Source organism: Prunus persica, chromosome G1 (assembly GCF_000346465.2).
Source record: "Prunus persica cultivar Lovell chromosome G1, Prunus_persica_NCBIv2, whole genome shotgun sequence".
NCBI classification, from domain to species: Eukaryota; Viridiplantae; Streptophyta; class Magnoliopsida; order Rosales; family Rosaceae; genus Prunus; species Prunus persica.
This window is the reverse complement of record NC_034009.1, coordinates 31512484-31640239: the sequence shown is the minus strand read 5'-3', so window position 1 is coordinate 31640239 and position 127756 is coordinate 31512484. Positions and strand designations below refer to the sequence as shown.

Sequence of the window (127756 nt, the reverse complement as noted above, 5' to 3'; positions counted from 1 at the left end):
AAATGGTAATTGGTGTGCATGCCTCATCAAAGTTTCAACAGAACTGTCGTATGTGCATACGTAGGGTGGTCCTCCCTCCAGAGCCCTAGCTATATATCTTAATTTCACTTTGTCAAATTGCCAATATATATATTTGCTTTCGTACAGTTAATTCAATTATTGTTATTTGAAAAACTAGGTACTGAATTTGTTTCAATAATCATTTCTGGTTAACGAAACCCAACAAACCCTGGAAGTGGTCCTCCAATACATCTATAGAAACAAACCGGAAATGACAGACAAAATGAATTTATTTTCTCAAAATGTACCTAAGCATTAATTTTATAAGCTATATTAGCATAGGATCAAGTTCTTCTGCATCCATCCTCGCTTATAATTCTGGTACGTACATAAACAATATATATAATTTCGACATAATTATGTTTGTTTTAACGTATGATTGGTTACATATATATGTCAATTAATTTATCATTAATACTTTGCCAATGTCATCAGTTAGAAACCACTTGGACAAATGTTGTTGCCTCATCCTTCAAATTATTAGAGCAAGGTCCAAGGATAAGAGTTTACAAAAACCCTTGTCATCGTGTTCGTCAATGTGCTTTTAAATTAATTAATCATAGTTTTCTCTAAAAGCTTTTTTTTTTTTTTTTGGTGTGGGTCCTTTAATTCATGAAAACTATGGGATTCCTTTTCTTGTATGAGATATAGGTAGGCACAATTCCTTTTCCTGTTGCATTTCCATTCCATATATCAATATAATTATATATTAGCCACTTGACACATGCTTACGCATGTGTCAATTGATTTTCTTATTTATTTATTTATTTATTTTTTTGATATTAAGAAAAGATAACACGGGTAGTTATGTTTCATAAAAATATGACTTATTATCTGATTTTGCTTTTAATTTTAATTTTTTTAATATGAAAAAAAAGTAAATTTATTATATTATCCTCATTTAATTAATAATTCTAATTCTTAATGTTTGAATTAACCAAAGACATTTTCTGGTATTTTGAATATTTCACTATTTTTTGTCTTTTACTTTATATATAGAAGATATATAGATATATGTTGCTGTCCAGTGAGCAATAGCATACAAGCTTTATATATTTTTGTGTACAAATTGTCATTTCCTACCATATCATAGGCAGCTCGAAGCAAAGCAAATACCCATTAGATAGATAGATGAATGGCCCCGCAAAAGATTTGCTTACCCGGCATAGATTACAGGGGCCTATGCGTGACAATTTTTTTATATTTAGAATAATACAATATATATATATATATATATATATATATATATATTAACAAAGTTAGCTTTTACCAAAAACTGAAAGAAAAAAGAAACCCTTACGAGAGAGTCTAGTTTTCAAAGGGGGAAGAAAAAGACAAATTTGTCAAAGTAGGAAGAGTACTAGTTAGAAATAATATAACTGTAGTTTTTGATATATGTACGACATATTATTATAATATAGGCTCCTACGATTTTTATTTTCCATTTTCTCTCAAAAAACACTTTTAGAGTCTTTTTTATTTTGAGGGGGGAGGAAACCATTGTTCTTCCCCCCCCCTTCCCTCTTCTCTTCCTCCTTTCACCTTTTCCCCCATTTTCAGAGACAAAAAGGATTTTCCCTATTTGTCTTAGTTTTGTTATGATTTTCATCCAACCATTATAGCCAATTGCGGCTCAGCGTCGGATCTTCACCTGCAGTTCGGCGTCGGATCTCCACCACCATCTTTTTTGCAGTTTCTTTATGTTTGGAATAAGTTGCAGAGACTCTTTGGGTTCTCTGTGACAGGACCCGATCCAAATTCCACTTTGGAATCCGAGCCAGACCCTGTGTGTGTCCGACACCTGGCGAATGTCGGGCAAAAATGACCTATTTGCCCTTCTATACAAAACATGATAAAAATAACAAAGTTGACTTCTACCGAAAAACCGGCAGAGTTTCCCTTGTATCTGGCTCAATACCAAAATCTTACACCTGTCAAAACAAGTATATATATACAACCAACTGCCAGCATACATATATATACACATGCCAAGAGATCAAAGCTCAGTCTAGGGCAAAACATCAGAGCGACTACTAAGAATTTACAAAGAGTGAATCTGTGTACAAAATACAAATCCTACATCAAAGAAAGGCGCGGAAGATGGGAAGTGGCCCGGTGGTGGATTCCTGTGCACGTCTACTGCCTGGGGGCGCAAAACAACAAGAAGGGTGAGTGGACCCAAAAACAAAGTTTAGAAAATACTATATGAACATACTAACCCCACTGTAAAAACAGTTATACAAACTAGCTTATTTTCTTTATTTCTGAAATCCCACCAATGTCTGGCATTTTTGATCAAGAAGAAGGTGGCCAGAGTAACTCTACTGTTCTGTGGAACAGCCATGACCTCCATGATCCGCTCCATCTTTTCAATCCACTCCTCAGCTACTGCTGGGGTACCATCACCATCAAAGTCAGTGGCCCCTATCCTCTTTGCTTGATCATCATATCCCAGGGAGGGATCTCTGGGCTGCCCAGTCCTGGCTAAAGCCTGAGTCAGCAACTCCAAGGTCTGCTGAAAGTGGGGATCTCCCTGCATAGGAGGCATAGCAGGTACGGCTCCTGACGAACCTCCAACTACAGATTGCTCTACTGGCTCAGGTACCGGTGCAGGAACAGGAACTTCCTCCTGCCCGAGCTGGGGATCCTGTCCCCTCTGTCGGGACGACTGTCTAGTCCCTCTACGGACACCACCACGTTTAGGGCCCATCTTTCTGTCACAAGAAACAGATTTTCAGGAAAACGAGGATGCACAAAGTGCGAAGTCTACAGAAAATTAAACCTAATGCTCTGATATCAAGTTGACAGGACCCGATCCAAATTTCACTTTGGAATCCGAGCCAGACCCTGTGTGTGTCTGACACCTGGCGAATGTCGGGCATAAATGACCTATTTGCCCTTCTATTGCAACCACTTCCAATTCCTGAGTGGAAGTGGGAGCGGATTACGATGAATTTTGTGTTCAAGCTGCCCCGAACACAAAGTAAGCATGATGGAGTATGGGTCATCGTGGATAGACTCACCAAGACATACTCTGCTATTTCTTTCTTCATAAAAGGCCACCAGTAGTGCTCTCGCAGAGTATGGTACATTTTTGTGCTTCCAGGGTGCATTGCAAACGCTGATTCATGGGCCTCCTCAAGAATCTCCCTTTTTAAAGCTTCATCATTAGGGACATATAACCTGTTACCTACCATTAATGCTCCATCATTTCTTACGGAACAATCAGTTCTGTCACCATTTGCAACCTCTACTCGCAGTGTGCAAATCAAAGGATCCTGAGATTGAGCTGCGAGTATTCGTTCTACTAGCACTGGTCTCACATGGAGAGTAGCTATTACATGGCAAGTCTTCAGAGCTGCATTTGACAGTCAGTATTCCTTTTCGGTCAAAAAGTCAACTTTGAGTTCATAATTTAGTCAAAGGGCAAAATTGTCTTTCCGCATAATAAATTACTCATTAAATATGAATTTTAGTTTTGGGTCATTACAACCTACCCCCCTTATACAAATTTTGTCCTCAAAATTTACGCACCTGTCACTCGAAGAGGTGAAGGTACTGTTCCCGCATTTGATCTTCGGGTTCCCATGTAGCCTCTTCTACAGTATGACTCATCCATAAAACTTTCACAAGTGGAATCTCTCTCGATCGCAACACTTGCGTCTTCCAATCCAAAATCTGAACTGGTTGCTCCACATAAGTGAAATCAGCCTCCAATTCTACTGGTTGCTCCTCTAATACATAGGAAGGGTCGGAAATATACTTCGTGATCTACAGTGATGCGTCTCAACATGGACTTGGGTGTGTGCTGATGCAGCATGGTAGGGTGATCGCCTATGCTTCTAGACAACTGAAGAAGCATGAGCTGAATTATCCTATTCATGATTTGGAACTTGCTGCAGTAGTTTTTGCCTTAAAGATTTGGCGGCATTATCTTTATGGGGAAACATGCCAGATCTTTACAGATCATCCGGAAGTGCTAAAACCGAAGCAGTGGTCAGCCTGGTCTTGAGTTCAATGAAACTCTCTTCACACTTATCTGACCACACAAACTTAACTCCTTTCCGTGTCAAATAGGTGAGAGGTGCCGCTATGGTGGAGAACCCTTCCACGAAGCGACGGTAATACCCGGCTAACCCCAGAAAACTTCGTATCTCGGTAACATTGGTTGGTCGTAGCCAATTAACCGCTACTTCAACCTTTTGAGGATCAACATAAATGCCCTCTGCAGAGATCACGTGCCCCAAGAAACTCACTCTGTCTAACCAGAATTGACACCCATCACTGCCGGCGCGTGCGGCGGAGCGTGGGCGAGGGTGGTGCCATGACACTGTGTTCTGATACGATCCTTAGGTCGTCACGAGCGCATAGGAATTCGCAGATCTCAATTTGGATACCGTTTGAGCCTCGAACGAATTTTCCATATTGTGCGATTATCAGGTTCAATACTGTTGAGCCGTTGGATCGTAATCAATTTTAGATATGTTGTTCCAGATAATTTTAGAAACGTGTAGGATTCGATGGATTGTGAATCGGAGTCCCGGATACTCCGAAAACGCGAACCCTAGGGCTAGGGTTTAGAAATTATGCGATTACACGATCGTGATTAATCCGACCGTCTGATTGACACCAATACCCTCGGGACATGTGTCCTAAATATATTGGACCTTCTAGCGGCATCCGGATCATATTGTCCCCGTGGGGTTCCGGATTGACTTTTTGGACTTTAGCGCTTTTTGAGTCCCAAGATACCGCTAAACTATCCCACGTGGAAAGAAAGCTGTTATGGGCATAGGGATCACTTTAAAGTCAACTTTGAGTTCATAATTTAGTCAAAGGGCAAAATTGTCTTTCCGCATAATAAATTACTCATTAAATATGAATTTTAGTTTTGGGTCATTACACTCTGTGTAGTTTTCACTTTTCCTTCTGTAAGAGTTTTTCATCTCTCCTTTGTGAGAGTTTTATTTGTATTGTTATGGCTTGGGTTTTCCAAGCTTTATCTCTTTTTTTATTATTCTAAGTTTGCAATCTTAGTTAGGATGCCTATGCCAGAGTTTCTTCGATTCTGCCTGATCATTAGTGAAGACACACCATATTGTCTTAATTTTGATATTAGACCGCTTCGTTATTGTAATGGCCCTTTTGTGGCTAGTTTGTATTGGCCCTTTATGGCTAGTGGCTTTTTTGGCTGAATTATGAATGCAATCATAGAATTTCTCAAAAAAAGACAATAATTCATTAATTTTGAAATTTATGTATAAAACTTAAATTCAAATTAAAATGCACCGTAAGATATAAAAGGTCATTGAAACGGCTAGTTTCTTTGGGGAATAAAAAAAATAATGGCTAGTTTACACTAATTAAATGTAATGGAAAAATACAAAAATAAAAAGTAATGTTGTCCATATGTAAGAGAGAGGTTGTAGAGTTATTATGGTGGACCAGTTTATTGAAATGAATTTTATTTCAGAGTTCATTTTATGGACCTCTAAAAGGAACTATTAATCCCCAAAATGAAATATTGATTTCTGAAACGAACTAAACTTTACCACTATAACTAAAAAGTTTAATTTATTGAAACAAAATTGAAATGACCCTCACCATTGTGGATGCTCTAAAATTTCGACCAAGAAAAAAAAAATTTCTTAAATTTTCATCCAATAAAAAAAAATCCTTAAATATTTTACCAATAAAAAATCCCTCAAATTTTGTCCCAATAAAATATAATAGGTAAATTATTATCAATACAATATAATGTACGTACAAATTTACATATCTTGTATATATCCAATACATGTAGGCAAATTACTTTCACAATATACCTATTAATATGATGGCTTTTTTTATTTATGATGGCTTTAATATACCTACAATATGTATATATCCAATACAATATAAAAGATTTGGTACCTACAAATTTAAATTATTATCAATGCAATAGAATATAATGTACCTACAAATTTACCAATATATCTTGTATATATCTAATACGGGTAGGTAAATTATTTTCACAATATACATATAAATGTGTTGACTTTAATATACCAACAATATACTCATAATAGGTAAAATACAAGTTATATTATTGCATAATAGGAAATTATTAGGTAAATTATATCCAAAATGCGTTTATAAAATTTGGGTATATTATTTGAATTAAATTCATACTAAGTACATTATTTTTCGTAAAAGAAGTAATAGGTACGTTATTTTTTGAGATATTTAGTTATATACCCATTCTTAGCACTAGTATTATAGATAAACACTATACCATTTAATTTTTGTTGCCAGTTGTCCTATTATTGAGTTTACTTAGTATACTAATTTTCGGTTTTACTATTTTGTTTTGAGTTTTTTGAGTTTTTTGTTTTTTGTTTTTGTGTGTGTAGGTTTTGAGGTTGATGTTGTTTTAAGAAAACATATGACAATTTTGTAAATGATAGGAAGTTCAAAGTCTCTTTGTTATGTTGTAAATGAGTTTTGGGTGTGTTTCTAAAGTCCATTTCATGTAGGTTTTTTGCTTATTTTTAATTTTATAATTTGAGCACCTATATTGGGCATAATAGTAAAACTCCCTTATTTTTTCAACATAAAATTGCATGCACACATATAATAGATAATTATTCACTTAAAATATTATTAAATAAACCAATTAGGTATGTTAAATTTGAATTTATTGTTAAATTTAAAAACATTTACCAAATTAGTTCCTACATCCATTTGGAGATCTTTCCAAATTAAACGTGCGTTATTAGTTACAATCCAATTAAAAATTATTTCTATATTTGTTCCTACATTAATATACAAAATGCAATAATGGCTTAGTTGGGGGTATTTTAGGAATCGAAAAGTACAATAAATTCAATTTTGCATTTGATTAGGTAACTTGCCAAGTTGCATCCTAGTCATTGAGTTTTATTTAGAAAAAAACATGATTTTATTCACACACACACAAAAAAAAAAAAAAAGGGTTGTAGTTGAGGAAAAATAACTTCGAAGGGGTTAAGCTAAATTTACTATTATTTTGTTCATCTAAATCCTACAAGCTTGATTTATTTATTGTTTTTTAAGTTTTTAATTTGAATTCAAATTGTATCCAGCCGATTCATGGATTCATGCTTCACTATTCTGGAAGAATGTTATCAGACATACCTAATGAAAGTGGAGGAAAGAACCTATACCTAATGAATGGAGGAAATAATATTGGCTTTATGTATAATAATCAGCAATAAAAAAGATTTCTTTTTCTTTTTTCCTTTCGTTCTAGGAGAAAATTCTAGACCACAACATGAAATCCATACGTTTAGGTCCTTAAATATATATTATCTATGGTTGATCCTTTTTTATAGTTGATGAAATTGATGTCTTATTCTCAAAGTAAATAATACTAATAACTACCGGCCATTGTCTTTCTGCTGAGTTCTCATTTAGGGCATCAAAAAGATAAAAAGTAGTTGAAATTGCATTTGGAATAGACGATAGATCTCACTTTAATTAAACAGCTAGTACACGTCAACTTGTATAGAAGTCAAGCCAGCCTTTGGATCCAAGTCAATTTGCCAATAGATATTATATAATTATCATAATTAACTAACTAATAACTAGGTAGGATTAATTAATTAATTAATTAATTGATGAAGGCATGCATCTGTGGTGCTGTGGTGGTACCACCACGTTGCATGAGCATCTCTTTTCACCGTAATTTTTTCTATATAAGGCCACCACACTAGAACTTAATTCAATCAATCAATCAATCACTTGATTGCTTGCTTGCTTGCTTAATAATTATAGCAGCTATATGGCAGAAAGGGACCTAGAAGGGAAGTTGCTGGGTTCAGCTGATCTCTTGAATATCATCAACGGAGATCATGAAAATAGGGCAAAACCGGTCACAAGTTCGCTCCCGATGAACGGTGGAAATGGCATTTACAGCTACTCCAAGAACTCCTACTACCAGGTATATATATGAGTTTCAGTACATGCGATTGTAGAGAATCGAGTTTCACACGAGTGAATTAAGGCCTCGTCTCTCCTTTTTATGACTTTGTTGAAATTAGACCCAAAATGCTCCGAATTATATTCATTTGCATATAATAATATAAGCAGCTAGGGATATAAGAATTGAGTAATATAATTTTAGTGGAACCGTACGTAGACAATTCAGTTTAATATTCTATACGCAGCGGAATATATGCTCCCTCCCTCCCTACAAGCCTAGCTACTTGCCCTACCTCCTGAGCCCTGAGCCTGAGCCCTGAGCCCTGACTCCTGCCTTTTATTTTTATTTTTCATCTCAAGCTTCTCTTCCATCTCTTCTTTCCTTCCATCGATGGGAGTTTTGCTGCTTATTTTTTCCCTATTCGAATATTTGTTTAGATATATTAAGAATCAGACATATTGGTTTCTTTGATTCACCTTCCTCCACTATATATGTATATCCGCACTGATTTATCAGAGTGCTGGATAGACAAATAACAAAGAGGGAGCTTAATTATATATATTTGTAAATTCTATGCCAATATATAAAAGCCTTTGTTAACCTATGCTTTTGGAATTGCATATGCCTTGCTTTAGTTGAGTTTAAGCCCTGAGCTTCCTTTCCCCATGTACGTACGATTCCAACATTATTATATGTCCCCAAAACTAAAGAACATTTAATTATCTTATCAAATTTAACCACCACTCAAATATGCAATGAACTGATTTTGTTCCAATAGCCAATTCCAATTTTGATGTTTCAAATAAGCAAAATATACATATATATACATAGAGCTTCCGTTGAGCGATATCTCAAATAAACTTATCTAAGGGATACCCTTGTATGACCCACTCCGCCTCGTATTTCATTAATCCAAACTATCTATTTTGTATATATTCATTCAAAGATCATCTCTAATAAATAAAAAATAAAAAAACTTGAATCCGATATCATTTGACCATTCAATTAAATTATTGAAATTTAAGTATTTTCTTGAAGCGTCGTGGTCATTGATTTTATTGGCCTAAATTAAATGCCTTAATGATTTTTAATTTTTTTCATTTTTTTGAAAGGATGATTTCTAAATAAAGACTTGAAAAATAGACGGTTAATCAGATCTAAAAAGTGTCCCTCACTGCATGGATAAATTAAGAAAGCTAAACTAGGGGCTTTCGGATCTAATTTAATGTGGTAACTTATGACTTAATTAGAGCTTATTTGAACCACTAATGTTGCAGAAACAATCTGCTGGAGTTGAGAGAGAAAAAATCATTGAGGAAATAAGAGAGAAGCTTGATATGAAAACACTGTCTTCTGTTTCAAACACCATTCGTCTTGCAGACTTGGGATGTGCCACTGGACAAAACACTTTCATGACTATTCAAACTATACTAGAAGCTATGCAACGCAAATACAAATCCCAAATATCCCAATCATGCCCGCATGATTATGATGATCAAATGCCTGAGTTTCAAGTCTTCTTTAACGACCTAGAGTCAAATGACTTCAATACCCTCTTCACCTCTCTCCCACAAGACCGGCAATATTTGGCAGCCGGCGTGCCGGGTTCCTTCCACGGCCGTTTATTTCCCGAGTCGTCTATTCACTTTGTGCACACCTCATTTTCTCTCCACTGGCTCTCCAAGTTGCCAGAAGAGCTGCAGAACAAAGCCTCTCCGGCCTGGAACAAAGGAAGGATCCACTACACGAGCGCCCCAAATGAAGTAATTGAGGCTTATGCTTGCCAGTTTGCGGAGGACATGGAGAGGTTTTTGAATGCGAGGGCTAAAGAACTTGTGCCTCAAGGAATGATGGTGATGATCATGACTGGCATTCCCAAAGGGATGCCTTATTCTCAAATTCCAACGGGTATGTTGTACGATTCTATATCGTCTAGCCTCATGGATATGGCCAAAGAGGTAACATTAATTCATGTATAATTATCATTAATTACTAGCTCTTACGTACAACTTAAATAAAATAAAAGAATAATTAAATAAATAAGTACTGAAATTAATTAATTTACAGGGAATAATTGAAGAAGGGGAAGTGGACTCGTTCAACTTGGCATTTTATGCAGCCTCCCCAGAGGAGATGGCTGGGATAGTGGAGAAAAATGGGTGTTTCGGGATAGAGAGAATGGAGCTGACAAACCCAGCAGCATGGATGAAAGGTCCCGTTGACATACCAACTCTGGTGACGCATGTAAGGGCGGCGATGGAGGGAATGTTTTCCAGACACTTTGGAAGTCAGGTCATGGATGAATTGTTCGGAAGATTGACCCATAAACTTCTAGACATTTCCGACCTCATCAACTCCACATGCCAGGAGAAAGTTCAGTTGTTTGCTGTTCTTAAGCGTAAATGATTCCAACCCAACCTACCGACTCCAGTCTTAACATTCAAGAAAAGATCGGATTTCATCATCACGTTGGACAAGTTTTATCGTACTTGTATTGTATGTTAAGAATGATTGGTACTTGATGGTTAATATATATTATAGATTATTATGTATTTGGCATTGAAGCCAATAAGAATGAATTGTCCAACATCAGGGAAACAAAGTTTTGCTTCTTAAAACCAAGGAAAAGCTACTCAAAACAAATGAGATTTTGGCACTTGACAAAACCCTTTTTTTTTTTTTTTTTTTTTTTTAATTTCGGAAATTTTAAATTTAAATTTAATTGGGTTCTCCATTTGTTTTAAGGAGGTAAACTTTTTCCATATGTTAAAATTTAAATTTAAATTTAATTGAGTTCTTTATTTGTTACTCCATTTGTTTTAAGGAGGTAAACTTTTTCCACATGTCAATTAAAATTATATCCATATTCGTTGGGGCAAGCTAAGCAAAGAATGGCAACAAGCGGGCAGGGCCCCGTCCAAACTAAAATCTATCTTAATGTCGTCATGAAAAGTAACGCGAGCTTTCAAACCCACTTTTGAATGCAGAAACAGGAAACCAAACATCAATCTATTATACAATAAGCTAATGTACTTCCAGTTTTTATCACCAGCATACATAAAAGCACACATAATTTACCTCAGATTTTATCCTTGTTGAACTTACACCATCACCATCACCATCACCGACAACACAAATATCAAATAGTTTGATTTTCCTCAGTTCAAATGCAAGTCATTCCTAAACCGACGCTCCAGAGATGAGAGGTTTCGAGCCCTTCTCACACTTGCCTTTTCCTTTTTGATATGGACCAGCTTATCATAAACGCACCATGGGAAGCTGATAAAATGGTCACGATTCAATCCCTCATTGTAGCAACCAAAATACTTGGGATGATATGTGACATGATACCAGGCTGAAGCTTTTGCATATACATCATCAGCTCCAGAATCTAAACCAGTTGCCTTCTCATTGAACCATGTCCGAGCTTCCTTTCTTAAGGACCTCACCGCCATGTTTATAGGATCTATATCCCTCCTCTTGGTGAAAGATTTTGACATTTTCATGACACTCCCACTGAGTATTTCAGCCTCTGTCTTGATCCCATAATAGTCCAACAGATTTCCCAAAATGGAATCATAATTGCTTTTATAATAGAAGGCATCTTCAATGTAATCCTCAAAGCCATCGACTTCCATGTCACGGTCGTAGGACTGCCTCGCCACTTCACGACTGAAGGATCGGATGGAGCCATCATGTGGCTCAACGTCTTTCACCTCACGAAAAAGTTCTCCGATCACATTGCATGATTGATAGGTGGGTTTATCAGGCTTTTCCATGAAATCTGGAAACTCCTTCACACGAAGATGTTGAGGTATTATAGCTGGCACACCAGTTTTTGGAAAGTCAACAGCAATTGAAAATAGCTTTGCAAGCTCTATACACGGCTTGCTCATTGCTTTTGAAGGCTGTCTGTCTGCAAAAGCAGTGTGGGCATTGGCAATTATGCCCAAGCTATCATTGACCATGTAGTTCACAAAATATTCCTCAACTTCCTGCACCAAAAGAAAATCATCAATAAGCTGAATCACAGAAGTGCATATACATCAGGAGATGCATGGAAATTCAAGCCATTAGTTCAATGCTTTGAGGGATTCCTTCAAGGAGTATCCTTTCCTAATCAGTGTGATGCTGAATAGCCATTTATGTCTCAGCTAGTTTTTCATCTGTGTGTAAAATCCTCTTCTAATGTGGTTTCATTATTCATTATATACGTCATATAAGTTTGGCTTACCTAGAACGCCAACCTCACAATAAATTCAAAATGAGTTTCCCTTTTTAGCAAACATCAAAGGCAGACAAACCAAAAAACCATCACAATTACCATCAAGATACAACTCAATACTCGAAAAGCACCACTAGAAGCGGTGAGAAATAGATTGAATAAGAAAGTTAAATAATTTATCCCAACCAATTTCAAAGCAACAGCTAAGTGATAATAAACCAATGGCGAAAATAGCATCATGTTCAAGAGTATTACCTCAATTGTGACAGCATGATCCAATGCTATAGTTGGTGCGGGGGTATAATCCATTGGTTGGATTTGCCTGGAAGGAATCAATTCGTCATCCCAACAGACAAAGTAGATATCCCCATCAAGATCACTTCCAGAACATTCATTTGGATGAGGCCTACAATTATAAACAAGATTTCAATCATTAAGTCATGTTCAAGCCAAGATCTTTGTAATTAATTATGCAGTGAAATCAAGGAAAAGTAGCACTCTGTAAGCAACTTAAAAAATTCTAGCAAATTATGAAATGAATATTTGTACAAACCAGATGTTCTTACCTTGGGCCCTTTTGTGGAAAAACAACACAATCCACCATATGGTACAACTCCGGCACATCCACAGCCTTCAAAACACGGACATCGCCAGGGTGTAAACAAGGGTTCTTCGCAACAACTACCTTTCCCTCAATAATGAATTGCTGGTTCGATTCACTTCCAATATGTCTTTTACCAGAAAATTGCACAAACACCTCACCATATTCCAATGTTCTAGTTTCATCTAGACATCCCATCATTGCCCTTCCATCTGGAATGAGGATTCTTGTTTTGGTCCGCAACTCTAACAACTTTGATGCCCGGAATGTTTGCAGCATCATTGAAATAAATGGTTCAACATCAGGTTTATAACCACACATGAGCAATTCCTTAAGGATGTTTGTACTCTCTCCTGCATACATCATATCCAGAGCCTCCTGTGCTTTTAATGGGTCAGTCAACATAGCATCCAATTGTTGTACAGCTGCCCTTTGTTTTTCCAAGAAGACATGATTCTGAATCCCAAGAGTAGATAAAAGAGTTATCAACTGGCGGTTCAGGAAACAAGGCTGAAACTTGCTACATGCTAAAACATCCAACTTTGTATGTTCTGATTCATACTTGTACATACTGCTCCTCAATGATAATTTCTTATATGAAGTCCGATCAACAGCCACCACACCTTTGTACCCACCATATCGAATCTGAAAGGCAGATGGAGTGCACCCTTTAAAGCCACATTTCACGGCCACTTTCTTAGCAAAATCAGCAGAAATTTTCCCAATCCCATCAGAGAAGACATATTTATTATCACGACTGACTACATCAGGAATAACTTCAATTTCATGTTCGCCAACATTTAGAGTTTCGGTAGAAGAACCAAAGGATTGACCCAATCTGGCAGCATATTTTGCCACATTTCTTATATGACAAAAATTCCCCATCCACTCTCTTATATCAGCAGCAGTAAGTCCCCATCTTGAAGCAAACATCCACATTGAGTTCTCCCGCAGTTGACTTGACGAGAATGCAAGAAATTCAAATTTCTTTTCACCAATTACTATGCCATTTCTGAGAATAGAAAGAATCCTTTTGTAGATGTCAGTTTTGTTCTCCCCATTTGCATTGGACGTACGCGGAGATAAATCTGATGCAAAAAGTTTATCCAGCTCCTCATCAACAAATGAAACACGAATGAAGTTGTCAATATCACCTGGATAATTGCGTAGTACACGATTTGAGACATTGACCTCTGGACCACAACAATATACTTGACATGGTGTGATTTGCACCCTGCGTACATATACCAACCCAGAATCTAAGGAGATGATGGGTGACAGTGGAGGTTTCTTTGATGTGAGGTACTTCCTATACTGCTCTTTAAGCCACACTGAAGGTTCAGAGCAGCTCTCTTTTAAATGAAACAATTTCTCTAGGGCAAACTCTATACAGGCAAGGTTCATGTTCATCCTGCGTGGATCAAGCAACCTAAAAAAAGTAAGATCAAGTGCTGGCCCTGGAAGATACCCTTGCTGAACCAGAGAGTTTACTTTAAACAAGATATCATATGGCACATCGACACCTGGAGGAGGGCAAACCATTGCGCCGAGATCAGGGTTGCAAGAATAAGAGGAACCACTCTCCAAGATGTATTCCCCTTGAGTCTCCTTATACTCAGGAAAGTTTTCTTGAAAATCTGGAAGTTTGAGACCATAAGGAAGCTCCAAACATAATGTAAAAGACTGCCCAATAGCGCGTGGTGGAGTAAAATCAGTTGTGCGGACCCATTGGTCATCAGGGGTATCCCTGAAATAGTTCAGAAAAGGGTTTTCGTATACTTCTCCTGAACAGCGTACGTCATTCTTATAAATCCGAGGTGCTCCGCATAACTAATTTTTGGAGACAAATTCATTACAAAACTTTCTTCCAAGATTACATATGCAATAAAATGGATAAAATAATCAATGCAATAAAAAAGAAGACATAATTTTTTGCCAATTGCAGAAGCAAGCATGAAATGACTCAAATACATGGCAATGAGGACTGAAACATGCTTCGACAAAACAATCTTAGAAGATATTCAGTGATAAGGGTCTACCCTGTTAACCACCCTTAAAGTGGACAAACCTCAGTCTCTCTAGACAATTGTGTTTTGACGCTCTTCAATTTATTCAATATAAAAAAACAGAACAAAGATCGCATATATTGAGCAGCAAATTAACCATGTGGATGATCCACAAAACTATCCAATCTTAAACAGAAAGAAGATTAAATGAATGCCAAGAATATTCAGAGAATAAATAATTTGGATTCCAACAATAACTAAAACGTAGGTGAAGAACCTGAATCAGAAGATACTTAGCAGCAGCACGACCACGTGGAGAATGCACCTCGATCTTATAAATGTTCTCATAGGAGAGTTGAAGCTTATATTCCAAATCATGATATTTCAGAAGAAAAATAAATTTCCGCAGTTTAATCCCAAAGTCCACAGAAACATCATTCGCAGTCCACAGAACATGTAACTTTTCATCTGCGATCTTGCAGCCAAAATGCAATCCTATGTCGTCCAACCTATGCAAAAAAGTTCTTGGCCTCGGTACAATGTCACGCTCCATCTTCCGAGCATTCAGATAGCTCCTCCCATACCTCAGGGCTTTGTTGTTGGCCAAGGAGATAATATCCTCAGCATCATTGGACTTGGCAAACTGGACAATAGCATAATACATTCTCTTATTTTGGGCTTCCCTTAATTTCACAGCATAAACAGATTCTTTTCCTGTAATTGGCTCCAAAAATTCTGAAACTGCTTCTGCGGATAAACCAGAAGGGAATCCATACAACTGTATCGTCTTAACCATCTTGTCATGTGAGTAAAGTCACTGTATTTATGCACCCAAAACATTTCAGTCATTAGAAATACACAACAGTGAACTGTACTGGAAATTTTTTATGGAACTTGAGAAGTCAAGAACCAGAAAGCCTCTATGAATCAAAGAAAAGGTAAAGAAATTAAATTGTTGAGATTATTAAGCTAATAACAAATATGAATCTCATATCACAAAGCACCAAAGATTGATAATGCATGTAATTAGGGTTTACCGAGCAAGAAACAAATTCATCCAAAAATAGAGACAAAGAATGAAATATATGCAACCCAACAAGTAAAAATATGATAATGTTTTAGACGATCGCCAATCAGAAAGAACAACATGACAACTTGTTATGCACTTGCAGTTGAGAGCAGCACACCAAAAGTAAAGATGTTTAATTGAACAAAACTAAGCACCAAATACCCAACACATCCAAGAACTTGACGACCCATAGATTTATTAAAGACTTCAAAACAAATGAGACAGGGCAAATTAACTCGAATTGTTCCAGTGATCCAGGAAGCGTAAGGGACACAGAGTTATCAGGGAAAAGCAAAAAGAAAAAGCAAAACAGGAAGCAGAGAAAAGAAAATTCTAAGCCTAAATAGAGAGAGTATACAGCAAGAGACCCACTTCACAAAAACTTGATCAAACAAAACTTATCACTCACCAACAAGAATTATAGTATCAAAAACCCAATACATCCATAAACTTTATATCTCAGATCAGAACAGAATGAAATAGAAAAGAAAAGAAAAAGCAAAAAACATCGTAGCGAAAATTAACTCACATTGTTCCAATGACGCAGGGAAAGAACAGAACAGAACAGAACAAGGGGTGATCAGAAAAAAAAACCCAAAGGAAAAGCAAGGATAACCAAACCTTAGCAAATTTCCAAGTTCGATCAAACACAGAGTCTCTTCGTAGTCAATCCGTAGTCAACTTCACAGTTATCTTTTTTCAGTCAACAAACTCACATCCTCTGCCTCTACACGCCCAAGTCTCCTCTACACTCACTCCAAATATAGTAGATGAAGTAAGGATTCTCCCCCCTGCCTTTTTTCTTTTAAAAATATATATATATATATATATATATATACTTATGATGACGTGTGCAGCTGACGTTGGAGTAATCTTTGCCACCCAATGGGCTATCATACTCTACATGCTAGAATTGCAGGACTCAACGAGGCTCAACTCAAGTCCTCTCTAATAGTACAACAAGACACATGCGTTGGCATTCTAGGATTTGTGTCCTTTGTAGCTTTTGCTAAACGTATTCTAGTTTAGCTTTACCAGAAAATAAAAGGCATTCCTTTTTTTTCCTTTCTTTTTTTTTTTGATCAAAAAAAGCTTTGGTGGGACCGGCATATAATTATCGAATATAGTGGTGGTGGTGCATTCACATTTACTCCGCAAAGTGAACTTCCCGGGGAAGGACCCCTTATATATTCATTAGATCAGAAAATTAGGATATGGATGTGAGTGAAAGTAATATTCCTTTTCTTTATTAAGGATACTCGTGAGTGCTGCATTCTCGAAAAAGAAAAAAGTAACGAGTCGCTTAATAAAATTAATTAAAATAATTTGAACTATAACTAACTAGTATTTTATCTCCGCCACCATTAGATGATGATCATGTAATTTGCTAGAAGACAAACTTTCATGCAATGAGAATAACATTTTTTAAGAAAGATAAATTTTTTTTTTTCATATGACTGTGTTATTAATTAAAAATAACAAAATAATATTATCCCGTTATAAGTGGATTTTTCTGAATTGTTATAGGTGAATTATTATTGTGGTAGGACCAGCGTATACTTTTTTTCTTTGTTAAATTATTATCAGAAAAAGTGAAATAGATTTGACATTTGACTACAGGAAGTGAACTTCCCCAGCAAGGAGTTCCAAGCACCAATCCAGTGTGCACCTATACATTCTCTAGATCTAGAACTACATGCCGTTTAACGCCTTATAAAATAAAGAAATAATCTAAAAGTCAGTCAAAATCAACTGTCTTAACTCTTTCTTTAAAGAGTAACAATCAACAGTCCTGATCTCTTGGACTACAGGGGTTCAAGAGATTTGTGGTCACTCATCGTTGGATGTAAATTCAACGGTTCACTAACTCTTGCACTTCTTTTAAGAAACTTTTTTAAACCATTGAATTAATATCCAACGATAGGTGACCACAATCTCTTGGACTCCTGTGGTCCAAGAGATCGGGACTGTACCAATCAATTACAATCTGAAAGTTCAAGTGGTAAGTAGCTTGAGTTTGAGCCTTGTGAATGAAGCAGCTATTATTGGGAGAGCTTGCCTCTAAATAGAATCCGATTCGGCTCAAGAGATTAGTCATCGTCTACATGCGGTGGATACTTTGGATTCATAAAAAATAAAAAAAGTGTCGGGTCGTGTAATTAGTATTGACATATCATAATAGCTAAGCGGGCTATATATTCGGCCCAATTTCAACGTTATTTTTGCTATTCATGGTTGTTTTCCCATCCAAATCCAGCGCTAAGCGGGCTATATAGCATTGACATATCATAAGAGCTAAGCGGGCTATTTTACCGTTAAGAGTCCATATGAAATTATTTTAACTTCTAAATTGCAATCCTATTCCCATAAGGAAACTCGCCAGATGGCTTCTCGGCACGGCACGCCTCGCAATTTCGGCTCCGGGCGGATGGGTTCGCGATCAGGTCAGGTTGGTATGTTTTAATGAATTGGGAGTTGGAACTTGGAGGGAAGAATACTTTCGTCCTTGAATTTTAATTGATTAAAACTGTGTTTTGAATTTTGCACGAGACTTTGCAATTTCACATCTAAGTAAAGAAAATCTGACTGAGATTTAATTTACTTCAATTTGATTAATTAATTATTATCTTCTTGTTTTTGGGTGCAGAAAACGTGATCAAACCAAACATTTGAGGCTGGGAATTGCGCAGTTGGAAAACTTAGTTTTGAGAATTGAATGAACTTCACTCACACCACAATAAAGGAGGTATGCATATAATATTTCTATATGTATATATAGCGTTTACAGGAACAAGATTGTGAACATGAAAAGATAGAAACAATGAAGCCAATTACAAGGACTAAGTGATGACAGACAGGGTATCCAATTACATACACACTTCAATAGCTTAAAGAAAACATTACAAATCATATTTGTATACTTAGTTATGAGGGAAAACACAAACAGCTAGCTAACAACGTCTTTCGATTTTCCAACAAACTCCCGATGCTGACTTTGTCAAGTGTACGTCATGGCGCTTCAATGATTACTTAAGTGAAGAGTTTCTCCTCTTGATCTGGATGAGCTTGTCAAACACACACCATGGAAAGCTCAGGAAATGATCTCTTTCCATTCCCTTGTTGCAGCGACCCCAGTAATCAGGATGATATGTAACATGGTACCAAGCTGATGCTTTTGCTGCTTCTACATCATTGATATCAGGCTTCATATCCGACTGCATTCCCAGCTTCTCATCAAACCAGGTCCTGGCTTCCTTTCTCAATGCCTTTAAAGCGTAATCAATAGACTCCAAGTCTTTTCCCCTGTTGAAATTTTTTGATACTGCAGTGATGCTCCCACTTAGTATTTCGGCTTCAGTTTTGTAGCCGTAGTAATCCATCAGGTTTCCCAGCTTGTAGTCATACTCAATTTTGTAATTGATAGCATCTTTGATGTAGTCTTCAAATCCATCTACCTCCATATCAGGGTCATAAAACTTCATAGCAACTTCCATGGTGAAGGATTTAATTGAGCCCGAGTTTGAAGGTGAATCTGATGCAAGCTCAACATGTTTCACCTGTCGGAAGAGCCTCCCAATCACACGTTTTGACTCGTAGGTGACTTTGTCACCCTTGTCCATGAAATCTGGGTATTTGTCGACACGTAGACAGTGTGGCACTTCCACTACCACACCAGTCTTCGGAGAGTCAACAGCATGCGAGCTGAGCTTGGCGAGCTTGATACATGGAGCACTGGTAGCCTTCTGTCGCTCTCTGTCTGCAAAGACAGTATGTGCATTACAAATGATCCCCAAGTTGTCGTTCACTATGTAGTTGGTAAATGACTCTGCAACCTCCTGTAACAAACACAACAGAACGCAATGAATAACTCTGAGACAAGATTCGACAAGTGAAAGTATATATCTTTCAAATATCATTGACTATATTTTACTTGATGAATTGAGCAATACCTCCATTGTCACATCATGACCCAATTCAATAGTTGGTGCTGGGATATACTTCATGGGTCGAACTTGCCGAGGAGGAATCAGATCAGGGTCCCAACTGACAAAGTAAAAATCTCCGTCCAAGTCACTTCCAGAGCATTCATTCGGATGAGGCCTAATACAACACAAGGAAAGAAACAGAGTCAGTACGTGAATAGTTTAAAGTCAACAAATTAATGTGAAACACTAATTCTTGCAGGTGCAATCGGAAACAAATTTAAAATTTCAACAACTAAAAGATTCGACAAAGTTGCTAACCTGTTTCCTTTTTGAGGGAAGACTATACAATCCACCATGTGGTGCAAGGCGGGCACGTTCACAGCCCTAAGAACACGAACATCTCCTGGATGTAAACAGGGGTTTTTAGCAACCACTACGTTTCCCTCAACAATGAAATTGTCTTCGCTTGAAGTAGCGCTGCTATTGCTATTGCCACCGAAGACGGCACGTTGAGAACACTGCACAAATACCTGACCATATTCCAATGTCCCGGTTTCATCTAGGCATCCCATCAAGGATCTTCCATTTGGAACAAATATCCTCGTCTTGGTCCGCAACTCCACAAGCTTGGATGCACAGAATGCTTGTAGCATCAATGACAGAAATGGCTCTGCATCTGGCTCATAACCACACGCAAGCATTTCCTTTAAAACGTTGGTGACCTCTCCTTGGAATATCATTTCAAGTGCTTCCAGTGCTCTTGATGGGTCAGCCAAAACACCTTCCAATTGTTTCAAAGCCTCGTTTTGCTTTTTCACGAAAACAAGATCGGGGACTCCGAGGGTGGACAAAAGGGTGATCAGTTGACGATTAAGGAAACAAGGTTGGTACCTGCTCCATGCCAGAACATCTAGTTTTGTGTTGTTGGATTGGTACTTGCACATGCTATTTCGCAGTGCCAACTTCTTTGACAATGTAGGATCAACTGCCACAACACCTTTATAGCCACCGAGTCGAATTTGAAAGGCGGATGGAGTAGTACTTTTGCCGCACTTGCTTGCCACTCTTCCAGCAAACTCCGCAGATATCTTCCCAATTCCATCAGAAAAACAATATTTAACTCCACCTCTTTCTGTTTTTACATCAGGAATGAATTCGATCTCATCCTCACCAACATCAAAAGTCTCCCTTGAAGAGCTGAAAGCCTGACCCAACCTGGCAGCATGTTTTGCTACATTTTTTATGTCACTAAAATCACCCATCCAATTTCTGATGTCTTGTGCAGTCAACTCACTTCTAGAAGCAAACATCCACACAGAATGCTCTCGTAATTGACTAGACGAATGGGCAAGAAACTCAAACTTCTTTTCACCAATGACTATGCCATTTCTTAGAGTAGAAAGTATCCTTTCATAAACTCCTGTTTTCCTTTCCCCTTCTGTAGAAGTTGTAGAATTTGTCCGTGGACATAAATCTCCTGAACGCATCTTACCCATGTCCTCATCCACGAAAGAAACACGAAGGAAATTATCAACATCTTCAGGATAATTTCGTAAAACACGATTGGATACATTTGCCTCTGGACCACAGAAATAAACTTTCGATGGTGTTACTTGAACCCTGTGCACATACACCATCCCATCATCTAAAGAAATAGCTGGCGACTGAGGAATTCGCTCGCATGCCATGTATTCCCTGTACTGCTCAGTAAGCCAACTCACGGGCTCATAGCAGCACCCTTTTAACCGAAACAGCTTGTCCAGGGCACACTCTATATATTGAATTCTTATTATGCTAGGATCCACTAGCTCATAAAACTTAACATCAAGTGCTTGCCCAGGAACACATCCATGCTGAACCAAGGAATTGATCTTAAAAAGGATTTTGTATGGCAAGTTAATGCCAAGGGGTGGTCCCACGATAGGAACCAGATCTGAAGTACAGGAGAAAGTGTTGCCTCTCTCCAGAACCAACCGCCCTTCATTTTCTTTATAATGAGCATAAATCTTGCGTAGATTTGGAAGCTCACAAGTAGGTGGAAGCTCCAAACATACAACAGAAGATTGCCCAATGCAGCGTGAAGGAGTGAAATCAACTTCTCGAACCCAGCCATTTTGAGAAGCTTTCTTGAAAATCCGAGGGGCACCAAGCAACTAGCAAGAAAAAGAAGAAAGGAGGAGCACCATGTTAGTCATTTGCCCTAAGTTCCAGACATAATATAGTAATTCTGCTACGCTATAAGGAACACAATAGTCTGTCTCAACAACATTCAAATTCTCTGCGCTGAAACAATGAAGTTGTAGTGTTTGAGAAATTTGACATGAGATCAGATTATCATGTAGGACCTAGTGAATGGAAAACATCTTATTCAAGTATCTACTGCAATTGGTTAATGCTCAACCTTGACAAGACTTTAAATAATTATCCATGTTTAATTGTTGTTGATTTTGAAGAATGATCTCATATTAAACAGAGCTAAATGCCACGGCTTCTGCCGCAATGATAAGATGATGATAGGCTAAGTTTCTTGCTTCTTGATGTAGCTCATGCCACGGTGCGAACAAGGATGACTTAAGTTTACATATTAATCAACTTATGAACTTTGATCACTTGCTAAATTTAAATTTTAAAATTTGTATATTTCATGGCAAAATGCAAAGTCATGATTCACAAATTCTGTAGTTTAACTGGCAAACCTGGATTAGAAGAAAGTTTGGAAGTTGGCCACGTGGATGATGTAGCTCAATCTGGCGAATACTTTCAGAGGAGATCTCTAGCTTGTATTCAACAGCATCAAGAGATAACAATAAGTAGATATTTTTAAATTCCTTCCCGAATTTCACTGAAACATCCAATGCTGTCCAAAGCACAGAAAACTGTTCCTCAGAAATCTGGCATCCCAAGTGAAGTTGTACAAGTTCCATGCAGTGCTCAAAGATTTCTGAGTTGGGCACCATGTCAAACTTCGCTTTTCTAGCTTTCAGATAAGATTTATTGTACCACAGGCTTCGAGCATCGGCTAATGGAATTATGATACCAGCAAATTTTGCATCTGTGAACTGAACTATGGCAAGTGTTCTTGATTTTCCATCTTTGGGAGGAAGAAACTTTATAGCATGAACAGTTCCTTTTCCAGTATATGCCTCCAGAAATTCTGTCACTGCTGCTGGAGACTCGCTGGAGGAAAATCCATACAATTGAATTGTCTTAACCATTTTCGTAATGTTGATGGCAACTGCTGCAGATTCAACGTACAAATTGATATTAATAATAGCATAAAGAAAAACCAATTCTCCAAAGTAAATAACTGAGCTCAAAAAAATTAAGTAAACAGAATGCAGAACAGAAAGCAAGGGCCTGGCATTTCAATTTTCAAGCAAATGCAAATGAGAAAAAAGTCTGACCTTGAATTTTTGGAATGTAAGCACTGAGATACTGAGATACGACCAAAGGCTGCTGTGTAAGAAGCAAAGCTCATGAAGCCACTACATATATAGGGAAAACAAGCACACTGTACATAACTTGCCATGGCAGTTGTAGCAGGGAAATAAAATCTCAAACTTGGCATTGCAGTTTTAGCAGCGAAGAAAAAAAACTTGTCATGGCAGCTGTCCTATTGGCGCCAATCAGTAGAATAACGACTGCCGCGATCCCCTGCTTCGCAGCAATGACATAACATCCTAATGCGAAGATTACGTGGCGAGGAGCCACTTTTTTCAAAAGGGCAAGGTATCAAATTGTATTGTGACACGTGGCAATATCATGACGGCTACACAATATTAACAAATATTTTTTTCACTACTGATTTGAATTTTATTTCTTCTTTTAGACTTAAATGTTTGTCTCTCTTGTAACGTGACATCACATGAGGAGAGACATATGAGATACATCCTCTTTCGTGTAAATTTTAGCTTTATAAGATAGTTAATAAAGAAACTTTTGAGATTAAATGTACTTAAAAGTTTATAAATAAAATTTGTGTTACAGTGGTAACACTTAATTTAGCTTAAGGATGGTGAATCAAGCTGCTAGTTAAAATGAAATTGAACATTTGGCCAAGAACCTTCTGGAAGTTTTTTACCGGACCAGACATAAGGTCTTAGTCCTTGGGAGAAGTCTTTGCTAAGAATATTCTGTAATCTCACGTTGCCAATTGGCAGCGGGCACCTATACTCTCCATGACGGGGAATCTTTGTCGTTACCCCTTGATGAGCAAGGTTAGAAACAGTAATGCATCAATAGAATAAGAGTATATGGAATGGAGTACTTTTTGAAATATAAAACTTGCTCGGAAAGGGGTTAGATGGAGCCATCCATGATCCACCACTCACCATCCTAGTTGGGACTGTTTTAAAATTGCATTGGCAATTTTTGTTCTTAAATTAAAGTATAATATTTGTCAATAACCTTCTTGAAGTTTTGAACCAATCATGATGTGCTAATCCTTACGAGAAGTTTTGGCAAGGTTTTGGACCAGAGAAGGAGAGAGCGTATACTTGAGACTGAGTGAGGATGAATTAGAATAAGTGCTTTGTCTAAAGGGTTATTTATGTACATGCCTCTTATGCTTTCAAACTTGTCTCAGATTACCACATGTGTTTACAAATGTCTCAAAATACCCCTCAACCTTTTAAAAATGGTCTTACGTTACCCATTCCGTCAGTTTTATAAACGTTCGGTTATGTGCGTTGGGTCCCACTTCGTTTTAATCTTTAACCTCTTCGAATAAGGGTTTTTCAATTCTAAGAAAGAGGGAAATTTGGTGAGAAGGGGAAATTGGAGAAGAGGGCTTAGGGTTTGTGAAAATCTGAAGTTGGCTTCAATTTTGGGAGAACCTGGAGAAGAAATCTTGGCATTCTTGGCATTCTATTCTGAAAATAAGCCTTATATCTTTGAATGGCATCAACTCAAATGTCTGATTTGCTTTATGAGTATTTTGACACTTTGCATACATCGTAACAAGAGCATTCCCTACAGGAATAGAAGAGATCATTCCAGCCTTGGTTGTGTATCCATGGAGCTGTTCCCCAACTAAAACATGCTTTTGGCCTGAACAAACCCCAAGAACTATTGCGAGAGTAAACTCGACCAAGGAAATAGGAGCCTTTCTCATTTGGTTACACAGTACTAAAGCTTCGTCCTCAAGTCCAGACTGCACAACTCCACTGATCAAAGAAGTCCAAGAAACTGCATTGTGTTCTATCATGTTGTTAAACACCTGCCGTGCAAAATGCAAGTGTCCACATTTCACATACATATTAATCAGTCCACTACCTGAAAATTTGATTTCAGAATAGAATGCCAAGATTTTTCTCCAAATTCTCCCAAAATTGAAGCCAACCTCAGATTTTCACAAACCCTAAGTCCTCTTCTCCAATTTCCCCTTCTCACCCAATTTTCCCCTTTCTTAAAACTGAAAAACCCTTATTCGAAGAGGTTAAAAATTAAAATGAAGTGGGGCCCAACGCACATAACGAAACGTCTATAAAACTGACGGAACGGGTAACGTGAGACTGTTTTTAAAAGGTTGGGGGGTAATTTGAGACGTTTGCAAACACATGTAGTAATCTGAGACAAGTTTGAAAGGACAGGAGACATGTACATAAATAAGCCTTGTCTAAAAGCAGTAATAGATTAGAGTATTTTAGGGTACTTTTTGGAAAGATAGAACTTGCTCCAAAAGGAGTTGGATGGAGCCATCCACTACTCAGCATCCTAGTTAGTAGGCCTGTTTTTTTTTTTTTTTCATGCAGTATTTGGGAAGAAAACTGTTAAATGGGTTGATTGCGAAATTTGGACAACCAATCCATATGAATATTTAACAAATTGTTAACGACCTAGCAAGTGCTTTCATATGAGTGAGCTTCTCATGTCACAAACTCCTTTATCTAAATTATGCACGATCAGCTAAGCTGGTGGTTTAAGGCGTTTATATATCTGCAGCCTATCAGAAGCCAATTGAATCCCAAAAACCTGAAAAACTTCCCTTGCTAATTAAACCTACACTAGTTTGTGTACTTCAAGAAAGCAAGAGAGTGAAATTCTTTTGGCATACAACATTCGGAACAGCACACATACAATTTGTTCTCTTAAAATACAAGATTATTATAACAAAACTCCCCTCAAAATGGAAGGATATTATGCTAACACTTGAACTTGAGAATGACATTGTTTTATAAAAAAATTAGAATAATTACTAATAAGCCTAATATCTTATTCTACAAAAACAGCTTGAATTTGCTGGAGCTCATCTCGTGTCCACATCTGCAGACTAAAGTAGAATCAACTCAAATCACTTCATCTTTTCTCGCAAAAAGATTTATACTGTGAAACCTGTTTCACGATTGGAATTAAAGTTCAACTATAGCAACATCTCAGCAATCTGAACAGCATTAAGTGCAGCTCCCTTGCGTATTTGATCACCACAGACAAAGATGTCCAACCTGCTTAGAGAATGCCATTAGTGGCTTGTTAAAATATATACAGTTAGAAAGAAAAATCTGTACCAGTAGTCTTACCCATAGTTCCCCTCTTGGGATACATCGCGACGGATTCTGCCTACTGCAACATCATCTTTGTTTGACACCTCCAATGGTGTAGGGAAGTTATTAGATGTCCGGTCATCAATAATCACCAACCCAGGAGCTTTCTTCAGAATATCCCTTGCGGTGTCCTGGACAGAGAACAAATTTAAAACTCAAAGGAGAACTTGCCAAAGAATCACTCGAACATTAGAGAATTCAGCAAAAATCACTTTATCTCAATGAGGCTTGGCCCCGAGTTCCAAAAGGCATGCACATATGACTAGCACACAGGGACAAAATGTCACATATGCATCTTACACCTTAAACAATGTTTTTCTATGTAGATAGGTAAATATAGAAGTCGAGTGAAACCAAATGCTACACCAGAGTACTTATGTGCAGGGAAGAAGTTGGAGAGAGAATGAAAGCACAGTCACATAAGTTCACCTGATCAAACCATATAAATAGGACAAATTTAAAACTCAAAGGAGAACTTGCCAAAGAATCACTAGACCATTGGAGAATTCAGCAAAAATCACTTTATCTCAATGAGGCTTGGCCCCGAGTTCCAAAAGGCATGCACATATGACCAGTACACAGGGATAAAATGTCACATGCATATCTTACACCTTCAACAATGTTTTTCTATGTAGATAGGTAAATATAGAAGTCGGGTGAAACCAAATGTTACACCAGAGTACTTATGTGCAGGGAAGAAGTTGGAGAGAGAATGAAAGCACAGTCACATAAGTTCACCTGATCAAACCATTATAAATAGGATAAAAGAATCGTCTAAAATCCCAAGAAATATAAAAGAATCGCCATGCAAATGAAAAACTCAAGATTTACAAAGTGAAAAATCATCAATGCCTCCGCCAAAACAAGAACTATTGAGAAAAGGGAAATTTCACCATTGACTTAAAGCTACATAATATGACAGCATTGTAGTATTACCTCATCAAGGGGGTTCTCAAATTGAAGATTTATACTCTCAGCATGTGCCCGCATGACAGGAACTCGTATACATGTGGCAGTTACCTTGACATCGGTGTCATTCTGAAGCAATGAACAAAGAATAAATCTTATATATCCCTATAACATTAACATCTTCATACTTCCAAGCTGACTTCCAATCAAATTACTCTGACTGATATGAAAACTACTAAAGAAACTAACCCATATTTTTCGTGTCTCCTTGACTAATTTCATTTCCTCTTCATTATATCCATTTGGAAGAACTGCCGAATTGTGTGAAAACAAATTAAAAGCATACTGCAAAAAGTGAAGGCAAATGGTGGTTCAGTGGTGCTTCATGGAAAACAAATTTAAATTTCCACAACAAGCTTGAAAAATTCACAACAAATAGACAGACCTGCCGCTGAAATATCTTACAAGTTGGTGGCTTCCCTTCCAGGACCTTAATACAGAAATTAAATTGCATTACTTCAAAGATAAAACCCAATATAAAAAAGGCAACCAAGACAATGAAAGAGAACAAGTAGAAGAAACCTCATGAGTTTGCTGCTCAAGTTCTCTCATGGCAGCAGCACCAGCTCCACTAGCAGCCTGATACGTACTAACCACCATACGTAATACCTGCAAAACCATCCATAACCCCATGTAACACCAGTATTTGCACAAAATCCCAACACAGAAGTCATATTTCAAAATTCTAATTCAACACCAAAACAACCAACTTTGTAGCTCCAACAAAAAGTTCAACAAAATCCAAGTACAATAACAAAGCAACCAATTAAAAGCTACAAAACCAAATTCAAGAAAAAACCCATTCCAAAACAAGTACCAAAATCAGAAAAAGCCAAACAATTGCCAACCTTAGAATGGCGATGGAGAGGGGTAGCAGCCATTAAACAAATAATGGTGGAGCAATTAGGGTTCGCAATGAGCGCGCCCTTTCCCCTCCCAACCTTAATTCCCTCCATAGCTTCCGGATTGACTTCAGGGACCACAAGCGGCACGCCTTTTTGCATACGAAAAGCGGAGCTATTATCAACGACAATGGTGCCACTCTCTACGGCAAGGGGACCAAACTCTTTACTTATTGACCCACCGGCGCTGAAGAGAGCGATGTCGACGTCGTCAAAGCTGTCGCGGGTGAGCTCCTCAACGACGTAGTTTCGACCCAGGAAGTTCAAATTCTGACCCGCGGAGCGCTTGGAGGCGAGCATCTTGATTGAACGGAAAGGGAAGTCACGGTCTTGGAGGACCGACAGGAACTCCTGACCCACTGCGCCGGTGACGCCGACCACCGCCAACGAAGGGCCGGTCTCTTGCAGAGACATTCGGACTCTAAATGGGCCGGGCCTGGACTTGGATCCGGGGATCCGAGCCCGGCCGGAGAGGGGTGTCTTGAGAAGGGCACCGTGGTGGTGGTGAGTAAAAGTGGCCATTTTGAGACAACTAGTGGCGGCGGACTAGGATTTTTGAGTTTTGTTGTGTAACAGATGAGAGTGTTGTGGCGGCGGAGTGGGGTTTTGAGTTTTGTTGTGTTCACTTAAACCCCTTCTTCCTAATATATACGGTGTCCTGTCGCAGTTGAAACAGCACGTGGTATATGCACACAGGATTCAGTTTTACTTCTTTACTATAATAAATTAGTTTAACGGTCGAGCTAAAAATAGATTTCTTTTGCCTTTTGCTTTTCCTTTTCTTTTTGGGTCAGTTACCCTTCAGCAATAAAATCAAATCTTTTTTTTATTTCATAGCTGTGTGCTTGCTTATATATAGGACGACTGTTTTTGAGAAAAAAATCAGTAATGTCATAGCCTGAACAGAATGTCCTCCTTCCTTGTATATGCGCCGGTCAGAGTTGGTTGTCAAGTGTGGAGTGGGTGCAATGTTAAAAACCAAAAAATTAAAAAAATAAATCAAGGAAACAAAGAAAGAAAAGTTTGACAAGGAACCCAGAGTACCATGATCATTAAATACTTCAATTGCTCCAATGTCCTCATTCATTTTGAATTTTGGACAGAAGCATCAGCCTTCAAGTAAACATAACAGGTTAACAAGAAATATTTAAGCTCAAATATTATCTTTTACATGGAGTACCTTTCGTTGTTATATTACATGAACATGAGGAGGGTATGAGAAGGAAGCCCTCCCCTCGTACATGTACCACTAATTGCTACTCGTCACAAGGAGAACCAGGCTGAAACTGCCTACCACCGGTTATCTTTGTCTTGTCGACAGGTATTCCGAGTCTGCCTCGAAGATAGATAGGACTGCGAGAGCGACCCGATTTATTTGTAGAGTCAATCCTCCATTGGTGCCAGTACAACATCTTGGAGAGGTACAAGCTTTGCTCGTCCACCATACTCTTCTGGCAAGGTTTCTTCACCAACTTCCTTTATGAAGTTTTTTGTTTCATCCTCATTGCTCACAATTACAATCTGCAGTCACGATCACAAACTTAGATAACTACTACAAATGCTTTAACATTATGGAGAACCATGGCAGTAAAACATACCTTTTCTGCTGTTGCCTTCTCAAGGAAGCGAGAAACCATTCTCCAGACACTTACAAAGAACCATGGCATGTTTAAGATGAAGCACTTTGCTAACCGCTCAGGGTAGTAAGACTGCACAAATTTTAAGCAATTAAGTAACATTTATTGTATAGCGAAAAAAATTCTCTCCGCAGACCAGGGGATTCTTATAACACACACAGGTTTTGCTCCCTACCCAAAATAGTGTCTTAATCTTCGTGGAGGGATTCTAATCACATTTACACCAGAATTTTGAAGTGGACATTTAAGGTTATGCATAGTCGACAGTTTGTAAGAAGATAAAGAAGCGAGATAACAGCTACATCAGTTTATTGAGAAGCTTAGCAGCAGGAAAAGAGAAGCGCAAAATGTATCAAAAGAACTCTGAAGTTATTGGATACAATTGCTTGAACATGTATAGTTCACTTATTAGGATTGTACACTGCACTATGCATGCAGCTGCAGCACCTTTTAAATATCTGTGCAAGTTTGACAGGAGAAATCATATAAGTAAACCATCACCATGTTTTCCTGACTATTTCCTTTTAAACTATTCTTGTTCTCTGCCTCTTAAAAAGTTTTCCCACGCTAAATTCTAGAAAAGAAAAGTATTAGAGTCACCTGTAGAAATTGAAATCCAGTGATTAATCCACGTGCATCAACATTTTTGTATGAAATTTGTTGCAAATCAAGAATGCCAATCAACTTTTCATTTCCAATTTCTCGTCCTCTGAAAGAGCTAGACAAGCAAAACAAAGATACATCAATTAAAATTAACAGTGCTTCCATCCGTCAATGGATTTTCAGGTTTAGAGCAACAAATTTTCTCATCTAGTAGATCACTTATAAATATTTCTGACATAAATTGCACATCTCGCCTAACATCGAATCCTTCTATCAACAATTTGACCGCACTGGCATTGCAGGAACATGTATACTATTTTAAAAGACAATACTCGGACAAAAAGGAGCATGGACAACATTTCTATGACAATCGCTATCTCTAAAGAATCATAATCCTGAGTATGACAGGCATTCTTGCTTCATCAATCATGCCTTTCAAGCACCTCATTAAAAGGTTACTTTAGTTATGTTTTGAAGAGACATCAATTTTAGTTAAATTGAGAGGTACCTTGCAATTGTTTTGTCAAGCAGATGAACCACAAATTCTGCAACAAGAGAAGAACAAAAGTGAAACAATAACTCACCAATGACTTGTCATGAAAAGAAAAGTTTAAATTTCGATTTGCATCCAATATTTTCTTTCTATTATTCATGCTTGACTTTCTCTACTGGTCCACAATATTTATTACTGTAGTGTATTCTAAATCAAATAATTGCAGCGGTTGTGGGGATTAAACCTATCAGTCCCCACCATCCAGTTGACAAAGTCTTAGTGGATATATGTTAAGAGAAAAATAAAAATAAAAAGTTGAAGATCTGCCCTTCCTGTTGTAACTTCGAAAACTGTGACCAACAAACAGTGTTGCCTGGAGCAAAACCCACTTTCACCAAAGTTCTGGCGAGCTATATTATTGCCTTTTGACAGTATATACTTACAGCCGATGAGAAAACAAAAGACCCCAGCCAACATTCAAAAGTCATATTTTCCAACTCAGTAAAGCTTTTATGTTTGAACTTATCTTTTAATGCAGTTTAAAGACGGTACACAAAGGGACAGTTTTAGATCAGAAGGCATCGAATCAAGAAGAAAATAATTAAAAGACTAAAACGGAAGAAACTTATTATACACTGACAGGCGCACAAACTAAAGAAAATAATGAGGTTATAGAAATAGCGAGTTACTCTTGAATTGGAGATGATCCTTAGAAGGAAAATGCTTGCTTGCTTTCACAATCATCAATGGGTATCCATCCTTAGACAAACCCTGCAAAAAAATCTTTCTGTCTTCCAATGCATCACTTACTTCGGAATCAGAAATGAACCCATTTGGAACAAACGAGGCCCTCCATTTATGCCACTGAACAAACATTTTTGCTGCTTTGTCCGGGTCCATTGATCTTGCAATCAAGAACCTCATGAGTGTCGGGTCTCCATACTTCTGCCAAGAAAAAGCCATGAAATAAAGGACTAAAAGTGAATGATGTATATGCTACACTGTTTGAGAAAGGCAAAACATTCCTACCTCTGTGGAAGTCCCGAGCTTTTGAACTGATTTCCTCATCTCAGTCAGTGCAATTTCCTGGTTTTTCTCCATTTGGACTTCTGGGTAAGAGATCTTTTTGGTTTCTGAGATTCAAAAAGGAAGAAAAAATGATTTGCACTCAAGTAAGAGCATTTGAAAAGGGTCTTTGACTCAGGTTCAAAAGGTTAAAACTTTGATCAATCAAAGCTTCAAACTTGATTTGAGAGAGAGAGGCTTTGAAGGAGGTGCCTGGTGGAACTTTGTGTTTGTGTATCAGTCTGCTGGAGATTTGCGTTGACGAAACAGACTTTCTACTGAGTACTCCTCTAGAAGCTAAGACAAAGCGGAGCAGGGGGGCTGAATAGTATTAGTAATTTAGTGAGGGAGAAGCAAGAAACGGCAATAATTATGACATGGACAATACAATAATGGTTCGTCGTTAGTGGCTCTCGTCTAATACAGGCATCTCTGATCTTTTGATTCTCATGGAAAATTGGGAGAACGTCAAAAATAAATACACAGCAACAGATTTTGCCCAAGAACCACAAATTTGACTCATATACTTCCAAATAGGCCTTTATTTATATTTATATATAATTATTTATTTTTGGTAATTTACACAGCCAAAAGTTGGACTATCACTGTCTAGTGTTAATCGAGTCATTGTATTCTTTTCATATATCTCATATTTTAACCTATCTAATAAATTCAAAATGATTTTTAAACAATAAGAATATGATTGATTTGGATATAATGATGTGTTTATTAATCAAGAATTGAATTCTATCCATTGAAGATTCTTGCATTTACTTCATATCAAGGAATTAAAAAGTAAGTGGTGTCTACAAAAAATTAGGAATTGAATTCCTAATTTTGGAGGAATTCAATTATTGGGTGAGATGTGGTATTCTAATTCCTGGAGAACTATAACCTCACATAGTTTTAAAATTTTAAAATTTGTAATCTACTTTAACCCAAGAATAAGAACATTTTAGTAATTAATATCATTCCTATTCCAGTTCTATATAGTTTAATAAACAACTTCAATAGGAATTAGGAATCTAACTCTCTTTAATCAAACTCCTCCTCAATTCATATGATTTAGTAAACAAGTTCAATAGAAATTCAGAATTAAAATCTCCTCAATCCAACTCCTCCTCAATTCATATGATTTAGTAAACAATTTCAATAGAAATCGAGAATCTAATTCTTCAGAACTCCTTATCAATTCAATTTCTCCTAATTTGCTTACGAATTACTAAACATGCCATAATTATATTCATTAACGAATCTAAATCCTCATGCTTTGCACATACAACATAATAAAAAAAATCAAGCAACACGCTGCACACAGCCTGCATTGTATTATGAATGAAGAATGGCCCTTGTTTAGGTGTCTTGCCGGTATTAGACACCAAGAGCAAGGTACTAGTTAAATACTCATTAACTAGCAATAATGCATACGGATATATATTATTTCCTATTGTGCGGTTCTTCAAATTTTTTTATTTTAGGGTTCTTTACGAATTTTTTTAAACAATTTAAATTATTTATTTTTTAAATCTTCATTCATAGATAATTCTTGTTAAAAATCATGCAAATTGAAAATCATTAAGACATCTAATATGGACCAACAAAATATACGAACATGGTGCTTAAAGAAAAGACTATAATAACAACCATCTAATTGAGTAATTAAATGGTTTCATATTCAAGTGCATTTTTTTTTTTGCAGAGATTATCTTTGAGTTAATATCTAAAAATAGACAATTTGAATTATTGTAATTTTTTGTATAGAAAGGAAATATATATATATATAGAGACAGTGACATCATAAATTGACCACCAAACTTCCTTTTCTTTTAAATACACACGATATTCTAAACTTCCATTTTTGTAATATGTAATTGGAAGTATCATATATACATGCCACATGATTCGAATGGAATATCCAGTTTCAGATTATCAGAAACAGTAGCTTATTTCTCCTTTTGTTGAATTACTGCACAAGTACTAATAAGGGGCCATTGCCCAACAAACTCGGACCTCAAATTTGGTGAAATTTAACCAAATTACATTACAACTTCTTGATTAGCCAATACCAATATATAAATACAATAATGCTACTTAAAAAACAAGATAGGCCGCTTACTACCTTATGTGACATGTTATATAGTTATATTATGTCATGTCAAGGAATGAATATTGTCATGCAAATTTTATTTTTATTTATTTCCCTTTTTAATAATTATTAAATAAAAAAGTCTTAAAAAATTATATAAAAATACCTAGCATCATCTCTGGACTTCCTCTCCAGCACTAACTTCTTCCTCCATTAAATTTACCCATCCCAATCCTCCATTATTGCAGGGATTTGGTGTGGGTTTGGTAACCAACGATAATCGGTAGTTTTTCCTTTCAAACTCCTATACCAACCCAACAGACCACTCCCTCACATCTTCCCCTCTTATCTTCTCTCTCAATCCCATCTTCACTCTCATTCTCGATACCATTCTCTCTGTTTTTCCTCTATACTCTAGTACAAAAAGTGAAAACTAAAACAAAAGGTGAAAACTAAAAACTATGATTATAGCATTACTCATGTTTATATGCTACAACTTCAAGATTTAAAGGGTGATAAACTAACGCGTCAAATCCAACATCACTACATCCAAATAACTACACAATTATGTTGGCAAGATACCATCATCATATTGGACACTGACACAATTTATTCCCCTAAAGACCAATAATACTACCCTACCATGAAAGTGAACCTCCACCCCCCACAAATGAGATTTGTCCTCAGTTTTTGAGTCTCAGGTACGGACGGCCGCTCTACACCCAACTCTGGTGCAGGCACAGAAATTAGATCTATCATAGATATAATACACAACTTCAACTGCCATCTCTACTGAACATTTGATGACATGAAATAATCTGTACGCGCCATGGAATCAAGAGACTTCCGCTAACCACACAACAAAAGCCTGCACAAATAAAAATGAGAATTAGATAATGAACCAACAAAATCTGTTAGCATTGCTAACAATATCAACAAGCAAAAGCACAAATCTTTTTGACGCAATTCAGTCCATGTGTGCATTCTCATTCAATAGAATCACCGAGAAAAGAACTGTTGGTAGCTAGAAACACACGCACACACTCTTACGCACGTGCTAAGACAGAGCAGAAAAGAAAATAGAATAATACCAAGATAGAAGTTACCTATTCAGTGAAAACACTCATGAAATCACTACAAGAAAATTCTTGTAATATTGGGATGCCTACTTTGGCATTATCCACAAGATTCATACTTGGCTCCTCCTTGACTGGGTTACCATTGTTCTCCACATAGATCTTTCCACGGTTCAAGTTACTCACTTGTGATTCAAAATCATCCACTGCAAATTGACTTGGAATGCCAGTCTCTTTACCAACAAATCCAAGATTCCTAAGGGGTCCCTGGTCGAGCATTTCCCCTGATTTATCAACATATAAACCCTGGATGTTTGACATGTCATGCAAAACCCCAGGCAATTGTCTAGAATCACAAAATGGCACAGCTGAGTTCTGGTGGCTGGTGTTATTGCCAGCATTAACTGAGCAAGATGTGGAAGGAACAGAACCAGGGGCTGAGTACCCATCAAGAATGCTGGGAGTTTTAAGATTTCCAGTTGGTATATGTCCAATATTCAATGAGGAATTATTAGATTGAGCCGAGAGAATACTGTAATCAATAACAGTAGACCTGTTAAAACTGCAACTCTGATTGACAGAAGCAGGACTATTTCCAGCCTGGAAACTAGTTGATGACTGAGCGGGGACCACAAGGCAAGACGGCTGCACATTAATCAAACGGCTAGATTCAGTTAGCACAGATTGCTGTTGCGTTTTCTTATGTTGTCTTTGTTCCTGCTGCATAATGTCCATCAGCATGCTACCATTGTGAGTAGCCAACCCTCCGAGATTGTTACTCGGTGCCACGGTACTAAGACTATTAGACCGCCAAGATCCAAACCCTGAAGATACATCCTCAGCAGGTATGATGGATTGTGGAAAATGTTTGGAAACATTCGATTGGCATTTTATTAAAGGCTGCACAAATGGCACACCATGTTCAACAGGAGCACGCTTGGGTCCCTGTAGAGATGCATGTAGAATAGCAGGCTGATCCATTGCTGGCACAAGGTTCCCTGCAGGTTGACCTAAAAGCTCAGCTTGCAGGACGGCTAGTGTTTGCGGAGGAATTTGGCCAGAGGCAGCCAAAGCTTGGATGTCAAATCTACCAAGCGAACCCAGTTTCCCATTTGATTCTACGGGCCCACAAAAACCATTTGAAATCCCACTTTGTTGTTGCGCTAATCTCTTCAAATATAATCTGAATTTCTGCATATTCACTTATTCGTTTAAATTTTGGTAGGAAAACCAATAAAGCATTAGAGTAAATTTTGTGTGTACAAAAGAACAAGTCTAAAGGTAAATGCAAAATAAAATAAAATTTCACATGGTTTTTTTTTTTTTTCTTTTCAGAAAGAGATGATCATCCCACAATGGAGATATGAAACAGAAAAGCTAGAATAAAACTCTGAAATATGAGTCCACATCTTAGAATCAGAGTCAGAGTCAGATTCTTGTATGCAAAATTACTGATAGTCAGAGAATAAGAAATAAAGATTCTTATTTGGATTAGGGTGAACTTACTACTTCTTTCTCTATGGAATGTGATAGTATTCAATGGATTGGATGTTCTCATGTGCGTGTGGAGAATAAATCAAATAACTAGCATTGTTGTTCTCATAATTCACGCTGGGTTTCTAAAATAGATAAACTGATGATTTTGAAATACGTGTAATGCATAATCGTATTCAGTTTCTTTCAGTTATGATATTAATAATTGCATAAATCTAATTCCTCCAATTCTTTTATGTGTCTTTCAATGACAATGAAAAAAACACCAAAACAATCAAAGCTATGAGATTAATACGAGGGGAAGAACAAGACCTGTAGGTGACTTGCAACGTTTTCTCTACTTAAACCAGGTACATTCATCAATTCAAGAATTCTCTTTGGTACAGCCTCTGACATAGGAAAAAAAAAATTATGATCAGTGGTAATGGAAAGAAGGATTGAGCATTCACATTATGATTTCTGAGATAACACTATAAGGCTACACATAAATTTTTCTCTTCATTTAAAAGAAAAATATCATGTAAATAAATCTCGTTCATTCGCTTGCAGGGTGGAGGTAAAATTTCACTGAAATCCAAATTACACCAAGAATTATCACTTTGGAGTCAAATGACTTATGGTTAGTTATATGTAACTTGTACTTGAAAATCATCTGTCTCCACTGGCCGGCCCTACTTCCCAGATTCCTCAGATATTAAGTTGGTGAACTTACTTATTTTCAAACATGCACAAACCAAAGAAATCCCAAATGGTCCACATATAAGATGTTTTAGGTGACACAACATTCACGCCATAACACATCATATGCTATAAAGAATAACATTTACTGAACTATAGCACCTCATCCTATATATATATATATGTGTGTGTGTGTGTGTGTGATTGTAATAAAACCAAAATACAAGGGAAAAAGTTAAAGATCATACTATCAAGCCCAAGTTGGTTCACAGCACTGACAAACTGCTGATGGAGTTCAACTGACCACACTACACGAGGTTTCTTCGAGGTAGACGGATCATCGCTTTCCATATCACCATCATCATCTTCTTTAGCATTGCTCCTCTTCTTCGGACCTTTCAATATTACTTCTGTTCCTTCATTAACAGAAGATGTGTATTCAACATCACTGTTTCCTCGTTTATTCCGATCATTATCTTCCAAACTCCCAGAATGATCAAGTTCTTTATTTCCGTTCCATTTTTTCCTAACAACATGCTGCCAAATATTCTTGAGTTCTGCCTCATGTATAGGCTTAATTAAATAATCGCAGGCCCCATGTTTAATTCCTTGCATAACAGCACTTGTTCTCCCATCAGCAGACATCACTGTTAATACAGCGTCAGGTTAATACAAATAAGCATAATTCGATGATCAAATTTCTTAATATATAATTCCTATACTCACTGATAACAGGAAGGTCCATTTCCAGCCCAACATGTTCCAGGAGTTTAAATCCATCCATATCAGGCATATGAACATCACTCAGTACCACATCAAAACAGCCTTTCCTCTCTCGTAGAAGATTCAAAGCAACAGTAGCCTGGGAGCAAGCGGTAACTGCAAGCAACATTAATATATGAGATAAGAAATATATTATATATCAGGAAAATTTTGTTTTTTCTACTCTCTGAACCAGACCAGAAAAATACTAGGTTTAACAAAAACGCCATGCAGTTTTTTTCACAAACTACAAACTAATATTACAAAAATAACTCATGGAAAATGACCAAACTGCAAAGTAAACAAGCAACAATCAGTAGCACCACCACCCATTCACAATCATAAGAAAATCAACTCATAGCACCTAACCACACTTGGAAGGAAACCCATCAGGCAACGAAAGTATAACCCATCATTGAGAAAGAAAAAGATCAACGACATACCTTGGTAGGCACACCGGCCAAGCAACACCTCAAGAATCCTCAAGCAAGTGGTGTCATCGTCGACCACCAGAACCCTTAAGCCCGCCGGAAACCGATCGGAGACCGCCATTTCGTTGGCTGCAGAAAAGGACGAAGTAGCACCACCTTTACACGAACCGTAGCTACTCGCAGTAGTGCTCACGCTTGACTGCGCCACTCTCTGCAAAGCAGCCATAACCACCACCTCCACCACCTCCACCACAAGGATAAACAGACACACACACTAATGATCAAACCCTAATGGACTGAAATTTCCCATTTCAAATGGCTGCAAAGAGTGAAAGTGGAATCAATTGGAACGAGATCCGTGAGGGGAAACCTTAGAGTTCGGAGTTAGGGTTCAGGGGAACGATAAAAGAAAGAGAATTGGACCAAATGGTGTCTGAATTATGATTGTTTACTGTCAGAGACGAACAAAGGGGGAGTAGGGTGGGTTTATACCAATTGGGGGTGAAGAAGATAACGCTAGGAAGAGAAAAGAAAAGAAAAGAAAAAACGTTTTTATTTTGTTTCTTTGAATGATTGTTTTTAATAAAAGAGAAATAATTGAAGTTGGGGGCAGTTAATGAGAGTCAGAGATAGAGTGTGTGTGGGCCTGTGGGGCCCAGCTCGCAGTGCTACGTTCGCGTCGCGTGCTTCTTTGCGGCCGTAAAGACGCTCGGCTCTGTCCCAGTCACAGCCGGTCTGCGCTCAATGACAATGTATGTAAATTGGCCCCCAAAAAACTATTTAACAGTTAATATGAATTAACATAAATTGTCCATCTTTTCTGGTCAACAATAAATTTCGGTAAAAACACATAAATAATAAACAATTTTTTGTTGAATTCATATTTAACCCATGTTACACAAAGAAAATGCCTTTTTTATTTTTCTTTGATATGATTTTTTTAAATAAAATTACTACGATATTATTCGACCAACCAGACAAACTTTTACTTGCACATGCAATAATTTTTTATGTACACACAAGTAATAAGCCTTGAATCATAAAAAATAACCATAATTAAGAAGTCAAAATATGGTTGATCAATATTCAAAATAACACAATCAAAGGAAGTAAAAAAGGAATGAAAAATCTGAAACCATTTCTTTCCTTTTTGTTAAGATTTTGATTCAACCGTTGAAAAGAAAGCCAACGCGAACGCGTACGCGTAGCGGGCAAGAAAAATAAAAGAGGAAATATAGTAAGATTTGCTGATCCAGTGACGTGATGGGTAAGTTTACCAAATGTGGTTGGGGTCTTGGCCCACACTTCGTGGTCCACAGTGACTTGGGCCTATGTATTTTAGTATATTTTAGATGGGCTTTCAGATTGTCTTTGATAATAAATTGCACCCAACCGTGCGACTGGGACCGACCCTTATCTTCATTCAAGGATCAAAGTTGTGTACTCATTTCCAATTTCCAAAATCGAATAATTATGATGTTGAAGCACTTCCAATCGGGAAGATGGGTTATGCTCATCTCCTCCTCACCCAAATTACCGTGTTCTCCAAAGCCCACCTCCTCCAAATCTGCAGCAGATTGCAGATATTTCAGAACGTGCTCTGCCTCAGCTGACGCTTTGCAGATCTTGAGACCAAGAAGGGCCTTGAGCATTTGCTGCGCAGCCAGGCGGAGAGCCGTCAGATATGATGATGATGGTGAGGATGAGGAGGAGGAAGAGTACGGGCATCACAAGGAGATAGCAGTGTTGGAATTATATAGTCAGAGTGTGAGAGGAGAAGCACTTATTGTGCATGCAGTGGTGGATGATCAAGATGTGCAAGTGCTTATCTTCAAGGTGTGCTTCTAATTATTTTCAATTTCTTTTATCTTTTAGTGGTGGCGGTCAATATTTGGTTTGTTTTGGTGGCACTATGTTCGAAAGTGGATTGGTAACAGCATTTGTCTAAAACTTTATTTACTAGGAAAGCAAATCACTTTGGCCCGATTACTTCTCTAGGCGATAGGTTCAGGGTCTGCCGCCCGCCTAAACATTGCTTATGAATAGTTATGATGACATTTACCTGATAATTATTTCAGGGATTCTCTTCATGCTTGAGCTATAGGACTTCACCGGACCCATCAAAGAGCATTCTTCCTGCAAGAGCGGTGATAAAGTCTATAGACAGGGTTAAAGGGCCTTTTGACCCTTCCAATATAGAATACTTGCAGAAAGGCCTAACATGGGAAGCGTTTAAGAGCACTACTCTACCGCCCAATTTACAAATGTATATATAGTAGAGAGAGAGAGAGAGAGAGAGATGAATGATTTTATTTTACTTTGATTTGCCCAATTTAACTAATTAAATGTGAATTCAATAATTATGCAGAAATCCCTCTTTCTCTATGCTACAAAATATATACTCACTTCATGTCTGATAAGCCACAATGCACATAACATTCAGAAGCACATAACGTCGAAGAGTTGTTAGGAGCTGCTTAGAAGTTTCATCAGTACAAAATTTATCACGCATACATGGACTGATCAGCTGTTTAAATTTTCACCATTAAATCTCAAAGTAAACCTTGTTTTAAGTTGTCTGTAAGAGATTTGATTTTAATGAAAGGCCTAAGAATGCACTATTTCATGTTTATACCATGAACGTAGGGCGGCCATTATACTATAATTTTGTAAATGTCAAACAAATCATGTACGAAGTTAAAAAAATGCCTAATAATTTACAGCATTTTATATCGCTAACCTTATTAATTTTTGTTTTTATTATAAAATATTCTAAGCTCAAATTTCATAAATAACTGTATTGGATGAAAGGTTAATGCAGATTAAGAATTTGACATTCATACAGATATTTACAATTTGACAATAGAATTTAAATTTGTAACTCTTTTAAGCATGCTTAGGGTCTAATTGTAGGGTCCATGTATATGATATTGGCACGAGCACCGCCAAATCGCTTACGCAAAACCCAACGCAACAAAAATATCTTCTACAACAAATGCATGACGTGGAAGCTATAGGGTCGCCAAGTTCGGCCGAGATATTTTCCTAGAAAATATCAGCTAGACACGTATTGCCTATTCCACCTACGTGGACTCTTGTTATTACTTCAACCCTCCAATCTTTCTTAAACTACCGGCACTGCCACTCCCCATGTGGTCGGCTTAGTCTTTGGTTTACCATTTGCACCATGGGTCATAAATATCTTGGTGGCATTCTTGCAAATAAGGAGCTGAAACAGAACATTTTTGTCAGATGAATTCCAAATTAAAGCTATAAATTAAAATAAAATGAGATATTTTGAGTAGATGCACACAGCCAACGACACCATCTTTTGGAGCAAGAGAGAGAGGCAGGGAAAGAAAGAGCAGAGCTTGAAGCATGGCCATGGCAAATAAATACGAAGAAGAAGAAGAAGCGGAGGAAATTCAAAACTTCGCAAAGAGACTGAAATGTAGCAGATACGAGGAACATCAAGAAGAAGAAGAAGAAGAGGAGGAGGAGAGCGAGCTGGCGTTGAAGCTAGGGATGGTAGTTTACCCAATGAAACCCGCATCGTTTGTGGTCTCAGATGCTCTGGAGGCCGATGGTCCTATCATTTATGTCAACAAAGTCTTCGAGACCTTCACCGGCTATTGCGCCCACGAGGTCCTCGGTCGGAACTGGTAGTCATTTTTTTCTAATTTCTTTTTCCTGTTTTGCTTGTTTTCTGTGTTTGGGAAAATGATGCAAGAGAGTTGTTTTTTAAGGGTTTTAAAGAGAATTTGTGGAAATATGCAAGAGAGTAGATTTGGATGTTATATGTAATTACAAATGTAGAACAAAATGGACGTCTCACTCAAAAACGATGAAATGTGGCTTCAAAGTCAATCTTTAGAATTTGTTCTGGATGATGTGATTTTTTTTTGTTGAAGGTATCAGTCATTCCGTACTCTTCACTTCAGCAAAATCCCCTGCTAGATTTTGAACTTTTAAGGAGAACTGTATGTATTCATTTTGATCTAATTCTTTGAGTTAGGTTGGGCATGACAATACAAAATTTTCCTGCGAGGCTGCAACTTTAAATTGTCATCTATGAGTGAAACATTTTATTCAAATTTTGCTTTCTAGTGATTGTGATGCCGTGATAGTCAACTGGAGAACTATGAAACTTATATCCAAAATAGTGCTGATTTTGCATTTTTCAAGGAATGATTCCGTAGGATTCTATGGATTAATTCAATGTTGTTTACATTTTTTTTTAAAGTTTGTTGAGCTGATTCATGTAACTAATATCCGTGTATGCATTCATTTGCATATCTGTCATACGATAATCTATTTTGCTGATAAACTGTTTCAGAATTTGTCTTGGTCAATTAAACAAAATGTTTTGTTTCAGTCGATTCCTACAGTATAGGGACCCTCATGCTCAAAGACGGCATCCTCTGGTAGATCCTGTTGTTGTTTCTGAGATTAGAAGGTGTCTCGAGGAAGGAGTTGAGTTCCAAGGCGAGCTTCTTAATTTCAGGAAGGATGGAACTCCCTTGGTGAATAGGCTAAGACTGAAACCTATACATGATGATAATGGAACTGTTACACACATCATAGGCATTCAAGTATTTTCCGAAGCAAAAATAGATCTGAGCAGTGTCTCATATCCAGTTTATAAAGAGACATGCAATCAGCAGTATGATCAATCTGGTAAATATTCTCTCATGAGTGGACAAACACCTTTCACCCAGTATCAAGAAATATGTGGGATTCTTCAGCTCTCCGATGAAGTCTTGGCTCACAACATCTTATCACGCTTGACTCCCAGGGATGTGGCATCCATTGGTTCTGTCTGCAGAAGAATCCGTCAACTAACAAAAAATGAGCATGTAAGAAAGATGGTATGTCAAAATGCATGGGGAAGAGAAGTCACCGGTACATTGGAATTGATGACTAATAAGTTAGGGTGGGGGCGTCTGGCCAGGGAACTGACGACTCTTGAGGCTGTTTGTTGGAGGAAATTTACAGTTGGAGGTGCCGTGGAGCCTTCACGATGCAATTTCAGTGCTTGTGCTGTAGGAAATCGACTTGTACTGTTTGGAGGGGAAGGAGTTGATATGCAGCCAATGGATGACACATTTGTTCTCAATCTTGATGCTGCTGATCCAGAGTGGCGTCGAGTAAGTGTGAAATCATCACCACCAGGGCGTTGGGGCCACACTCTTTCGTGCTTGAATGGTTCTTGGTTGGTAGTTTTTGGAGGCTGTGGGCGGGAAGGATTGCTCAATGATGTTTTCATTCTTGACTTGGATGCCAAGCAGCCAACATGGAAAGAAGTTTTTGGTGGAACTCCCCCGCTTCCTAGATCCTGGCATAGCTCTTGTACAGTTGAAGGGTCTAAATTAGTTGTGTCAGGTGGATGCACAGATGCTGGGGTACTTCTTAGTGACACATACTTATTGGATCTCACTACAGACCACCCAACATGGAAAGAGATTCCAACTTCATGGGCTCCTCCCTCTAGGTTGGGGCATTCACTTTCAGTTTATGGTCGATCAAAGATTCTCATGTTTGGTGGACTTGCCAACAGTGGGCACTTGAGGTTACGATCAGGTGAGACTTACACTATTGATTTGGAAGATGAAAACCCTCAGTGGAGGCAACTGGAGTGTAACGCGTTCACCAGCATAGGCAGCCAGAGCTCTGTGGTTCCCCCTCCTAGACTTGATCACGTTGCTGTCAGCATGCCTTGTGGAAGGATCATTATCTTCGGTGGTTCAATCGCAGGGCTGCATTCTCCTTCTCAGCTTTTCCTCTTGGATCCTTCGGAAGAGAAACCATCATGGAGAATTCTCAACGTTCCGGGGCAACCACCTAAATTTGCTTGGGGTCATAGCACTTGCGTGGTTGGCGGGACAAGGGTCCTGGTATTGGGTGGGCACACAGGTGAGGAGTGGATACTTAATGACTTACATGAGTTGTGCTTAGCAAGCCGGCAGGACTGAGACCTCTGATACACTTATTTTGATCTGGTCGGCCCGGCCAGCCAGGCAGCAGAGTTAGCAGAATTACATGATTATCTGCAGCAACCACTCTAGAAGAAAATTTTGTTTCGTGATCTGTGCAAGTTGAGATTATTGGCTTCAGTTTGCATTGAAATTGGGTGTTTTTGAAGTACGTGTGCTGTTCATGCTTAGATTTGTACTGCAATGTGTGCTGTTCATGCTTAGATTTGTACTGCAATGTATAAAGATAACATCATGGTTTGTTAATTGGGCTGTGCATTTACATTGCGAGCATAGGATGTGAATGTGAGCCGCATTATTCTTTTTATAAGGTTATCGAAATCCGTATGAAGTACTGGGTTTTACAATTTTGGATTGATTCATTTCGTTGCAAAAGATCATTGATGGATTGATTCATGAGATGGCCCTATATACGATTCAGTCTTTGTTACCTTTGAAACTTCTCATTTGTAAATTTGAAATTGAACAAATTTTTTCAAGAGATTTTCTATTTAAACCCCACACTTCTCTTAGTTCACCCCATGTTCTAAGTTTACCGCAACTTTTAATTTAAATTTTCACAATTTCTAAGAAAACCCCACTATCTTTCCAAATTACCCTTAAATACACCCAAAGCTGAAAAAATAAGAAATAAAAGAAATTTTCTATTTAAACCCCACAAGCTATCCTTAGAGGAGGAAGTACGTTCTTATTTGACAGACACTTGATTTGGTGACAATGTTAATTTATAGATTGGTAAATTTTTTGTGCATAATATGTGATTCTTATTTGATTTCTACCTCCAAATGTCATCTAGAATTTTTTAACATTGAAACACTATGTACTGAAGCTTTAGGCACTCACTATGAGATGAGATAAAACTGGTACTTGAGGTTGCTACATTTTGCAATAGGAGTAGGCCATCTGATCGGCCATCAATGGAGAATACATTGAAGCTTTTATCAAAGTGGAAAAGCACCAAGAAAAATATCCTAGGATTATGATTTTAGATGCATACTGGAATTCCAGAAGTGACAATAATATTACTGTTCCCAGCAGAAAAAAAACACAAACAAATAGAACCTCAAATCCAAAATTTAATACTTTCTAGAGAAAGAGAACAGCTTTACCAAAACATTAGGTTTAAAAATAAAATAAAAAGCAATCAACAGCCAACCAATCAACAAAGGGAAGAGAATAAGATCATTACAGCCAAACAATCAACAAGTCTTTCCATTAGCTCCCACGCAGATTTTTAAGATGCATGCTCATCAATGTTCTACTTCTCTGACAATATGATGTAGAGGAGTTTGTATTTTTCTAAAACTTAATATGAAGAGTGGTGGGGTGTGTGTGTATACATGTACTAGGGTTAAGTATTAAGTTGGATGACCTTTTTTGTCTTTTTATACAATAATAAAACTACAGCTTAATGATTTAAGTATTAGGGTGAACTATGAGAAGTGTGGGGTTTAAATAAAAAATCTCTTTTTTCAATATGTTTCTCTCGTATAATATGATCCATCACATGAGATGCTGATTATCATAAAATGTGTGAAAAAAAAAAAAAAAAAATAGGGATCCAATAACTATTAAGAAAGAATCATATGATTGTACATTGAGTTTAAGTTTATGTTCAATGAAGAAAAAAAGTGGGTGAAAGAATCATGTGCAAGTTCAATTCAAATCTAAGCTCTTGCAGCACCTGTGGGTTTTTCTTATTTCAAGTAGAAAGAAGAATATGCACGTCCAAATCTGGTATTTTGGCATGTCAAATCTAGTATGAGCAGCCTCATGCAATGTAATGTGGCTCCATCATTTCCATGCAACAGAATCGATCTCATCTCTAGCTGACTTGTATAGTTCAAGCCGTTTGGCAATGTTCGTTCGCTTTTCCATGAGCGCTGGATCCTCATCCAACATTGCACCAAGCCTCTCCTTCTGCACACACCAAAGGGAACACATAAATTATATATCATCAACTTCTCTTTTAACTCACCAAAAAGAGTTAGCTTTGAAAAGGGAAATCACCTCTTGCCTCCCAATTTGGGTGTAGAAGAGGTTGAGCAGAGATCTCTTGGCCTCTCGAACTTGACAGTGAACAACAGCCTTGGGAATCGAATTCCTCAGCGTCTCACAAACCATATTGATATAAGAGTTGACATTTGATGCTGATACAAATATATTTCATCTCAGCAAAACATAAAAATAAAAACTGTAATGAATTTACGCCTTAGCCAGTATGAGAGTGCATGGAGTCTTGAATTTTTCATACCAATTCTCCTGAGATAATTATCTCCAAAACGGTCCATGTTTTGTACTGGTTCTTTTGAGTTTTTGTCCGCATTTGGTCCTGTTTGATTTGGACCTTGGTCTGATTCAAGATTAAGCTTTCTGAAAAATTCGACTGTCAGATAACTGGACTCCATTTCCACCAGCCGTGTAACTGTTTTCCTGCTTTCGTCACGAAATCTTTCCAACGCTTCTGTGGAAGCTGCTGCAATATCAGATTGAAGTGTAGGGAATCGTTTCAATTCCTGCAATTTCCATAAAGTAGCACCATTACAATTAAGTTCCATCCAAATGTTGACTGTTGGGGATCCCAAAGTTATGTAGATAGCCCCCTCTGGATTCATGAATGACAGCATAACTAAGATAAATACAAATTTAATTTAGTCGCACAACTGTGGCAAAGTAAAAACACTGGTGCAGACTGATTTTGCATAAAACTGCTTAAATCACATGTAAAATTGTAAAAATACCTCTGTTTCAGCTATTGACTTCCGTACAAGTTCTTTCAAAACAAAGTGCACCTGTTGGAAAGCAATGGAGTGAAAAATACTCGGATAAACACAGGATACATTGTTGATATTCACTACATCTTAGCAAGTGAAAGAAAAAAGAACATTACAGCATCCACAGAGGCTTCAGCTGGTCCTTTGAAATAGACAATAGATCCGTCAATGAGTCTTCGGTATCCTTGTTCTGGAGCAATCAAATGGGGCTGATAACCATCAGCCTCAGTAACAACTTTTTGGACATTCTTTAAAGAGAGATGACGATCAAAGGGAAGCTTTTTCAAGGCAGCCGGTAATTGATGGTCAAAAACTTTATATATTCGATCTCCACCAGGTCGCCTGAAGTAGCAACGTATAATTAATATATATATTAGGAAATAAGTAAGATACTTTTTCTTTCAGATATCAAACCTGTACTACATAGAACTTGTCTCAAATCAAACTCAGAACTCATCATGACTTCATGATATTCAAACCATGAACAAGTACAAGGGTAGTGATTCTCTTTCAAGGGTTTTCTTTATCCACCACACGCAGTGCAATTTTAAAAATTACCCACTTTTCTTGCAACTCTTGCAATTACTAATACGTCTAGTGAAGCCTGAATAGTTTAAGTTTTCCCAAGAAATGAAGGGGCAGAGTATTGCAAATGAAGCCAAATCATAAGTTGTACGTCTGCAGAGTCCTAGCGTAAACTCATTTTAAAGTATTTGATGAAGATTCTGGACAAACAACGAGTAATGCGCTCATAAAATGGAAAACTCAACTTCATAGGTAAGCTCTACAGTTGTAAAATACTGGATGTAGAACACAACAGACAGCTTAAACTTGATGGCATGTTCCTTCATAGAACCATACTAAGTTCTCTATCTCTAGGGGTTTGGTTCAAAAACTCAATCAATGAATCAAGAGCACATGTTTCAGAAGAACAACCCTAGTATGCTGAGAAATCAAATCACACACAATGTCAACATGGAACCTCGGAGACTACGGAATTTTCAACTTGAACAACCAATACATGTTGCAGAGAGGTCATGAAATTTACCCTCCATCCAGGTGTTCCTTAAATACACGGTCAAATGCACGACATAGTTCTAAAATAGTGTATAGCTGTGCCTGTAAATATAGTAACACAAGTAAGTGAAACCTGTCATAAACAAGAAAACTTGACTCTACAAGGTCAACAACGTTACCCCTGAATCTACACCAATTGGCCTGCCTATACGATCCAGCTCGGCATTAAGCTCATCAATGGTCTTATTTATCAAAGCAATGATACTAGGTATACGCTGCCTGATGACAATCTCCAGATGCTGATAAGGAAGACGCAACGGAAAAAGCTGTTTCAATAACATTATCATGTGCAAATATTAAGCCAGATAAGACAATTATTGATAACTAAGACCTTAGACAAAAGTTTGGCAAGATACTCTGAGCCCATTTTGTGCGCCAAGTGTCCGTATTCAGGACTAGTTTCAAAGTATTCTTTCTCCTTCCGACGAGCAGCGATCATGTCAACGTTCTTGTTGATATCAGCTTGTGAACGGTTCACAATTCCAACCCATGGGTGTTGCAGTCTGTATGACCTTCCTTCTATAACCTTCAACATTCATAAAGAGTACCCATTAGTGTGATGTTATGGCCACCACCAGAAGTAAGGTAACAACCATGAAATCATGAAAGACCGAAAGGTAACAAGCATGATTCATGAAAGTTAAAATAGTGCACTTCTATAATCAAGTAACTTTTATTGTCTGGTCAATTATGTAGTGAGTATGATTGGATCCCTACATCCAGAGCGTTGGTTCCCTTGTCCATCAGATCAAGTTTTGTTAGCACTCCAAATGTCCTTTCACCTAAAAATGCCAAACATAATAGGAAAGAAGTAAGTTTTTCTTCCCTTATAAACCAAACATTCCTTTTGATAAACAATGAACTAAGGTGAAAAAAGTGTTGTAGCCTCTCCAGGTATAGTTCATATTACCTGTAGGGTCGACTTCTTTTGCAAGTTTGATGGCATCTGAAGTGGCAATATCTTGATTAGCAGGTGATATAGCCAATATAATGCAGTTAGGCTACAAATCGAATAAGTCCATTAGACTGAGTACAGTAGTGGTAAAAGATAAGTAATGAATGATAAATTGATCATGCAAACAACATTATACCGGCAAAGGAATAGTCATGTCCTTAAGAACCAGTATTGGGTAAACCCAGACGTGTACCTCAGACCTCACAGGTCATTCCTTGTGGGCCACCTAAATGTCACCTGTCTTCTTCGGATTTTTGTCAATCAGGTGATCGAGAAGTAATGACTTGTGAGGCCTTAGGCACATGTCTTGGTTTACCCAATGCTTGATAGTAGAAAGTACGCCAATCATCAGATGTAACAGATAGTATAGTACGTCAATCAGATGTAATTTGGCATGTGCTATGCTATCAAAGATGTATATCGAATTCTCAATCATCTGATAGTAGTTGTTCCAAGTATTTATTTTCGCTTTGTAAGGGTATTTTTGTCACTTCACTCGTTGTCATGGACCTGCATACTTTACTAGTTACACTTTAACCAAAGCAAAGAAAGTATATTCACCTTCTCAACATAAGAACGGACCATATTCTCAATATCTTCAACAATGGTGTCTGGTTGTCCCTCTGCAAATCAAGAAAATTTTCACGAAGCTCTTACCAAACTGGAGAGACAGAGACAGAGACAGAGACAGAAAGAGACAGAGACAGAGAGAGACAGAGAGAGAAATAGAGACAGATAGAGAGAGAGATAGATACCTACTGCCACCTTTGTCAATCCAGGAAGATCTACAAGTGTCAAGTTTACAACTGCCACACAAATAAACTTATTACCACGCAATTCAAACTGACAGGTATTGTTAACAATATCTAACAATACCAGTCAACAAAGGAATAACAGAAGATAATAAGTAAATAAAAAGCATCTGGACTTATTAAACGCTTTCCATCCATAATGTCATCGCAGGAAATGAAAATACAAACCATTTGGAGAATATATGCTGAGATGAATTGGAATGTTAGAGATGTGTTTTGTTTTCCCAGTAATACGATCAGTCTCGTCCTGGATCTCCTTACGTACAGACGCTGCAATAACAAACAGTAATACTCATTGTTCAGTGTAAGAACCAAGAAAAAACTAAAAAATAAAAGGAAGAAGAAAGACAAAAGGGGCATATCAATGTAACTTAAACAACTACCATCCAATCCTATGGAAACTACATAATTATCCCTTAAATGCAATTATCATTAGCTCAAAGAATTCACCCTTACATTAATAGCCAAAGAGAAAATGCACCTTGCATTAAAAGTTGACATACCAAAATCAGTGAATTTCTTCTTAGGTGCATGAAGAAACTCTCCATATTCAGCCCGTCCCTCATCCGTCTGGTGAAGTTGCAACACTAACGGTCTCCTTGTCACAATACCTTGCGACCAAAGAAAGATAATGTAAGAAGAAAAGCAATATATGGCATATTTTATCAATTTGGGATTCATGAAGGGATAGCCTCCACTCCACTGAGCTTAGTGCAAATCATATAGCTTTGCTTTAAATGAGCTTTAAATGTTTTACTAAGCAGAATCTGATATATAAAGTTATAAACAAATAAAACACACACTGCATCTGACATTCTGCTTAGTTTCCAAGTAACCATAAACACAACCAAAGTAAAAAAAATAAAAATAAAATGAAAGCAAACATCTTTGAAAAAATTTGAAGAGGTGAGAATTACCGGATCCACGAGGCAAGAAATCTCTCCCGACCACGCTTTCCAAAACCGATGACTTTCCAGAACTCTGTTTCCACAACAAGATATGATAGCATTGAAAATCAAAAACCCAAGCGAATTTTATTTTAAACGAAAATTAGAAGTTATCAAAACAGAGGACATGGATGAAGTGGAGGCAGAGAAAGACCTGGCCTCCAACAACGGCAACGGTAGGAAGAGCTTCCCAGAGCGACAAACCCTCACCGCCATGATCGCCTAGAACGGTGCAGGCTCGCTGGATTCTGTTGACCAGGCCGATCAGGCTCTCCAATCTGGCCATTGATTTAAGATCAAATTAAACCGACGATCGAAGATCTGCGAGAGGAAATGTGGGTTAGTGGGAGGAGAAGGTTTGGATCTGAGAAGGCAATGCGGGATCAATAGTGAGTGTTTGGATCAAAGATTTGATGTGGGTTTAGGTTAGCAGATGGAATCTGAGAGAGAGAGGGAGAAATAGAGAATAAACAGAAAAAACGGTTATGAGAGTAGCGATGGTTGGTGCACGTATGTGTGCATCAACGTTAATGTAATTGGGCTTGTAAAGTTCGATGCTGACAAACAACCTATCTTACAATTATTTATTTACTAGTCTCTTTGCACGCGCTTCTGCGTCTGCGAGAGGTTTTTTTAAAAAAAATTTAAATTATTTTAGAATTAAAAAAGATAATGGATAGTTGTGTTCCATAAAAATAGGATCCATTATCTGAATTTTCTTTTAATTTTAATTTTTTTAATATGAAAAATTGTGAATTTACCATATTATCCTCATTTAATTCTTAATGTTTGCATTAACCAAGGGCATTTTCTGGTATTTTGAATGTTTCACCATTCTCTGTCTTTTGCTTTATATATATATATTTATTTTGGTTTGGTAAAATTTTCAGATGGTTAACTTATCCTTCTTTTTCCTATATATTTTGATTCTGTTTTTTACTTTTATTCAGTTGCATCTTTCACTTTTTTGTTTTTCTTTTTCTAGGTAAGGGTGGTGCATAATGTTGTAGTACATCAGATCTAAATCTAAAATGACCACACAAAAAATAATGACAAGAAGGGTGGGTGGTCTAAATTTAGATATACAGTTGAAAATCGCGTAAGATCCTTTTCTTTCATTGTAATATTGCCTTTAGTTGATTACATACATGTAATACAAACCGCCATTGCGTAAAATGTTGGACACAACCCTTACATTTTATTATTCAAACTCAGTCGGACATTGTCTCACTAGAACAATCAGAAACCACATTAGTCTTGGGTCTTTTTGTTGTTGAGGCTCAGTTTATCAGATTCACTCGAGAGTTTGCCAAGGCCATGCTAGTTGCCAGCTGCTCAACGAACGAGGCATGCCTAATGAAAATGGCAGCATTTCCTGATATGTTTGCAAGCATCTCTGAGCCGATAAAACATCGGCCAATACACACCAATAGCAAAATCAAATAGCTAAACCAGCAAAAACAAATGAGGAAATATAAGAAATGAGCATTTCCTTCATTTGATGAAAAGCTTGCTAATCAGAATCAATGAGCGATGACCTTACTGTTACATGTGTCGATGTTCAACAGCAGTGCCAAGCATCCTTCAAGCTTATAGAAAGAGCTGATGACACAAAAGATGAAATGAGTTAGCACATTAGACGATGTCAAACAATTCTACAGACAAAGATATGTTTAAGATCAGCCCGATCAAAGAAAGAAAAGATATGTACAAGATCAGAGGTATAACCTTAGTTTTGCTCCTGATTGAAATATAGAGTAGGCAGACCACTTTGTCCATGACTTTCAATTGGGACGAATAGCCTTGTACGAATCGTATTGCACATGTTCACCAAACATAGCGGCGGATAAAATTAGGTCCTTCTGCAAGGAATTGACTTGATCATATGGAACCAGCGAAGCCTTAATGCTATTACAAATTAATGTTCTCCATCTACAAGCCCTCTCTTTCTCATTTCATCATACAAGCTTGAAATGGCAGCATCATTACCTTCCTTATGATAGCCTCTGATCAGAATATCAAAGACTGCAGAGTCAGGAGTGATTCCTTTTTTCAACATATCATCAAATACCTGTTTCGCTTCAATCATGAGTCCAGCATTTGCTAAACCAAAAATAAGTGAGCTATAAGTTAACAGATCGGGTATAATGCCCTCTTTAACCATTTTATTCTTGAGTCGAAAAGCCTCGGGCAGACTACCCTGTTTGCATAGACCAGCAATCCAAGAAGTGTATACATACTTGTCTGGAATAAACCCTGCCTCTGACATCTCCCTGAAGACCTTCTCAACTTCACTTAGGTTTCCTTCCTTACACATCCCATTAATAAGCACAGAGTATGAAATTTCATTGGCCTTTTCCTTGCAAAAGTAGCCTCTTGCCTCCTTCAGACACCCATGCTTGCATAAGCCATCCATCAAGGCTGAAAGAGTCACACCATCAGGTTCGAAACCCCTTTCTAACAATTCCCTGTAGACACCCAAAGCTGCTTTTAAATTCCCAGCTTTGAAATATGCATCCATGATGGTCGCCAACAACATCTGATCTGGAACTAACCCACTAGAAACCATATCTTCAATAAACTGAATTGCTTTATCTAATCGGCTGTTTTTACAGAGGCCTGAGATAACCACCCCATATGCAGCTACATCAAGGTTAAACCCTTGATCATGCATTCTACTCATATACTTCATAGCATCATCCACATTTCCTTTCTGTAAGTGTCCATCTATCATTGAAGTGTAAACAGCTGAATTAGGCTCAACCCCATCTTCCCACATCTTAGAAAACAAATAATCGGCTCTTTCAGACATCCCCTGCATGCAGAGCCCTTTTATTAGAGCATTATAAGTAACCACATTTGGTAACAGTGACGATTGTCTCATTTTCTCAAGCAATTCAAATGCAACCTCCAAATTACCAGCCTTACAATACCCATCAATCAAAGAAGTAAAAGCAAACAAATTCGGCAACACCCCATCCTTCACCATACCACCAAGCACCCTATAACCCAAACCCAAGTCCCCTGTTTTACAGAACATGTCTATAAAGGTACTATATGTAACCACATTCGGTGAACAACTCTTCCACATCAAACCCATATAGACAAATGCTTGTTTCTTCATTTTGACCTTACAAAAGCCGTTAAACAATATATTAAACGTACCCAAATCAGGTATACACCCTCCTATGCGTATCTTTCTCATTATCAAACAAGCTTCATCAATATCACAAAATTTACAATACCCGTCAATCAAAGAATTGTAAGTTACAATATCAGGCAAGCACCCATATCTTGGCATCGAATCCACGAGTGTTCGGGCAAAACTAATATGACCCAATTTACAGAAAAAGGAGATAATTGAATTGAATGAAGAGGGATGAGGATTGTAACCTTTGGAGAGCAAGTGGCAGAAGATTTTCACTGAGAGCTCTCCACAGTTGGAGCTAATGAGGCTATGTAGGAGCTTGTTGCAGGTAAAGGGAGTTGGGAACTGTGAGGTTCTTTGCAGGAGAGCAAAGAATTGGAGGGTTACTAACAATTCCCCGTAGACACCTGAAGCTGCTTTTAAATTCGCTTTGAAATATGCATCCATAATGGTCGTCAGCAACATCTGATCTGGAGCTAACCCACTCCCAACCATATCTTCAATAAACTGCATTACTTTATCTAGCCGACCATTTTTACAGAGGCCTGAGATAACCGCCCCATATGCAGCTACATCAAGGCTGAACCCTTGATCATGCATTTTACTCATATACTTCACGGCATCATCTAAATTTCCTTTCTTTAAATGTCCATCTATCATTGAAGTATAGACTGCTGAATTAGGCTCAAACCCATCTTCCCACATCTTAGAAAACAAATAATCGGCTCTTCCCAACATCCCCTTAATGCAAATCCCTTTAATTAAAGCATTATAAGTAACCACATTTGGTAAAAGTGACGAATGCCTCATCTTTTCAAGCAATTCAAAAGCAACCTCCCAATTACCAGCCTTACAATATCCATCATCGAAGAGTAAAAGCGGAAGAAATTCGGCAGCACCCCATCCTTCCACCATATCACCAAGCAGCCTATAACCCAAACCGAAATCCTCCATTTTACAAAACATATCTATAAAGTGACTATATGTAACTACATTCGGTGAACAACTCTTCCACATCAAACCTATATAAACCAAAGCTTCTTTCTTCATTTTAACATTACAGAACCCGTTAAGCAATACATTAAAAGTAACCAAATCAGGTCTACATCCTCTCATGCGTATCTCTTTCATCAACAAACAAGCTTCATCAATGTCAGAAAATTTACAATACCCATCCATCAAAGAATTGTAAGTTACAATATCAGGCAAGCACCCGTATCTCGGCATCGAATTAATGAGCTTTCGGGCAAAACTAATATGACCCAATTTGCATAAAAAGGAGATAACTGAATTGAATGAAGAGCGGTGAGGATTGTACCCTTTGGAGACCAAGTGGGAGAGGATTTTCAGAGAGAGCTCACCGCAGTTGGAGCTAATCAGGTTGTGTAGGAGCTTGTTGCAGGTAGAATGACTCGGGAGCTGTGAGGTTCTTCGCAGGTGACCAATTAACTGGAGGGTTTCTCTGATCATTCATGGATGGTATCTGGTGAGCTGTGTTTGGCGGTTGAGCTAAGAAAATTCAGGGTTTTGCTGGGGTTTAGGCTTGCACCTTCTTGACGATGTCGTTTTCTCAAACGAAGAGTGGAAGTCTATTTTGGACGGACCATTTGCTTATGTAGTGCTTATGTAGAGATAATTGGGCTTGGATATTTTTCTCAAGCCTGAATTGCTCTAAACTCCCAATAAGAGAAGGCCTCTTGGATTTTAGAACAAAAGTGAAAGGCTATCCGACATGGGCTCTTGTGACCCATAGGGACATTGGTGGGCCACAAGATGCATAACTTGGATGCCTTTTTTTTCAAATTTCTTTACCAATAGAAACTAAAATATGAAAGTGTGTGTTTGTGTTTTTTTTAAGCTAGAAAGACTTTTTTTTTTTAAATTACTCAGTTTTTTGTATTTAAGCTGTTTATTTTAGATGCATTTAGGGACATTGGTATTGAGATAATTGGACATCTACCAACTTTTTTTGTCTTTTTTAAAAACTGATGGAGAAGATTTGAACTTGAGACATCTTCTAACATTGAGAATAGAAATATCACGTAGATTATTTTGAACCATAAATTCTTCAATGTCAAATAAGCATACAATTATTCTTTTACCGTACCAAAACTGAAAGTGAATATGTTAACAAATGGTTACTATTAAATTCACGGTTGGGTGTATTATTTTAACTTATAATTTCTAAGATGTCCACCGCCGCCACACCTGCCTGCACCAAAACAAGTAATAACTGGATGTAGCAGTTGGCACTACTAATTTGCTTCAGCTTCCCTTCAGTCCCACTCTTTCGGTCTTAAAAGCCATGACTTTCGGCTTCGTTAAGCCCATTTCCAGCGACTTCATATTTTGTTTATTTTAACGGCAACAAAAAAAAAACAGCAACATGCGATTCTTCCTGATGTTTGAGATTTCAACTCTTTTTTTTATTTTTTAATGTTTGAAATGAATATTCAAACCACCAAGAAAACCAGCCCTATTGGGCTTTCATCCAAGGTTGAACAGATGTCATTTCTACATTGAACTCATTGCCAAACCCAAGCCCAACCATGACCACAGTTCAAGTTGGTTCAAAATCAATTAAAGCTTTGATAGCTTTAAATTAAATCGACTTTTAATACTGCCCCACTATTTTTTTTGTCTTGCAAAGTTGCAATGCAACACCAAAAACCGAAAATGAAGTTGACAATAAACCATCATTTCTTGTCTGAACCCAGGCCTACACGTCTTCGCCACACACGTGGCCTTTGGATCGAAAGGGCCTGGCTAGAAGCACGAATGAATGAAGCACTAAACCAAACATTTAAAAGTTAAAAATCAAAAAGTTATAACGTCATTTTTTTTCTTCAAGTAATTAAAGAGCTAGTTTAATTACCAAATTAGTACTAATTAACAATTTTGAAAGTAATGTGCACAACAATGACTGCAGGGCAGGCGATGGAGCTTTGCTGATAGAAAATAATGGAATTAGGGAAGAGAGTGGCAAGAGGGAGAGTAAAATGGGTCCCATCGTTAATCTTCAGAGGCCGTACAGGTGGTCAGTCAGTGTAGTGTCAGCATCGCTCTGCCGTTGAACCTCAAGCAGCAAATTGTGAAGTGTCACTGTGTGTTTTATATGATGAGCGGTTTGTTTTTAAATTTCGAAATCAGAAAAAAGCATAGTTTAGGTGGTTGAGGGGACACAACCCATTCACTCACTTTCAAATCCGTTTTTATGCCTACTGAAATCCAGATTAAGAGCTTTTAAAAATATATATAAAATAAAGCTTTCTACTTATACCCAAAAAGAAAAAAAGAAAATATCTCACTCGACCTTCCAGTCATGTTGATTCTTCAAGGGATAGCAACGTTATCAAAAAGGCCAATGCAGCAGCTTTTGCTATCTTTTCCAATTTCTTTACCTTATCCCCCTCCTATTTTATCCCAAAAAGTGCACAAAAACTGAGAGAATTTGAGCATACTCCATCCAGGGCTTGTTCATAATATAGGAAACAAAGATGCTACTTGTTGTAATAAGTCTTCTTGCATATATTGAGTCTCCAATTGGGCTGAGCATACCAAAACCGTTATTGGCCTGCGATGCTATTGGCGAACTGATTTTGGGCAGGTGGGCGAAAGTGATTTACTGCCTAAATAATGCCTGATAATGCCATGCCCTTAATATTTGATTACTACAATATCACTTGAATTACAGTTTTCTTTGGTTATTTTCTCAATATTTGACAATGACACTTACCACTCTCGAGTCTGTTTATGAATTTCTAATTTGATATTACTGGTCCCAATTAGACATTGCACCCGTGATAATTGTTTCATCGTGAGCCATGAGACTGTTCAGATCAGAGTTGGATTTATGCATGCAATGCAATGGCTCATACAACTTCCCACATCCTTCCTTTCATCCAAATGAGGTTTGCGATACAAAAATCTTTCTCTACATGCTCCGAATGTATTTGAAAATCGAGCGTGCCTCATAGTTGGCCATATGGAATAAAATCTTCCATGCATTTATAGAGAAAATGATGCATTCCAAATAGATAATGTTAGATGCTCAACTTGTCTCATTTTTCATATGTAAAGTTTTGGAATATTATCAGGACGGTCCTGAATTTTCATGATCCATAACAAATGTAAAAGATTAAGCCCTTATATATAATTTGACTTGTCTTATTCAAATCAAATGCATAAGCAAGATAAATACTTGTAACAATTCAATAATTTCTTTTTCTTTTTTTTAATTTCAGATTGTTGTTTTTTCATGAATTGTTGCAACTTGTAATAAAAAACAGTAGAAGGAAATCCAATAAAATTTTAATACTTCAAATAATAAACAAAGAACAGCATAACTTGGAATTTGAGAAATCCTCTTCCATAACAACAAACTTAAAACTTCAAATTTGCAATCAACTATAGTTTAAAAAAGTTGAAAGACCCCATGTTACTTTTTTTTTTTTTAATAAAATGTTTTTAAAAATATAATAAATATAATCTAACACCGTATTTAAAAAAATAACAAATTGGGGCCTCTGAATGGTGAGCCTAGGGCAGTCTCACTAGCTACCCTGTCCAAGGTTAACATTGAATATTATCTTCTTTTAAGGGGTCTATTTAGACAAGTAGTTGTTCTTGATACGATTGTTATAATTTTCCTCCTATTGAAAAACAACATAGTGATAAGGAGCCAGTGCATGCCATGGGCACTGGCCTCTCTCAAATGTTGTTGTATAGAAAATTTATACTAGTAATGTCGTACTAAATATTAAAAAATTCCTCACAAAAACTTAAATGCCTCATTTTCTATTTGTTTCTCTTTCATTCTCATGTTTAAAATTCTTTTGATAGTTGCATATATTTTATTACTATGAAAGAGTGTTAGATTATTCATAAAAAAAAGTAAAAGAAAAAAAAAAGAGAGAAAAGTGATAGAATTAGGGATTTCTTAAAAACTAGGTTGATTTGTCACAAAATAAAGAGTTTGAAATAAAATGTTAGGTATACCATGTTTTAACTAAGAGCATCCGCAATGGTTGTTCAATAGTTCAATAAATTGATCTTTTTTAGCATCTATTGAATTGAACTGCAGTTTTTACTTGCATTTGTACGGTTCAATAGCTTTCGATAAATAGTTATATCTATTTACACGTCTTTTTACATACTCAAATAAAATAAAAAAGATAAATTTAATAACACTAAAAAATATACCATTACAATATTCTCAAATAGATCTTTAAAAACAGATCAATTTTTAATATATTTGGAAAAAAAATTTAATTGATATATTTATTATATTTAATTGAATTATTGAACAACCATTGCGGATGTTACATAACGCATTAATTGCTGTAATTTTATTTATTTATTTGCATGTGGGACCCATGGTTGCAATAGAGAGTTCATACCCTCTACTGCAATGAACTAAATCACACTATTACAAATGAGATTTTACTGTTTTTGATCAATTTCATGCAATAAAATTGCATTGATTCTAACTATTGCCAATGCTCTAATTAGCTCTTAGTCTAATGATATTTTGATTATCAATATTGAAAAAAATGTCAAGTTCGAACCCACGTGACCCGTTAATTAAAAAAAAGTCGCTATTTTAAAAATATATATTTTTAGAAATGTATATGACGTTAATATTTTATTGTCATCTTTGTTGTAATAACAATTGGAATAGAAAAACTGAATTCTTAACAATGAGAAAAAAAAAAAAACAAGAATTACTGAAATATATAGCGCTGCTAGCCTGCTACCATGCGCATCCATGTACTGTGCGTATACGGTACCCAGAGGCCTTCCCTTTGCGTGAGAGTGCGCATTACGCTTCCAGCTTATCCTAGAAGTAAACATCGCAAGACCAAAAAAGCCCAAAGCCCAAAAGAAAAACAAAAAGAAACAAATCAAAGTAAGTAGGAGTATTATTAACTGTTTGAAGGAGTTTACTTAATAATACTGAGAGTCGCATGCACTAGTGTCTGCTTAACAGCAAAGCGTCCCCATTCCTCTTCGCCAGTCTATTTAATTAATCAAACTAAATCTACTCACTCTCTCTCTAGCCACAACCAGATTTAAATCACAATCTAGAGAGAGAAAATACAAAGCAAGAGAAAACCCACTCCATTTCTCTCTCTAAAAATCACCATTTTTCCCAAAAGCTCAACACTCTCTCCTTCTCTCCTTCTCTCTCAATATCTACATATCTGTAATCTGCGTATCTGTATATTTATCTACGATTTGAAACCCTAGGCATTTCGGATCCTGACCTGCATTTGGATGTGAAAGAGTGTGCGCTACTCAGATCGGCTATGGATGAGGTTTCCGGCGACGGAGGTACGACTCCGGTGGCGGAGTTCAGCTGTAATGGACCGGCTCCGGGGGCTACTCCGACACCGCCGCCACTGACGGTGTCGGGATCGTTCAAGGAGGGGAAGAGTTCATCGCGGAGAAGAGGATTCATGAGGCCGAGCATGGACGGCGACGAGTTCATTAACCTCTTGCACGGCTCGGATCCGGTCAAGGTCGAGCTCAATCGGCTCGAGAATGAAGTCAGAGGTGCGAATGCGGCTCGATCCGCTGGTTTTCTCGAGATTTGCTACTGCTTTTGCTCGATTTAGAGTGTAGTTTCTCCGTTTTGACTGTTGTTTTTGGGTGAGTTTTGCAGATAAGGACCGGGAGTTAGGAGAGGCACAGGCTCAGATCAAGGCTCTCAAGCTCTCTGAAAGAGCCAGAGAAAAGGCTGTTGAAGAGGTTATTTTCGTCATTTGCTATTACGCTGATTTTTCGAGCTGCTCTTTTTTTTTTTTTTTTTTTTTTGTGCGTGTCCATGTGTGTATACTAATATTGGTTTCTGGATTTTCTAGGTTGGCATCTTTGCCAAGCAGCTTATGTGTTTGTCTTGAATTTGAATCTCAAATCTTATTTAAATTGAAATTTGTATAGTTTCCTTATCTCCGGGCAATATCAGTCACGTCTGAAGAATTATTCTTATTCGTGTTTCTTCCTTAATAATAAAAGTTACATTTAGCCCATATTTTAGGATCCTGGGAATTGCAGGAGTAGACGATGGCTATTTTAACAATTATTATGATCAATAGGGAATCTGTTTTCTAGTAACTCAGGGGCAAGGCAAGGGTTAATTTATTTTTTGGTTTCCATTTCTGGAGGACTAACTAGCATAAGTTGATTATTAAGAATTTGACTTGTTCTTCCTGAAAAAGAATTTAACTAGTTCTTATTCCTTTTTTAGTTCTGGGGTAACATATTTTAATTGGCCCAAAATTTTGGTATGTATAGTAATGTATTACTTGTATAGGAATATTGTTGGCATGTGAGCTTAAATGCTCAACAGTCCTGTTCACCAAAAAAAGAACAAAAAGAAAAAAAGAGAGAGAAGGAAAATGCTTAACAGCCTTAATTGGTACATTTTCTCATGTTTGCAATATAGCTCATGGTTTCCTCCTTTATTGTGACACTTGCATTTGTTTCCATTAGCCACTTTGAGAGATATCAAAGAATTTTGTTTTCTGATAATCTGGAACGCTGGACATCATAAATCTTAAATTTTGATATATGTAATATTAGGGGAATTTTTTTCCTTTGTTTTCTCTCTCATTTAACTAGTATGTCATTAAAATGGTTGCTGACTTTTCTATTTTTCTGTGTTTTGATTACATTGCAGCTCACTGATGAACTATCGAAGGTGGAGGAGAAGCTGAAGTTAACAGAATCACTTCTAGAAAGCAAAGTATTATTTGAATTTGATCCTCGTCTCAACTTATCTGAAAGTTCGCAAACTTATTTTCACTTTGGTTATATATACTTGTTATCACAATTCTACTTCGTCAAAAAATGTTTTGCAGAATCTAGAAATTAAAAAAATCAATGATGAGAAGAAAGCTTCCATGGCAGCTCAGTTTGCAGCTGAAGCTACTCTACGCAGGGTTCATGCTGCCCAAAAGGATGATGATATGCCTCCAATTGAAGCCATTCTTGCACCTCTGGAGGCTGAGCTCAAGCTTGCTCGACAAGAGGTACTTTGTGTGTTACCCTAGCAGACGGAATTTATGGTGACTTGTAAGTTTAATTAATTAGTTACTTTGCTGCTTACAGATTGCAAAGCTTCAAGATGATAACAAAGCTTTGGATCGCCTTACCAAATCAAAAGAAGCAGCTCTACTTGAGGCTGAGAGGACTGTTCAGGTTGCTTTGGCTAAGGCCTCCATGGTGGATGATCTTCAGAATAAAAACCAAGAGTTAATGAAACAGATAGAAATTTGTCAGGTAAGTGCAAGGTCATGCATGATATTCGTTTCTTTAAGTGCATTAGACATATTTTTTCTTCTTTTGGCGGTGGTGTTGGGAATTTAATATTATAGTTTCCTGCTTTTGGTGTTCGACTAGGATGATTTATATTTCTACTGCTTCTGTGTGGTAGGAAGAAAATAAAATTTTAGACAAGATGCATAGACAAAAGGTTGCCGAGGTTGAAAAGCTTACTCAGACTGTGCGGGAGTTGGAAGAGGCTGTTCTTGCTGGAGGTGCAGCGGCAAATGCTGTGAGGGATTATCAGCGGAAATTCCAGGAGATGAATGTAATATGCCAAACATATATAGATGCTCAATATTGGCTTTTGCTTATTGTTAACCTGTAACCTGTAGTTGAAAGCATTCTTAAGATTGAAGAGGTATGGTTTTGTGTTTCTCAGGAGGAAAGGAAAACTCTAGACCGGGAGTTGGCCCGTGCAAAAGTAACAGCAAACAGAGTAGCTGTAGTGGTAGCAAATGAGTGGAAAGATGCTAATGACAAAGTGATGCCTGTAAAACAATGGCTTGAAGAACGGAGATTCTTGCAGGTAGTGGTTCTTATCTTCTTTTTTGGTCGAACTCTTAGCTTCTTACTGACTTTCTTTGAGCTTTCAGTGTTTGGCTTTACTGTTTACTGTAATTGCCAAACTGTGTTCTTACAGGGAGAAATGCAGCAACTCCGTGATAAGCTTGCCATAACTGAGCGAGCCGCCAAGTCCGAAGCTCAGTTGAAAGTAATAATCCAGTTCTGCCATCAATTTCAAATTTGTATGTAATTTAAAGGTGGGATGTTATGTAGAGTAAAAGTTCTCTATTGTATTTAACAGGAAAAATACCATATGCGACTTAAAGTGCTTGAGGAGAGTGTCAGAGGATCTTCTAGCAGTACTAATCGCAGCACAGCTGAGGGAAGAAGTACAAGCAATGGGCCCTCTCGACGCCAGTCTCTGGGTGGGGCTGATAATATTCCAAAATTAACTTCCAATGGCTATTTATCCAAGAGAACACCGGTCAGGTCTTTGTCCTCTAGCACCAGTTCAGTGTTGAAGCATGCTAAAGGCACATCAAAATCATTTGATGGTGGTACAAGGTCACTGGACAGGGGTAAGCTTCTCTTAAATGGTACAAGCCCTAGTTTCTCAGTTAACCAATCTTGTGAGGGAACCAAGGATGGTGAAGCACAAAATAACTGGAAGGGAAATTCGGATGATAAGCCAAATGAATTCTCAACAGTGGATATAGAGGATAGTGTTCCAGGGGTTTTGTATGATTTGCTGCAGAAAGAGGTTGTAGCTTTGAGGAAAGCTGGACATGAGAAAGATCAAAGCCTGAAAGATAAGGACGACGCTATCGAGGTCGATATTCTTTTCTATCAGTCTATTATTCTGTAATGTGTGCTATTGGTTAAGTATTCATTTGTGATTCTTGTCTTTCAGATGTTGGCTAAGAAGGTAGATACCTTGACTAAAGCAATGGAGGTTGAGGCAAAGAAAATGAGAAGAGAAGTTGCTGCCATGGAGAAGGAGGTGGCTGCCATGCGTGTGGACAAAGAACATGAGAATAGGGCCAAGCGGTTTGGTAATGCCAAAGGTTCTGTCAACAGTGCTCAGGTTCTTTCTGGAAGGTAATTATTTTTCAATCTCTTACCACCTGTAGTGTCTTAGGCCAAACTAGTTTTATGGTTGTACCATTTATTAAGTTTTCTTAGTAATAGAGAGATTGGCGATGATGGATCAACTTGCTTTAGGATATTTATCCCCTCATTTGTGTAAATTTGTTACACTTGGTACTTACTATTTATACCTTCAAATTATATAGAGCGTATATAGGAAACATATGTTTTTTTCTCTTTCCAAAGATAAAACTGCCAGATCATTTAAAATCTCATTCTCACATAAATGTACAACCACTATATGAATGTTGTGCTCTGATGAGAATAATTGTGGCTATGGTGGTGATTATTGTTTTTACATAACTTGTAGAAGTTGACGTGTTTCACATATTTGTGCAGAGGTTTGGCACGAGGTGGGTTAACACGCAGCACCCAATGACAAAAATCCTAATTTGCAACTGCATAAAGGCGTTAATCTGCATAGGCCTTGTTCTTCCTTCCATTTTCCACATTTTATTATTATTTTTCCTTTTCCCCCCTACTGTGATTGATTAAAAGATTGTAGCTGGCATGCCGATGATACTGTGTTCACCAAAGCTGGCAAGGAGAGAATCCAAAAAGGAGGGCAAACTCAGAGAAAGAAGTCGGTATGCTTCTGACGTAGATTGTTATTCCCATGCTTAGAGATCAGCAGAAAAGAAGAGAAAGGGAAGAAGATTATTGACTTTGGGCTAACCTTTTGTGGTGTCGTGAGTGGGCAATGATTGTGTTGTATAGGTAGCTTATTGGTTTTTACTTTTGTTCTATCTTTTGCAGTTTATATTTGTAATTGCAGCTAGTGTGATTGTTGTTGGTTCAGGGTTTGTTAATATTCTTGTAACCAGATCAAGATCAGATCTTTTGTGGTTGTGTTAATTCATCTATAGTCCACTGTTGGTTATATATATGTATGTCTGGTAGAATGTTAAATTCCTATATAGTCCCTATCAAGCTCACGTTAGGGGACTGGGCTATAATGTTATTAGCTTTATGATATATACTATGGTTTGAAATGGGGCCTCAAATCAAAACCATCATTTTTATTTTTTACTTACGCCGTTCTCTTTGTCGTTTGCAGTCTGGAATGAAATAAACCAGCAGAAACTTTCTGACAAATTGAAATGGGTTGGGCTTCACTCTCTCGAGTCTTCTCTAACAAGAAATAAGAGTAGGGTTCAGCAAGCAGAAATTGTGATTGATATTCAGTGTGTGATTTCCTTGAGATTAAACCTAAAACTGAAACCAAAGGCATAGAGCATGGACGGGGATTCGAAAACCAGACTTAGGGTGTAGGGTTAATTGCATTCGTATGTTTTACCAATGGGGTGTTAGCTGGTTTTCATTCCCTCAAAATTCCTATGTTTTGTTGGACTGATCCAGGTCTTTGGTGTGCTCTAAAGTGGTCTTGGGTTCAAGTTTCCTCCCCTTCCTAATGACCCAAAAAAACCTATATTTTATGCTTTCCTGGATAGTGCTGGCTCGGTTGGCCTGTTTTCGATGCCGGGTCCGTCATGAATCTCTCTGGGCCATTGGTTGTAAAGCCCGTAATTGTATCAATTTTTCATTAATTCGGCTGTTATTTATTTAAATTCTGCCACAAAACGAACGAATCAAACGCCGAAACTCAAAAGCGCGCCAAGAAGCTGCGTATCTCATTCTCATGGCCATCGACTCTCTCGTCCTCGGTAACTATACCCCTCACCTTCATTCTATTCTCTCCCAGAATTTTTTACTTTTTGCCTTAAATTGATTAATTAATTAATTAATTATTTTTGGGGTCATCAGGCGCTGGGCAAGAGGTAGGTAAGAGCTGTGTAGTGGTGACAATCAATGGGAAGCGAATCATGTTCGACTGCGGAATGCATATGGGGCATCTAGACCACCAACGCTACCCCGACTTCTCTCTCATTCCTAAACCCGAACCCGACCCGAACTTCGATCACGCCCTCACTTGCATCATCATCACCCACTTGTACGAAAAGAAAACAAAAACCAACTCTAATATTTTAAATTCTTTATGGTTCAGTAGACTTACCTCAATATTTGTTGATCTTTTGCAATTGGGCAGTCACTTGGATCACGTTGGAGCCCTCCCTTATTTCACTGAAGTCTGCGGATATCGTGGCCCCATTTACATGACGGTAAGGTGCTCGGGAAAATGTCTGTGTCAATTGGTATTTTGATGTTCTTGTTGTAACGGTTTTTCGTGATTGTCCTGCAGTATCCGACAAAGGCATTGGCTCCTATAATGTTGGAGGACTATCGAAAAGTGATGGTTGAGCGAAGGGGTGAGGAAGAACAGTTTTCTTCTGATCACATTGCCGAATGCATGAAGAAAGGTACTTGAGTATTTCTTATGATTTTGTTGAACCAGTTGAAGATTTAGTCGTCATAAGTTACTTGAAAATTTTCACAAGTTAAGGGTTGTTTTTGTTTTCTGAAATTCAGCTATTCTGTTATTGTTTTATGGTTACTTTTTTATATGGTTCCTCAATGCAGTTATACCGGTGGATCTGAAGCAAACAGTGCAGGTTGATAAAGACCTTCAAATCCGTGCGTACTATGCAGGACATGTAAGTCTTGTTTATCTCACATCTAGAATACATTATCTGTTGATATCATGCTTATACACACCAGAAAAGAATTATAGTTCTCCTATTTCGTTAATAATTTTCTTGGAACAGTCAATACTGTTTGTCACTTTCGTGTGTCATTCCTTGAGTCCTAATATTTATTTTTCTTCTAAGGTTCTTGGAGCTGCAATGTTTTATGCAAAGGTGGGAGACGCTGCTATGGTATACACAGGAGACTATAATATGACACCAGATAGGCATCTTGGAGCAGCTCAAATTGAACGACTAAATTTGGACCTTCTTATTTCAGAGTATGGGATATCTATGTCTTGTATATTATTTGACTTTGCACCTTATCATTTGTTAAACATTGGATGTCCTTTGTTGATGAACTCTGAGTACAATTTCTTTTAATGTATGAAACCTTTGTGTTCCATTCCATGCACTCGCTTATACATAGATATTTTTTCCTGTTACAGGTCCACATATGGAACAACCATCCGGGATTCAAAATATGCCCGGGAAAGAGAATTTCTCAGAGCTGTACGTAAATGACAAAATTGAAGTATCAACAGTTCATACTATAATTTAAACTAGTGTAAAGAGTCATAATTATCAAACTCTTGGTTCTTTAACATGCAACTCATTGCCGTAAGAATCAATTTCTATTGATGATGTCATACATGTCATACATATATGTATTCCTTTGTGAAACTGGTGGCTGTCAAAATTGGATGCAAGATTTTCTTATCTTGCTCCTCTGAAGGTGGTTTTGTTGGTAATCTCTAATATAGGTTTATGTAGGTTCACAAATGCGTCGCTGGTGGTGGAAAAGTGCTAATTCCAACATTTGCTCTTGGGAGAGCTCAGGTACTCTAATTAAGAGAGTTTCATTTTTCTTTGACTTCGTATTTATATTTTGTACTTGGAAGGAAGTTCTTCCTGTTCTAAGAAGGAAAAATGAGAGAGACCTCTGAAGTCCTGAATAATTGCTTCTGAATTACAAAGTTCCTTGCAGTTAGCCTTCGCGTCCTTATTAAGCTTTCATACTTTAATCAGCATTGTTATCGTATTGATGCCTTTCAAGCTAGTTAGATAATGGATTTGTATTAATAGATTTAGATTTTTATGGAAATTATATCTAGTTAAAAATCCATCATTTATATGACAGAAATAAACAACCATATTCCAACTTTAACGCCTTGAATTCATGACACCAGACACTGCTACAACAATTCTAATTCTTTGTATCTTTATGTTTGATCTTGATTCTGTTTATTTTAGTGCTAATGATTTTCGTAGCCAATTCTGAGCCCCGGCTGTGACATTTTGTTCTGAATGTAATCTATTATTTTGTAGGAGCTCTGTATCTTGCTGGAAGATTATTGGGAGCGCATGAATCTAAAGGTTCCTATTTACTTCTCAGCAGGTTTGCACTAGCTTCTGTACTTCCCTCTCACATCTATTAACTGTTTGCAGGATATGTGGTCAAACTGTATGCTATGCTCTCACTTATCAAAGTGGATACTTTGCAATCTAAGTTTTGTTACTTGCACCAATCTTGATCTGATAACATTTTGATACCTATAACGTGGGTAAATAAATCTTAGAAATTTGTGATTAGTGATAATTAATGTATAAACAAGAAGTAGCTATCTAGCAGGGATCAAAGTGTTATTAATTTCATCTTTGACATGATTCTGGAAGTTTATCTGCGTGTGTGAAAAATTTTCTGATGTGGCAAATCTTTTACAGTTTCTCAATTTCTAGGGGTGCCTTCATTTCTTTCTTGGTATACAGTGGTGTTTCAAATTTTTACTGATGATATTATTTCAGGTCTGACCCTTCAAGCCAATATGTACTATAAGATGCTTATCAGTTGGACCAGCCAGAAAGTTAAAGAAACGTACTCCACACGCAATGCATTTGATTTTAAAAATGGTACTTATTTTATCTGTTATTAAATTTCTGAGGGACTGAAGTTGTTGTTTCTTGGAAATCAAGATATAATGTTGTTATAACCAAAAAAATATATATATAAGGTTGTTCTTTGGGATTTAAAGCAGAAAAGATTAAGAGTGAGTAGTTTATCAAGTAGCAATATAAAATGTTGATGAAAAGGAAGAACCACACAGCAGTATTATAGACATACGAGTATCTACATTTTAAGTTAACTTTGTGAGAATTGATATTGAATATATTATTTCATTGCTTGATAACTAGTTGTTTAATGAGCCCTCCATCTTACTTTTTTTTGTTTTGAATGTTGCAGCTCACAAGTTTGACCGTTCTATGATCAATGCTCCTGGACCTTGTGTTCTGTTTGCCACACCAGGGATGATCAGTGGTGGTTTTTCACTTGAAGTTTTCAAGCACTGGGCTCCTTCGGAAATGAATCTTGTTACACTGCCCGGGTAACTGCCTTCTTCAATTTCATTTATCTCCAAATCTCAAATTTATTATCAGATATCAATAGGAAACTTTTGGGTTGGAATTTGGAACCTAGAAGGTGATCGCTATAACAAACACCATAGTAAATTCTGGAATATATTTTTCAGTTACCAGTTGAGTTGATCTACATTGTAACTCTCTTTTGATGTTTAAAATTTAAAGACAATGTCGTCATGTTCTATGTCCATATGATACTATGGTTTGCTGGGACTTGATAGGCGGAACAAAAAAAAGGAAAAAAGAAAGAATAGGGTGCCAAGTTGAACTTTTAGTCATCAATTTTTTCTGTCCTTTTCTAGGTATTGCGTGGCTGGAACTATAGGACATAAATTGATGTCGGGTAAACCCACCAAAATTGATCTGGACAAGGACACGCAAATTGATGTGCGATGCCAGGTTCAACTTCATCTCTCACCCTTTACAATAGTTTCAACATTCTTCTTCAAGAATGTTTCCATTGAATTTTCATTTTTAATAGTTTTACACATGAGGTGATTTGTTTACAAATACAAATTGAAAGAAGTTTTCTTCTGTTTTTCGCATTTCTTCATGATTGTCCTCTTATACATTCAATTTTGATTGCCAGATTCATCATCTGTCTTTCAGTCCTCATACAGATGCCAAAGGGATTATGGACCTTATCAAATTTCTTTCCCCAAAGAACGTGATACTTGTTCATGGCGAGAAGCCTAAAATGGCTACTCTAAAAGGAAAAATACAGTCCGAACTGGGAATTCAATGTCATGACCCTGCAAACAATGAGACTGTCTCAATTTCTTCAACCCACTATGTGAAGGCATTAGCTTCGGACGCATTTATCCGAAGCTGCTCAAATCCAAACTTCAAGTTTTCGAAAAGCAGCCAAGAAGATGAACACGGTTCAAATTCGAGAAACAATAATTTCACTCCGCGACTGCGAGTAAGTGATGAAAGGGTAGCAGAAGGGGTCTTGGTTATGGAGAGAAACAAAAAAGCGAAGGTAGTACACCAAGACGAGCTTCTGCTCATGTTAGGAGAAAAGAAGCACCAAGTTCAATTTGCTTATTGCTGCCCCGCTGATATTGGCCACTTGGGAGAGACCAAAAGTTCAACAACAAATGATGGTCAGCTTTGCAAATCTGAGACATGCTCTCGGCTTCTTCGCCAATTGTCTGCAAAACTGTCAAATGAATTTTCTCAAGGGAACATCCAAGATTTTGAGGATCATCTTCAAGTGGAGTCGTTTCATGTGTCCATTTGTTTGAAGAACAACTGCCCTTACAGATTAATGGATGTTCAAAACAAATCCCAAGAAGCAGCGTTTTTCTGCTGCAGTTGGGGGACGGCAGATGAGAAGCTTGCATGGAAAATCATTTCCATCTGTCAAAATTTTAACGTACATCAGCATAAACAAGGGTGTCTGTAGCCTGGCTGACTCATGTTGTTACTGAGGATTTCATGGAGCAGAGGGAGGACGCGTGTTTGAGTACAAGTTCACGACATGTCGTTGCGCCGCAATCAGAGTGTCTGTCAGACGGCATTAGGGAGGACCAGCACGTGTAGTTCTGCCCTACCAGCACGTATAGTTGTTGGCGGCACAAAGGGGTTCTGCTACCACGTTTGAATTTTAGGTGAGTGAAAGGAAGCTAATAATTCTTCATTCAAAAAAATTTAAAATAAAATAAAATAAAATATGAAAGGACACTAGTTATATGTTCTTCAAAAACTTATTTTATTTTATTTTTTTGGTTGAGTGAAGGGAAAATTGGATTGACAACGTATCGAATATAATTTAATGAAAGAAAGCGACCGGATCTCTACAATCCAAAAACATTTATAGTACCTTTGTAGATCACATAGTGATCATCTACCCATCCATAATATTTCCATCTTTATACAACAAATATGATTAGCAATCTGTTAAATAGAGTGGGCAACAACAAATTATCTCCCTTTTAAATTTTTTTTATTTTTATAGTTATTAATATTAAAAAACAAAATTTGGATTTTTCATTCACAAAAGCAAAAATTCAGAACAAACTGGAACCGTTAACTATAATGATATAAGAAAATCAAAATTGATACATAACTAATCAGTATTGATTTTGTTCCAATACAAAAAAATCCTTCTCAATTTCAATTATAACAGCAATTATGGGGATATGTAAATCCCAGAACATAAATTGTTACACAATATTATCTAATTGGGTATCTTGTTTGTATATGATACCCATAGGTAATTTTCTGGAAATTATCATGTTTAAATTTTTACAATTTTTCCTTGAATATAAAATATAAATTCTAATAGAGCATAACATGTTTTGAATAGAGCTCTAATAAAGGGGAAGCGGCATATGTATATATAGATAGCTATAGTTAGATTTAGATATGCACATGTTTATTATACACTTCAATCATATTCTACAAATTCGTCTGAAAAAAAGAGGTAAAAACATCTCTCTTCTACGAGATTTTTTTTTTTTAATTTTAACAATGAACCGATGAATCCACGAAAAAAGTTTAGTACGAAAAATTCTATATTGTTTTTAGGGAGATTCACTATTATACACAATATTGAAGCTCAAATTATAAAAATACTCCATATGAAATGGACTTTAGAAACACATCCAAAGATCATTTACAACATAACAAAAAAACTTTTAACTTCTTATAAATTACAAAACTGCCATCAATTTCTTAAAACAAGCCAAACTTTGAAATCTCATAAAAATACTCAAAACACTCAATAGGACATCAAAGTAATTTAATAATTAATATTAAATTCAATAAGGCCAGCTGTCATTTTTTGAATTTTTTTAAGTTTGTTTATAGAAATTCAATTGTATATAATTTATTTATAATATTAGTGTTAAGAATGAATATATAACTAAATATATCTTGTTTCTATGCCTTTGTCTCATTATCTCATTGTTTAATAAAGAAATTTGACTGCTGAAAGTTTTTAAAGGGCAGAAAAATTGAGGCTGATCAATTAAGATAAAAAAAGAAACTGAGCGGTGTGCCGTCGTGCGCTGGCAAATAAGAAGGGTATTTGGCGCAAAAACTCAAAAGAGGAGTCAATTACCGAAATGACGAAAAAACCAGCAAAAACCTTTCATCCATGTCTATCTACCATTCAAAACACAAAGTGTTGAGACTTTGCGACTTTGAAAAAAGACACACACAATTCCCAAACCCATCACCATATCCCTCACTAATACTAATACTAACAGTTGTAATATAGGAAGGAAGAGGCGAGCACACACACTCTCTCTCTCTCAATCATGTCTCTATTTCTCTCTCAATTATAATTGGCAATTCAATTGCCTCTTTTTCTCATAATTTCATCACAAACATGTCCTCGGAATCTTCGGCTACGACGGCGGCAGCGGCTGAGTCCCATGCGCCGCTCCTCCTTCCCCGCCAGGCGAGCAGCGGCCGCGACTCCTCCGACCTCGGCTCCCCGACCGCCCGACCCGCCACGCTGGCGATGCTGCTGGGGCGGGCCACCGGTCGCCGTGGCCCCTCGATGCTGGTGCGGGAGACGGCGGCCCGGGAACTGGACGAGCGGCGCGCCGACTGGGGCTACTCCAAGCCGGTGGTGGCTCTGGACATGATGTGGAACACGGCGTTCGTGGTGGTGTCGGTGGCGATGCTGATATGGACAGACCATGAGCACCCAAACACGCCGATCCGGCTGTGGATCTGTGGATATGCGCTGCAGTGTTTCGTCCATGTGGTGTTGGTGTGGGTTGAGTACCAGAGAAGGAATAATATTGCTCGGAGGATCAGTAGAAGAAACCAGGACGCCCAGCAGAACCAGCACCAGGTCGAAATCGATGCAAATGATACCGACGATGAAGAAGCAGCAGCAGCAGCTAGGGATTTGGCGATTTCCACGCGCTCCAGGTTTCTTCTAATTTGCTTTTGGATATAGTTGTTATGGTTCATGGAGTTCAAAGTGGACACTGAAACCCAGTAATCTTGATGAATGGGGTTGCTCTCTCACAATATAAATTGAGTTTGGCTGAGTCCTATGTATCACATAAGAGGTGGATAGTAGTGGTGGTTGGATATTTAGAGTACGTCATAACCATGTTTAGTGACTAATTTAAGCCCATAATCGAATTCCACTTGTCCTTGTATGCCATCCGACTGAGATCTTTACTGCATAGTCCAAGATGGGATATTGACATCTTTGCTTGTTTGGAAGTTATTAGAGTTGGGGAATGACAGTCGGAAACGTTTTGGATTTCATAGTTATGATTCTGGCATTATTCATATCATCACTTTTTTTGGTTTTTTGGTTTGTAAAAATCCAACTTAACTCATCAAAGCTTTAATCTTGAAGTTGCTCATATTTTGCTCTCTACATTTCATTTTGTGTGGGGATGATGCATGCAAAATATGTTTGTGAATTTGACCAAACTGTTATGACTACTTCCTATGGTATTTCCAGTCCCCAGCTTTATCTGCAATTAGAGTTTTCATGTGCTGCCTTAGTACCTGTTTGTGGAAGGTCTATAAATTACTGACTGACTGCATTTTATATGGCCTAGTCTCTCTAAACGATGCGAAACAGTGAACACAATGGCATCGTTTCTCTGGTGGATAGTTGGCTTTTATTGGGTAGTCGCTGGCGGTGAAGTTCTTCTGCAAAATGCTCCACGTTTGTACTGGTATTTCTATAACCAATCTATTAAGAAATATTCCTTCATCTCAAATTATGTGCATGTATGCGTGTCTTCTTTCTTTCCTTTTTTATAATATAGTAATTTAATTTGTTTAAAACAAGCAACTTTTAGGAATTTTAAAAAGTTTCACCAGAAGGGAGTTATGGCATTATAATGTTAGAGATGAATACAAAAGCTGGGCCAGGGCAGATCACATCTAAAACTAAAACCTTACTTTAAGTTTCTATAGTGCTAAAACTGTAATGACTGTCAGCCCATTTTAACACAAGAGTCACCCTGAGCTGTCATCTCTTTGTGTGTCTATAGACTATGAACGGCCTAATTATCTAAAAAGTTTGTAACTTCTAGAATAAAAAATATATATTTTATTCTGAATGTGTGCAGGTTGGCTGTGGTTTTTCTGGCATTTGATGTCTTCTTTGCCATCTTTTGTGTTGTTCTGGCATGTTTGATTGGAGTTGCTCTTTGTTGCTGTTTGCCATGCATCATTGCAATTCTTTATGCGGTTGCTGGACAGGTTTGAAGTGATAACCTATACCTTTGATTCAAAAATTTATCGACAAAATTAAGAAATTGTAACTGCTTATTCTTGACTTGATTTTTTTCTTTTGTTGGTGTGACAATGTAGGAAGGTGCATCTGACGCAGATCTCAGTATTCTTCCAAAATACAGATTTCGATCGAGCAGTGAAGAAAAATCTAGTGTTGGAGCAGGGAAAATGATTCCAGTAGAAACAAGCAGTGGGTACTTAGCAATTGAGCGTATACTTTTACCTGAGGACGCGGTATGCTTTGGCATCACATTATCATGAATTGCATTTATATTTCAGTATATTACTCCTATTATGTTGAACTCAATCTGTTTATTATAGTTGATTAGAAAATTTTATTTTAATAAGAAAAACCCCATTTATCCTCCATATTATGCCAGAGAGTTATACTGATGTATGTACTTATGAGGGTCAGTTGGTAAATGGGTATCTTTTACAGGCCAAATATTAAAGCGATTTGTGCTTTTATGGTATTTTGGAAATTTATGAAGAATTTTTATGCTCTAAAGATGTATGGTTTTGGCTCTCTTTCCAGGAATGTTGTATATGTCTCAGCCCCTATGAGGATGGTACAGAGCTTCACACTCTTCCCTGTAATCATCATTTCCACGCTACTTGCATTGTAAAATGGCTTAAAATGAATGCAACATGTCCTCTCTGCAAGTACAACATTCTCAAGGGAAATGAACCGGTTTGAAGGATCAACAGGACATTGCAAGTGGTTGGTTCTGCACACAGTGGCGTATGTACAGAAATGTCAAGGCATAAAGAGCAAAGATTTTAAATATTTATTGACATTGAATTACAGCATAGTTAACTAGACCTCATTTTGTCCGTTTTCCGGCCATTTGGAGTCGTCTTGATTCTTTCTGTTTTCGTCTGTGCTGTTTCATGCCTGTGCAAAGATGGAGAAAAAGATACAGGCTTCAACATCTTAATGTGTTACTAGGGTTCCTTTCTTAGCAAGGAAAACGATTGTTTTACATATTTATTATGTATTTCTGTTGATATGAGGTTGCTAAGAATGTGTGGTGTAACTCGGTTATTCTGGCAGTAGTCTTAGTTATATATGAACTAATAACATCGTTTTGTTGAACGCCAGGCTCACTGTGTTGACTACCAGAAGTTGGAGTTTGACCTAGTTTATAGGCACATAAAAAAAGGAGTATAAATTGATGAACCAAGCTTTGATTATCTGGTTTCTAATTAACTCTTTCACAGAGAATGTCCTACCGGGAAATTTTTTGCCTTGATCGAGAACAGTAGTTACACAATTTGAAGGCATACAACTTTACATCATTTCACCAAGCCAATTTTCAAATACAAGCAGTTACCGGGGTAAATCTACTTCTGTAATATGCGCACTTTTAGGTTGAAACTTGAAACCCTATGCCGGTCTACTTCTGTAATCTACTTCCATATTTCTGCATCTGAATTTCTGGATCGTTGCTACATCACAATGACATCTAGAGGACCAAGACATTATCCTTTTATATAATTCCTGATAGCCGGCGAACAAAATCAGAATGCAGTGCATGACCTAGTTTATAGGCACAGAAAAAAAGGAGTATAAATTGATGAACCAAGCTTTGATTATCTGGTTTCTAATTAACTCTTTCACAGAGAATGTCCTACCGGGAAATTTTTTGCCTTGATCGAGAACAGTAGTTACACAATTTGAAGGCATACAACTTTACATCATTTCACCAAGCCAATTTTCAAATACAAGCAGTTACCGGGGTAAATCTACTTCTGTAATATGCGCACTTTTAGGTTGAAACTTGAAACCCTATGCCGGTCTACTTCTGTAATCTACTTCCATATTTCTGCATCTGAATTTCTGGATCGTTGCTACATCACAATGACATCTAGAGGACCAAGACATTATCCTTTTATATAATTCCTGATAGCCGGCGAACAAAATCAGAATGCAGTGCATGGCTACCCTGCGTGACACGCCACACAAACAAACAATGGACTTAATATCTCATAACCATTTTGTTCTAAGCTCTTCTTAGACATGAATATAAGACAAACGTATATACCTTGTATGCCACTATATGTGCCACTGGAAACCCTTGACTGCCAAACCTTGCAAACAGGGAAGCATCGCCGATAAGATCTAAGACCTTATGGCGACAAGGTTCATCTGGAAAACGCAGTGGTGGGTTCAACCAACCTTTACTAGCACTGCAAAAGAAAAATAGGATTAAGTGTACTATAAGTGTTTTCTCCCAAATCAAGTTGACAATGATATATTCCCCACACGCTTCAACAAATTCTCTGCCTGAACTCGTTGTTTTAACTGGAATAAAATCATATCCAACTGGCAATTGTCACTTCAGTCCACCCAATTCGCATTTGAACAACCCATGTCATCTCCTAACTAGTTCAACTTAACATAAATGGAGCGTCTCACCTACAAACAAGTGCATTTTCTAATCCACCCCCTTTTATGAGTCCTGCATTCCGCATTCGCTCCACCTGTTAGAACATGGAGTCAAGCATTACCATAATAAATTCAACAATATATAACTAAGCTATAACAGAAAACAGAAAGTAATTTCAAGACTACTAATGGAGAACCGTTTAGTATTGACCTCCTCATAAATGCAAAAGGTTCTTGACAAAGCAATGTGCTTGGAATAGAAAGAGTTATCCAAGGAGGTCACAGAAAACCACTGGCAGCCAATAGCCTGCACCTGCAGAAAGTGTCAAACAAGCATGCCCAAAACTTTGCCTATGAATTCTCACATTTGGACAAAGAAGTAGCGAGAAAAACAAAATAATCTGCAGATATTTGATAGCCATTCCTCTCATTAAGTAACCAATCTCTTTCAAGTAAGGATATTTAATAAGAACACTTCTTTGTTTCACATTCCAAAACCATGCTGTCAGTGAAGAGAATTCCCAATCCAGCAAAATGTGTACCTGTCGAAAGTCGATCCCGTAAGTGATACGAATTTCTGGTGATGGAAATGCAGCAACAAAAGAATCATTCCTCCACACATGCACTGGTTCATTCACATATGCTGCCATCTTCTCACAACAGTTGCCACAATGATCTGTTGCCTCTTTTAAGCCAACTAGTTCTATAGCCTCTACCCACTCACTTGCTGACCCATCAAAAATAGGAACCTGCATGACTTGATTTTGGGCATTATTACTTTTCCTATGTCATATTCAAGAATCAATAGTTCTCTATGTTCTAAATTCAGATTGCCTCAACTTTCTTAGAAGTGGCAATTACACAGTTCAAGCGCCCCCAATAACCTACTATGTGTAATTTCCCCCCTGATATGTCTCCTAGTGAAATCAAGAGCAAGTCCTCCTCAAGACAAATCGAAAATTCACAAATATATGGTACCAACCTCAAGATCGAAATCTTCGGGGTCTGAGTTCTTTATCTCAATCCGGCAATTATCAACCTCCATAGCTTCCAAAGCAGAAAGCAAGTGCTCAACCGTTCGAATTTTGACCCCATCTTTACAGAGAGTGGTGCACAGAGGCGATTCCTCAGCAAACTCAATCGAAGCTCGTATCACATTGGGCTGAAAATCAAAGTACCTTCCTTTGCTGACAAGCTCTGGCCACAATTTCACCGTGGAGACCTTTCCACTGTGCAAGCCTTTCCCCTTCCGCTCTATGCATCCCGCTATGGTTTGCTGAAGCCTACCAGTCTGTAATCAAACAATACAAATCACATTCAGACATTAAAAATTGCTTAGAAAATCAACCGGAAAATGACTTGAGGAAAAGGGAGGGAGATGTAAAGTCATGTATGTATTTACAGAGACTGAGAGTGTGTTTACGGATTTCCAGACGACGGATTTAGATGACTTGAATGCGTTGAAGGCACTGGAAACTGTCATAGCTTACACGATGCCGGTGAGTACCAATACGTCGTCGTCTTGCGTCTCAATCTAGGAAAGTGTTGAAGACAAATAAGAACGGGGAGACCACATTTTGGCGGGACTATGAGAAGCTAGGGATTTCTATATTTTGCCTAACTGGAGAGGGACTGTTATGTGTTCTTTCTTTTTGGGCAAAAAGGTTGTTTTGTGGGGCGAACAGGGAAAATATTTTCATTATTTAAAAAAGAAAAAAGAAAAAAAAAAAAGGGAAACTAACTTCTTTTTTTTTGGTCAACCAAGGGAAACTAACTTATGAAAATATTTACCCATCCCAGCGAGTTTTTTTTGGGATAGGCCTATCCTGCGAATCTTTGACGAGATAAACATAACCCGATACAAACAAATTTTTGTCAGAAAGATCAACCCTGTCATAAGTTTTGTTGGGTTGACATAGCCCAACAAAACATTTGTCGGGATATACATGACCCGCGAGTTTTTTTGTCGGGAAGACCTAGCTCAGCGAAACATTCGTCGTGATAGACCTTTGCCAGCAAATATTTGTCGCAATAGAGCTATCTCTTTTTGTTGGGTATACCTATCCCGCAAATTTTTTGTCAAGCATACCTATCCTGACGAATCTTTGATACGATAAACGTATCCCAGCGTGAGATTTTTCGGCAGCATAGACCGAGTCACGATAGACCTATATCGATGAAATTTACTTAGGATAGATCTATCGTATGGCGACTTAAAATACTTTATATATATTTGTAATTGTATTTTTCTAGATGTTCGTCGTGATTAATAAAAAGACCTCTCGCATGCTCTTGGCAAGGCTTTTTTTAAGCACCAACATATGTGTAATATCAATTGGGGGAGTGTGAGCATATATAAACCGGTCGTGTAAAATCTAGGGATGGGCATCAATATGGTCGAACCAACTAAATCGGTGATTCAATTCATAATTACCGGTTTGGTTTGATTTGATTTGATTTGATTTTGACCAAGAAAAATTCAAATGGTTTAAAAACCAAATGAGACTGTATATTATTTGGGTTGGTTTGATTTTAAGCTTTTGTAAACTTTGCCTAAATTGAACCGGACCTACTTGTATACTTATTTATATTTAATTTTACATGTGTAGTCCTCTAATTAGAAAATAACTATATATGAATGTTGAATTGTAGCTATATTAGTTATTGAATTTTGAAGTTTTATGGCATGTTGAGTTTTAGGACGGTTTGGTACACTAGAAAATGAAAAAAGTATGCATCAAGTTGTGAATTTTGTTGTTGTAATTGGTCTAATAATGTTGAAAAAATGCAAAAGGAAAGATAATTGGACTTAGGCCTAAACTGACTGAACCAAATTGTTATATTGTAATTGATTCGACTGTGATTTTGAAGTGAAACCAATTCAATCCAGACTGTGTCCACTCCTGGTAAAACCTAAAGTATCCATGTATTTTGTCAATGAAAATCATGCTTGTTCTATTGGTAGTCACATTATTATTATTTTTTTTTCGGGCCTCTTAAAAACAAATAAATCCTAGTTCAACACGGACGAACCGAGCCGTTCAATGAACCGGCCCCTCCGGTTTTTTCAAAAGTAGCTTAATTTGCCCGCCACAAACAAAGCCTCCCCAAAACCCTATAATACAAATCTCTCTACTCCAACGCTCTTTACCATAGCGGTGTGAATAGTGCTCTCCAATTCAAGACTTGCCCTGTTTGGTTTCAACAAAGGGAGGGAAAACCGACTTCCGGCTCCAATTCAATCTAGCAGGCAGTGTTTCAATTTGTGCAATTTTCTTGTTCAGAGTTCTAGGGTTTCCAACGGCATGTCTTGGGAGGACGAAATCGTTATGCGCGATGTCACTAATGCGGGCCTCGTCGTGAGTGACCGCATTGGCCGAGAAGTCTCGTCTCAGCTTGATCTTGAAGAAGCCCTAGAAGCTTCCAGATACGCTAGTCACCCCTATTCTACTCATCCCAGAGAGGTAATTTCCATGTTTATGCGAATTAAAAGCTACGATTTTTGTGGTATAAGTGAAAAATATAAGGCTCAGACTGCAATGTGTTAGTTTTGGGATGATTGTTTCTCTTGGTAAGATTTTTGGCTTGGCTGCTATGTTATTCGCGTGGCTGTGTTTTTTTTTTTGGTGGGATTGAGCATTCGGAGTTCACAGAAGTTTCAATCATAATTAGTATAACCTTGAATTGAATTATGGGCATTATCAGGGTACTACTGGGTAGTGATAAAACTTAATGCTTTTATAGTTATTTATTACACTTGATCTTCTGTTATTCAATGAGTTAACTGTATCCTTCTTCCTAACATTACTTGATCTTAACAGTAGTAAAATATTATGCTATTATTTTTTAAATATAATTTTGAGAAAAGTATTTTTCTGATGTATTACAGTTGTAAGGCTCGTATATTAAGCTTTTAAAAAAAAAGGCTATGATTATTTTCAGCTCATGTGCAGTGCCTTTTTCATGTTCTTGATGTTTGATAATCTGACATTGTGGTAGTATCATAACTTTGTTTAGATATATTATATAACTTAAAATCAATTCTATTCTTCAAAGCTTTACGATGATGTTTAATTCCATTGCAGTGGCCGCCTTTGGTTGAGGTGGTGGATACTTGGGAGTTGCCTGGGGTACTTATTGAAAGATATAATGCAGCTGGTGGGGAAGGAAATTCATTATGTGGGATATTTCCTGAGATTCGTAGGGCATGGGCATCGGTAGATAATTCCTTGTTTCTCTGGCGTTTTGACAAGTGGTGAGTTTATTGTCTTAGTTTGATAATATTGCTAATAAAAAACTGTGAAAAGAAAGAAAAAGTTTATCTTATTCCAAGGTGTAGATCATAATTAAGCTTATGGATATTCTCACTTCATAGATACGACAATTGATATCTGTCAGTCAGTGACCTGCAAAACAATAGAGATGACAAGCTAAGTCAATAAGTTAAACATGGGGAGGACATACCTTGGTAGATACAACATATATTTCATCTAACGATGATAATGATCATTCTGCTTGTGTGAGGGATCTCCTTCTTTAACATTATTTTCATAAATATGAAGTTCAAATGGATATAAACTTTATTTGACACGATTGAAAATTCAGTTAAAAGCTCTGAGCAACTGCTACATAGGTGCTCTCTAAGTGTTTGGACTTTGGTAGGAGGTCAAAATGGATGGATGGAAAAAAGGAGGAAGAACAAAGGTGAACGATGTAGGCATTTTCCTTTGTCTGGTTTTAGGGATTGAGAAGGGGAGAGAGGTGAAGGGAGAGGTCATCCTTCCAAGACTAGAAAAACTTCTCCTTCCAATTGGATAGATTGGAGGAGGGAAAGAAGAGAATCTTTCTAAGCTACTTTTCTATCATTGTATGTAAGGAAGAATATAAGGGTTACTTGTAATAGCATACCCTTTACTCTCATTCCCTCTCTTTAACTCATTGGCCACTACTTACTATCTTACAAAGGGAGAGAAAAACCATTTCCTTCCCTTACCTTATCCTCTCCTTTGTTTTTATTTCTCCTTCATTTAATTTTCCTTACCATAATAGTGTAAAGGTTGTAACTTTGCTTGGCCTTACTGAAATAAAGTTTGAGACTTGGTGTACATTTATCATTTTAGTCTATTTTAGACTTCATTAAAATAGTAAATGTCTGCCATGAGATCTATGAGAGTAACTGTTAATAAGCTCTGATAGAGTTAACATTAAGACATGATATTCCGACCTCAGAAAATTACCTATAGATGATCCATGTTGTGTTTTTGCGCCATTATATATTGGTTTCAGCGTTTTAATGAGATTATTTATAAAATTATTGTAGAGTAGACGACACTTACCAACTGGATAAGTGTAGTTTGAATTCTGATGTATTATTATGAATGTTTATTGTATTCTTGTACATCTCTTAACTTTTTCTTCATGTGTGTTCATGCAACCGTACGAATATAGTATACATAAATGGACAGATACATACATATATAGGAAAATGTGTCCAAATTGCTGTCCAATGTATGGCACATATGATACCTTATAAACAAATATAGGAAACCATTCATGATACCATACACCTGTAGGCAATTTGTTACATATTAATTAGTACCATATTTGTAGCCTTTTTACCATGGTTAATGGCTTTCATCTCTACATGCTTTCCATTGCCTCTCTTTAATATTCTTTCTTCATCAGGGATGGACAATGTCCTGAATATAGTGGGGAGGATCAAGCTATTTGTGCTGTTGGCCTTGCTAAATCTAAACCTGGTGTTTTTGTTGAAGCTATTCAGTATCTTTTGATTTTGGCAACACCTGTTGAGGTATTTAAGTTGGTCTTTATCTCATTTATATTCTTTTAATGTTGTGAGTTTGGAGTCATGTAGATACAGAGTAGTTCATTTCATGATTATACTCTTAAAGTTTTTCCTTTAAAGTTATATGTATATTTGTGAAATATCCCAAAGGAAGGGGCATAATTCAACCGTAGTGCACTTGGTGGTATAAAAGGGGACCCCTTTATGAAGGAAATGAAGAAGGGGAAAATAAGAAAAGAAAAATTTCCCTTCAATAACATCTGGATCACCTAAAATGACGAGCCAGCGATACCATGTCATAGAAGATGAAGCAGGTTTTGAATAATATAAGCTTTTTTATATAATAAATAAGAAATAATCTGTAATCTTACTAAATAAGAGTTAAGAATTGATTGTTGGAGCTGTTGAATAAGGAAAACTTCCTGTTATCTTGGTTCAGCCAATCAAGTACAATAGTTGCTGTTTTAGAACTTTTTTTGTGTAGTGAGGACTGCTTAACATTGTGACCAGTGGGGTGCACATTGCTTCAAATTATACTGAGATACATTTTTATAGGTTGGACTAAGACATTATTATCTAAATATAAGGATAGGGTCTTCCCTAAGAAACTTGGTGGTTGCAGTTCGAGTCTTGGAAAAAAACTATCTCGTGACAGGGGCATGGCTGGGCAGAAGCCTCCAGTATTGGCTCTCTTTTCTCCAGAAGAATATTTAACTTGAAAATAGAATATTCAGTAACATAACTAGGTGCAAATTTCCGGTGTTCTGTATTTGCACTTCGTTGAATTTTGTTTGAGCTGTATCTTTTTATTTTTTAATACTCGCCCCTAGTTTTTCTTTTAAGTTGGTTCTATCATGTAATTTTTAACACTTTATATTATCTTGGTTGAAGTTTGTAGTTCTTAATGGTCTTTGCCTTTTATCAGTTAATTCTTGTAGGAGTATGTTGCTCTGGAGGGGCTGATGGCACAGATCCATATGCAGAAGTCTCACTACAGCCATTGCCAGAATATACAGTACCATCTGATGGGATCACCATGACATGTATCACGTGTACTGACAAGGGTCGTATTTTCCTTGCTGGGCGTGATGGCCACATTTATGAGCTACATTATACAACTGGATCAGGCTGGCAAAAGCGTTGCCGAAAAGTTTGTCTGACTGCCGGTTTAGGAAGCGTTATTTCAAGGTTAAGGGAAAATCCTATTTATTTATTTTCCTTAATTTGCTTTCTTCAAAGTAATAATTGTGCTTGTGGATTTTCTAATTTGCACCTATAACATTGAATTTGAATATTCTTTTCAAAGATAACATATTAACATAAACATATCTTTGTTTTTTTTCAGATGGGTAGTACCAAATCTTTTTAAGTTTGGAGCTGTTGACCCCATCATTGAAATGGTTTTTGATAATGAAAGACACATCTTGTATGCACGAACTGAAGAAATGAAACTTCAGGTGTTTATTGTGGGGCAAAATGTTGATGGGCCATTGAAAAAGGTGGCAGAAGAAAGGAATCTGATAAATCAGAGGGATGCTCATTATGGGGGTAGACAATCAACTGGACCTAGAGGTCCAAATCGATCTACAAAGTCATCTATAGTCTGCATTTCACCCTTGTCTACCCTGGAATCTAAGTCTCTACACCTTGTTGCTGTTTTGTCCGATGGCAGAAGGATGTACCTTACCACTTCTCCATCTAGTGGAAATTTGGGTGGGTTTAATACCAACCATAAACCTAGCTGTTTAAAAGTTGTGACAACTAGGCCTTCTCCTCCACTAGGGGTCGGTGGTGGACTTGCCTTTGGAAGCATGTCTCTTGCTGGTAGACCTCAGAATGACGATCTCTCCCTAAAGGTTGAGGCAGCATATTATTCTGCTGGAACTCTTGTCCTTTCTGATTCATCTCCACCAACCATGGCTTCTCTTCTTCTTGTGAGCCGCGATTCAAGCACACAATCAGCTGGGTCAAGTACTTCGGGGACAAGTTCAAGGAGTTCTCGGGCATTACGGGAATCTGTATCTTCTTTACCAGTTGAAGGACGGATGCTTTTTGTAGCCGATGTTTTCCCCTTGCCTGATACTGCAACCACTGTACAGTCTCTGTATTCAGAAATTGAATATGGTGGTTATGAAGGCTCTGATGAGTCCTGTGAAAAGGTAACTGGAAAACTTTGGGCCAGAGGTGACCTTTCAATCCAACATATATTGCCAAGGAGACGAGTTGTTGTTTTCAGTACTATGGGCATGATGGAAATAGTTTTCAATAGGCCTGTGGACATTCTGAGGAGGTTGTTTGAGACTAACATCCCCAGGTCAATCGTAGAAGAATTCTTCAATCGTTTTGGAGCTGGTGAGGCAGCGGCGATGTGTTTAATGCTAGCAGCTAGGATAGTCCATTCAGAAACTCTTATAAGTAATGTTGTTTCTCAGAAGGCAGCTGAAGCTTTCGAGGACCCAAGACTTGTTGGAATGCCACAACTTGAGGGCAGCAATGCATTATCAAACACTAGAACAGCTGCTGGGGGATTCAGCATGGGGCAGGTTGTTCAGGAGGCTGAGCCTGTGTTTTCAGGTGCACATGAAGGGCTCTGTTTGTGTTCTGCAAGGTTGCTATTTCCCATATGGGAACTTCCTGTTGTGGTTGTAAAAGGTGGTTTAGGTTCTGCAGATGCAATGTCAGAAAATGGGTTAGTCGTATGCAGGCTCTCTCTTGAGGCTATGCAAGTGCTTGAAAACAAAATTCGCTCTCTAGAGAAGTTTCTGAAGTCCAGAAGGAACCAAAGGAGGGGACTTTATGGTTGTGTTGCTGGTTTAGGAGATGTGACTGGTTCTATCCTTTATGGAATTGGTTCAGAATTAGGTGGTGGTGACCACAGTATGGTGAGAAACTTATTTGGTACTTACTCACGGAACACTGAGTCTAATGATGGTGGTATGTCTAATAAAAGGCAGAGATTACCATATAGTCCCGCTGAATTGGCAGCCATGGAGGTAGTTTGCTTATTTCTATAGTGTAGAAAGGTGTTCATACTGTACTTTTTCATTTCTATTCCTCATTTTTGTTTTGTTTTTGTTTTTTAAAAATTTGACAGGTGAGGGCAATGGAATGCATCAGGCAGTTGCTTCTTAGATCCAGTGAAGCCCTGTTTCTGCTCCAGCTTCTTTCACAGCACCATGTAACACGCTTGGTTCAGGGGTTTGATGCTAATCTGCGACAGGCATTAGTTCAAATGACATTTCATCAGTTAGTTTGTTCCGAGGAGGGTGACCACCTCGCTACAAGGCTCATATCTGCTCTGATGGAGGTAATGCAATTTTAGTTTAACATTGAGGAAATTCACTTCTTAGAAATTTAGCAAACTTTCCCTTTTTCCCCTCACTTGTTTATCAGTTTTTTTATCTGACTTCAGTCTGAAATGTCATTATTTTCATGTCATTCATTGCTCCAGTATTATACTGGTCCTGATGGCAGGGGGGCAGTAAATGATATTAGTGGGAGATTACGGGAAGGCTGTCCAAGCTATTATAAGGAGTCTGATTACAAGTTTTTTCTAGCTGTGGAGTGTCTTGAGAGAGCTGCTGTAATTCCAGATCCTGAGGAGAAGGAGAATCTTGCTAGAGAGGCCTTCAATTTTTTGAGTAAAGTTCCAGAATCTGCTGATTTACGAACTGTCTGCAAACGATTTGAGGATTTAAGGTCAGTTTCTTATGGTTAAGCTCAGTGCTGTTTTGATCGGTTGTATATGCTTAGTAAGTTAAGTCGTTATGTGTAAAACCTAAAAATGAGTACGTTGCAGGTTTTATGAAGCCGTGGTTCGCTTGCCTTTACAAAAGGCACAGGCTCTTGACCCCGCAGGTGATGCTTTTAGTGACCAAATTGATGCAGCAGTCCGACAGCATGCACGTGCTCAACGTGAACAGTGCTATGAGATTGTCATCAGTGCATTGCGTTCTCTAAAAGGTGAGCCTTCACAGAGGGAGTTTGGTTCTCCTCTTAGGCCTGCTGCTATGCGATCTGCCCTTGATCCGGTCTCTCGGAACAAATATATATCCCAGATTGTTCAGCTGGGCATCCAATCTCCTGACAGATTATTTCACGAGTACTTGTACCATGCTATGATTGATATGGGCCTTGAGAATGAGTTGCTGGAGTATGGAGGTCCTGATTTGGTGCCGTTCCTACAAAGTGCTGGCCGTGAACCCATACAAGAGGTGATTTTTTTAATGTTATTTTGTTTTGGATCTGATATGATGAATTTCAATTGTCAAGATTCTCTTAGTATGCTTCAAAATATGATCAGACAAATGCTTTCAAAAAAGAGCTGGAACGTCTTCCATCTGGTCTTAAGCAATATCTTTCCTTAGTGCTAATGCTTTCCCCTCTTTTGTTATCCTGATGTTTCTTCCATGTTTGTAGGTTCGGGCTGTTTCTGCGGTCACATCGGCCGCTTCTCCAATTAGTTACTCAGGAACAGCCATCCCATTCAATCAAGCCAAATATTCTGATCTGTTGGCACGATATTATGTCTTGAAGAGGCAGCATCTGCTTGCAGCTCATGTATTACTAAGACTGGCAGAGAGGCGTTCAACCAATTCTGGGGATGTTCCTACTCTAGATCAAAGGTTAGCATATATTCATTCAGTCTTCCTTAGTTCTTTGTGGAGTTTCAGGGGATCCTTTTTCAAACACCTTACCATGATTCTATTTTACCAGAAAATCTAGATAAATAATTTGCAGGGTTTCTTTTTGTCCGGTATCTCTTCGTGCTTGGGTTGGGATGTCTTTGACATTTTTATGAATTCCATTATCACTTACCAATATTCTAGTTTCGTTTGGGAATTTCTAGTGCCTCATTTAATAATCCTGACCACGTACGATCTTTCTGTAGTAATGTCTATATTTACTGAATTCTATATTAATTTGACCACATGTAAACTAATTCTTATATAGATTTGATATCAATATCTGATTATAAAATTCTTGGTTTGAGTCGCTTTATAAGAAATGCTTTCTAAAGTCAGGTTGACCTAAGGTTCCTCATCTACTCAAAAGGATTTTTGAACTTGTCGTCTTAAAAAATAAACCCAACCCATCCAAGGCTGGATATTAGTCAACTCTTGTCTGTAGAAAAAAAATTCCTGATCCCCTTAACTGGTAATAATGGGTTTTTATCAATTTCAGGTATCATTACCTAAGTAATGCAGTCCTACAGGCTAAAAATGCAAGTAACAGTGAAGGCCTGGTAGGTTCTACCAGAGGTGCGTATGATGATGGGTTGTTAGATTTGTTGGAAGGAAAACTTGCTGTCCTTCGTTTTCAGATAAAGATCAAGGAGGAACTTGAGGCTTCCGCTTCCAGGATAGAAGCTTTGCCTGGTGCATCTGAGCCTGTCCAAAGTGGAACTGTTCCCACTAGCACTTTGAGTGGTGATGCCAATCTTGCAAATATTGCACGAGAAAAGGCCAAAGAGCTGTCATTAGATTTAAAGAGTATAACTCAGCTATACAATGAATATGCTCTTCCATTTGAACTTTGGGAGGTACTTGATTTCTCTTGCTTGCCAGTGATTGCTATTATTTCTCATTGAACCTTACTACAAAACAAAATTAGGGAAATTCTAGTTTTTATTTATAACTGAATTTTTTCTTGTTCTCTGCTGCGCTCAGATATGTCTAGAAATGCTATACTTTGCATACTATTCTGGTGATGCTGATAGTAGCGTTGTAAGAGATACTTGGGCCAGATTAATTGATCAAGCTCTTTCAAGGGGTGGCATTGCTGAAGCTTGTTCAGTATTGAAGAGAGTTGGTTCTCACATTTATCCTGGAGATGGAGCTGGTTTGCCCTTGGACACACTGTGTCTCCACCTCGAGAAAGCTGCACTGGTATATTGGAGACACGCACACTACCTATATTGATAGTATATCTATATCTGTATGCACAAACACACACACACACACACACACACACGAATAAGCAGCTTTAAAAATACTTAAAAACCGGAAGAAGAAAAAAATTGTTACCTGATCAATTTATTTTATTTCATCTCTTTGTAGGAAAGACTGGAATCAGGGGTTGAATCTGTTGGAGATGAAGATGTGGCAAGGGCTCTTCTTGCTGCTTGCAAGGGTGCAATTGAGCCCGTATTGAACACTTATGACCAATTGTTGACGAGTGGTGCTATTTTGCCATCACCAAACCTTAGGTTACGCCTTCTACGATCAGTATTAGTTGTACTTCGAGAGTGGGCAATGTCTGTGTTTGCACAAAGAATGGGTACAAGTGCTACTGGAGCTTCTTTAATTCTAGGTGGAACATTTTCACTGGAGCAAACATCAGGGATTAACCAAGGGGTTCGAGATAAGATCTCAAGTGCAGCAAACAGGTGAGTTTATTTATTTATTGTTCTTGTTTGCGACAAACAGCGTTCTTTGTTTGCTTTATGTTCAATTTAATATTTACGTCTATAAAATACCTGATCCAATATGCAGATTTTGTACCTTTGCTGTTTTATAATCTTCTTTGTGCCAAGATCAAGCCTTAAAAACTCTGGATCATTCTAGATGTTGCATGAAACCCTTTTGTGATGGATGAAATATACCCCATTATACAATCAAATATACCCTGTCATTTGTTTTCAAATGAATCAATAACGTGCAGGTGGTGATCAGTGTCTCACCACTTCCATTTAGTCATGTGGACAAGTCTATTTCAAATGTGAACTGTGATGTGTATAGCTTTTCATGCTTTGTATTCACTAGGAGAAAAGAATTGGGGACCTCACAAGTTGATGGTTGCTCCGATACAACAAAAGAAATGCAGAAAAAATAATCCAATCTGAGCATTTCCTTCTCTAAACATTCTTAAGAGTTTGAGTGTATGATGATTTGTTCCTTTTGAACTTGAATTCCAGGTATATGACTGAGGTACGGAGGTTGGCCCTTCCACAGAGCCAGACTGAAGCTGTTTTCCATGGCTTTCGAGAACTCGAAGAGTCACTGATAAGTCCCTTTTCTTTTGATCGTTTTTGATCTTTTTACTGTTCATCGTGCCATATATGGTGTTGTATGAAATTTTTCTTGTTACATATATAACATTTTCCAAAAAGAAAAAAAATGTTATAATTTCATTATTGAATGCGTCATGTAGTTTTGTGCAAAACAGACTCTATTATTCAAAGGGAGTGTTTACTGGATTTATTTGGAAAAGGATGAGATAATAGGCTAGTTTCGTCTTTGTTCAGAGTAGTTGTAGCCAGCTCATCTAAGTTGATCTGGGAACAATGTCTGATAATGGGCTTATCAGCATTGTTGCATTGTGCGTGAAATTCTATAATCCCTTAGATGAGTCCTATCTCTCAACTATTAGATTAAATTGGTTAATTGTTTGATCACATTGGCTAGTTTGATTTAACAGTTAAGAAATAGGGCCTTAAGGCCCTCACTATGGAGCGACTATGCATTGTGCTACAGCAGCGACTTATAGACGTTATGCGTGTGGCCTTGCATCAAAACTTTGTGCCTGCTAAAGGTGCTCGTTCCACCCAGCTACCAAGGAGCTAAATAGTCTTGGTCGTTTCTGTTTTTTTTATGGACTTGCTCATTTAATTTAAGATGAAAAATGTGAAACCTTTTTCCTTGGTTTCTTTTTTGTGTTTTTTTTGGGTTTGAAAGCAAGCGGCATTTTAGAAAGAAAAAAGACTGTATAAATGGTATCACTGCTAAAGATTAGATGACTTGTGATGTGAACCAGAAAAAAAAGAGATATTTAGTGATATACCCATTCTTAGCACTAATAATATTGATAAATCCTACACCATTAAATTTATATAAACAAATTGAAAAAAAAATTCAAAAAATGACAGCTAGCCTTATTGAATTTAAGTTTGATTATTAAATTACTTTGATATCCTATTGAGTATTTTGGGTTTTTTTATGAGGTTTTGGGGTTATGTTTGTTTTAAGAAATTGATGGCAGTTTTGTAATATATAAGAAGTTAAAAGCTTCTTTGTTATATTGTAAATGGATTTTTGGTGTGTTTTTAAAGTCCATTTTATATAGGGTATTTTTATAATTTAGGCTCTATATTGGATATAATAGTGAATCTCTCAAAAAAAAAAAAAAAAAAACTACTAAGATTAGATGGCCCCAAAAAGAAAAGACTACAGTCGGAATGGTGAGGCATCGTCATCTTATCTTAAGATTGAATTGAATAATAATTGCACGTAGATTTATGGGTCAGCTTATCTAAATGATTGAACTATTTCGATCAAACTGTAAAGTATGATAAATCTGGGTTAGAAAATTTGATTAGAATAATGTGTCTATTTCTTCTTAAAATTGAAATTATTATCACACGGGCTCTAAATATGTGACAATATTTTGGGGTCTAAGTTCAATTGAAATCTGATCTGACTACTCAAATCGTGGTTATGAATTATAACTTACAATCGAGAACATAACAGATCAAGCTAGATTAAGTCGTGGGGTTAGGCAGATTTAGAATAAATTTTTTTATTTTATGAACTAGTCCAGATACCAAATATAGACATTTCCAAACTGATCTGCAATTATAAAATGTGAGGGTATATCCGTCTTTCCATAACAACCAGACTTCCAACCTCTGTTAGTAGCACCTTCCGAGATCGCTCAATAGTCAATACAGAGAGAGAAAGGACTGCCACGACTGAGACTAGAAAGCAAAGCACAGACAAGAGCCCAAATCAAATAAACAAAAAAAAAAAGACATAAGAAGAGAAAAAGAAAAACGAAAAGGGAAGGAAAACTTCCGTAGAATTTGTGTTTACAGTTTTCTCAATTTCCGATTCATTCCCAATTTCTGCAGATCTGATTTTCCTACCGAGTGTTCAAATTCCCGAATTTTCAATTCCGACGAAAACCCTAGAGAAATGTTCCGATTGGAGCAGGAGAAGATCCGGAAACGAATTTGACATCCGAATTCGTTTTCTTTCAATCGGTGAATTCAATTACACCAGAAATTATAATTCCTAGGGTTTGACATGGCCGACGCTCTTTCAGTGATTCCCGCGTCTGTACTCCGCAACCTCGCGGACAAGCTTTACGAAAAGCGCAAGAATGCCGCGCTTGAGGTCTTTCTTTCTTGCACCGATTCATTTTTGTTTCTAGTTTCGAGTGGTTGTAATTAGATCTTCAATTGAATTCTATATGTGTGGGCGTTTATGTATAGGTTGAGGGAATTGTGAAACAGCTCACAACGGCTGGGGATCACGATAAGATTACGGCGGTGATCAATTTGCTCACTACGGAATTCACTTATTCGCCACAAGCGAATCACCGGAAGGTATTGGTGTGAATGTTTGCCAGTGGGTTGCTTTATAAGTTATTTAATTTGGCAGACTAGTTGGAAGTTCAATTTGCGTGGCTCTATTTTTCCATGTTGATTAAGTTTCTCTCTTCAAACGCTCGAATTTTGATTCTTTTTGTTGCATAGGGAGGATTGATAGGACTAGCTGCTGCAACAGTTGGTTTGACCAGTGAAGCGGCTCAACATCTTGAGGTAAGGCGTTATTTATTTAGAAATCAAGTTTTTGTATAAATCTTTAACGTATTGTGGCCAGGTTGGTTTGAATTTTGGTAGTTACGTGTGCAGTTAACCTTCATGAGGTAGTATATAGCAAGGGCTACAAATAGGATGCTTAGTTTTGCTAGTTAAAACTAGCACAATGTGCTAAGCTTTCACTCTAGATGACTAAAACACTGACCTTTTACCCAGAATAATGTTGCTGTAGTGTGTTCCAATAGGTGGAAGTGAAGACTGATCTGATAAGATGTTAAAGTTTTTTATTTTCCTGGCGATGGAATTCCAACATATACATAATGTTTTATGGGCCCACTGTGTACGGTGTCTCATTATCTGACAAACAGGATTTGAAGTTAGTTTCCTTCTACGACTTTTTGCTTTGCAGATTGTACTTATGCCTTGGCTTGTAAACCAATATCAATCTTGGTTTTTTCTTAAATAAGTTTAAATGGCTTATGAAATCATCCTCTCTGATTTTATTTGGAGATCTAGGGCTAAATTTGTGGGAAGGTGATATTTAATTTTAAATTTACATAGGTTTTACTAAGAAAGCAGTCATGTAGTTACAAATGAGGCATTACATTGAGGGAGCAATTCCGTTCATAATTATGAAGTGAGTCATTTAGAAATATTTGTAACTTACGAATTAAATCATATTGGACATGTAAGAGATGCCAACACTTTATGCAATGTTGTAAACTTGTAATCCTTTTGAAAGTTCCCTTTGTGCATCCCTTAACTGAGTTGATTGCCAGCTTATGAGAATATAGAATGGTCCCATGTCAGCTATATTAAGCTGTCCATCTCAAAGTTTAGCTCCTTTCCTTCTGGAAATTACTAGTTTTAAAGCTATTTATATACATTTCTGACTCAATTAAATGCCAAATTCTTCTTTATTGGTATTGAGTATTTATTTTGCTTCTGATTTATCTTGCCAGCAAATTGTGCCTCCTGTGCTTGATTCCTTTTCTGACCAAGATAGCAGAGTTCGTTATTATGCTTGTGAAGCTCTATATAACATTGCAAAGGTGAGCGGATTAGGTGGCTGACTTATTAATTTATTATTCTGTTTCCCTGACTTGGACTTGATATAATTTTGTTTTATTTTTCTGGTTCTCAGGTTGTAAGAGGAGATTTTATCATATTCTTTAATAAGATATTTGATGCCTTGTGTAAGCTTTCAGCAGACTCAGATGCTAATGTACAAAGTGCTGCTCATCTTTTAGATCGGCTTGTAAAGGTAATTTAACCTCCTTCCTCATCTACAGAAAGGAAAATCGAAAGCAAGGGTCTTTGGTTTTTTTCAATTGATTGTCTTCAAGATAGACATTTATTTTTTCTATATTAATTCTTTTTATATACTGAAGCAGGATATTGTCACTGAAAGTGATCAATTCAGGTGCGTAATATTCTTGATCTGGATTTGTGACTCTCAAGACATAATACAACACTTACATTTAATTTTGTTTGTCTGTTTCTTTCCCTTCTGCAGCATTGAAGAATTTATACCATTGTTGAGGGAGCGTATGAATGTCCTAAATCCCTATGTCCGCCAGTTTTTGGTTGGATGGATCACTGTCTTAGACAGTGTTCCAGATATTGATATGCTGGGATTTCTTCCTGATTTTCTTGATGGTAATTGTTTTTCATAGTAAAAATTATGCGCTTCTTCATTTCAAATATTTTCTGGTAATTGGATATGAACTTACAGTTTGCTTATAAATATCAGGCTTGTTTAATATGTTAAGTGATTCAAGCCATGAGATAAGACAACAAGCTGATTCAGCACTTTCAGAGTTTCTCCAAGAGATCAAGAACTCTCCAGTAAGACTTCTAACTGTTAATCCACCAATCCTGCAATAATGTCTGTAGTATGTGTTTTTTTTTTGGTTACTTTTGGAGAACCTGTGCCAGTCATTTCTCCCACCCCTACCCCCGCGCCTCTACCGAATGTACACACACACACACACACACACACACACACACACACACACACACAGCCAGCTTCCCCCCTTTTTCTGAATCTAAAAACTACATATCTTGTTCATTTGTAATTTTCTGACTCGAGCAGTGCTACTCTTCAAGTCTGTAGATTATGGTCGCATGGCTGAAATACTGGTACAGAGGGCTGCTTCACCGGATGAATTTACTCGGTTAACAGCTATCACATGGGTATTTTCTGCCTACTCATTGCTATCATTGTCATAGGGTTTGTATGGATGATGTTCTCGATATTCTCATGAAAGCAATGCTTTTCTTGATAGTCTTTTGCATGTGATTCTTTGCTATGCAGATAAATGAGTTCGTAAAGCTTGGTGGGGACCAGCTTGTTCCCTATTATGCTGATATTCTGGGAGCGATTTTACCCTGCATATCTGATAAAGAAGAGAAAATTAGAGTGGTTGGTTAAAGTTCCTCCCTCTTCTTTTTTTTCTTCTTTTTTTTGGTTGGGGGGTGGGGGAGGGGCGGAGGGGTTGTGTTTTTCCTGATTTCATTGCTTCTGGGAGTTACTTTCACTGAATTCTTTTATTTTTCTTTCCCATCACCTAAAGGTTGCTCGTGAAACCAATGAAGAGCTTCGTGCCATTAAGGCTGATCCAGCTGAAGGATTTGACGTTGGAGCAATCCTCTCTATTGCAAGGAGGTGTAGTTTTTCTAACCAAACAACCTAGGGTGATATGTTATTAGAATATGCCCTTTTATTTCATGGGTATATATAGTACGTCTGCATGTTGTGGAGCTATTTGAAATGTCCATTCTCAAGTTGCGTTTTTTATCCTTATGCTCTATTGTTATGCTGGAGGATTTGTGGTGATTTGGGAAATTTTTTCTGATCAGGCAATTATCTAGTGAATGGGAGGCTACTAGAATCGAAGCATTGCACTGGATTTCAAACCTTCTAAACAGACATCGTGCTGAGGTAATTGGGCACTTTTCTAATTGCACGCACTTCTAGTTGCATGATTTTGAACCTAGTGTAATGTTTATTCAGGGGAGTTCCGTATTGAACTTTTTTCAAAATTAAACTGGATAACTTATGCCTTTGTGTAAATTGTAATATAAAATTTCTATTACCGATTCACAACCTGGTTAATAGTTCGTAGTTCATTGCTAGTTATATATCGAGTTACTGTTTGTCCGGGCCTGTATTTTTTGTCAGATATTTTATTTTAATTTTTACCTGAAACAGGTTTTAACTTTTCTGAACGACATATTTGACACCCTTTTGGAAGCACTTTCAGATCCTTCTGATCAGGTAATCCTTTTAGTCTGATGGATCTTTTTCTTTTATTGTTTCAAGATGTATTTTCTAATCTTTATTTGGTTGCATGAGTTTGGATGGTGATTATTTTTTATTTTTTTCCATGGCTGTCTGTATTTTCTCAGTTATTATGTTCAAATTATGATTCACATGGATCTTTCGATCTGTTGATTGACTACTAGTTGAGGTTCTCAAAGAAAAAAAGATGATTGAAAAACAGTACTGCTGAGAGAAAGCTACTCTAAAACGTATATCGCCAATAGTGATTGGTTACCAAGAGTTGAGAGAGTTAGCCCTGGCGGATTTCGTTCAGAAATTGGCTGTTAGGAGTATGGTGAGAGAAATTGAAGTGATTCTTCTAAGAACTTGCTCCTGTGTGAAGGAAACTTAAAGTGTTTCTTCCTCTTGTTTTTATAGTTTCAGTGTATATTGATCATAATGGGTTTATCCTTTAACATTTTCTCTACTATTCTGATAAGAGTGAGTTACCATTTTTTTGTTTGTTTGGTTTGATGGATGAGGATTATGGGAGTTTAGCCGCTGAAATTATGAGTACTATCAATTATCTCAGATGCTTGTGATTTCATGTGGTACATTGTCATGCACTAAATAATACTCTTGTTACTAACTTTATTGAATTCTCCTTGGGCTCTGCGAGTTTCTTCTGCTGACTGATGTGAATTATTCTTTTATTTATGTATTTTTCCAGAGGCTTTTTGAACTTTCTTTGAGAAGTAAAAATAAAAAATAAAATTATAGTGTCTTCATGTAATACTTTCTTTCCTATTACCAGATATCCTCTGTAGTTATCCATTGTGAGCTGTCTCCTAGTATGCCAGAATGTAGCTTATTTATTACTTTATGATGTCCAGAAGCATGCATAATGAAAACCTAATTGCACAGAGACATATTGAACAGCATTTATTTGGGTATCTAATGTTGCGAGTCTGGATTTATGTCCAGGTGGTTCTCCTGGTCCTTGAAGTTCATGCATGCATAGCACAAGATACACAACACTTCCGCCAGCTTGTCGTGTTCCTCGTGCATAATTTCCATGTAGATAACTCTCTTCTAGAGAAGTGAGTCTCTCTCTCTCTCTCTCTCTCTCTCTCTCTCTCTCTCTCTCCCCCCTCCTCCTCCTCCTGGTCCTTTAGCTAGTATTTTCAATTGTATCTATGATAATGTGTTTTTTATTTTGACTCTGCCCTTTCTTTTCATTCTTTTCCCCAAGGCGTGGTGCTTTGATAATTCGGCGACTTTGTGTGCTTTTAGATGCTGAAAGGGTATACCGAGAACTGTCTACTATCCTAGAAGGAGAGTCAGACCTGGATTTTGCATCTATTATGGTTCAGGTTGTTATTTATCTCACAACATAAAGTAATATGTGCACAAGTAACCATATAATGAAGCAATTATTTGCATGTGATATGATTTGTAATTGAAATGGTTTTATACATCCTAGTGGCTAGAATTAAAACAATTTACTATGACCGAGGCATTAAAAAGACCAATTTTTCTAAAATGATTTTATTTATTTTATGGTCGTATGCTTTATTCAACAGTTCCTTCTTATGTGTTCTTTTCAGCATAATCTTTATTTATCCGTGTTCCTTTTTCCTTGTTCAGGCTTTGAACTTGATTTTACTTACATCCTCCGAGCTGTCTGAGCTTCGAGATCTTTTGAAACATTCACTTGTAAATCCTTCTGGGAAAGACTTGTTTGTTTCTTTATATGCTTCTTGGTGCCACTCACCCATGGCAATTATAAGCCTCTGCTTATTAGCTCAGGTGAGGTTCTAGAGCTTTGTCACCCATGGATACCCCTTTGATTTAAAAATCTGTGTTTGCATGTGAACATTTGTTCTGTTTTCATGAACATGTTTTTATTGACAGACATATCAGCATGCGAGTACTGTGGTTCAGTCTCTGGTGGAGGAAGATATTAATGTGAAATTTTTGGTCCAGTTGGATAAATTGATTCGGTTACTAGAAACTCCGATCTTCGCATATCTTAGATTACAGGTGCAGTATTAAAATGTATTTCTTATATCATTGCCATATTTTTAACCTTTGTTCTGCATACTACATTAGGTGCTCTCTCTCTCTCTCTCTCTCAAGGAGTGGCCTCTCACGCTTCTCAAAGTCAGCTTTATGAATTGGAGTATAGGGAGAGAAAATGAGCTTGCCATTTTGGTTATGCTTAAATGTTTCATGTCAAGTTTATCATTTGGCAAAATAAGAAAAAATGTTTTATTGCAAGTTTTGTACAGAATGCCTGTTTGCTTTTTACCATTTTGTGTTTTCTGCGTTGCTTTCTCAAATTGAGATCTAATGTTGAGTGACTGAGCTGTCTTTTGGTTCTTGCAGCTTCTTGAACCTGGAAGACATGTATGGTTGTTAAAAGCCTTGTATGGTCTTCTGATGTTGCTTCCCCAGGTATAAACTAAGAATTCTTCATTTTCCTTCTTCTTCCTCTATACAACTGCAAGCATGATGTTGTCTTAAATCCCTTATTTATAACTTTTGCTTCCTCTATATTAGGAAGTCACAAGTAAAAGAGTAGTTTTCTTTTTCCAATAAATAGAAAATAGTGTTGTTTACTTATCTTGGCTATGATGTAGTTCAAAGATCCTTGTTTTACCTTTCGTTTTTCTTCTGACCCTCTTTGGAAACTATTTAAGGATGAACCTTTCAGTAAGTTCTTGTTCCGAAATCTTTCCTGGTGGTGGCAAATGATAGTATTAAATGTTAAAAATACTATTAAGCATTAATCATTAATCATCAGTCATTGAGATCAGACCTTAAATTTATCTCGAAACTACTTCAAACTGTGCCTCATGAGAGTTCTGGTTCTTGTAATAGTAGCAATCGTCCAAACTGTGTGTTATGAGAGTTCTGTTTTTTGTGATTAGTAGCAATCATCTTGGTATTTGTAATGTGTATAAGCTTCATTTGATTCTTGATTGCAGCAAAGTGCCGCCTTTAAAATCCTACGGACTCGTTTGAAAACTGTGCCTTCATACTCATTTAATGGTGAGCAACTCAGGCGAACTTCTTCGGGGAATCCCTATCAAATCCTACATCACATGCCAGGTGGCTCACAGATAACTGAAGATGGCGACATAAACCAGGACAGTAAGAATTCACATAATGGAATCAACTTTGCTTCAAGACTACAGCAGTTTGAGCAAATGCAGCGACAGCATCGTCAGCATGCGAAAGTGCAGGCACAATCACACAAAAATTCGACATCTTCTTCAACACCAAAGGTTTGTTGAGTTTCTTCCTTGGGATATTAACATTGCTGTTGAGATTTATTGGCATCTTGATGAGTGTGTTTTTGGAAAATGTTATGTGGGAGCTGTATTGGCAGGCACCTGCTGCAAACATTTCTTCAGATAGCCCGTTCTTACTTTACTTTTTCTTATTAAACTACAACTTATTATAGTTATATGGTGTCATACAGTCATACTTGCTATGTAATGGTTTGATTTTCTCCCATATTGCACCTCTAAAGCTGCGACTTGTGTGTTGGAATTACGTTGTTTCTTGGTGTGTATGCAGGATGTGCAAAGACCTGAAGAACTCAGCAGAACTTCTTCATCAGATGTGAATAGGCCTCCTTCGAGATCTAGGAGGGCGACGGGGCAGTTACAATTATAATGTTATTGCTTCTGGACCCTGGCTGAGGGTAATATGTATTCACCTCAGCAAAGCATAGGAAGGAGTGGTGGATGCGATCTGGTTGGTATAGTTTGTAAAATTGTATATCGTAGTAGTTGTTTGTTAAACTCATGCAGGTTGGTTGGGATGGTGAAAATTGGGTTTTGAATTGAGATGAGCAGCTCATTTATCGCGAGCTATTCTTTTGACTTGTGTAAGAAGAGGGATGTGCCCACGTGGTTCTGTTATTTTTTATTGAAAACCATGTGGGGAGGAGGAGAGGGTAGAGGGAGATATTTCATTTAGAAAGATGGCAGTGTGTTTTCTTGAGATGTATCTGTTACACAGTTACAGCAATCTTATAAAGTTAGTCGAGCTACTTCGTCTTCATGTACACCTTGATCCTGATCCTCAAAAATGAAAAAAATGAAAAAAAAAGAAAGAAAAAAAAAGAAAGGAAACGAAAGTTTATTTGTAGTTATTAATTGATTTGCTTGTGTTTTCACCCAACACGGTTCTTTAAATCCATTCATTCATTTGTGTACTGCTGATGATTTCTCTCTGTTTTTAACTCTTTTTTGGTGAATAACGAAGGGGGTGAGACACCCCAAAAAACAAACGTGATTTTAAAATAAATCAAGTCTATCAATCAATTATGGTTTCTTATCTATTCTCATTTCAAGAGGTCCAATAATAAAATCCCAACCAAATATCTCACTCTCAGAATATTATGTGTAATTCGGGAATGCTTCTTGCTTTAAACATAAAGAGTCCAAAATCAATTTTGGATTGAATACTTGGGTTGGGCAAAATCCAAAATCGTAGCTGTAACCTAATGACATGAGATTTCATCAAGCTTTATATTCAGATTCAGGAGATCCAAGTCAGCGGGTAGCAAGACAAGATCAAAAGAGAGAGACAGAGAGATCAAGGCAACTAACTCTCGTAAAGGAAATGCAACAGGCAGCAGGTGGATTGATCGATTGTTTGATTTACTTACCAAACCTCCTCTCCAGTTTTCGCTGTCTGCCAAATGTGAGAAACCCAAGAGCTTCAGCTATTAGTGGGCGCGAGGCCGGCGTATGCAGAGGTGCTGCCCATGGGGTCTGTTGGATTCTTATTCATATCCAAAGTCAAATAAACTTTTATGGATTTGAAGGATTTGATTATTCTCAAAAGCCGAAAACGAAATTAGCTTAGATATTATTTAAATGTGAAGGATTTGATTACTTGGCAAATGCCGCCACAATTATTTTACATAACAGCAGCAGCCCTTCAATTATGGACAACTCTACTGTTACTTGGACAACTAAACAAGCCATTAAAAACAGTCCTACGGAGGGTTAGCTTCCTTCCTTGAACAAATTACTTAATAATATAGTTGCTCCTGAGGATGCCATTGACTTTGTAATGCCTCATTTCTGCACATCTTTTACCATTCCATTTGAATAATGATGTCTTTCTCTTTCTTTTTTTCCCTTTTTTTTCTGGACTGAAGAGTTTTTCTAGCGCAATTGAACATAACCCAAATGAGAAACTTGAGCGATGTTATCTGTTGTGAATATTGATATATATATATATATATATATATCCGTCCTGATCTCTTGGACTACAGGGGTCCAAGAGATTTGTGGTCACTCACCGTTGGATGTAAATTCAACGGTTCACTCACTCTTGCACTCTTTTTAAGAAACTTTTTTGAATCATTGGATTAATATCCAATGGTGGGTGACCACAATCTCTTGGACTCCTGTGGTCCAAGAGATCAGGACTGATATATATATATATATATATATATATATATACAGTGTACTATTTCCTGAGAATGAGAAGAAAAAAAAACCATTCAAATCCAAGCGCATCAACTAAATAGAACTTACTCATAAAATTAATCTAATTGGACTTAATAGCATAAAAAGGCTGACCAGTTATCGCACGTTCACAGAAAAACTTTAAAACTTGATAGCAACAAGTTCAGATCCTATTTCCTTTATAATATGGTAAGGGCTTAAAGCATGGTGTAGTAGGGAAAGGGAAAGAGAAAATGTATGTCCAGTAGTACAGATCCTTCTTGTCTTGCACAAGAATCAACCCATTAATTATGTTTTACAATAATGAAACGAAATGAAATGCTATTCCACTCCATTCTCATGAATTATAATCTTAAGGGGGCAAGGGTTTCACGATAACTAGTAATTAAGCCCAACCGAGCATCACCATCATTCCGCCATATCAAATCAGGCAAAACAATTGAACTTTTATAAAAACTATTACTCTTCATATCATAGAAATGATGAGATGCCTGTACTTCCGGTGAAGATTGAATGAAGAGCTCACCTGTGTGAATTGTACGTAAAGAATTCAAATGATGGTACGTCGACTCCCGCCAATGAGAGGGAAAATTGATAGTCTCTTTAGCCCACACTTGATTTTGGTAGTCCTTCAAAATCCATAACTCCAACATTAATTTCTGTGGCATCGCATCCTTGTCATCCATTAGAGCTAGACGTCCACCCACTTCAGCAATTGTCCAACAGGGATCACTACCATCATCTTCAGGAGTTGTGATGACCTTGAATCTCTCCTCTCCAAGGTCAAATACCACTATCCTACTCCTATCCTCACCATCTTGATATATCCAATGTAGGGCTCCATGAAGGCACACACTTTCGCCATACAAGTGGGAAGAAAGGGGATTAAAAGGGAGGTGATCGAGGTCTACCTCAATGCACCTCCATGAATCAGAACCCAAAGTCAAAATCTCGAGCTTTAAACTAAAGAGATTTGAAGTCCAATCATGGCATAAATGGACTTGGAGAAGCTTATACTCGTTTGTAAAAGGACTGAACCCAAAGTGGCCTTTAATCTGGAGTGTGTATTTGGACAGTGAAGTATGGGGGAGAATGATCGACTCTCCAGTGGAGGGATTAAATATATGAACGTGGTCCTCGGGGTCATGTTCATGGTGGGTTTTAGTGGCTACCGGTTTAGCAAAGTAAAAAATACAAAACAGGCCATTAGTACACTGATAATCGTAGAGATGATAGTCAGGGGGCAGTGTTAGAAGGTGGGTGGCAGGTGAGGTACTACCATCTCCATCTCCATCTCCATCTTGGTTGATTTGGACGGAGAGCAAGTGGTCGTGGCCTGTGTCGCGGTCAAAGACATTGAGGAGGAGGTGAGTGTACCTGCTGTTGTTGCAGCGCAAGTTTCGGTGGACACCAAGAAATGTAGGGTTACCGGAGATGAGAGAGGACCATGACTTGCAAACGCACTTGAACCGCATCAGAGACTTAGCTGGTAGCCGTGGCAGTATAAGAAACCATATGATTTCACTTGGGAGCTCTGGAATTACTGATGGAACATGATCACCTTCAACTTCAGCTACTTCCATGTTTCTACTACTACCTACACTTGTAAGATTGGTGAATATTGTAACTGTTGAGAACATAAATATCTACTACCCAAAAAATTGCAAGAGCATTCATTTGGGCAATTTTCAATCTAACATATCAATAAACCAACAATAATCATAGCTTCCCATCTATCAATCATTTACTGTTCATGATTTGAAGCAAAATAGCGAAAAAACAAAAAAGAAATATGAGCAGTGGGCAAAATTCAATCAAACATATAAGTAAATCAGTAATAATCATAACTTTCCATCTATCGATCATTCACCACTCATGTTCTAGCAAAACAGCAAAAAATGAACCGAGAAATTTTATTTTTGGTGCTAAAATGGACAGAGAAATTGAATTTGCTTTCAGAGACTTAAAATTTAAACGGCACCTGAGTGATTTGAAGCTTTGGATGGCAGTGTGCGGCTATGAGTGGTGATGACGGCGGCGTGCAGCGGCAGAGGGTGGAGAAAAGCAGTGCAGCAGAGACAGAGTGGAGAAAAACCTCTGCTTGCTACAGACAGCCTAGGTTTCCCTGCTATTAACAACAACAATGGCTGCTTCGACATACATTTGTTTTCTTTCAATAAATGAGAGGAACCCGACCCACTAAACTGTTTTCCTTACTTTGATTATTAATCATACGGGATTTCTTCATGGATTTTTTTTCTATTAATAAATTTTGAAGGATTACGGTGAAAATTAACAGATACTAATTTTCAAGTTTTTTTTTTCTGTTACGATATAATATAATGGATATGTTGATTGATCATCCTGCTCTGTTATGGGAAAATTATTACAGTACAGTAGTAGTTTTAAAGAAATCAGGGGGAAAATATAAATAAAAAATTGTTTGGGGCATTATTAGAATGTAATGTGGAAATCAATTAAGTATTGAGTATTATTTTACATATTATTGGTAGCAACGCAATCTACAGTTACAAATACAATATGCATAATCTACAATCAACTGTGAATTATAGAGCTAGATTTAGAGGTACAGAGCAAAAAGCCAACAACTTAGCTTGGCGCGCACCAAGATTACAGCAGCACCCCCTTTAATTATGAACAACAACTCTTACTTCAACAGATAGATAAAGAGCTAAACAAGACATTGGGCGGAAAACGTGTTAAAACAACTCATATATACTACTAATACTATAATACTGTATACTAGTGTTTACAAAGCATAGATTTTCTCAAGGTCGGAGTTATAGTCATCATCAAGATCTGAGATGTTTGCCGAGTAGACGGACCACGAGAAGGACTTGCTTCCGCTGGCCCTTTTGATGCTCCGTTGAGAGTCGCGCCGGAAACCCCCAAAGTGTTGCCGGAAAACAAAGTAGCACATGCTTGCAAGAGTTCCAACAAGCATTGGCACTCCCATAACGGTTATGGTAATAGCCATCCATGAACTCCCCTCTCCAACGACCACAAAGGCTATCGCCAGAAAAGCCCCACAAGTGCAAGCGCAGGCAGCCCACATTAGTTTGTTAACCACTGACACCACTTGCTTCTGAGCCCCTGTCTCCCAGGCCACCAAAGTGATCTGAACCACAACAACTGCTAGCGACATGAAAAGGGACGTAGCGTTTAACAGGTAGAACACTTTGAAACCAACACTATCGGCTATGTTAGCCGTCCCTGCTTCTGGTCCTTCCATTACATATTGGCCAGGCAAGTTAAACATGGCCAAGAAGGCTATCGACGCAACAGAACAGCAACTACTGTAATAGAATTGTTAGTGTTCTGGACAGCTTCTCTATGAAGTTTCTTTAGTTCTTTGGCAATACCAGAAACTCGTCGTCGAGTTGTTTCATTTTGTATAAGCTGTGACTGCACCTCATGCTTGATATCACTCACAGTTCTCTTCAGTTCCATCGCTTCGTCCACTTGGCCAACATGTCTTGCATACTTGGCACCAGCTTCCGCTAGTACTTCTTTAATTTCCAATGTTGATTCTCCATACGGTAGTGTATCTGCCAAATCCTTTGCAGTCTCATAATGATTATTAATGGCATTGACATCAATAGTCCTATAGCTCAGCAGAACGCTCACTATCTGAAAGAAAGAGGGTAAAACTTCAACACGGGAGTAAAAAGAAAAAAAAATGAATACACAAACATATGCCATTGGACTCACACCAGCAAGGCATTAAATTATAAGCTCTTCCTCAGATGCTGTCAAGAATCGACTTTGAGGATGTAATACTATAGTTATATATTCCTTTAAATACTTTCTGGTTCCTCATCGAAGCTTTTCAATGAGGAAAAACAGGCTCACAATATAGCCAAGGGTTGACAGGCAATGAGAAAGCAGATGCTTTATCAATTATGCATGTAGGCACTTGGTGTATTATTTGGTTAATCTTAAATATTTATTTGGTATCTTCTTGCATGATTCCTTGGCAAGTGATACTTTATTGATGCTGCAAGAGGAATCGCCATGAGAATGAACTAGCTCCTAATCCAGTTTAGATTTACGGTTACCACGTAAGTAAAAGCAACTGATAATGCAAGGGAAGGCAGAAAATAGTTAATGACAAGGATTTCATGAGCTGATGCATTTTCATCCTACATGGAATGGCAATACGTACAAATGTAAAGCGGGCAGAAATAAGTAATGACAAGGATTTCATGAGCTCATGTGCTTCTATCGTAAATAAAATGCCAACATGAAGATACCTGTGGACGGCATTTCCTTGTAGCTATATGCACAGCTGTATTGCCCTTCTTGTCGCGTTCATTCAGTATAGAATGGTCAGCAAGCAAAATCTCCTCTACAATCGGAGTACACTGACCTTTTACAGCCATATGGAGTGCAGTTTGACCCTTTTTATCTTTTATGCAGACTATTCCTGGATCTCGATCTATAAGTTCTTTCCCAGTACGTAGGTGGCCATACCTTGCGGTTGTATGTAATGCAGTTTTACCATTTTTTCTCACTATCCTCATTGAGCTGACATCGGCATCCAAGATGGTGTTAACTACCTCTAAATGGTCCTGAGCGGCAGCTGAATAAAGAGGGCTAGTGTTTGACGAGTCACACAATTTACAAAGCTCAGGCCAAATTGCCAACAGTGCCTTCACAATACCTGAATAAATAACAGTCAATACCCTATTCCAGATAAATTTATAAAAAAAGAAATCCTTTCACCACTGCAGTGATTACAGTATACATATAGCATGGAAAACACAGAAATCAACTCAAAATGGCCACCAGATTGCAAAATTTCTTATACATTAACCTCTAGGATATATCATAGTAGCTTCAGTATATGCAAAGCAGATTAAGACAAACAAGACCTTCAAAATTATCATCTTTACCAGGTTAGCGATACGCAATTTATCAGTGATTATTTATTATTTCCCTTGGCCTACAAACATATACCATATACTTGAGGAGATGACTTTTTTTCTTCTGAGCTTCCCTTCAAAATATGTCAAAATCAAAATCATAGTTCTTTTTGGTTCTTCAGTTCGAAATACACTCCTTTATGGAAACAAACCAAAAGAAATTTCTTTTTAAAGGAAAAAAAACAAAGGAATTTCAACATGTCAGACTTGGGAATTATTCTGCTTGCAGTACAGAGAATTTGATCCTCTTACTAATCACAAATATTCACTCTAGGAAGGAAATTATTAATAATCATTGTACATACCCTTCCTTCAGCGTGCATAAAAATAACCAATCAATTATCATCGCGCGCGCACACACACAAGCAAAGCTTAAGCACAGTAACAGTTAGAAAGCAATACCTAAGTAGCCACGCTTGGCGGCAACATGAAAGGCGTTCATATCATGCTTGGACCTGATCTTTGCAATCTCTATATTACAGAACTGGAGCAAGTAACTGAACACCTCCTCTAGATTATTCTCTGCAGCCACATACAAGGCAGTCTCGCCTGCATCGTTCTGCATCGCCATCAGATCAGAGACGAGTGACCCATTTGAGGGCTCGTCCTTTGTGAGCTTATCGACCACCTGTCTCACCGACCCAAGGTCACCGGATCGAACGGCGGAGAAGAAACATTGGTGGGTAAGGAAACGCAGAGACTTTGAGTCCATCGTGATTCGTGGGAGTTAAAAAGATTTAATCTTTCAAAAAGGCTCAGCTTCCCTTCATCAACAGAGAGAGGAGGAGGAACTGGAAGACCAGCCGACCAGATATAACTGTAAACGAGTCGAGAGGAGAGGGAATGATATGGGGATATATGAGGTGCAGGGTTTCAGTGCTCTGTCTTTCAATTCAGATATTGGATTCTTGGCAGTATGGATTTTATTTTTACTTTTTGAATTTTGATTGATTAATGGTGTATTTTTTTAATTTGGGACAGAGATAGATTGATTTAAATTTAATGGTGTAGACTGTAAAGTGGGGTCCTTTTAGGAGGACATCATGTGCGGGCAGCGGAGAAAATCTAATAACTCAATGACACGTTAGATAAATTTTTCAAACATAATTCTATTATTGATTAAAAATAACAAAACAGTATTATTCTGGAGCATAAGGGAGGGAGGTGTTTGACTGTTGCGGCCTTAAGATTCGCCTCCAATTTCAAGTCAATTTCAGGACTGCAATTTTGCTCCTAGCATTTGGCATTACATCATACTCACTCATCATTAACGTATTGTAAATGTAACACGTTGCATCATTTGGTATGAAATGGTAATCTCTAATTGGCAAAGCATGAATATGTTTATCATGGTAGTTAAATTTGCCCATTCAGTTTAATATTTGAGAATTTGAGAGAGTACATTTTTCATGATAATATTATGAGAAGGAAAAATAGAATAATATTACTATTATCATATTTATATACTTTATTTTCAATATTATTTTATATGGTAGATGAGGTGAACAAACACATCAATTAAAATTAATTTAACATTTTCTTTTCTTTTATGATTTATTGACACTTTTTAATTGATATGATTGTCTACTGCCACATGAGGTGGTATGTGAATACAATATACAAATGTAATAAGAGTAGTATTATTCGAAAAAATATTTATCTTTAGTTCCATATACAAAATAATAAAGATGAAAAGAAATCAAAGAAATGATGCAAATCTTTTTCTGTTATATACATTCAACATCAGGTTCCTTAAATCAGCATCAGGCTCGATTAACTCAATAACCTACAAGGATAAGGATAAAACATGTCAAGAAAATAATCTTACCGTATCCAATATCGATATGGATTTACAATTCTTACCTCTTATTGCTCGGACCCCCACATAAAACAACCCTAGGCTATAAATACATACATTATGCGGCTAAGCTAACCCTTAATTCTCAAAAAGTCACGCTAAAAAGTTAGTTTGACGTGATTTTTGTTTAATTAGTGCCATTTACTCATTCTCAAATATAGTTGGTTGAGTCGGTGACGCGTGGGATCCATTGTTACCGTTGGCATCCACCGAGTCATTGAGTTGGTGTGTATGCAGTGTAACTGACTGTAACTCATCAATTGACGCGCAATCTTCTCTCTCTCCTCCCAAAATTAGCGACAACCACCACACCACATTCATCTGAGTTATTGATGAGCCATTGACAGAGAAATAGGCGTTAAGATTCAGTTGGATTCTGTTTTCGTTTTCCGCATTCAGTTATTCACCCAATCCCCAATTCCCCCATTTCCCAATCCCTAACCAAACTCTCTCTCTCTCATTTACTCATTCTCACATCCTTATAAAATAACCTGCAACCAACATCCCAATCCCAATCCCATTCCCTGAATCTCCAAACAACAAAGAAGCAACAAAAATCCCCCTGTTCAAATTTAACACAACCCTAGAAATCTGAATCTCACATTTGACTATCTTCTTCTTCAATTCGTCTTTCATTTCACCTTTTCTCTCTCTCAGAGTCGTTTCAATTCAAATCCAGATGGGTTTCAAATCCCTCTTCTCCCGGAAGAAGAAATCCATTCCATCAGCCACAGCCCTCCCACTCACGACCACACCCTCGCGATCCCCATCCTTCAGCTCGCGCGCTCAGATCGCCGAACTCGACCAGGTCTTCAAGAAATTCGACGTCAATGGCGACGGCAAGATCTCGTCTTCCGAGCTCGGAGCCATCATGAGCAGCCTGGGCCAGCCGGCCAACGAAGAGGAGCTCAGCCACATGATCTTAGAGGTCGATTCCGACGGCGATGGCTTCATCGACTTCAAAGAGTTCGTCGAGCTCAACACCAACGGGGTCGACCAGGCCGAGGCGCTGGAGAATCTGAAAGACGCTTTCTCGGTCTACGACATTGATGGGAATGGGTCGATTTCGGCCGAGGAATTGTATAAAGTGCTGAGGAGCTTGGGGGACGAGTGTTCGATCGCTGAGTGCAAGAAGATGATCAGTGCGGTCGACAGCGATGGCGACGGTATGATCAATTTTGAGGAGTTTAAGGTCATGATGATGATGGGCTCGCGTTATAATGATTCTGCTGCAGTTTGATCAACGTCAGCCCGAATATTAATTCAATTCCACTTTCTTTTCTTTTTTTGTTGATTCATTCATCTCATTAGTTTAAGGCATCTGTGATCTCATTAGTTGAAGGATTTTTTTGAGTAAAGTATTTCATGATCATGTTGACATTTTCATCCTTCATCCTTGTATAATAATTCCGATCTAATCCATATTCAAATGTTAATACTACTTTCTAATTTTCATTAATGGACTTGAATTTGATCTGTTGATATAGTCTGTTCACTGGGTTATATTTTATATATTTAAATGGCGTGTTTTCTTTTCTTGATCTCTTGTGTTGCCACTGGAAACTAGCTAGCTCAATGCTACTGGGGCCAGTGGCCATTGATGGAATGCCGATTTATTAGACGGAGAACAAAAACTTCTTTCTTTCTAAAACAGATTGTCCTCAAAATGTGCTCATGTGCTTGACAGAAGAGTGAATGGATTTGAAAATAATGTAACATGTGATGTGAGTTTTTCTTTTTTGGGTCTAGTAACATGTGAGTGAGCCAACAACGGGCGAGAAGAAAAGAAAGAACAAAGTGTTGTAAAGAAAATGGTGGAGTCCACGTAAAGAAAAGAAGGAAATAATATTTAAAAAGCTTAATAATGATGTTGGGTAAGCCAAAATACACCAAACCAAAGGGAAACTGAGGAAAAAAAGGAAAAGAAGAAAGGAAGAATGAGAGGAAATAAAAGAGAGTGAGTCTCTCTTCTTTATAACACGTTATCAGTATGATAGTCTCACCTCTTTACTGCTAAATTTTTCCAGCTCAACACTATGTGGTTATTTCTTTGTCTCCTCTCACTTTACTACTACAACGACATGCAAACTCTTTTTTTTATATTCTCACAATTTTTATGTTGCTTCATCCATGTTTATTTAATTTATTTTTTCGTACTGTAATTTGGAATGGTGCGGTTTTATATCTAATCATGTTATTTTATGGTGGTGTAATTTTCATTGCCCATCGCGTTGTAACACATTTATTGTAATAAAAATGATGGTGTGATCTTAAAACCCATCTTATTATATCTTGAATAGTGAAGCAGTTATATTGTCCACAATATATAATATGTTATATACTTCATATATATTAGGTGGTGGTTTTATCCCTACATTTACATTATTTACTGTATGGTGTAGGTTAATTACACATACGGCAGTATTGATTAAAAAGTGTGGCACATATTTATCATCCACACAAATGCCTTTAGCATTTACTTTAAAGTGTGGCACGGATTTATCGTCCACACAACTACCTTTACTTTTTATTTAAAAGTATGGAGTAGAATTAGTGCCTACACCAGCACGTTTACTTTATCACACATTTACTTTATTATTTAAAGTATGGTGCGGGATTAACATCCATACATAAAGCAATTTAATTTATGAATTTATTTTACCGCACATTTACATTTATTTAAAGTATGGTGTGGGATTATCGTCCATACCAACAATTTATTTACAAGCAATTTATTTTATGAATTAATTGTGTGATATGATGAGTTTCACAGCATATAGAAATCAGGACTAGAAGTTCCTTGATCCTCATCATACAACTACATCAAGACCTAAAGATCATTGATGATGATAATGATATGAGAGCTGTCAATCTCTCCCGTACTATATTTGTAAATAAGAGATCAGACTCCTTGATCCTTAACATGTAAATAAGGACATGAAGTTCCTTAATAATGTAATAGTACCATATTGGTTAATAGTGCCGTATAAATGAATAGTAATTGTATTAGCAAATGTACTGTATGCATGAATAGACACGTATTCATGACCTGATGAATAGTATCGTATACATGAATAGTGATGATGTATACATAAATATTAATCATTTTGGGTAAACTGTCATTATGCAATTCCTTAAACTCATGGATGATCAATTAAATGAGAAGCCATAAGCTTCTCAAAACATGGACAATTATGTAAAGGCATGAAGTCCTGAAATATGTACAGGAAATTATAAAAATGTACATACCATTAAAATATGCGATTTTGACATGAAGTTTAAAATCTGACAATATTGAAAACTTGAAGTTCCAATAGTTAAATGGACAATTGAGGTATTATTGCAAATTGTGGTACACCACATATTTCGTTGGCATAAGAAAATGATGAATTTAATAAAGTTCGATTATGTTATAATTGACACCTCAATGAACAAATATATTTTATGAATTCCGGTTGTTAAGAATATACTGTGAAATTGATAATATCAAGATAAACCTCAAAGGATGAATTGAGGCTCCCCACATATTTTGTTATATTATATGATCTGGGCCGAAAGCCCATAGATCCAAATATACAAGAGATCCCGAAACTGAAGTTTTTGTAATATAGTAGTTAATGCTCTTCACTACTATATTGCAATATTATCATGACTTTTACTCAATTTATATTTCATGACCATTTGAAAAAGGCAAATAAATTTTCAAGTCGTGTTTAACCTGAGCCAGAAGTTCCGGACTCACATGCATTGAAATATGTAATTTGAGAGATTTGATGTGGTTATTTGAACCTATAAGGCATAAGGTTCCAAATCTTCATTTTCAAAAGACGTAAAAACCACAGATGCAAGTTTAAGAATTCACCCAATTATTATAACAGGAAAGGAGCATACAACATATAGATTCTTTTCACCTGCAAGGAATGAGCAGGCTCTATAAAATCTATAAAATTCCATTATGTTCTGGAAGCCTATGAAGGAAGAGGACGACGCTTCTTAAGCTTAGCCATAAGCCTCTCATGGTCTCCCGGAATCTTTTCATTAGAAATCTGCAGCATGTTAAGACTTGTCCGCGTATTAATGGAGTATGAACTCACCAGTTTCAACAAGGCCTTATGTTCCTCTTTAAGTTTCTCAACCTCTTGTTAAGACTCATGAAGCATTCTCTGAAGAGACGAATTTTCAGTGTTTAGCTCCCGAATCTCGTTTGCTCTGGCACGCAAATGATCAGTCATGTTAGAAACAGAAGCAGCACTCTGAATGCTAAAAGCCATTGAGTCATCAATAGTCTCTTCGTTAGACCTTCATGTTAGTAGTATTTCATCCATAAGAGGAAGGAAATTCCTAGCTACTATGACAGCAACTGTATAATTCATCATCACATAATCATTAACCATAAGATGACGATTTTGGGATACAAAGAATGGACTCCAGACTTTGGCGTCACAGGTTGTTTTGGGAGCAACATTTAAATCGAAATGATTTAGGCCAGAAGAAGAGGAAGCCATTTTGAGATGGTTTTGAGAAAAGTCTTATAAAATTTTCAGAAAAAGGAAGGAAGTTGAATTGAAATGCAGATCAGGCCTTGCAGAGGCAATATCTATAGACGGAAATGTGGCACCATTTCTAGGATCCCAATATTTTCTCGGATCCCCATATTCTCTTTTTCTTTTTTCAGATTCCAAAAATTCACGCGGCCTCCATTAATGTTTGTCGGCACTTTAAGGGTTTCAAAGATTATTTTCTTCAAAGCCGATCTTGCTTTGCGGATTTCACGGAGTTACTTTTTCAAAAGTATCTCGAGCATCTCACAATTTTCTGTAGTTAATTTGAGATTCACCGGATCAAACTGTTCATCTAATTTGTGTATAAATATGTTACTAATGAAATTTTCTTTGCATAATACATCCAATTTCTCAAGTTTTCTCCAGCTTTCTCCATATCTAGTGATGCAATATCCACTTTTTTTCCTATTAGTGAGCGCTCAATATGCTTGAGAAGCGAGACTATCTCTAATCATCCATACAGGAAGCGAGACTATCCCTGATCACGTTTCAGCTAGACCAGGAAACTGTAAGGACGACCATATGCTCTAATCTCCTGAAGTTCTTCTAAGCTAGGAGAAATAAGAGTTTGTTGTCTGTTACCTCACTAATTTCCTTCCCTGATTTCTTACCTACATTGCAATCAATATCACAATTCTTTGTATCTTTTCTTTCTTTTTACAACTCTATTCATAAGAGATTTTGTTTCTTTAGAACGAACATCTGAAGAACAAATTTATGTAGTGAGCCTAACAATGAGGGTTTTTTTGTTGTTGATAGAGACAGAAGAATTGTGATTTTTTCTCTTGCAAAATATAACTAGATCATCAAGCATTACATTGTATTTGCTAAGCCGATACGAGCTTGAATGATATTTGAGCAAAGTTTCTCCCACCTAATGATATAAGCAATACTTGTGTTATTTCGTACTTATGCTCTTATTTTTTTGTGCGACATCCTTAAAGGTAACCAAATGAGGAGATAAGACCATTCCAGAAGAACGCCATACAAAGGACCATTCTAGAAGAATGACTTGCATTATAAATTGTTCCAGAAGAACGACTTGTATTATGACCATTCCAGAAGAATGACTTGTATCATTCTGATATGTATTCATGAATTATTAATGCAAATTTCATAGACTGCAAGTTGAATATATTGATAATACATTGCATAGATTAAAGTCCCATAAGAACAGAACATGAGTATAGCAGTGATCAATATGATGCATTCCTGTTGCGTAGCAAATAATATGGATTAAAGTCCTGGAAGGACAATCCATTAACATGTCAATATTAATACAGTGCACGCCTAATGCGTAGCAAATTATATGGTTTAAAGTCCCAAAGGGCATTGACATGTGTGTATTAATCTATGGCATGTCTACAAGATGACAGATAAATGAGTTCTAAATATTCCAACTCCCTGAATGGAGATTATCCACGCCCCACTGCAAAATAACACTCCATTTGGAGGTTAAGATTCACATTCTCACATAATTCATACTATAAGAGATGTCTGTCTGGAAAGAGACAATAAAATCCCATGAAGTGGCTTGGGTACCCAAAAACAAAGAAATGTTCATAATTGATGCATGTGCATGCATATGAAAATGGTGGGATCACGAATTGATGAATGACAATTTTTGATTTTAGAGTAGCTACTCAAATCATCAATGGGCTGTGTTGATTGGAACCACGTTCTATAATTAAATATCGACAATATCATTGGCCAAAAATGGAAAGAGACAATTCCATTACAGATGAGAATGAATGTGAAGGAACAAACCCATAGTACGAACCCCAAAAGATGTTAACCCTGAAAGTTATACTTGGGTGCTCGGAATAAAATATGAACATACTTAATTTATATGACATAATGTTTATGGTAGAAACAAGGAATGTTGAGGTTCTCCATATTTACAGATGCAATTGTGCCTTCTTATTGCACATTTACGGAGACCAACATATTATCTTTAAGGGTTATTAAATGTACGGAGCATATCGCCAGAAGCAATTCCCTAAAGATGTACAAACAGAACAAATATCTGGATATAAAGCTATATAATGTGTCATGAAGTGTAATACCTTAAATAAAATTCCTGAAAGGATTGTAATTGCATGAAACAAGTCTCTGAAGAACATGTGCCTGGAGCACAAATTTTGTACTCAATATTAATATATATAAATTGTCTCAGTGAGTACATTAATTATGATATGGTTGCAATACATTACAACTCATGAAGAGTTGATAATTGATTAAAACTCCTGAAGAGTTCAAGAAATATTTGTCTCGGCCTGAAGATCGAGAATTATGCCAACGAGATTCTTGCTTATACTAATAGATCATCCATATATATACTCAGGGACGGACCCAGGAATTTTGTGTCGTGGGGTCATAATGTAAAAGTTCAATTTTTTTTGAAAGATTAAAATAACATTGAAAATAAAACTAGAGTACATTCATTCATAATTCATGTAAAAAAACAACATTACAAATTACAATTGGCCACGACGAGGTTTCATATTTTGAAAACATAGTATTATAGCTTTATTTTCAATACAATCAAAAACATCCTTCTCAACATAAACAAGCAAGCTATCACTCAACCATTGATCTCCCATTTTATTCCGAAGTGGACCTTTGATAATATTCATGACGGAGAATGCCCTCTCGACTGAAGCAGTAGCAACCGGTAAAACTAGAGCCAATGTAATAAGCAAATACACATAATTGAATGCTCGATGCATCCTTGTCTCCACCATTTTTTTTGCAAGATCACCAATCCCTTGCAAGTCAGAGAAATCACTACTCGAACTCACATAATGAATATAAAGCTCAAGTTGATCATCAAGTGCCAAAAGATCCTCATCCGAAAAGTCTTGAGGATAAAATTGAGCAAGACGAAGTAACTTTTGTTTATCAAAAGCTACAAATGAATCATTTGGACTCAAACATGCCAAACAAATAAGCAACTCAATATTTACCTGTAAGATCCCACATCAACCAACGGATAGGGGGTGATGTACCTTATATGTGCACACCCGCATCCATCTAGCACGAGGCCTTTTAGGAGCTCACTGGCTTCGGAGTCGTAGGAACTCCAAAGTTAAGCGAGTTGGGGGCCAGAGCAATCCCAGGATGGGTGACCCACTGGGAAGTTGCTCGTGAGCTCCCAGAAACAAAACCGTGAGGGCAGAGAGGGGTGCCCAAAGCGGACAATATCGTGCTACGGCGGAGCCGATCCCAGAGTGTGACAATTTGGTATCAGAGCCACTCTGCCGTGTGGTGCGAGTGTGCCGACGAGGACGTCGGGCCCTTAAGGGGGGTGGATTGTAAGATCCCACATCAACCAACGGATAGGGGGTGATGTACCTTATATGTGCACACCCGCATCCATCTAGCACGAGGCCTTTTGGGAGCTCACTGGCTTCGGAGTCGTAGGAACTCCGAAGTTAAGCGAGTTGGGGGCCAGAGCAATCCCAGGATGGGTGACCCACTGGGAAGTTGCTCGTGAGCTCCCAGAAACAAAACCGTGAGGGCAGAGAGGGGGGCCCAAGCGGACAATATCGTGCTATGACGGAGCCGATCCCGGGGTGTGACATTACCTCATTAAAACAATCATCTAACTCCGTAAGTTGCTCGTCAATGACATAAATAAAGAGCTCCACACGATAATGATGACGATTTGTCTTTATTGGAGCATTACGCCTTGACCTCCCTGGAAGTACGAAGGCCTCATCCATGGTAGGAACATCAATATGATGTTTGTCACAAAATGAAGACACCTCTTCAACCAATGCATCAAACCCATTATTCCTCATCCAATGTAGTTTTTCCTTGCATGATTTCACCAAAGCCATTGCATTCACAATTTCTTGATCTTTCTTTTGCAATGCTTGTGACACATCATTTGTGAGTCCCAATATAGCCTTCATTAAGAATAGGTGAAACACAAACTGAAAAGTAAGCATTTCCCTTTGAATCTTATTTGCTTCACCGGCACTATCATTGGGATTATCATCAATAATCATTTGAAGCACATGAATCATAGATGAAAACATAGAAATGATGCTAATAATGGTACCGTAATGTGAGCTCCATCGTGTGTCATCGGCACGTTTGAGACTTGTTTCTTGATGCAAACCTCGCCCCGTTATAAGACAATCATTTTCAAAAGCTATCACAAGTTCTTCTTGGAGTTGTGCTCTAAGTGCATCACGCCGCTTACACGATGCTCCAACATGGTTAACCACACTATTAGTGGTTGTGAAGAAAGAGGCAATATCAATATTCTTCTTTGCTACGGCAACAAGTGCTAGTTGAAGTTGATGAGCAAAGCAATGAACATAGTATGCACAAGGTTGTTTTCTCAAAATCTTTGTTTTAAGGCCATTCAACTCACCTCTCATATTGCTAGCTCCATCATAACATTGTCCTCGTAACTTGGAAAAGCTCAAACCATTGGAAGAAAAGAATATGTCAATGTCATCCTTTAGTGTACTTGAAGTGGTGTCGGTAACATGTTGAACCCCCACAAACCTTTCAATTACATGCCCTTTGTCATCCACATAACGCAACACCATAGCCATTTGCTCTTTCCCAGAAATATCACGTGCTTCATCCACCAATATAGAAAAGAATCTATCTTTTAAACCACTCATGATGACATCAAGTGTTTCCCCGGCACATGCATTCACAATATCTTTTTGAATCTTTGGAGCTACTAACTTGAGATTCCCCGGAGCATTTTCCAACACAACTTCTTTAACTTTCTCATCATTGTCTGCAAGGAATTGCAATAACTCCAAGTAATTTCCCCTATTGCTTGAAGTGGCACTTTCATCATTTCCACGAAAAGAAAGACCTTGTCTCAATAGAAACTTAGTGCACTTGATTGATGCGATTAAGCATCTTCGATATGCCATACGAGCTTGTTCAGAGTGTTTGCTCACAGCTGTTTCAATATGTGTATTTTGATTCATCGAATTTGTAGCGGCTTCTCTAGCTTTATTATGAACACTACCAACCGGTCCAACATGCACCTTCATTCTTTCTCTCCCTTTCTTCCAATTCTTAAACCCTGCTCCAGTGAAAGCTTCATTACCCACTTGTTCAAAATTGCATTTAAAGAGATAGCAATAAAGACAAAATGCAACATCTTTAGATACACTATACTCCAACCAATCAAATTCATCAAACCATTGGGGAATGAAGCGTCGATTAATTCCTGAGATATTACTTTGTGGGAAAGAATGACCTCTAGGTTGACAAGGTCCTTTTTGTAGATATGCTCTTCGAACCTCATCTCTAATATTAGCATCATACTCAATCATACGAATTCTTAGTCCCGGGTCTGCCTGAAGATTAGCCAAAACCTCATCTAACTCACTTTGTCTTGAACTTGAAGTTCTTGAACTTCCCACACTATCCGAACTACCCAATGATGACTTTCTCTTAAAAAATCTTTCCATAATTCTACATAAATTAATCAAAATAATAACTAAAATCAATTCAAGAGAACACCAAATTTATACCAATTAACCACAAAAAATTCATAAATGAAACATCCAATAAATCAAAACAACACCAAATTTATACCAATTAACCACAAAAAATTCATAAACGAAACATCCAATAAATCTAAACAACACTAAATTTATACCAATTAACCACAAAAAATTCATAAATGAAACATCCAATAAATCTAAACAACACCAAATTTATACCAATTAACCACAACAAATTCATAAATGAAACATCCAATAAATATAAACAACACCAAATTTATACCAATTAACCACAAAAAATTCATAAATGAAACATCCAATAAATCTAAACAATATAATACAATCATAAATTCAATTTCAATTTAAGTAATTTAGGTTTAGAGTTAGAATTTACCTTGAATTGTGAGGTGATGGAAGTGGAGGCAAGCTTTTGGAAGTGGCGGAGCTGCTGGCAGCGGCGACAATGGAGGATTTGGGGCTTCAAGGCTTGGTGGGGAAGAGGGTTAAAGGTTTGTGGGGGGTGGAGATTGGGGATTTAGGTTTTAGGGTTTAGAAAATAGGTGTTTTGGAATGAAAATTAGGGAGGAAGAAGAAGGGAAACTGATCTGTGTTTTTTTTTTTTTTATAACATCTGGACCAAAACGACGTCGTTTTGGCCAGGTCTTTTAAAAAAAAATTCGCTGATCCAAAATGACGGCGTTTTGGCCAGCGGGTTTTTTAAAAAAATTCGTTGGTCCAAAACGACGCCGTTTTGGCCAGCTCGTTTTTGTCCAAAACGACGCCGTTTTGGCCAGTCTGTTTTAAAAAAAACATTAGAAGCTGGGCCAAAACGACGCCGTTTTGGCCAGTTTCTTTCAAACAGAACAGAGCCCTGTTCATCTTCTTCTTCCTCTTGTCTGCAAATCCCCTCTCTCATGGGGTCATACCCCATTTCAAAGCCACCTTCTACCTTGCTTCCATGGAGTCCATGGGGTCGTTTGACCCCATTGACCCCACTGTGGGTCCGTCTCTGTATATACTGGACCAAACATTGTATTTTTCAAATAGAGCTTAGCTCCATCACCACCACTTTGGGATGATGTGAGACATATTTGATGTTATCTCCCCAAAAAATATATATGGGCGTATTCTTTTCAAGTGAACTTACAAATAGTTCAGGTTTTGTTTGATTCGCGGACTTTGAAAATTTCTATGATATAGCTAACTGGAAATAGATTTGCTTACTCAACTACATTGTTGATGGCTACATCATTCAATCAGTCCGAAAGATCTTCCCTCTAGAAAGATAATCATGAAGATATCATGAGAGATATTCTTCAGAGGGAGCATCCAACAATATTACAAGATTGACTCACAGAAGTAGTGTCAACTATGACATTCAGAAAGATGATCAACAGTATGACTTAAAAGATATTTTGCCAAGCATCAGGGGGAGCGTACTGTCAATAAAGACCTTCACACATTGTACTCTTTTTCCTTCGTCCAGGTTTTGATCCTACTGAGTTTTTTCTGGCAAAGTTTGAACGGGGCAGTGCCGCACGCATGTCAATATACACATAATTTTATGTTACACATGGTTATGTACTCTTTTTTCCTTCGACCAGTTTTTTGTCCCACTGGGTTTTACTGGCAAGGTTTTTAACGAGGCATGTTTCATACATTGTGGTCTCCAAGGGGGAATGTTGTAAAGAAAATGGTGGAGCCCACATAAAGAAAAGAAGGAAATAATATTCAAAAAGTTTAATGATGATGTTGGGTAAGCCATCTAATTTGCCTATAAATAGACTTCACATTGCTTAGCAAAATACACCAAAGGAGAAAAGAGGAAAGAAAGGAAGAGAATAAAGGAAGAATGAGAGAAAACAAAAGAGGGTGAGTTCTATATGAGAATAAATTTTGTCAGTGTAAACATCATAAGAACAAATACAATTCTATTCCTAATATTCAATAATACTTTTCATACTCTGATTATTTTATTTTTATAACAAAAAGTTTTTTATTTCCATAATCAATTTTCTTTGTGACTGGAAATGTCACATGGCCACTGGCATGAACGAGGCAAGTCCTACGGGAGATGCGCCTCTCATTGCCTTCTACCATCTAATGAGAGAGGGGTGACGTCATGGCCTCATTTCAGTGTTCCCAAACCCAAATACACCATTGTAATTTGTAACACCAAGAGGATTTTCTAAGCCCAATTGTTCCCTTGTGGTCAAGTTCCAAGCATAAGCCAATCTGAAAAATGAGCCACTAAAATATCATCAGGGGCGGGGCAGGTTAGGGCAAGTGAGTACGTTTTCGACTTCAAAAAGCTATAGAAAGAGAAATTACAAAGCAATTGAAATCCCGAAATTATCCCCTCCAAAATTCGACAACGATAATTTAATTTTCCTACTTTTTTGGGTAATCTGAGAACTTTCCCCTAATTTTTCATGGAAATCAATCCATTCTGCTCAAATTTTAAATCCTCTCAAGTTTTCTTAGCACTAGGACTGAAGTTGCTCGACCATGGCAGCTTCCAAGATGGTAATGGCTTCGCTCACCGCCTTCCGCCCTCTAACTTGCGGTGCCTCAACCTCAACCTCTTATCCTGGGCGATTGGCCCCATACCCACCTGACCTGATCAAGTGGGTTCGTAGGGAAGGAGGGTTCGTGCACGAAGCCGTGAAGATAGCTCAAGATAGTTCCTTTGGTCTTGGACTTGTGGCTTCAGAGGAAATCCCGAAAGGTTCTGAACTAATTGTTCTTCCCGAGCACGTACCGTTGAGATTTGGCTCTCTTGAATCAGAGGGTGGAGATGGTGGGCTTGACTCTGTTATCGTCAATTTGGCTCGCCACGTTCCTGGTAAGTGTTCTTTGGCTTTCCCATTTTATTAGGTTTATGCTCGTATTTCGGTGTAATTGGTTAGTGGGTATTTCGCATTTTGCTAGCTTTCACTTTAGTGGTGTTCAATTGTAGAATTGTAAGTGGCACCTCTCATTTGGTTTAAAATAGCAGTAAAGCTTGAACTTTGATGTACATGTATGCTAGTAAGTTGGAATTGAAGTATCGTTGCCATGGTATTTGGAATTCTCAAGTCACTTGTGTAGCACATGGCATTCTGTGTTTATCTCAGTCAAGACCCTACTACTTTACTGTAGCATTAGGTTTACTTTACTCTGCAATCTGCATAGGTTGGTAACTTAAAAGTTTTGTACATTAGGCTGTACTGAGTTTTGAATATGAGTAAATCGAACATTGTGGAAGCATTTGGCAGAGGAACTTTGGGCAATGAAATTGGGTTTGAAGCTTCTGCAAGAAAGAGCAAAAACTGGATCCTTCTGGTGGCCATACATCAGCAGCCTCCCTGAAACATTCAATATACCCATCTTCTTCCCTGGCGAGGACATAAAGAATTTGCAGTATGCTCCACTTCTTTACCAGGTACCTTATTTGACCACATAAATGTCAATGTTTCTGCCAAGCTAAGGTCTTGTCTATCAAACCATATAAGACCTGCAAAGAAAAATATGTCGGGAACGTATAAGACCACCCTCCCTAGTCCTTCCCTCTCTAGTTTGTGTTGTATTTAAAATGTAGGATAGCTATTCTGATATCTCAGAAAATTGTGGGTTATGTCAATGGTTGGACATTGGCTCGGAGTGGGTTGGCTGAATCCTGACTTGGACATTTTTGTAAATTGTGTTCAATAATTGGGAGGATTGCTGGACCTCCATGCAATGTACCTGCCTATCAATGTCCCTTGAGCAGACTAGAAGAAACAATCTGTGTTTTATTTGTCAGAGAACTTTCAGTGAGATCCCTAACCAAGAGATGGACATGTCCTCTAGTTTACCATATGTTAGCCTCTAGGTTGCCTTATTTGCTATTGGGTATGCTTTGTCCCACATACATTTTGTTTTTACTTTAGGACATTAAAGAACAGAATAACACACTTCAATCAGTCTCCTTAATCCTAAATTTGGGAGTTAGACAAAATCTGACCCATGGAGGCATGTCACGTTCAATAGCTTGATTTGAAGGCCTTGTAATATAGTTTTGTTAAGATTCTTATCTTGACGACCACTTGATTTCCACAGCAAGCTTTGAAGGTTTAATGATTCCCCGTTGCAGGTGAACAAGAGATGCAGATTTCTTCTTGATTTTGAACAAGAAGTCAAATGTGCTCTGGAAAATTTGAAACCAAATGATCACCCTTTTGGTGGCCAAGCTGTAGATGCATCCTCCCTTGGATGGGCAATGTCAGCAGTTTCGTCTCGGGCATTCCGTTTGTATGGTAAAAAGCTTTCAGGTGAGATCAACAATGATGTCCCGATGATGCTTCCTCTCATCGACATGTGCAACCATAGTTTCAAGCCAAATGCCATAATACTTCAGGACCAAGATGACAGGGACGTGACGATGCTAGTAAAGGTTTTATTTGCCTTTTTGTTTCTTTAATTTCATTCTGAAATTCTCCAACAGGGATTGCAGGTTTCTTTACTCATCAAGATTCTCTCTCATTCCAGGTTGTGGCAGAAACAGGGATCAAACAGAACGATTGTTTAGTACTTAACTATGGGTGTTTAAATAATGACCTTTTCCTGCTGGATTATGGATTTGTGATACCATCAAACCCCTATGATTGTATTGAGCTGAAATATGATGGAGCGCTTCTGGATGCTGCAAGTATGGCTGCTGGAGTATCATCACCCAACTTCTCTGCACCATCTCCATGGCAGAAAGAAATTTTATGCCAGCTAAAGTTAGATGGGGAAGCTCCTCTTCTTAAGGTTTCTACTTTCCTGAAAACATATTGTTACTGTTATCCTGCTTTATGATTTGATTTCGATCAATGAATGTTCACCATGGGTTAGAGCAAACTTTATTCATATAATTTCTCAGTTTTAGTTTGAAGAAAAACTCTGGTCCTTGTATGCTGTATTTGGGTGGTTAGATGGAAATGGCTTATTGGCTTTTGGTGGCTTGAAATATATTGCATGGATATTATCTGTTTGCTGTAAATGCTTTACAAATAATCTGCAGATTTATGTAAAGGTTGTCGGCTGTTATGAATTGTGCTGGATGTTTCACAATTTTTCGTTTTTCTGTCTCAATTTCTAGAACAAAATCACCCGCAGAAATTTTGTGGCGTTTAGCTCTGAGGAAGTTAGAAGAATGCAAGTGAATCACTCTTTTACTATCTGGTCCCTAGTACTTACCTTTCAAACTTTTTGTTGGCCATTAGCATAGTTAGAGATCTAAACTTGCTATCAGATTGATCATGTTAGTTGTACTAAATTTATGAAAGACTTCATTCTTTAGACTTTCTGGTACACAAATTGGGTATTTAACCTTTCTTCTCTTGTTTTGCCTAATAGGTATGCTTAGGGGGTTCGGAGTTGGTGGAGGGGCGCTTGTTGGCAGCCTTAAGAGTTGTTCTTGCCAGTGACATGGAAACAGTTCAGAAGCTTGATTTAGATAAACTTAAATCTATTTCAGTTGAAGCTCCCATTGGTATAGCAAATGAGTTAGCTGCTTTTCGCACCATTATTGCATTATGTGTGATTGCACTGGGACACTTCCCAACCAAAATCATGGAGGATGAGTCCCTGTTGCAAAAGGGTGTTTCAGATTCTACTCAGTTGGCTATCCAGTTCCGAATTGAGAAGAAATCTGTCATTATAGATGTGATGAGAGATCTGACAAGGAGGGTGAAATTACTAGCATCAAAAGAAACAGCCACTGCTCAAGGCTAAATTGTTGTGGTAGAGGGATCATCCTAAAGGTGGCATGTCTGCACACGCAACTGTATTTTTTTTATTTTATCAAAGAGCACACAACTGTCTCTTATACATGTTTGTTGCCTTCGTTCTTTTCTGCTACTTTGTTTTGCAATTACTTTCTGATCTTTAGTAATTTGGGTATTATCTTTATAGAAGTTTGAATATACTGGGTTTTCTAGTATTAATAGTCACAGCTTTAAAACTCGATAAACATTACAGGGTTGGTGAACATTTCGAAAATTCCGCAAGATCTTATGAGAAAAACAAAGGACAGAGATTAATCCTCAAAATGTGATTAGGTTCTATGTGTGGTGGTTGTTGTTCATGTGCATGCGCATGACAAACACATAGATAAAGAAGGAAAGTCTAGTGGTAGAACGAAAATATGATGTATGAGATCATAGCTGCAAAACTTACAGGAATCTAATCATAGAAATTAACCAAGAAACGTTAAGTTTCGCTATGCCTTTGAGATTCCCACCAACTCCTACCTGTACAACTAAACTAGTAAAACCCCAAAAAACCAAAACTCTCATGGTTGCTGTGGTAGAAACCAGAAAGCAAGAAAAACAGTAATATAAAAAAAACAACAAAAAGCAAAAAAGTTAATCTCTAAAGCGTCGCCACCATAACCATGCAAGCTGAGGCAGGGCAACCCCTATCCCTCCCTCCCTATGCAGCCAATCCCAGCGGAGAACGCGAACGCTGGCGAGTAATCTGGCGGAGAAGGACTCGTCTCAGTCGCAGCTCTGCAGGCTGCTCCAGAGACGGGTGCTTGATTTTCTCAAACTCTTGCTTGATCTTCATCACTTGGCTGTGAATTGGAACACCCATGTAGCTGCCCTCTTCATCCATGTTCCTGTTGTTGCTGTTGTTTTCGTCTGTGTTGATGTTGTTGTGCTCCATATCTCTGGCCAAATTAGCTTCACAAGAAGGCTCGCACAACACAAGCTCTTTTCTGTTTTTTGGTTGCTTAGGGCGTCAAGAAATTGATCACACCTTAGGCCTTGTGTATCTGTTTTCTTGAAGAGTTACGAATGTATTGAATACTTTAAATACGGAGAGAAACGAAAAAGACACGATTTCTTCATGAGCAGTGAAAAAGGAAGGTATTTGCAGAAAGGAAGGTGCTGCGGCTCAAGGGCACTATTAACAGTAATTGACTTTCTTCGTATGAATCAATTTTAAGACGGCTCTCCCAAACGTACCCCTTTTAAACTTGGATCAACATTACCATATTGACCATGGTGGTTGGGCACACTCGACCCTTTTTATTTATTTCTCTTCTTATTGGTGGAGTGGGTCAAATGACCCCCTAATTTTCTTTGGCAACTATTGGAGGGTAGGCATCGTCATGACTAATTTGATTAATGGTCTTATAATGCAGACACTTACAATTTGGGTCATCTTTGGTCAAAGAACAATGGCAAGTCCCACAGAGAGAGAGAGAGAGAGAGAGAGAGAGAGAGAGAGAGAGAGAGAGAGAGGGTATAGGTGGTTGGGTGCCTGGGCAAGCGACCGGCCTTTCCACACTTGTTTCAAGGATTTCTTCATTTGACTGGATTTGCTTTTAATTTAGGTATAAACATGTACCAAATCAAGGTAATTAATGCATATAACTTTATTTGCCTTGGATTTGTTTTCCTTTCCCGTCTCAAGAATTCTAAGATTGGCTAAAATCCAATGAAATTTTTGCCAGCAAAAGAAAGGATGAATATGTATGAAAATTTTACCTTGGACTTGGCTTGATTGGATTGGATAGACACTAGAAACTTAGTGGCCAAGTTATACATTTCTTTTTTCTGGAGAATGGGGTGAGGCCAAGTTATACATTTCTTTTTTCTGGAGAATGGGGTGATCATAAAGTTTCTTTTTGATGATTGTGAAATTAGGGCAAATGGATGATTCTTGTGAACTAGAAGAAAATGACGAATATGTTTAACCCTTTGTCCTTATGAAAAGAAAAAAAGGAATTTCCAAAGATGGCTTCACTTGACTTTAAGGGAGGTCTATAAAACGAGAAAATTACTATTTTGTTATCCTGACCAATAATGTTTTGACACACGTGTAATGTAGCATTATTGGTTGGGAGTAGCAACGTTTTGCTATCCTTGTTGCAACTAAGTTTTTCTTAATAGACATGGTCCAAATTAAGTGCACGAAGATTAACTTATTAAGGAAACTTAATTACTTTTTTAGTCAAATATATGTGAAATATGTATCACAAAAACTATTGGAAAGATATCTCTTACGAATTCATGAGAGATTCGCTTGTTTATTTTTTATGCGAAATTGCCTGATATTGTATGAATTTACCCATTAAGAGACTTGCATGAGCAATTAAGATGCGTGAAATACATAATAAATATGATAAGCATGCAATCTTTTTTATGATAAGCATGAAATGAAAGTTGAGTATTACGTCGAAAGTCGTAGACAAAGGACTGCGTCTCCTACTTTGCAATCGACAACGTGGATCGTGATCTTCTATGTAGACGAAAGAGGAGTCCAGGGAGGACTAATGCGAGGGCACTGTCGAAATATTAACCAACTATGGGGTGAAAACTTTTATGAAGTGGGTAAAAGAATACGTAACGCGTTAGGTTATACGGTTGAGGAGGTTGTATATGTGCCTACGTGACTCTCTTTTTTTGGTCGATATGCCTACGTTACTTTTGTGTCTGTAGGCTCGTGGAAATGCCCGCATTCGTATTTGCAACGTGGCAAGCTTCAGCATATGCTTCATGCCCATATCTACACCTTCTTCTGCTCCTGGTGTTTGAAGAGTTTAAGCAACCTACTTGATATCTTTTTTCTTATTCTTTTTTTATAATGTGATTCCTTTTTCTTTTTCTTTTTTTAATAAAAACTCCTTTTCTTTGGTCGGCTTAAACTCATCAATTATTGTCTACCCAGCATATGCAGCTGCGGTTCCATGATTCGAAAGTTGATTGGGCAAAATTTATATAATAAACTTGACGAAAATAGTAAATTTCATTAATAAAGATAAAAAAAAAATTACATAGTGAGGGGAGAAGTAATAAGCCTTACCCTCAAACGCATCTATATCTACAAATACAAAAACTAAAATTAAAATCAAAATTAAAATTAAAAGAAAAAAAATTTATTTCACATTAAAAAGAAAGATAAAATAAGGGACTACATTAATTTAAAAAAAAAGCCGGGTTTATATCGAGAGAAATGAGAAGGAAGAAAATTGGCAGAGTTTTTTTTTTTTTTTTTTTTTAACGAGTTGTGACCTCATTTCTCCTTGTTTCCTTTTATAAACGTCTATTATGACATCCGTTTTTGGCTTTCCACCCCGAGCTCCATAGCCCTATCAATCATGTTCCATAATTTTTGAAATAGCTATCTTTGTGCGAGACAAAAAAATTTAATAATCATAAGTAACGTAGATAATATTTTTCTAACAAAAAAGAGAGAAGGAAAAGGAAGAAATAAGAAAGGGAGAGAAGAAGAGAGACTGGAGAGAAGATAGAAGAAAAAGAGAGGAGGGATGAGAGAAGGAAAAGAAAGAAAGACAAAAAAAGAGGGGGAGAGAAGAGAAAAGGAAAAGAACGGAAAAAAAAGAAAAAAAGAGGGAGAGAAGAGAGAAGGAAAAGAACGAAAAAAGAGAGACAGAGAGGAGAGAGGAGAGTGTAAGTAATATTTTTTTTAAACAAAAATTTGGGCTGGGCAAAAGAGGAGATGTCACCCATTCTGGGATTACTCTAGTCCCAACTCGCTTAACTTCGGAGTTCTCATGACTCCGAAGCCAGTGAGCTCCCAAAAGACCTTGTGTTAGATGGAGGCTGACATGTACATATAAGGCACATTATGACAGGACCCGACCCAAATTCTGCTTTGGAATTCGAGTCAGACCCTGTGCGTGTCCGACACCTGGCAAATGTCGGGCACAAAAGACCTATTTGCCCTTCTAACACGATAAAATAACAAGGTTGACTTCTACCGAAAACCGGCAGAGTTTCCCTTGTAATTGTCTTTCCGCATAATAAATTACTAATTACATGTGAATTTTAGGTTTGGGTCATTACACATTACTCCATCTCCGTTGGTCGATGTAGGATGTTACAATCCACCGCCCCTCAAGGGCCCGACATCCTCGTCGGCACACTCGCACCACACGGCAGAGTGGCTCTGA

General features: G+C 37.5%; 21 protein-coding genes and 1 long non-coding RNA gene across 34 annotated transcripts; 10 read left to right on the top strand and 12 right to left on the bottom strand.

Annotated features, from left to right (window-relative positions):
- Nucleotides 7802–10630, top strand: LOC18791660 (probable S-adenosylmethionine-dependent methyltransferase At5g38100). Its single transcript, XM_007226674.2, has 3 exons — nt 7802–8020; nt 9280–9960; nt 10070–10630. The coding sequence occupies exons 1-3, from the start codon at nt 7862–7864 to the stop codon at nt 10406–10408; spliced, it is 1179 nt and encodes a 392-aa protein (XP_007226736.1). The 5' UTR covers nt 7802–7861; the 3' UTR covers nt 10409–10630.
- On the bottom strand, nt 10949–16683 carry LOC18791346 (probable RNA-dependent RNA polymerase 1). 2 transcript variants are annotated; one of them, XM_007225199.2, is made up of 5 exons: nt 16525–16683; nt 15112–15651; nt 12794–14658; nt 12483–12633; nt 10949–11997 (listed from the first exon to the last, which is right to left on the bottom strand). In XM_007225199.2, exons 2-5 carry the CDS (start codon nt 15628–15630, stop codon nt 11161–11163), a joined length of 3372 nt encoding a protein of 1123 aa, XP_007225261.2. In that variant the 5' UTR covers nt 15631–15651; nt 16525–16683; the 3' UTR covers nt 10949–11160. The 2 variants fall into 2 exon arrangements, with proteins under 2 accessions (XP_007225261.2, XP_020419609.1); XM_020564020.1 differs by lacking the exon at nt 16525–16683 and adding an exon at nt 16433–16500 and having other exon boundaries at nt 11161–11997.
- On the top strand, nt 18216–19458 carry LOC109947669. Of its 2 annotated transcripts, XR_002270459.1 has the most exons (4): nt 18216–18352; nt 18551–18649; nt 19030–19146; nt 19370–19458. It is a non-coding gene; the product is annotated as an uncharacterized LOC109947669 (long non-coding RNA). The 2 variants fall into 2 exon arrangements; XR_002270455.1 differs by lacking the exons at nt 19030–19146; nt 19370–19458 and adding an exon at nt 18907–19014.
- Nucleotides 18766–23401, bottom strand: LOC18793205 (probable RNA-dependent RNA polymerase 1). Its single transcript, XM_007224879.2, has 5 exons — nt 23234–23401; nt 22526–23067; nt 20148–21982; nt 19854–20004; nt 18766–19739 (listed from the first exon to the last, which is right to left on the bottom strand). The coding sequence occupies exons 2-5, from the start codon at nt 23042–23044 to the stop codon at nt 18930–18932; spliced, it is 3315 nt and encodes a 1104-aa protein (XP_007224941.1). The 5' UTR covers nt 23045–23067; nt 23234–23401; the 3' UTR covers nt 18766–18929.
- LOC18790198 (aspartate-semialdehyde dehydrogenase) lies at nt 25862–28887 on the bottom strand. The gene is made up of 7 exons (XM_007223059.2): nt 28189–28887; nt 27863–27949; nt 27726–27770; nt 27530–27625; nt 27308–27409; nt 26348–26502; nt 25862–26272 (listed from the first exon to the last, which is right to left on the bottom strand). Exons 1-7 carry the CDS (start codon nt 28762–28764, stop codon nt 26191–26193), a joined length of 1143 nt encoding a protein of 380 aa, XP_007223121.1. The 5' UTR covers nt 28765–28887; the 3' UTR covers nt 25862–26190.
- Nucleotides 29265–32540, bottom strand: LOC18791544 (CRAL-TRIO domain-containing protein YKL091C). Of its 2 annotated transcripts, none has more exons than XM_007223719.2 (6): nt 32005–32540; nt 31665–31920; nt 30991–31027; nt 30480–30597; nt 29841–29951; nt 29265–29763 (listed from the first exon to the last, which is right to left on the bottom strand). In XM_007223719.2, exons 1-6 carry the CDS (start codon nt 32074–32076, stop codon nt 29626–29628), a joined length of 732 nt encoding a protein of 243 aa, XP_007223781.1. In that variant the 5' UTR covers nt 32077–32540; the 3' UTR covers nt 29265–29625. The 2 variants fall into 2 exon arrangements, with proteins under 2 accessions (XP_007223781.1, XP_020409400.1); XM_020553811.1 differs by having other exon boundaries at nt 31665–31917; nt 32005–32528.
- On the bottom strand, nt 34570–39153 carry LOC18792599 (two-component response regulator ORR21). The gene is made up of 6 exons (XM_007225078.2): nt 38580–39153; nt 38101–38253; nt 37623–38021; nt 37009–37085; nt 35233–36393; nt 34570–34994 (listed from the first exon to the last, which is right to left on the bottom strand). The coding sequence occupies exons 1-5, from the start codon at nt 38791–38793 to the stop codon at nt 35233–35235; spliced, it is 2004 nt and encodes a 667-aa protein (XP_007225140.1). The 5' UTR covers nt 38794–39153; the 3' UTR covers nt 34570–34994.
- Nucleotides 40064–40957, top strand: LOC18788513. Its single transcript, XM_007226189.2, has 2 exons — nt 40064–40403; nt 40646–40957. Exons 1-2 carry the CDS (start codon nt 40077–40079, stop codon nt 40841–40843), a joined length of 525 nt encoding a protein of 174 aa, XP_007226251.2. The 5' UTR covers nt 40064–40076; the 3' UTR covers nt 40844–40957.
- On the top strand, nt 41872–44959 carry LOC18788531 (adagio protein 3). The gene is made up of 2 exons (XM_007221927.2): nt 41872–42229; nt 42943–44959. The coding sequence occupies exons 1-2, from the start codon at nt 41946–41948 to the stop codon at nt 44537–44539; spliced, it is 1881 nt and encodes a 626-aa protein (XP_007221989.1). The 5' UTR covers nt 41872–41945; the 3' UTR covers nt 44540–44959.
- On the bottom strand, nt 46103–51633 carry LOC18790471 (dynamin-related protein 1C). The gene is made up of 16 exons (XM_007221947.2): nt 51280–51633; nt 51096–51159; nt 50682–50789; nt 50347–50448; nt 50122–50172; nt 49928–49989; nt 49322–49412; nt 49129–49193; nt 48743–48937; nt 48531–48650; nt 48383–48453; nt 47451–47676; nt 47302–47352; nt 46815–47076; nt 46571–46710; nt 46103–46480 (listed from the first exon to the last, which is right to left on the bottom strand). Exons 1-16 carry the CDS (start codon nt 51409–51411, stop codon nt 46355–46357), a joined length of 1866 nt encoding a protein of 621 aa, XP_007222009.1. The 5' UTR covers nt 51412–51633; the 3' UTR covers nt 46103–46354.
- On the bottom strand, nt 52214–55876 carry LOC18788526 (pentatricopeptide repeat-containing protein At2g01740). 5 transcript variants are annotated; one of them, XM_020559800.1, is made up of 3 exons: nt 52854–55876; nt 52664–52727; nt 52214–52571 (listed from the first exon to the last, which is right to left on the bottom strand). In XM_020559800.1, exon 1 carries the CDS (start codon nt 55741–55743, stop codon nt 53044–53046), a length of 2700 nt encoding a protein of 899 aa, XP_020415389.1. In that variant the 5' UTR covers nt 55744–55876; the 3' UTR covers nt 52214–52571; nt 52664–52727; nt 52854–53043. The 5 variants fall into 5 exon arrangements, with proteins under 5 accessions (XP_020415389.1, XP_020415392.1, XP_020415394.1 ...); XM_020559803.1 differs by having other exon boundaries at nt 52214–52521; XM_020559805.1 differs by having other exon boundaries at nt 52669–52727.
- Nucleotides 60220–65137, top strand: LOC18791534 (microtubule-associated protein 70-1). Its single transcript, XM_007221942.2, has 11 exons — nt 60220–60828; nt 60938–61023; nt 61955–62020; nt 62136–62306; nt 62386–62556; nt 62711–62866; nt 62981–63127; nt 63242–63313; nt 63407–63934; nt 64016–64203; nt 64591–65137. Exons 1-11 carry the CDS (start codon nt 60582–60584, stop codon nt 64628–64630), a joined length of 1872 nt encoding a protein of 623 aa, XP_007222004.1. The 5' UTR covers nt 60220–60581; the 3' UTR covers nt 64631–65137.
- On the top strand, nt 65818–75499 carry LOC18789753 (cleavage and polyadenylation specificity factor subunit 3-II). The gene is made up of 19 exons (XM_007225067.2): nt 65818–65915; nt 66016–66202; nt 66299–66371; nt 66452–66569; nt 66730–66803; nt 66978–67114; nt 67283–67346; nt 67608–67673; nt 68163–68232; nt 68640–68744; nt 69076–69217; nt 69554–69650; nt 69841–70658; nt 71147–71162; nt 72478–73142; nt 73793–73912; nt 74312–74444; nt 74556–74711; nt 75013–75499. Exons 1-19 carry the CDS (start codon nt 65891–65893, stop codon nt 75172–75174), a joined length of 3228 nt encoding a protein of 1075 aa, XP_007225129.2. The 5' UTR covers nt 65818–65890; the 3' UTR covers nt 75175–75499.
- Nucleotides 75700–78731, bottom strand: LOC18793382 (probable UDP-3-O-acyl-N-acetylglucosamine deacetylase 2). 5 transcript variants are annotated; one of them, XM_020563924.1, is made up of 7 exons: nt 78269–78731; nt 77849–78157; nt 77409–77615; nt 77078–77182; nt 76897–76961; nt 76523–76667; nt 75700–76423 (listed from the first exon to the last, which is right to left on the bottom strand). In XM_020563924.1, the coding sequence occupies exons 1-7, from the start codon at nt 78347–78349 to the stop codon at nt 76370–76372; spliced, it is 966 nt and encodes a 321-aa protein (XP_020419513.1). In that variant the 5' UTR covers nt 78350–78731; the 3' UTR covers nt 75700–76369. The 5 variants fall into 5 exon arrangements, with proteins under 5 accessions (XP_020419513.1, XP_020419521.1, XP_020419523.1 ...); XM_020563932.1 differs by having other exon boundaries at nt 77078–77173; XM_020563934.1 differs by having other exon boundaries at nt 78290–78731.
- Nucleotides 79964–89891, top strand: LOC18791607 (nuclear pore complex protein NUP155). The gene is made up of 13 exons (XM_007226978.2): nt 79964–80330; nt 80952–81121; nt 82552–82678; nt 83598–83860; nt 84018–85665; nt 85767–85979; nt 86124–86371; nt 86472–86886; nt 87092–87297; nt 87857–88214; nt 88342–88560; nt 88732–89060; nt 89589–89891. The coding sequence occupies exons 1-13, from the start codon at nt 80172–80174 to the stop codon at nt 89704–89706; spliced, it is 4473 nt and encodes a 1490-aa protein (XP_007227040.1). The 5' UTR covers nt 79964–80171; the 3' UTR covers nt 89707–89891.
- Nucleotides 91186–99556, top strand: LOC18788769 (protein VAC14 homolog). Its single transcript, XM_007225144.2, has 20 exons — nt 91186–91785; nt 91884–91997; nt 92148–92213; nt 93176–93265; nt 93358–93477; nt 93608–93636; nt 93730–93872; nt 93967–94061; nt 94323–94409; nt 94531–94638; nt 94790–94881; nt 95076–95157; nt 95428–95493; nt 96463–96578; nt 96731–96851; nt 97126–97287; nt 97393–97521; nt 97867–97935; nt 98469–98768; nt 99064–99556. Exons 1-20 carry the CDS (start codon nt 91696–91698, stop codon nt 99160–99162), a joined length of 2178 nt encoding a protein of 725 aa, XP_007225206.1. The 5' UTR covers nt 91186–91695; the 3' UTR covers nt 99163–99556.
- On the bottom strand, nt 101054–103345 carry LOC18790753 (F-box protein At4g19940). Its single transcript, XM_020568401.1, has 2 exons — nt 102955–103345; nt 101054–102570 (listed from the first exon to the last, which is right to left on the bottom strand). Exons 1-2 carry the CDS (start codon nt 103130–103132, stop codon nt 101318–101320), a joined length of 1431 nt encoding a protein of 476 aa, XP_020423990.1. The 5' UTR covers nt 103133–103345; the 3' UTR covers nt 101054–101317.
- Nucleotides 103456–106950, bottom strand: LOC18789961 (ankyrin repeat-containing protein At2g01680). Its single transcript, XM_020568394.1, is given in 4 exon segments — nt 103456–104276; nt 104279–104624; nt 105248–105657; nt 106322–106950. Coding segments are annotated over 4 exon segments (1599 nt in total). The 5' UTR covers nt 106632–106950; the 3' UTR covers nt 103456–103743.
- Nucleotides 107954–109259, top strand: LOC18789277 (probable calcium-binding protein CML25). Its single transcript, XM_007223466.2, has one exon. It carries the CDS (start codon nt 108457–108459, stop codon nt 109015–109017), a length of 561 nt encoding a protein of 186 aa, XP_007223528.1. The 5' UTR covers nt 107954–108456; the 3' UTR covers nt 109018–109259.
- On the bottom strand, nt 114817–117792 carry LOC109947215 (zinc finger MYM-type protein 1-like). The gene is made up of 2 exons (XM_020557067.1): nt 115927–117792; nt 114817–115305 (listed from the first exon to the last, which is right to left on the bottom strand). Exons 1-2 carry the CDS (start codon nt 117790–117792, stop codon nt 114817–114819), a joined length of 2355 nt encoding a protein of 784 aa, XP_020412656.1.
- On the top strand, nt 120065–123783 carry LOC18792461 (histone-lysine N-methyltransferase setd3). 2 transcript variants are annotated; one of them, XM_007222739.2, is made up of 5 exons: nt 120065–120673; nt 121086–121252; nt 121943–122242; nt 122338–122601; nt 123190–123783. In XM_007222739.2, exons 1-5 carry the CDS (start codon nt 120337–120339, stop codon nt 123565–123567), a joined length of 1446 nt encoding a protein of 481 aa, XP_007222801.1. In that variant the 5' UTR covers nt 120065–120336; the 3' UTR covers nt 123568–123783. The 2 variants fall into 2 exon arrangements, with proteins under 2 accessions (XP_007222801.1, XP_020410017.1); XM_020554428.1 differs by having other exon boundaries at nt 120536–120673; nt 121076–121252.
- LOC18791809 lies at nt 124171–124758 on the bottom strand. The gene has a single exon (XM_007226050.2). The coding sequence runs from the start codon at nt 124498–124500 to the stop codon at nt 124267–124269; it is 234 nt and encodes a 77-aa protein (XP_007226112.1). The 5' UTR covers nt 124501–124758; the 3' UTR covers nt 124171–124266.

What these genes read in the sequence shown, in the direction of transcription:
- LOC18791660 (XM_007226674.2), top strand. Translation starts at nt 7,862, where the DNA reads ATGGCAGAAAGGGACCTAGAAGGGAAGTTGCTGGGTTCAGCTGATCTC. An exon ending in CCAAGAACTCCTACTACCAG is followed by an intron (nt 8,021 to 9,279) that starts GTATATATATGA and finishes CTAATGTTGCAG; the next exon opens with AAACAATCTGCTGGAGTTGA. An exon ending in TCATGGATATGGCCAAAGAG is followed by an intron (nt 9,961 to 10,069) that starts GTAACATTAATT and finishes ATTAATTTACAG; the next exon opens with GGAATAATTGAAGAAGGGGA.
- LOC18791346 (XM_007225199.2), bottom strand. Translation starts at nt 15,630, where the DNA reads ATGGTTAAGACGATACAGTTGTATGGATTCCCTTCTGGTTTATCCGCA. An exon ending in CTAAGTATCTTCTGATTCAG is followed by an intron (nt 14,659 to 15,111) that starts GTTCTTCACCTA and finishes TCCAAAAATTAG; the next exon opens with TTATGCGGAGCACCTCGGAT. An exon ending in TTTCCACAAAAGGGCCCAAG is followed by an intron (nt 12,634 to 12,793) that starts GTAAGAACATCT and finishes TTATAATTGTAG; the next exon opens with GCCTCATCCAAATGAATGTT.
- LOC18793205 (XM_007224879.2), bottom strand. Translation starts at nt 23,044, where the DNA reads ATGGTTAAGACAATTCAATTGTATGGATTTTCCTCCAGCGAGTCTCCA. An exon ending in CAAACTTTCTTCTAATCCAG is followed by an intron (nt 21,983 to 22,525) that starts GTTTGCCAGTTA and finishes TTTTCTTGCTAG; the next exon opens with TTGCTTGGTGCCCCTCGGAT. An exon ending in GTCATGATGTGACAATGGAG is followed by an intron (nt 19,740 to 19,853) that starts GTATTGCTCAAT and finishes TGTTTGTTACAG; the next exon opens with GAGGTTGCAGAGTCATTTAC.
- LOC18790198 (XM_007223059.2), bottom strand. Translation starts at nt 28,764, where the DNA reads ATGGCCACTTTTACTCACCACCACCACGGTGCCCTTCTCAAGACACCC. An exon ending in AGGAGACACGAAAAATATGG is followed by an intron (nt 27,410 to 27,529) that starts GTTAGTTTCTTT and finishes TCATTGCTTCAG; the next exon opens with AATGACACCGATGTCAAGGT. An exon ending in TCCCAAGAGGGGAACTATGG is followed by an intron (nt 26,273 to 26,347) that starts GTAAGACTACTG and finishes TTCTCTAAGCAG; the next exon opens with GTTGGACATCTTTGTCTGTG.
- LOC18791544 (XM_007223719.2), bottom strand. Translation starts at nt 32,076, where the DNA reads ATGGAGAAAAACCAGGAAATTGCACTGACTGAGATGAGGAAATCAGTT. An exon ending in GGATCATCTCCAATTCAAGA is followed by an intron (nt 31,028 to 31,664) that starts GTAACTCGCTAT and finishes CTCTTGTTGCAG; the next exon opens with AATTTGTGGTTCATCTGCTT. An exon ending in AGAAGGCAACAGCAGAAAAG is followed by an intron (nt 29,764 to 29,840) that starts GTATGTTTTACT and finishes TCGTGACTGCAG; the next exon opens with ATTGTAATTGTGAGCAATGA.
- LOC18792599 (XM_007225078.2), bottom strand. Translation starts at nt 38,793, where the DNA reads ATGGCTGCTTTGCAGAGAGTGGCGCAGTCAAGCGTGAGCACTACTGCG. An exon ending in TGGCCGGTGTGCCTACCAAG is followed by an intron (nt 38,254 to 38,579) that starts GTATGTCGTTGA and finishes TGTTGCTTGCAG; the next exon opens with TTACCGCTTGCTCCCAGGCT. An exon ending in GAACCAACTTGGGCTTGATA is followed by an intron (nt 37,086 to 37,622) that starts GTATGATCTTTA and finishes TTCCTATGTCAG; the next exon opens with AGGCTGTACCAAAGAGAATT.
- LOC18788513 (XM_007226189.2), top strand. Translation starts at nt 40,077, where the DNA reads ATGCTCATCTCCTCCTCACCCAAATTACCGTGTTCTCCAAAGCCCACC. An exon ending in TGCAAGTGCTTATCTTCAAG is followed by an intron (nt 40,404 to 40,645) that starts GTGTGCTTCTAA and finishes TAATTATTTCAG; the next exon opens with GGATTCTCTTCATGCTTGAG.
- LOC18788531 (XM_007221927.2), top strand. Translation starts at nt 41,946, where the DNA reads ATGGCCATGGCAAATAAATACGAAGAAGAAGAAGAAGCGGAGGAAATT. An exon ending in GAGGTCCTCGGTCGGAACTG is followed by an intron (nt 42,230 to 42,942) that starts GTAGTCATTTTT and finishes GTTTTGTTTCAG; the next exon opens with TCGATTCCTACAGTATAGGG.
- LOC18790471 (XM_007221947.2), bottom strand. Translation starts at nt 51,411, where the DNA reads ATGGCCAGATTGGAGAGCCTGATCGGCCTGGTCAACAGAATCCAGCGA. An exon ending in TTGCCGTTGTTGGAGGCCAG is followed by an intron (nt 51,160 to 51,279) that starts GTCTTTCTCTGC and finishes TTGTGGAAACAG; the next exon opens with AGTTCTGGAAAGTCATCGGT. An exon ending in ATTGACAAAGGTGGCAGTAG is followed by an intron (nt 49,990 to 50,121) that starts GTATCTATCTCT and finishes CTTGATTTGCAG; the next exon opens with AGGGACAACCAGACACCATT.
- LOC18788526 (XM_020559794.1), bottom strand. Translation starts at nt 55,743, where the DNA reads ATGATCAGAGAAACCCTCCAGTTAATTGGTCACCTGCGAAGAACCTCA.
- LOC18791534 (XM_007221942.2), top strand. Translation starts at nt 60,582, where the DNA reads ATGGATGAGGTTTCCGGCGACGGAGGTACGACTCCGGTGGCGGAGTTC. An exon ending in AACAGATAGAAATTTGTCAG is followed by an intron (nt 62,557 to 62,710) that starts GTAAGTGCAAGG and finishes TCTGTGTGGTAG; the next exon opens with GAAGAAAATAAAATTTTAGA. An exon ending in AAGAACGGAGATTCTTGCAG is followed by an intron (nt 63,128 to 63,241) that starts GTAGTGGTTCTT and finishes GTGTTCTTACAG; the next exon opens with GGAGAAATGCAGCAACTCCG.
- LOC18789753 (XM_007225067.2), top strand. Translation starts at nt 65,891, where the DNA reads ATGGCCATCGACTCTCTCGTCCTCG. An exon ending in TTGGACCTTCTTATTTCAGA is followed by an intron (nt 67,115 to 67,282) that starts GTATGGGATATC and finishes TTCCTGTTACAG; the next exon opens with GTCCACATATGGAACAACCA. An exon ending in TACTTTTACCTGAGGACGCG is followed by an intron (nt 74,712 to 75,012) that starts GTATGCTTTGGC and finishes CTCTCTTTCCAG; the next exon opens with GAATGTTGTATATGTCTCAG.
- LOC18793382 (XM_020563924.1), bottom strand. Translation starts at nt 78,349, where the DNA reads ATGACAGTTTCCAGTGCCTTCAACGCATTCAAGTCATCTAAATCCGTC. An exon ending in CCGAAGATTTCGATCTTGAG is followed by an intron (nt 77,616 to 77,848) that starts GTTGGTACCATA and finishes CAAGTCATGCAG; the next exon opens with GTTCCTATTTTTGATGGGTC. An exon ending in GAAAATGCACTTGTTTGTAG is followed by an intron (nt 76,668 to 76,896) that starts GTGAGACGCTCC and finishes TTTCTTTTGCAG; the next exon opens with TGCTAGTAAAGGTTGGTTGA.
- LOC18791607 (XM_007226978.2), top strand. Translation starts at nt 80,172, where the DNA reads ATGTCTTGGGAGGACGAAATCGTTATGCGCGATGTCACTAATGCGGGC. An exon ending in CTCTGGCGTTTTGACAAGTG is followed by an intron (nt 81,122 to 82,551) that starts GTGAGTTTATTG and finishes TTTCTTCATCAG; the next exon opens with GGATGGACAATGTCCTGAAT. An exon ending in GCCGTGAACCCATACAAGAG is followed by an intron (nt 86,887 to 87,091) that starts GTGATTTTTTTA and finishes CCATGTTTGTAG; the next exon opens with GTTCGGGCTGTTTCTGCGGT.
- LOC18788769 (XM_007225144.2), top strand. Translation starts at nt 91,696, where the DNA reads ATGGCCGACGCTCTTTCAGTGATTCCCGCGTCTGTACTCCGCAACCTC. An exon ending in TAAACAGACATCGTGCTGAG is followed by an intron (nt 95,158 to 95,427) that starts GTAATTGGGCAC and finishes TACCTGAAACAG; the next exon opens with GTTTTAACTTTTCTGAACGA. An exon ending in GATAACTCTCTTCTAGAGAA is followed by an intron (nt 96,579 to 96,730) that starts GTGAGTCTCTCT and finishes CTTTTCCCCAAG; the next exon opens with GCGTGGTGCTTTGATAATTC.
- LOC18790753 (XM_020568401.1), bottom strand. Translation starts at nt 103,132, where the DNA reads ATGTCGAAGCAGCCATTGTTGTTGTTAATAGCAGGGAAACCTAGGCTG. An exon ending in CAAAGCTTCAAATCACTCAG is followed by an intron (nt 102,571 to 102,954) that starts GTGCCGTTTAAA and finishes TTACAAGTGTAG; the next exon opens with GTAGTAGTAGAAACATGGAA.
- LOC18789277 (XM_007223466.2), top strand. Translation starts at nt 108,457, where the DNA reads ATGGGTTTCAAATCCCTCTTCTCCCGGAAGAAGAAATCCATTCCATCA.
- LOC109947215 (XM_020557067.1), bottom strand. Translation starts at nt 117,792, where the DNA reads ATGGAAAGATTTTTTAAGAGAAAGTCATCATTGGGTAGTTCGGATAGT. An exon ending in TAGATGATTGTTTTAATGAG is followed by an intron (nt 115,306 to 115,926) that starts GTAATGTCACAC and finishes GGGATCTTACAG; the next exon opens with GTAAATATTGAGTTGCTTAT.
- LOC18792461 (XM_007222739.2), top strand. Translation starts at nt 120,337, where the DNA reads ATGGCAGCTTCCAAGATGGTAATGGCTTCGCTCACCGCCTTCCGCCCT. An exon ending in TTTGGCTCGCCACGTTCCTG is followed by an intron (nt 120,674 to 121,085) that starts GTAAGTGTTCTT and finishes AGCATTTGGCAG; the next exon opens with AGGAACTTTGGGCAATGAAA. An exon ending in ACGTGACGATGCTAGTAAAG is followed by an intron (nt 122,243 to 122,337) that starts GTTTTATTTGCC and finishes CTCTCATTCCAG; the next exon opens with GTTGTGGCAGAAACAGGGAT.
- LOC18791809 (XM_007226050.2), bottom strand. Translation starts at nt 124,500, where the DNA reads ATGGAGCACAACAACATCAACACAGACGAAAACAACAGCAACAACAGG.